We start from the raw sequence: 122434 nt of genomic DNA on the forward strand, positions 1-122434 counted from the left end.
ACAAAGACTCAGCTCCAAACGAAACACATAAATGTTGATCTTTACTGTGTGTTCTGTAACAGAGAGCAGGAGTCTATTTTCCATGTGCTACTGGGCTGCAATTTCGCCAAATCCTGCTGGTTTTTTTCTGCAGCAGCCGTGCCTACTGCTGGTGCACCAGAGGACTTTGCAGCTTGGTTCTTCGGCCTACTCGAAGGGAACCAAGTTGATGTTGTGGTGGATGCTGCTATGATCAGCTGGAACATTTGGAAAACCAGAAATGAGTTACTGTGGCAGAGGAAAAACCGTTCAGCTTTGGATGTAGTGAAGTCGGCAAGAACAGTCCTTGCAAATTGGAAGATTGCTAACTTTGAATCGCCCCATGCTTACTTTGCTACGGGTGATGTAACTAGAAGTAATCTGTGGGCTAAACCAGATCATGATACTGTTAAGGTGAATGTCGATGGAGCCATCTTTGAAGCACATCAAAAATTTGGCTATGGTTGGGTGGCGCGGGATAGCAATGGTACACTTATTGAAGCTGTTTCAGGGAATCGTCTGGGTTGTGTTCTCCCTGAAATTGCTGAAGTAATTGGTATTAAGGAAGCGTTGAGTTGGATCAAGGGTAAACCTTGGGAGAAAGTGGTTGTTGAGTCTGACGCTCTAGTTGTTATCCAAGCAATAACTAGTACTACTCATATGCCATCTCAGTTTGGTTTGTTGGTGGAAGACTGTCGTTCAATTTTATCTACTTTAAATAATGTCCAAGTTAAGTTTGTTAATCGTTCTGCTAATAGGGCTGCCCATTGTGTTGCTAGGGGGTCTTGTTTTTTGTCAGATCGAATTTTCCATGAGCATAATGCTCCTTCTTCTTTAAGAAATATTGTAATTGCGGAAGCAAGTTAATTATCAATGATAAATTACATTTTCAAAAAAAAAAAAAAAAGATATCAATACAATATATATTAGGTTGTAATATTAATTGAAGATTAAATTGAAAACAATATGATTGAGATTAAGATTCTGTTTCAACAAAAAAACCAAAAAACAATTTATTAATAGGAAATAAATCATATTTTAATATATATTTTTTTTAAACACACATTTAAATTTTTAAAAACAAAAACATAACCACTCGATCTCAGATATATTTTCTTCATTCTACTCTCTGTCACAGCTTTTCTTTTTCTTCTAAATAACTCTAATATGCCTTCTGTAACATCATCTCAATCCAACCATAACAATTTCAAGCAAATCACTCGTAACAGTAAGAATTTCATTACATAATAATCTTGTTCTTATATATATATACAAATATTGATTAGTATATAATGATGATTTTCAGGGCTGTTAAATGAAATTCTAAGATTAGACACCAAATCAAAATCTACATGCAAACAAAAGGTACGTATAATAATATATTTCAGTTTTTTTATTGAACATTAATATATTAATTCATATTTAAGTTTTCTAATGAAATATTTAATTTCTATTTTCAATATATAGATACTTGTCACTGATGATTTCACTCTGAAAATATTGTCTCACTCATATAAAGTGAGTGAGATTAATGAAGAAGGCATATGTAAGTAAACACAGAATATATATATTTATACATATATATATACATATTAATCAGAAATTAATTATATATATATTTATTTATTTGTTTTCAGTGTTGGAACATCTTTATAAGAGAAGAAGCTCATTCACATATTTGGATGCAATTTACTTCATTCAACCAACTCAAAAAAAGTAACTTTTTTTTCTTCTTAAATGTAATTATTAGACTAATTTATTGTTGAGATATATGTTATTGATAATATTCTATATATACACTGAAATTAATCCCTTAGACATGGATATTTGGGACTTTACAGATTAAAAAAAAATCCCAAAAAGCCAAAATCAGAATTTTAATAAGAGGCCATTCTAATTTATATTTTTCTAAGGCTATGTTTAAGGTTAGATTTTGATATTGAAAGGAAAATGTAGAAAGCAATTAAAGATTTAATTTTTCATGTTCCATAAAAAAATCTTATTTAACCAATTTTTCTTTTTCATATACATTTTTTTACCTACCAAACATGAGAAATTAACGTTTACATTTTTCTTATCTTTTTCTTTCTCGATCAAAATTTATAACACGATGTTAAACTCATATACTTAATATATAATTTGCAGTGTCAACTTGCTCATATCAGACATGGATGGAAATGAACCTTTATACAAAAAGTAAGTTCATATTACAAGAAAATCATTTCTCATGAATCTTAAAATTTTTATTATAATTTATATTATTTCAATATTGTATTGACCTTTTTTATCTTATTATTTTTTTTTCTTTTTGGTATGTAGGGCATTTGTATTTTTCAGTTCACCTATTCCAAAAGAATATGTTTCAAGAATCATTTCCAAGGATAAACCTGTCTTATACAGTCGAATTGGTGCAATAAGAGAGGTTAAAAAAATAAAATAAAATTATATTTAGTGTACAAAATTTTCTTACCTTTTCAATATTTTTTTTTTCAATGATAATTAATAGATATTTCATATGGTGAAAATAGATGAATTTGGAGTACATTCCTATAGATAGCCAGGTATGCCAATGTTACAATTCCTATTATAGAATATGTTTTCTATTTGTTTTCATTTATTTCTTACTTTGATTAATTTCTCAAAAGGGTTTTGTTACCAACAATGAGAGGTCTTTAGAAGAACTCTATGGAGGAGATGATGATAATGAAACAAATGAAAAGATGGCATGTTTGAATGCCATAGCTACTCGAATCGCCACAGTTTTCGCTTCTTTGAGGGTAATTATAAGAATCATCTATCTAAAATTTCGGTATTATAATTCCTGTCTAATTATAAATTATTATTTTTAACATAAACATGACATGCACTTAACATAATTGTATGATTATATTGTGTGCAACAATTTTTTTTTTTTAAATGTGTAGGAATTTCCTTGTGTGCGCTACCGAGCTGCGAAGTGTGGTGGTGATGTAACTGAAACAACAAATTTTCGCGATTTAATACCAACAAAACTTGCTGATGGTGTGTTGGATTGTCTTATGAAATATAAGAAAACAATTCCTGATAAATTTCCACAAACAGAAACATGTCAATTGCTAATCCTTGACAGAGCTATAGACCAGGTGATTTTACATGTTTAAATAGTTATAATAATTTATGAGCAATTGATGAAAATGTCACTTTGTGAAAAAAAAAGGGAAAAGAAATTATCAAAACAAAGAAAATTTTACATAATGCTTTTAAACTCATGTTTTTTATTTTTCAGATTGCTCCTGTAATACATGAATGGACATATGATGCAATGTGCCATGATTTACTAAACTTTGAAGGAAACAAATATGTGAAAGAGGTTAGTTTTGTTAGTTGAAAATTTTACTACTTGAAAATTTGTGATACACATATTAAAGGTTACCATACAATTACAATATGTTAGGTTTCTAGTGAAAATGATTGCCCTATAGAGGAGAAAGAAGTCTTTTTAGACGATCATGATCCTGTTTGGCTTGAACTTCGTCACGCTCACATTGCAGAAGTATGTATTCAGTGCTTATACGAAACTAAATTATTCAAAAAATTTCTGCAGCATAAAAATCATAGTAGAATTTCGATCATGATTTCTAATTTCGTAGGTTGGTGAAAAGTTACATGAAAAAATGACAAATTTCATATCAAAGAACAAGGCAGCACAATTCCAACATAGTTCAAGGTATGCTCGTTTGGGAAAGTAGACTTCGATACTATGTTAAAATCTATCTTTATGTATTAGATTTTATCTCAAAATCAATTGATAATAACCAGAATAACCAATAATATTCAAGATACGTCTTAGACTAAGGCGAGTTAAGCTTGGGCTTAATGCCCACTCAGTTCAAGAATCTAAATGGATTTTTTTATTTATTCTTATAATAAGAGCCTAAAAATATTATTTTTCGAAAGACTCAATACAAGTGTTTCTAGTTCATCTAATTTGTATGTTTGTAGTGTTCATGAAAAATTATCTACATTCGACTTGCAAAATATGGTTCAAGCATTGCCACAATATACCAAAGAAATTGACAAGCTTTCACTTCATATAGAGGTAACTATATCATGTATATTTATGACCATATATATATAACAAATATTTTAGTGTTCATTTCCTTAAGGTTTCATTTTTTTGGTTTTTTTTATAGATTGCAGGGAAAATTGACAAAGGGATCAAGGAACTTGGGCTTAAAGAGCTAGGAAAGCTAGAACAAAGTCTTGTTTTTGGAGAAGCTGGATTGAATGAAGTACTAAAATATTTGACCAAGAAATATGTAAGAAAAAGAAACCAATAAAAACTATATGGTCAAAAAAAATAATGTTATAAATCAAAAATCAAACCACTAATAATTTTACCAATACTAATGTAGGACACTACTGGTTTTATGGGTTGCACAAGGGAAAACAAGTTGCGGTTATTGATGATTCTTGCAGCCATTTACCCCGAAAAATTCGAGGGCGATAAGGGAGTGAGGTTGATGAAGGTTTGTTTATTGGGTTAATTTCACAAATGCACAAAAACAACAAAAAAATAACAAAAATACAGTTTTACGGAATTTTAAATATTTTTACGATTTTTTTGATTTTATTTACATAAAATACGGTCTTTTTATGTTGAAATTTTGTTTATTTGTTTATTTTTTGTTATATGTATGTTATTTTTTGTTGTTTTTTTTGTTGTTATTTTGATGTTATTTTCATGTTATTTTTATGTTGTTTTCTTGTTGATTTTATGTTGTTTTCGTGTTATTTTTTAAAAAACCGTAAAAATGTAAAAAAAACATTTTTTGAACGTAAAAATATAAATATTTTACAAAAAATGGTGCCTTATATAATTATTCCTTATTTATTTGTGTTTTTCGATCCTTATTTGTGTCGCAGGTCCCTAACATACATAGTTTGGCAAGTTAATCCTCAAATTTTTGTTTTTGTGACAAATTTCTTCGTAGCGTTAGTTTTCAATAATACCAACTTTTTTTTTCTTTTCGATTTGTATCTAATCTTAACACTTAGTAATATTTTTCTTTTCAGTTGGCACAAGTACCAAACCAAGATTGGAGTGCTGTGAATAATATGAGGCTTCTTGAGAGTTCATCATCACATTCAAAAGAAAGCCCAAAAAGTCCTTTTGCCCTAACTTTTCACAAGGTTGACTATAATTTTCTTTGTATTATTTAACATACACTAGTCTTGTTGTAACTAACATAACTAACTCAAAAAATTTCAGAAAAATCGCGCAGTTCGTAAAGATTGCGAAAATGACGAAGAAAAAACATGGCGATTCTCGCGTTTCTATCCCCTTATAGAGGTAAAATTCTTTACAAAGTAACATTTTTCGAGTACGTTGAGAATACTACTTTATAGAAAATTACCGAAAAGAATGTAATTTTGTAAAAATGACATTATAAAAATATCTTCTTTTTTTTTTTTTAATCAGGAACTTGTTGAAAAACACAGCAAAGGTGAACTTTCAGAAATAGATTATCCATGGTTGAATAAACCAAGTCCAAGTTCATCACCATCTTCAAAACCATTTCATAATTTTGTGAACTCAAAACGTACACCAACATGGGCTCGATGCCAATCCTTTCATGACATGTATTCAAAGTAAGTTTAGATTTTTGCTCTTTTTGTATTCTCTTCTTTGTTTTATGACAACTTTTTAAAATATGTTTTTTTTTTTAAAAAAAAAATAAACTATAGCATATTCTCAACTTAATTATGAAAAGGACATTTTTTAGGGGACATTACAAATTTTATGGGTTTTTATACTTTCTGTTAGAAAATATGATTTTATGAGAAAAATTAAAGAAAAAGTTAAAAAATATGCGAAAATAGTAACTAAGCAAGGGTTAACCAATTATCTTATATTATTTTTCTTATATTTTTAAACTTTTTTCTAAAAAAATTCCATAAAACAATTTTTTTTTGAAAAAAAGCTGTATTTTGCATATTTATACCTTAAAATCCATAAAAATGAAGACTCTTTTTATTTATTTATGTATTTATTTTATTTTTGTTAATTCTTTTTTTTTACTTTAATCTGTTAAGTTTCACATTTTCCCATGAAACTATGTATAAAAAGCAGACATAATAAATTTAAATTTCTATATATAAATATAGTTAAAGTGCCAAAAGAAGTATAATTTGTAGTTGTTTTTTTTACCATGTGAATCATATTATATTATTCACTATCTTGATTTTTTTATATAGTGATGATTTCAAGAAGATGGGCCAAAGAATTTTTGTATTCATTGTTGGTGGTGCAACTAGATCAGAGGTAAGATTAGTAGATTCTTAAAATTAAGAGTGTATCGAAAATGTTATTTTTCATAATGACACAAAAAAATGTCTTTTTTGCCAACAATCCTTATACTAATTTATATGGTCAATTTTTATTTTTTATATTTCTTAATCTGATCACTACTGAAGTGTTTTGTGTTATTATTCTTTCTCAGCTTAGGGTTTGCCATAAACTTACTAGGAAGCTGAAAAGGGAAGTTGTCTTAGGCTCTACAAGTCTTGATGATCCTTTAGAATTTATAATGGTACTTTTTCTTTTCTTTTTGTTTGATCATTGATTATCTAGCACATGGTATTTTAAAGAGAATTGCTAAAATGTATTATTGGTGTCTAATACCTTGTTAGTGTTATACTGCTAGCTATTAGTGTAATTAAATAGCGAGTCTCATATAATCTAAGAAAATAACGTTAAGGAAATATTGTTAACTAATCGTAGGATACCACCTATGAAAGATGATGAGCACTGCTGGTGTCCAATAGTAATGATCTATTTTAAATGTGAAAATGAATAGAACATTATTATTGGGTGCCGGTGTGCCCAATACATTTTAGAGGTGATGCCCTGTGATTGGTTAATTCAACCAATAACAACATAACACTTAGAAATGATGTCGTGTAATCAGTAAACATTTCTCTTATGAATAATATTAATTATTATAAAAAATAAAGATGTAATTAAATTTGAATTTAATGACTAAGATGGTCTTTTTGCAAAAATAATTAGAATAAATATAGTTTAATTTTTGGTAAGGAGAATTAGAATAAATATTGGGATTATTTCATATTTATATATATACAAAAGCAACAAAAAAATTACAAAAATACGGTTGTATACAATTTTAAATATTTTATGATATGATTTTGTTTACAAAAAATAAGGTCTTTGGATATATTTTTATCTTGTACTCTTGTTAATTTGTTGTTTATTTTTTTTTTCTAATTATATGTTATTATTATTTTTTTATATTGTTCGGATGTTATTTTAATGTTACTTTTATGTAGTTTTTTTTGTTGTTTTCATAAAACACCGTAAAAATATAAAAACAAAAATTTTGAACGTAAAAATATAAAATTTTTACAAAAAATAATACTTTATGTAATGCAGATCTGTATTATTTTTCAAAACATTATTATTAGCATTAGTAACAAAACTACGTGTCGTGTGGCGTAATGGTAAGGATTGCCTTTAGTGGCATCCTTTCTTGCTTGATCAGTCAAGAATTTGAAATCCACCTAAGCCCCTCTTGAAAGAAATTAAAGAAAGGCTTGGTCCTTGCGAGGTGGTGTCATCTATGTGATGAAAACTCTTGAGGTGATTACTAATAACTTAGTAAGGTAGACTGAACTATAAGATCTCTATAACTGGCACGGGGTCTCTAAAATTGTCAAAATGACAAAAAAAAAAAAAAAAAAAACTAAAAAACAAATCTACACCACGTGATTTTTTTTTTTTTTTTTAATTTTCCAATCATAAAAAAATATATAATATATATAACAATTAATATATAATATATTATTTTGTGTATTTTGATATAATGCAGAAGTTGAAGTTGTTGACAGCACATGATGAAATCTAGTAGTGGAAGATCCATTAAGGTTAATGAGCTTAATTAGTATTTAATGTTTTTTTTTCTATATTTTTTTAACAATATTTTGGCTAATTATATACCATATGCAAATTCAGTTATGAATTATTAGTTTAGGGATGATATTAATTTTTTACAATATTTAATATCATTATTTATAATATTTTGTTTTGTTTTTTTTTTTTTTACTGGATTATTATAAACCAGGGTTCAAAACTTAATATTATTATTCATTATTATATTAGTACGTATGATATTGGTTCAAACTAATTATCATCAACAACTTAGATATATGTATGATTAAAACTCAATATTTTTTATTTTTTATTTTTGAAAAAAAGCGTACTTAGGATAAATAGAAAACAGTTAGACCTTTCTGTTATTACATAAAAGGTTTACAGGAATAGTTGATAACGGAATAAAAGTAAACTTTTGGTAAGTAAACGCCCACTTAGTCATAGTATGGGCGACAAAGTTACAAAACCTACTAATATTAGAGAAAATACAACTAATAAATAAGAGAGAAGAACTATTACAAAATGAGACATAGTTTTCAAGTGCCACTACTACAAGAGAATGCCTTTTATCCCGGTTTTTAAGGCTTTTTATCCCGGTTTTCGCTAAAATAAAAACCGGGATGTATGCCAGTGGGATAAAAGGTATTTAAAAAACCGGGATAAAAGGGATACTTTTTATCCCGGTTTTTTTCATGAAAACCGGGATAAAAAGTATCTCTTTTATCCCGTTTTTTGAAAAAAGTGGGATAAAATGGTACTTTTTATCCCACTTTTTATGAAAAAACTGGGATAAAATGTACCCTTTTATCCCACTTTTACTATAAAAACTGGGATAAAAAGTCTTATTTTTTAATACATGCATATTCTGTCTATATTATATATATATATTAATACTGCCTATATAATATATATTTCACATATATGTACAGTTTTTTATTGGAAAACAAATAAAATTTATTGCACCAACAAAATTATTTACAAATGATAAATAAAATATTTTTTACATACATTCATACCATTATAACTTTATTTATACAAACATTAACACATAGTTAATACCATAAATCTTCCAAATTACAAAAGTAAAGAAAATGCACAATATTCCTCCCATGAGCTATTTTTTTTTCCTCACTTTCCTATACTTGTGACTTTATCCTGAAAATTGAAAGTTATAATACACTGTAAGTGACAGCATGAAAAGAAATAATTTTAATAATAACACATTCAAACAATCGTGTGTAAACTAACATGAGAAGATTTAATATCAATTGTTGTTTTCACTTCATAATCCTTATAACACAAACAGAAAAGAAAAAAAAAAGGAAAAAATGTCATCGGTAATTTAGTTTACAAAAAAACTTTTGTTATTACAAAATAATCTATTGAACCTATGGACAAGAAAATATGCAATGTGATTCTTTAGAAAAACAGTTATGTCGTGCCATAAGAGAGGCATATAAAGATTAATGAAACTAGTATTGAGATTGTAATATTTTTTTTTATTTGTTTGTCTTTTCTTGAGGAAAAATAAAGACAATATCAATATATTTGTTCAAGAGACATGTAAAGACAAATCCTTTCAATATGTTAAAGAAGTTAAAAAATCTCTCTGTCAAACATTTCAAGTTCACACTTGTTTTTTTTTCTTTTGTTGAAATTTTAAGATCACACTTGCTGTTTTTGGGAGATCCGAAAATTTTCTTGACACTGATTTAATAATAAAAATTTTCACCTTATTAAGCACCACCGCACACTATTTTCACACACAAAACGAACAACGAAAAAACAGTCGTTGAACTTGCACAAGCAACATCACAGAAATAAAAAATATAGAAATCAAATAAAAACTATATTGAACACATCGGAATCGACATAGAAAAAACTTGGAACCAAGATATAATCCCTAACTTTCAGCAAAAAAAAAAAAAAAACGCTATAATCTCAAATTAGTAACTATATTAGGCTTCAAAATTCAAAAATTGAGAGTAGTATGTATGAATGAACACTGAAGCACAATCATGAATCAACAACTTTGATAGTTCTTAAACTCCTCTTTTTTTTAACACAAAAAACAACAATGTTGATTAACATTATAAATGTGAACCAAACCCAAGAAAATAAAACAAATTACTACTTCGATCTAATGAAACAAAACAAGTAGGCATAAGGCAAACACCAAGCATGCATGAGTTACTCCTACTACATTTTATATAAATCCACACCTCACCACTAAAAGTTTCAATTAAAATTTCTCTTATCAGAATGACTTACCATAGTTCCAAGAAGAGTCTCGTTGAATCTTTGAATTTTAAGGTTTTTGGTAACTATGTAATGATCACTTTCACCATTGATCATTGGAATTGAATATGGGATCTTATGATTATCATTCATTCTCTTTCCTTCTATTATGTTTCTTCTTCAATAATTACAACCTGAGAATAAAATAATAAAAAATCTTAAAATAGATTAAACATGACATTAAACATTATTAACTTGGAAAATTAATCAACGTAAAGTGTGGCCCAACTAGTAAAGAAAGACCATAAGCAATCTACTCTTTCTCTATATGTATAAAACCAACAATTTTAAAAACTAGTAACACCTACTAGTTCAATAGATAATTGATTTATTATTGGCAATTGAAAGTCACCTCATTATCTTGAAATATTTCTAATGCTTGATTGCGTGCCTCACATACATGATTGCAACATAATGATGGTCATTTCAAAATATTGTTCCTAATCAAATATAATCTTAGTGGAAACAAATTTTACTTATTTATATATACACATCGGTTCTTTCAACAAGCTCATCTACACATTTCAAATTAAAAAAAAAATAGCCACCTTATATTGTGGTCATTTCAAGAGATTTTCATAGATAAGGTATGAGTACAATATTTTTTCATCTTATATTTTGCATAGAATTAGAAAAGTAAATAGAGAAAAATTAAAGCTCACCTTCCTGCGATTTCTTGGCATGTACTGAGAAAACACTTTTTATAAAGCTTGTTGAAAGGACATCATGTTCTTTTATGAATACCTCACATTACATTGCAATTATTCTGTGATAATTTACATCCATATTAAAACTAGTCATAAGTATATATCAAATTAAAATAGTATAGCAAATTAAGTTTTGAATAGAAATACTTTCAAATTAAAACATACGAATTCTATGAGTACCTTTACAAAAGTCATAATTAAATGGCAATCACTCTTATGCATAAAGTAGAGTCCATAATATGTTATAAGTAAATGAACAAAATTATTTTATCTTTGAGATAATATTTTTAGGCTACTTCAAACAATAATACAAATAAAACACAAACTTAATAATCTTGTTAGTTTGACTATCTCTTGAAACAAAATTACAATAAATTAGAGCAATAAGTATAGCAGTATTCTACTTGTCACTAGTAAGCATTAGAATTTCATTCCTTCTTTTCTCAAGTTTCTATTGTTTCTAGTTCACAAAATTTGAAACAACATTATTCAAGCTTACTTGTTGTCAATACTTCCCCCTGAGCACAAGCTACTGCTGCTATAACTTCTTCCTAGAGACCCTTCGGTTGATAAAATTATATGGAATATAATAAAGAAACAGCCATGAAAGTAGCAACAAGAGAAACAAAAAATATTATTGCAGAGACAAGTCACACTAGCAGAAGATGTACAACAATTGGCAAAGGGAGCTCATAAAAAATTATATCAATAACTCATTCAAATATTATAAAAATGAAATCTTTAAGAACTAAAAAGGTAAAAATGATACATAATAAATAATCCCTGAACTAGAAAACATTATTAACAAAAAAATATCAGGTTTTATATTTTCTTGAACCCAGAAAAAAAAATGTTGGAAAAATGCAAAATAGGGAAAAATAATAAAGAAACAAAGTTTACCTTTAACCGTTTGAGCAGCTGGGTTTGGGCGATTCTGGTATGGGCGAGATGGAGGCTAACATGGGTTTGCTGGTGAGGGTTTCTGGGTTTGGGCGAGGGTTTCTGAGTTTGGGAGGGTTTCTGTTGAGGTTAGAGCAGAGATATATGCGATTTCGCGAGATGAAAGTGTTTTTAGGGAAACACTTTTTATCCCGATTTTTAACTAATAGCAAGGGATAAAAGTTTCACTTTAAAAATCTTAGTCCCCGTTTGGCTAACCCATAAAAATCAAGTCTTGAACTTATTTTTTTACCTTTGATATTTTTTTTTTCAACGTTCTACCAAACAGGGCCCTTGTCTAAATAATTTTTTTCTCCATATTTGAGGCTCCAAATCTAAAAGTGGGATAGAAAGTCTCAATATATCTTTTATCCCATTTTTTATTTTTGTTAACTAAAAAAGTGGGATAAAAGGTCCCCTTTCTTGTAGTGTGCCCAATGAGACTCCTTCCCATTAAGAGCATTGATAACTACTCTCGAGTCGCTCTCCACAATAACAAACTTGGAACCAAGGTCCTTAGCAACCGTCAAAGCCAAACAACAGGCTGCTGCTTCCCCACATAACACATAAAAAAAAAATCCAACCAAGACGTTTGAACCCAAACCACCTCACCAAGATGGTTCCTTGCTACTACTGCAGTACACATGCCTTTTAAACCCACTTTAACATCGCATTTCAGCTTAATCCAATCCTGAGGAGGAGGATTCCAGACCTCCATCAAGCACGGAGCAGGGCAAGGAAAAATAGAAGCATGTAAATCTGTAAAAGAAGTACAAATAAAGTCAATACACTTCTTCACATCTACTTGACAATTATTGTGTACCATGTCATTGCAGATTCGCCAGATAGTGTCAACAACAATCGATGCATAAAGGAAAACATCCTCAGCAAGAATTCCCCTGTGGTTAAGGTCCCAAATGAATTTGACCCAGTCCCACATGCGAATATCAGTATCACAAACAGGATAAATACCCCCAAGGAGAAGACCGCCATAAATAAAAAGCCACATTGCTGGAAAGAAACAAGTGTTCCTTTATTCCTCCACCATCCCACACAAAGGGCAGCTCACATCCTCAATATGAAATCTTTTTTTGGTCACAGATCGAACTGGGAGAGCACTGGACAGAATACACCACCAAAGAACCTTATGACCCTCCAAGATTTTACTATTCCATAACTTATTCTAGAGAGAAAGAGCGACCTCACAGTGAGGAGCCCTTTCCAAAGCTTGGCTAAGGTAGGTAGATTTGCACAAGAAACGACCATTGATTTCAAGAGTCTAAACCCACCTATCATTGCCTTGTCCAGAGAAACTACCACCTTTTAAGATCGTAGAAACAGTCTCATGATCAAAAAGGTTGTTTAACTTATGGACATATATCCCAACCATCACTGTTTAACAAAAGATCGAAAACTTTGCTTAGATCAATAGCGGAAGAGCCATTTGGTTTCAGGAAGAAATCTTTGCTATAAGGGATCTAGGGATCCCTCCAAAAACTAGTATCCCTACCATCAACCACCAATTTATAGGATCCTTTTCTTAATATAGAGTTGGCTTTTACAATATTTTTCCAAAACTAAGAATCTGAATCTTTATATCTACAGTTAAGGAACTCCTTCCCTTTAAGGTAATTAGCTTCCAGAATTCGGCATCACAGAGACTGGCATCTACTTAGAATGTTCCACCCCTATTTTGCCAGAAAGGCCTGATTAATTTCTCTAGTTTTTCAGAATCTAAGACCCTTAAAAAATTTGGGAAGGCATAATTTTTCCCAAGCTTTTAGGTGAATCCCACGGTTACTTTTATCGAAACTCCACCAAAATCACGCACCAAACCATCAATTTTGGTAACAAGACAATTTGAGAGCTTGGTAGTTTGCATAGCATACATTGACAAAGACAAGCCTAAAGATTTAATGAGGGTAGCACGACCCACTTTTGACAAAGTTTTCGCTTTCCAACCCTGCAACTTAGAAATGAGATTATCTAGGATGAAGTTGAAATCAACATCCTTTTGTCTTGATCTGAACAGGAGTAGCCCCAAATACTTGATATTACCCTCTGGAGAGCCAATCCCCAAAGCTTCCCCGATCCCTCTTATCAAGCCATTGGGGGTAAACTGACCGCATCCTTCCCTGGACCCAGTCCTGGCCGCAAACCCTAACCTTGCATTGGAGCTAAACTGAACCTTAGCATTGGACTATTTCTAAATATTTTAATATAAACTAAGTGTAATGTTTTTATTATGTCCATATTTTGAGCCATAAATATGGACATGACACGTGGATAATTGGACACGAAAAATTATAGAAAACTCATTGTGTAATAAATGAATTGTCTCAGAGAGATAATAAATAACGAGCAATATTTGTCTCGTATTATGCATTGCCAATGAGACAGCGAGATAAAACAACATACGACAAGATGATATAGATAGAGGCCATCTTGGGTGTAACAGACCGAAATTGTATCACTGAAAAGGTTAGATAACGAGTTCTTTAAGAGCTTGCAACTCATTGACCCACATACTCGTGAGTATGTTAAAAGATTAATGGAAATAAGCAAAGTGCAACTTATCTTAGAATCTCAAAAGACTAATCCAAGAGTTACAATGAAAAGGTGTGTTCATAGTCTACTCCTTGGAGGAAATCAACCTATAATGGTCTAGATCTTTATTGCTCTTCGAAATGTGATTACACAACCTTTAGTTACATTGAATATGGTGTTTGACACCAATGTTTACAATCTTTTCTTGAGCAAAATGATTTCTCTAAGAACTTAGGATTAGAGAGAGGGGAAGAGAGAGATTTAGATTAGGAACCTTTTTATAAGCCATTTGAATTGAAAGGAGCTAAAAAGAGCAACTTATTTAACTTCCACTTCACTGATGTGGTATTTGGTAGGGTAAATCGGTTGGTTATGTTTAGTTTAAGCTTAGGGAACTTTACGAATAACGATATTCAACAAATCTACCTTTGGTTTTATGTCCATAAGCTTGAGTTTAGCTAGATCCATGACTAATTCCCACTTAGACACTAAGGGCCAATTCAATAAGTATCAATGCTGAGCAAGTTTAGACAATGTCTAAACTTACTCACTATCACCACTTTGGTGAACATGTATGTAGGGGTGATTATCAAACTGCTCAAACTACTCGTATCGTAAAAAAAATATAGTTTGAAATTCTTTACAGTGCGGTCGCAGTTTGAATTTTTCCTAAACTGTGCGGTGCGGTGCGGTTTGCGGTTTTGAATTATTAATATGCGGTTCAAACTGCACCGCACCACATAATATAAAAATACTATTTTTTATATTTATTTAGATCCAATATGTGAAGGCCCAACTTAAGCCCACTAATTATTGTATTGTGTAAACTTAAAACTTTTTTTCATATTTATTTTTAAGCCTTATTGTATTTTTGACAAGTGTTGCTCAAGATTTGTTGTATTTGTGATATTTTATTTATTTAGTGATAGTCCAAACTGCAAAAATCGCATAAACTGCACCGCACCGCACCATTTTTTGTGGTGTAGTTTTTGCAGTTTTTTAGTTTTGCGGTGCGGGTGCGATTTGGAAATTAAAAAAACCGCATGTGCGGATTGGTTTGAAAAAATAATCAAAAATCACACTACCCGCACCGCGAACACCCCTACATGTGTGCATGGTTTTCTTTGGTGTTGATTTTTTTCATTTCGACTTCATTTTCATTGATAATGTCTCCGATGGAGTGAAGCTTGATGTCAATATGTTTAGATCTTTCATGGAACATAAAGTTCTTGATTAGGTGCAGGAAACTTTGATTGTCACAATAGAGAATTTTTAATGGTTACAGTAGCAACCATGTACTCAACTTCTATTGATGACAATGATACCACTTTCTGAAGTGTTACCTTTTCCACCTCAAATTTCATACTATTTGAATTCCTTGTCTGAATTGTGCATGTTCTCGAGTTGACTTTCATAGGCATTTATTCTTCATTGAATATTACATCCATACTTATTATGCACATTTTGTATCCTGGTTTCTAAGCACCATAGCTTGTAGCCCTTCTCACCATCAAGATAACCAAAGAGGATGCATTTGAGAGCCCTTGGTTGAAGTTTGTCTTGTTTGATGTTCGCATAGGCATTGCAACCAAACACTTTCAAATGATCACAGTTTGGTGACTACCCTGTCCATTTTTCTTGAGGTGTTAGGAATCCAATGGCTGCAGATGGATACCTATTAACCAAATAACAAGTTGTAGTGACAACTTCACCCAAAAAAATGTCTCTCTAAACTAGATTCATTCAGCATGCACCTTACTCTTTCAAGAAGAGTCCTATTCATTCTTTCTGCAAGACCATTATGTTAAGAATTTTTCATAATTATTTTGTGCCTTGCAATACCTTCCTTTGTGCAGTACATTCCAAATTCGTTTGAGAAGTATTTATGACCATTATCAGTCCTTAGTTTCTGACCTTCTTGCTTATTTAATTCTCAGTCACTTTTTTCCAATTGTTGAAAGTTTTGAGTGCCTCATCTTTACTGTCGAGTAGAAAAATCCACACCTTTCTTGAGTAGTCATCTATGATGCTCAGTTCACTAGAAGTATGTATACTTGTGTTGAACTTGATCTTGCAACTTTCACCAAATACACATTGTTCACGATAACCAAGTTGACCACCGAGTTTCTCTTTCGAAATTCCTTTTCTAGTTTTGTCATTCCTTTCTCACTGACATGAATAAACCTCTGATGCCATAGCCTTGTTTAATATGTATTGGATTAGACTGGATCCATCCAATCTAAGAAAAAAAGAGTAAAATTTTAATGTTAATTTTTATGTATACATATATATTTTGCGTATAACATTATAAAATCTAATTACTCATCCAAACTAAATGAAAATACTAGTTAGTTTAATTGGATGTTGGATGTATTGGATTTTTAGACACTCATCCAACATCCGATCCGATCTAATCGGATATTCAAAAATAACATCCAATCCGATCCGATCACAATTGGATATCCAATGTTTGACGGTCGGTTGTGATTGGATCGGTCGGTTGTCATTGGATTGGATCGATTTATGCACACCCCTAGTTGAGAGGGTTTAGCCGCAAAAAAAAATCAATATAATATTTAACTTCACTACTTTTATTTTTTAATCATTATTTGAAAGGATTGAATTTATTCAAAAAGCATATTACACGAAGGGAGCTGTTTAGGTATCAAAACGTCCAAAAACTATGCTTAAAAAGGCATAAAAACAACCAAATAATGAGCCAAAACAAACAAGCTTATTAGGCATAAAAATAAAATAAAACCCCACAATTTATTTTGATTGTCTATTCGTACTAGTTGGGACGTTTTATATTATATTATTAAAGATTTGAGTTGATATTATGGCGAGAATAATAATAATTAGGAGTGATAAATTTGCGAAGCATTTCATCAGCTTCAAACTTGGCCATGTCTTCCTCATTCAAGTTAACATAAGCTTCAATTCCATCACCATCACTTGTGTCAAACAAAGCAATGATTTTATCAAAACTCCAAGCACCTGTGCTAGACCAATCAGGCTTACCCCAACCAAAATCAATTTCATAAAAATGGAATCGACTCAAACTTGTAACCTGAAATTCAATCACCTCACCTCCCCTCTTCTCTATACTTTCTGAGTTTTGTTGGATCTTACTCAATTCATCCTCTTCTCCCATTTGAAGTTTACGAATATACTCTTTGTTCATCTTCTTAACTCCTTCTCTTATCTTCTTCACAAGCCCACTAGTAATGGAAGCTTCCCCATTAATACTCGAGGCCGGAATTTGTGTGCCTGCGTACACTAAGAAGTTTCCAAATGAGTTTTCAGCCAAGGGTGGATTCATCCTTGGATGAAGATTCACGGTGTGCAAAATGGTATAAACCCTTTCTTTTTTCGGCTTTGTTATTTTCGACACTGCGGCCTCATACCTACTTATTATGAAAGTAGATAAAGTCTCAACACGAGAAGGTCGAATATTATTTTCTTTGTCCCAATACATTGCTCTTAAGGCCTCAATAGCGAAACCATTGAAAACAAAAATCTTTGATATGACACCCTTTTTCATGACATCAGTCTTTATGTCAATCAAGGATTGGGGTGTAGGAGGAAACAAAGTCGCCGAGACAAACTCAGGTTGAAGCGATTTTGGTAACATGGTGGTGGTTCCATCTCGAGCCATCATCGCCCAAGTTTTGATAAACCTCATCCATGATAAAGCGTCGGCAATCTTATCAGAAAAGTTGATACCAACTACGATTCCTCCACACTCGAACATGTTAAGTTGAACCCCGAATAGAATTTGATGAGCATCATCACTTTCATCGTGACGAGACATGAAAGGGCAAAAGATGCCGAGTTCTTGAGCTATTGGATTGGACAAAACTTGGGAAAGTCGCCCATTCACTTGAGCTTTCACAAAGGGAACGCCTTCGTCGTTGCAATGGATGAGTTGTGCATGCTTATCGAGTCGTCCAGCTAAAGGGTAGTAATGTGTTAAGATGGCTGATAAGGACCTTTTTAGAATGTTGGCTGGATCAATATTGGTTGTACTACTTTTCATTTTGTAATAAAACACCAATGGGTCATAGAATATGGGAGATGATTGGTCAAGTAATGACAGTTTGTAATGCTCAAGATTTTTAGGAGTTGGATAAGATGGCTTGATAATCTCAACAGAGATTGCTTCAACTTCAATATTCATCATCTTTATTTTAAGAATGGTTTATCAAAAACAATGTGATATTTGTGAGTGTGTGATCTGTTCAATTTGGCCTCTTATATTTATAACGTTGTTCTTTTTCAAAAAATAAATATAAAAAACTACTTCATAATGACCCCATGTTACACAAACTTGGATATAAAATATTTCACAATTTTTAAATACCATTTGTCCAATCATCACTACTTTCAATTATAATTATAGTTTGGAGAGTATGCATAGGTTGGACCATTGTTATTAGGTATTGTGGTACCTACTATTTTTAGATATGTTATCTTGCGATTATCTAGCGATTATCAAACGATATTTTTATAAAATTTATTATATTATATTATATGTAACTTGATATTTAATTGGACCAGTAGCGATAAAAATACATAAAAGTGTGCTAAGCACTACTAATACCTTTTAGTATTTTTCATTGTTATGTGTGCCAAGCATCTTTTGTAGATACTGCTATTGATTAATCATATTTTTTAAAAGTTATTATTTTAAGTTATATGAAACAAAATACTTTACATCAATAAGAGTATGACACCGAATAAAATGCTCGATACCAGTTATACCTTTTAATTAACATTTCTCATAGATTATATATATATTATTTATTATTATAATTTTTGTTTTTTCCAATAACAAACCCCTAGTTGTTTTTTTTCCTTTCGTTGCAAATTTTCCAGGCAAAATAATTTATTGAAAGAATTAATCTAAATTATGAGTGATATTATTATAAAGAGAATTGCAATAAAAAAATAAATAAAACTTTTTTTTTTAAAAAAATAAAATAAAATTGAGTAGCTGGTTTTTCTTTTGCTAAACAAATAGAGCCTAGTTGAACCTTAAAAAAACAAAGAAGCCTTTTTTTCTTTTTTAAAAAAGAATAATTACTAATTTCTCTCTTGAATTTTTGATAATATTGATTTTGGACCTTAAAATATATGGCTTGTTAAGAATCCCCTGAACTATTACATTTACAAAAATTTAGTCTTTCCGTTAGGTTCTGTCCCATTATTTCGTTTAAATGATGACATATCTTTGTCAATTAGTAACTTTGCTCCCTAAATTTTGACAACTATCAAATCGTGCTCTTTCAAAATAAAAATAAGAAAGATTTTTTTTTTTTAGTAAATCTTAAAAAATTAATTTATATCTTAAGAAAAATCATTTTGAATGATTAAGAAAATTAAAAGTAAATTAAAATTTTAAAACAAATTACGCGATATAAAAAATTATTTATATTTTATTAGAAAATTCGTTTAAATATTAAAAAAATATATTAAAAATTTAATTTGTAAAAATATATTAAAAACTAATTTTTAACAGTAAAAAATGAAACCTGACAGAAGATTGCATGGCAACAAAGATTTTGCAAATGCATCATTCCATCTATTGTAACAACACCTTAATTTAGTGTAATAAACAAGTTCAACCAAGGAGTGTAGCCATTTTTTTTTTAGAAAATCCTTCAAACTTATTTTATTTTTTACTTTTTTAAATATTTAAATAAAAAAATTAAATAATTAAGTGTAATAATTTTAAATTAAGATTATAAGTATAATAAAATTTTAATTATGAAATTATATGTGTATAATTTTAAATTATAAAGAGTTTTGCTATAAAAATTTAAATAATTTTAAGTGTAAAAGAAAAATTGCTAAAAGATCCTTATTTAGTAATAAATTGCAAAAAATTAGTTAATCATTATGCTTAATTTAATTTTAAAATATAATCAAACTTTTACAAGGAAATAAATTATCAGGTTATAAGTTATTTATTATTTATTTTTATTTAATTTTCAAATTAATTACAACTATTTAATAGTGATCCAATAATTAAAAAAATGTAACCACGATGGTTACTAAAAATGTAACAATTAAAACTTCCTCCATATATATATCTATTCTATATAAAGTGTGCTTATATAACAGAATTCTTGATTTATGAGATATTCATGGGTGATTTTTTATTTATATTAAAAATAAAATGATTTATTATTAAAAAAAATAGTTTATGAGAAATTCATGGGTCACTTTTTATTTATATATAATAAAATAAATAAAATAAATCTCATTAAATCTAAAAAAATACGATTGGGTTTTTGCTGTTGTACATCTACGACTTTTCTCTTCTTCTCTTCTTCTCTTCTAGAATTACCATTTTCCTATAAAAACACTCATTAAAAGAAAAAGTTATATTTTAGCACAAACAGTATAATTAAGAAGCCATAAAATTTATAATTTCGTTTTCTGTTAAATAAAAATAAAAGCAACTTAAAGCATTATTATAATTATGCTGCTTTGTATATGCTTCGACAAAAAAGAATGCCAATCTTATTAATTTCTCCATGTTCTAGCTATTAATGCAAACCAGAAAAAGAAAAACATTTACTAAAATCCACCAAAACTTATCATAATTAAACCTGAGGCATTAGATGCAAAAAAAAAAAAAAAATCAGAAAGTACATTACAGCACTGTTTTTGATCACATGCCCATAAATTAGAAGCACAATTAAATATATTAGCGAAATAGTGACTACCATCCAAATTTCAGAGTTGACGAAAAATCTGCAACTGAATGAGGTAAATACTACTACAATTTTTACTTTATAAAACTTTTGTTTCAATATCTTACTATTATTAACACCATTTGATTTGGATGTAGAAAAAATATTTTTAGATTGAGGCGACAATAAAAATAATTGATACTGTCCAGAGTTTTTATTACATGTCATGTGACGTATGTCATAAAAAAAATAAATTTATACAATCGCAATGAAAAAATTATATGTGACAAGCCAACATGCGACCAGGAAGGATTTCCTACAGCACGGTATATTACAAAAAACATATGATGTTATTGAAATTAAGTTAAAATAAATAAAGATACTAACAATCTTATTATGCATTTTACAGTGCTACAGCATATGTTGAACTTGATGACAATACAAAGAGCCTATCTGCTGTCATGTTTGCAGATATTGTGGAAAAAATATTTTCATGTACTGCTGCCCAACTAATGAAATATACTGCATATGTGTAATTTTAAAAAAAAATAAAATAGTTTTACATGCCTTTTATAAGTTGATTTTTTTAATTAAATAAGCTATGCACACCATGTCTAATTATTTTAAATGAAAATACACCACGGTTTGCAGGAATACCACCGCTTTTTCGACACTACACTACCATATTCAATTTATCAACAAAAAAAATGGACAATCTAGATATATACGGACCCGGCTAGAATGAAAAGTGCAAAATACATAAATTACACTATTGTCTCTATCGAAACAAATGAAGATTGAAATCCACCAATGATTATCATTAGTTATCTACAATTTTTAGACAAATGCTATCTTTAATTATCAATAATTTAGAGATTGATTTTTAATTTTCTTTTTATCTTACACCCATTTAAGTAATGTTTCTTTGAGTATTGGAACATCAATTTTTAATTTATTTTTGGATTAAATTAAGAACATATTTAAATCATCAAGCTTTCTATAAATACTAATATATTACATTCGGTATTAACTTTTAATTGACAACATTATAAACTATAATATTTAGATACACATAATAATAATCTCACCTAATAACTAATAATATTTTTTCTTTAATTTTTAATTGTATCACTTTCAATTAACATATAAAAAAACTAGCATAAAATTTAGTGTAAGTACTTTTTTTCTAGTATATATATGTATATATATAACAATACACCTCCATTTCTAAACAATTCATAACCAGATTTAAAAAAAAAATTACCATCAAATGTTTGTTTTATATATGAAGAAATCTTTTCTAAAAGATTTTCTTTCTTTTAAAAATAATATTTTCCGTAGACTTACCAAATAAAGAATAAATACTATAAATGAAGAAAATAAAAAAAAAAATTATTGTGATGAGGTTGAATATTTTCTCTGATTCAATATGGGATTTTGCTTTTTAACACTAATAATTTAAAGCTCACATCTATCATGTGATTATTTAAATATATGTACTTATAAATTATAATTAATATGTATGCTTCCATCAACCAATAAATTACATTTTTTTTGCTAAAACAATTACAATTATCAGTAGTTGTGTACAAATGGTACTTTAATTTTATTATTTTTTAAATTACATGTTTGCATGTTGTAATTTTCTCTTATTTTAATTTTGTACTTATGCAAAACCTGTCATCAAACTTTAAATAATATTAAGATCTGTTGTTCATTAAAAAAAAAACTTTAAATAATAAATTGTATTAATTTATATTATCATTGCTAATTATTAAAAAAAGAAGGCATCTTACAAAGAAAATGATGTTGCATGTTTTCTTCGGTTCAATTATTTTATTTAGGGGTATTTATTGGACCACATGTTTTTAAATTTATTTAGATCCAATCTAATCATATATTGGATGTTAGACTTTACCATCCGATCCGATCTAATTAATTTTAGTCATTACATTTATTCAACATCCAATAAATGTTGTATTAGATCAGTTCTATCGATTAAACATATTTCATGTATATCTATTAGTTTAATTAGTGTTTATTTAATATTTTGGACCTAATATTTATTAGATTGGATCGAATTCATCTAATATTTTAGATCCAGTATCTATTGGATTGAAATAGATCCATCCAATCCAAAAAAAATATAAAATTTATGTGTTGATCTCGCTTGTGTAAGTGTTGCCCCCCAGGTGTGATAAGGGCAATCCCTGCACCAGACAGTTGATCTGTAGCCGACCCGTCTACGTGTAACTTCCAGATAGGTTTGTCTTTGTTGTTGCTCGGCTGAGGTTCTTGTACTGGCTCCGGGGTCTTTTTTGAAATGCTCTCTTCTTTGCCCGTACACTCAACTACAAAATCTGCTAAAGTCTGTCCTTTGATTGCTGTTTGGGGTTGGTAGATTATTTCGTACTGGCCCAATTCCACTGCCCATTTGAGTAACCGTCCAGAGGCATCAGGTTTTTGTAATACTTGGCGTAATGGTTGGTCAGTGTACAACTAAACAGGATGAGCTTGAAAGTAAGGCCTTAGCTATTCCTTGTTGCTAAGATTAGGCAGTAAGTGAGCTTTTCTGGGGAAAGGTATTAATTGGATGAGTTCGGAGCGGTTGTGTCGTCATAAACATGTAGGAGAATTGGGTTTTTGAAGCTTGAGAGACTTTAATTTGGTTCTTTCGGAGAAACAATATTGGCAATTAATGATGACTCTTTGGTTAGTAGGCTCTATAAGGCAAAATATTATGCTCATGGTAACTTGTTTTCTACTGAATTGGGAGATAAGTACTCTTGAAGCTAAAGATCTAGTACATTCCTGTGCTCAAAGAACAATCGATAATGGGGAAAATATATCCATTCTTGCAGATCCTTGGCTTCCACATAGTTCTAATAGCTATGTCGTTACAAGGCACCTTGCTCTTGTGAACAAATCGGTCAGCTGCCTCTTTCAAGTTGACACTCGTGCTTGGGATGAGGATGTTGTGAGAGACTTGTTTGTTTCACGTGATCAGGACCTTATTTTGTCCATTCAGCTTAATTAGTGATTCGGCCGTAAATGATGGGTGGAACTGGAGACTTGAGACTTGTGGGAATTATTCGGTTAAAAGTGCCTATAAATTTTTACAAGAATCTAAAGGCGCTTGGTGTCGTGATGCCAATACTGATTTTTGGAAGCGTCTTTGGTCGTTACAAATACCTTCTAAGATCAGTAACTTCTTATGGAGTGCTGCTTTGGGTGTGCTCCCAACTTGTTTTCAGCTCTAAAAACGTCATGTTCCCGTCAATGCTGACTGTCCGCTGTGTAGCGCTCATGTAGAAAATGTTCAACATGCGTTGGTGGAGTGTGAGTTTGCTAAAGCTGCTTGGAATCGCAGCATGGTCGACGTTGAGGCTGGGGCTGCAACATTCAGCAGCTGGCTGTTGGGGATCTTCGGCAGAGGGCACGAAAGTAAAATGGAGGAAGTGGCTGTGGTGAGTTGGGCTATTTGGCGCGCGCGGAATGAATTTGTTTGGCAAAAGAAGAGTTGGTCTGCATCAAATATTGTTGCATCAGCTAGGAACATGCTTGATCAGTATAAATTTGCTCAAGGAAGGAAGGGTCTTTCGTTGTCTCCGCTGCATGATGGGGGGCGAAATCTTGAGCGTTCGATTGCACTTGAGTTAAACAAGATCAAAGTTAATGTTGATGGAGCTTTATTTGAACAAGAGAGGCGCTTTGGCATGGGTTGTGTAGCTAAGAATCATCATGGGGCTATGGTAGAAGTATTCAAGAAGGAGAAGATTGGTTGTGTTCAACCCGAAATTGCTGAGATAATAGGCATTAAAGAAGCTTTGAGTTGGATTGCAACTCATTCGTGGGATAGAGTCATGTTGGAAACAAATAGCTTGATGTGTGTCCAAGCGATTCAGAGCGGTATTTTTATGCCTTCACATTTTGATCTTATTGTTCAAGATGTTCAAAATTTGCTTTTGGCTTTATCTTTTGTAAAACGATCTGCAAATAAGTTGGCTTATTGCTTGGCAAGAGACTCTTGTTTCTCTATAGGTCGTGTGCTTCAGCTGGAGGACTGTTCCTCTGAAGTGCGTTCTATTGTTTTGAACGAATTTATTAATTAATAAATCTTATGATTTTTATTCAAAAAAAAAGAGAGAGAGAGAGAGAGAGAGAGAGAGAGAGAGAGAGAGAGAGAGAGAGAGAGAGAGAGAGAGAGAGAGAGAGAGAGAGAGAGAGAGAGAGAGAGAGAGAGAGAGAGAGAGAGAGAGAGAATTAGGTTGGAGTAAACTAATGTTTATTATGCATGTTGGATTACTAGGTTTTAAATTATCTTTTCTTTTTATATGTATTTTTATTTTTGATGTAATCAACTTAAATGGTAGCTAAAATGGATTGGATGGATCCAATCCAATTCAATAAAAAACCAATCAATGCATCCAATGTTTAGAACTGATCCAATCTAATACATCCATTGGATCAGATCAGATCGGATGACTTAATTAGATTGGATTGGATCGGATGACAAAATTCAATATCCAATAAATAGTTGGATTGGATTGGTTGGGTCAAAATCCATTAAATGTGATCCAATGAACACCTCTAATTATTATGAGTATATATGTGTAAGAACAAATAATTTTTTAATAATTTACTTGGTTAAGTTCTAAAATATTGTCATTTTTATTATGGTAATAGATTATTTATTTATTTATTTTTTTACAACTCAGAGAAGTTTTTTTATTACCTGAAAACATATTTATAACTTATATAACTTTCTTTGAAATCTAATTACAAAATTACAATCAATCTCCTATGTTTTTTATATGCATTTTTTGGAAGAAAAAAAAATGTAACTCTATTATGTACATTCTCTTTCACTCTTTACAAGTATATGGTAAAACATTTCGACTTTTGGCAAAATTTCATTCCCGTTCATCCATATAATTTGTACGCCCAAACGGTATTCGCAGCAACTTTCATCATTTGTCGTGACTTGGTTATCTTTGCTCGGGCTAGTTACCTAATTATTTTTGGGATACTATTATTATTATTATTATTATTAGGTTTTTATTTTTTATTTTTACACTTTAAAATATATTTTTTTTTACATTTTTATAGAAATCCACATAGAAACTCATATACCAACCAACGAAATAATTTAAATTGTAACTAAAATTTACGTAGCAACCCACATAAAGATCACTGTAATAACCAAAACTGTAAATTAAAAAAAAAGTTAAAAAATAGTATATAAAGTAATTTTTCTATTATTGTTGTTGTTGTTGTTGTTGTTGTTGTTGTTGTTGTTGTTGTTGTTGTTGTTGTTGTTGTTGTTGTTGTTGTTGTTGTTGTTGTTGTTGTTGTTGTTGTTGTTGTGTATAACAAATATTATGTGTATTTAATTTAGATTTTTATGTGTAAAAAAATAGATTTTTTTATATATATAAAGACATAAATTTATTAATTCAAATAGTAATAATAAAAGGTAAGTATGAAACAGTTATATTTTCTTTTTGAATCAAAGATGATTTTATTTAAAAACTTTTAGCAATTACAATAGTCTTTACATCGAATGGAGCATCATGCTCACTGAAAGTACAATCTGACTTCAAACAAGACCCTCGCGCAACACAGTGAGCAGCCTTGTTAGCAAATCGTTTAACATAAATTTTAAAAACATTATTTAAGAATGATAACAATCCTTGACAATCACGAACAAGCAATCCAAACTGGGATGGCATTGCAATTGAACTTTTAATAGCTTGAATAGCCATCAAGGAATCAGTTTCAAGCACCACATTCAGCCATTGCTTTCTCTTAATCCAGCTTAAGGCTTCTTTGATACCAACTATCTCTGCTATTTCAGGTCGTACCACACCAACACGACTTCCCGAAATAGCTTCGATAAGTTTACCATTTGAATCTTGGGCCACACAACCAAAACCAAACTTGTTATTCGATTGAAAGATAGCGCCATCAACGTTGACCTTAACTGTATGTGTCATTGGTTTCTTCCAATGCCCATTAACATTGTTAATATCATTTACTAACAATGCCCCCATTTTTTGTGATTGAGCACTACTCCATTGGTTAAGAGTTATTTTAGCTGACCGCACCACTTCTAATGTAGAGCAAGTTTTATTATTCCACACAACATCATTCCTCACGGCCCATATTTTCCAGCAAACCATTGCAGCTTCTCGGATGACATCAATCGGCTGTAAATCAAGCAAACTAAAGAACCATGATCTAAATTCATTATTCTGTGTTGCAGCAGTACTAACAGAGGATAAGTTCCAGCAAGCTTTACTAAATCTACATCCAAGAAGAATATGAAATATTGTTTCCTCACCTGAGTTGCATAAAGGGCATAGAGTCTCGACATTCACATGCTTCGTGTTTAATTGAATCTTTGTTGGAAGACACCCAGATATAGCACGCCAAAGGAAATGCTGCACCTTAGGAGGAATATCAATCTGCCACAACCGTTTATAACCATCTCTGTCCTGTTCAATACTAAGGTTGCTGTTATTCTGCTGCAATGCTTTGTATGCAGACTTAACAGTATAAAAACCTGATGAAGATTTATTCCAATACCATGAATCCATGTCCACAGAATCGCTCAGTTGTACAGAAAGAATAAGATCTTTATCCCTATCATTAAACAGGTCATTCAGCACTTCAACATCCCATTGTTTCTGCCCCACCGAAAACAAACTTGACACCAGATGCCCCTCCAACGCAAGGTGGCTGAACTAACATAGGGGTTCTGCTCATCAGGAAACCATGGATCGGCCAGAATATTGACTAAATTCCCTCCACCAATAGACCTCCTAGCACCAGACCGAACCAAATCTTTGGCTTCAAATAAACTCCTCCAAATAAAGCTTGGATTTTGGCCCAAAGTAGCAGTAAGAAAACTACCATTAGGGAAATACCTTGCCTTGTAAATCCTACTTACCAAAGAATTTTCATTCGTTAAGAGTCGCCATCCTTGTTTACCAACGAAAGCCAAGTTGTAATCCCAAAGATCTCGAAATCCAATACCCCCTTCACTTTTATGTCTGCAAAGTCGCTTCCAACTCATCCAACTCACACCTTTAGATGAGTTCGATTGAGACTTCCACCAAAATTTAGACATCATTCCTTCAAGGCTTGAACAAATTTCCTTTGTAAGGAGAAAAATGCTCATAGCATAACTTGGAAGCGCTTGGGCAACCGACTTTATCAAAATTTCTTTTCCTGCTTTAGACCAGAAGCGACTTTCCCAAATTTTTTTTTTCTGCATTTTATCCTTGAGGAAGCCAAGAATAGCATTCTTGTTCCTTCCCATTGTACATGGAAACCCCAAATAAAAGTTGTTCTCCAAAGCTTTCTCCATTCCCAACACCTCACACATCCTATGCCGAGTATCATCAGTAGTATTGTTGCTAAAAAAAATTGATGACTTCACATTGTTAACCTGTTGACCTGACGCTCTTTGATACACCTGTAAGAGTTGTAACACTCTTGCAGCTTCATTCTCATTTGCCTTACAGTACACATAACTATCGTCAGCAAATAGCATGTGTGAAACACGAGGGGCACCTCTTGTAACTTGACATCCCGTCAACCATTTTTTACTCTCATAATGCCGCAACAAAGATGAAAGTCCCTCAGCACAAACTAGAAAAAGATATGGGGAGAGCGAATCTCCCTGCCTTATTCCTCTACCAGGATGAATAGGCCTCATAAATTTTCCCCCATAGGTCACATTATAAGTAACTGTAGTCACACAACTCATGATGAGAGAAACAAAGTGACTACTAAACCCCATACGGATCAGCATAACCTCTAAGAACAACCAACCAACTCGATCATAAGTTTTACTCATGTCGAGTTTGAGAGCCATAAATCCTTCCTTTCCCATCCTTTTCCTCTTCAAATAATGCATAATCTCATAAGAGACCATGATGTTATCAGATATCAACTGACCAGACATAAAAGCACTCTGATTATTGGATATAACATCCGGCAAAGCACTTTTCAATTTATTTGCAATGACTTTTGAAATAACTTTATAAAGAACATTGCACAGAGAAATAGGACGAAGGTCACTCATATGCTCAGGCGACTTTTTCTTTGGAATCAAGACAATATTAGTTTCATTAAGACTAGTAGGGAACGATCCAGATATGAAGAAATTTCTTACCAAACTAACAATGTCATTGCCCACAATGTGCTAGAATTTTTGGTAGAAACCGAGGGTCATGCCATCGGGTCCTGGTGACTTTTCTGGATGCATCTGGAATAAAGCATGTTTTATCTCCTCAACTGTTACAAATTCGATCAGTTTTCCATTTTGCTCCTCAGAAATCCGGGAATGGACACATTCAAGAACATCTCCATAATCAACATTTTCATTACTAAAATGCTGCTTGAAGTAATTCGGGAATGATTCAATTATATTTTTAAAAATATATAAAAATTAATTCTGACTCGAATTTAAATAACCTTGTATAAAAATAACTAACCTATATTTTCCTTTTGAAAAAGTTAATTATTTTAAACAATTATATTATACAAGATATATATGGAACATTTCTTAATGGGTATTACCCGTTGATGGTTACTAAACAATTTAACTATAAATATTAGTTTTAAAAATATTAAACTATTAAATTTTGATCCAACGACGAATAATAAAAAGAAAAATTTGAATTTCTATGCTTAATTTAACTACTTAATTAAAAAAAATATAAAAAAATATTACTTTTTACACTATATCTAAACTATATTTATCTACAAAATACTTAAGTCAAATTCAAATTTTTTTTTTGCCGAAAAACTTTTTTTCTTAATTTTTTTTCAGCCGATGGAACAATCTCAACTCACATAATATAAAAATGAGAGATTTTTTGAATTAGATAGAAAAACTAAGCATAAAACCTCAAATTTTCATAATACTACTTATGAATGAGTAATACCCATTAAAAATGCACCCATATATAAACAATTCACCTCCATTTCTAAACAATTCATAACCAGATTTAAAAAAAATTATCATCAAATATTTGTTTTATATATGAAGAAATCTAAATATTTGTTTTATATATGATGAAATCTTTTCTAAAAGATTTTCTTTCTTTTAAAAATAATATTTTCCCTAGACTTACCAAATAAAGAATAAATACTATAAATAAAACATTTATTGTGATAAGGTTGAATATTTTCTCTGATTCAATTATGGTATTTTGCTTTTTAACACTAATAATTTAAAGCTCACATCTATCATGTGATTATTTAAATATATGTACTTATAAATTATAATTAATATGTATGCTTCCATCAACTAATAAGTTAATGTTTTTTTTTGCTAAAACAATAATTATTGGTTGTGTACAAATGATACTTTTTTTTAAAAAAATTATATGTTTGCATGTTGTAATTTTTCTCTTAATTTAATTTTTGTACTTATGCAAAACCTGTCATCAAACTTTAAATAATAATAAGATCTGTTGTTCATTAAAAAAACTTTAAATAATAAATTGTACTTATTTTATATTATTATTGCTAATATTAAAAAAAGAAGGCATCTTCAAAGAAAATGTAACGTTGTGTGTTTCTTTGGTTCAATTATTAAGGGTGTTTATTGGACCACATGTTTTTAAGTTTATTTAGATCTAATCCAATTATATATTGGATGATGTTAGACTTTACTATCCGATCCGATCTAATTAATTTTAGTCATCAAATCGATTCAATGTGGATGTTGGATTAGATCGATTATATCTATTTTAAATATATTTCATGTATATCTATTGATTTAATTAGTGTTTATCTAATATTTTGGATTTAATATTTATTAGATTGGATCGGATTCATCCAATAATTTAGATCCAGTATCTATTGAATTGAAATAGATCCATCCAATCCAAAAAAAAAAAATGTAAAATGCAAATTTTTAATGTTAATTTATATATATATATTTTACATACAACAACATAAAATCTAATTAGTTATTCAAAACAAATGAAATTATTAATTTATTCGATTAAATGTTGTGTATTAAATTTTTGGACACTTTATCCAACATTACATCTAATCAATTGTGTAATGACCGCATCTTAGGACATGGATTAATGTTACAAAAATTATTAAATACTACGCAAGTGCACACAATCAAGTAGTAAACTCACGCAAGTGAGGTCGAACCAGAGAGAATTGGATTAATTACTACTAAATTATACTTATGATTCTATTTGGCAAATCAATATTTTTTTATGATTCAAAAAGAATGAAAGTAATTCAAGAAACTTAAATAACACAAGTGAAAATCGATCAAGATGAGATAATAGGGAGGAGAATCCTGTTGTTCGTTTACCTAATTGTTAATGCTTAATTGCTATCCTTTTCTTAAAATGAATGACAGATTATAAATTAACCTAACTCTTTTCAGATCTTTTAGGTTCTAAATCACATGTTCTCTAATTAATCTCTTAATTAAACTAACATGAAATCAACATTAAGCAATAATCTACTTGTCACATAAGTCATGTGAATACTCTCGTTTCACATAGAACATCGATTATCCAATTTTAGCATTCTCAATTCTCACTTTTCAGATTTTGAATTGAGATCATAGAACATGTAAAAGGTGATCAAGCTTACACATGGAATTAAACACAAATATAGATAATTTCACAATCAAGAATGGAGGAATGACAATTATTCATTAACTAGGCAAAAACTTTAAACAACATTCATCATCCTCCCTAAATGGGAAATTTAGTTCATAAACAAATCCATAACCATTCCTATAACAATATTCAACATAAAGAAATTAAAAAGGAATAGAGAAAGAAATTGTTGGTGGAATGATTCGGGATCTTCACTTTGCTCCTCTTGTCGCTTTTCGCTGTATTTTAGGTCTCCAAATCGCTTCCCCTAATTTCCAATCGCAGTTTTCTATTTATAACTAATTTCCATCTCGCCGCGACCAAGTTGTTGCTCGCCGCGGCCAGATAGGCTTCTAAAAACAACGTTTCTATAGTGCCACTATGGCTGCGGCAAGGGTGTATCTCGCCGCGGCGACTGGAGCATTGAAATTCGAGCATTCTGCCTTCGAGTTATAGCCGCGACCACAATGATCTAGCCGCGGCCAGAAGTGCGTCATGCCTAAAATTGGCATTTTTTTCTTGGCTCCGCTTGTCTTTTACTGCACTTTTACATCCCTCCTATCTAGTGCTCTCCTGGTTAGAGCGGTGATCGGAAAAAGATTCCATATAGAGGACACTAGTTGCCCCCTATGTGGCTTGAGTGAGGAATCCTTTGAACACCTGTTCCTTTCCTGTGATGTGGAGTTTCATTTTTGGCGATCTTCTCCCTGGAGTATCTTTCCGGTGTGTGATACATGCATCTGTGTCTGGGATTGGATCAAATTCATTTGCGATCTAAATAATAGAGGGGTCCGAGTTGATGATGTTTTCTTTTATGCCTCGATTGTTGTGGATACTATTTGGAGGGTACACAATGAGAAGGTCCATAATAACTGTCCTCCTGACCTAAAAAAGTGTATTGATAATATTTGTATTTCTTATGCAGATTTGCATGCTTCCTTACTTCCTAGTCCCACTCCAGTTTTAAAGGAAGCTTGGTTCCCTTCTCTTCCGGATTGGATTAAGCTGAATTGTGATGTCAAGGTGGGATTTGATAGTATGTGCATTGCTGTTGTTGTAAGGAATCATTTTGGCAGAGTGATTAGAGTTCAGACGGCTCGGGAAGATTTCTCGGATGTTCTCTGTGGAGAAGCTGCGGCCTGCTGCTTGGCTGTGTCAGTAGCCTTAGATATCAGCTCCAAGTTTGTTATTGTGGAGAATGACTCGATGGTGGTTATCAATGCTATCAATGGGAAGGACTCTCGTTGGGCCCTTGAAAACTATATTTCATTTTGTACTAAGTCTTCTCCCTCCTTTATTAGTTGTAATTTCTCTTATATAAGTAGAACATGTAATTTTGCCGCTCATAATGTGGCTAGATGGGCGTTTGCTCATCAGGTGTTTGGGTCTATCCCAATTTCTTCCTTACCAGACAGGGGCGGACGTACATGTATATGTACTGTGGCCTTGGCCACCCCCAAACTTTCATAATTGTTAATTATTACCCTTTTATTTATGTATAGATTTTTTTTTTCTATTATGTAAAACAATATCCACCTTTATTATATATATCTATAAATAATTTTAGGACCCACTTTTAGAAAAGTCAAATTATATATTTAAAAGCGAAGTTACCTTCTTTTTTTTCGTTTCTTTTTGAATAAATATTTATTATTTAATATTATATTTATTTAACTATTACCATTTATATTCAAAGCCCACTACTTTTATCTTTTCTTTAGGCAAACAAGAAAGAGAAACTGGCAACAAAAAAATTAGATTAATCTTTAGGTTATTTCCCTTTCGCATTTAGCAATTCAAAATTTTTGGGGCAAGATACTATTCTGCAGTAAAAGGTATTCACATTGAAATTAATTTTTTTTGTTATTCTATTATTTATATGCATACAGAAAATAATGTGTGTATATATATAATTTATTAATTGATTACAATTTTGAATTGACATTAGAGATCCACTCGTCAGCCTCCACTCTACATACAATATAAAAGATTGATATCAAAACAAAGGTATGTCATAAATTCTAAATTCTAAATTTTAAATTTGTTCTTTACTCAAATAAATGGTTATGTATTTCAATTTCATTATTTTATTGATTATAACTTATATATAAAAGAAATTGAGTTAATTACTACTACAGTAATTAAAAAAAATCTACAATTAAAAGATTGTTTTCTTCTTATTTTGAATTATATGATTAAATTTTTTTGATCTATATAATATATTTTTTAATTGTGATATTTATACCCTTCTTTTACATGATAGACTTTTAATTGTTTAATTGAATAAAAGTTCAATTTAAAATGAGTTTTTAATTTTGTATTTGATGTTTTTTTTTTTGTTGTTAAGATGTTATTTATCTATAATAGGTTTTGTTAATAATTTGATTAAGTTATATAATTATGTGATTTTTTTTATATGTAGATGAGAAAACCAGCTACAATCGACACATTTTTTAAGAGAAAAAATAGTGAAGCTTCTACATCTAATGTGTCATCAATTTCACCTGTAGATATTGATCATGTAAATTTTGAAAATCGCTCTGCAAAATCTTTAAGACTTGACATTAAAGAAGGATTTGATATCAATTCGTTAGTGCGTGATCTTGGAATACGCCCACCAATATGGGAGTATCCTCCTGAGAAGCGTGATGAAGTCCGTAGAGCTTATATTAAAGCTGGTCCATATCAGATTATACTTTCTAGCTATCAAAAATCGGAGAAAGTACATTCACGTAGTTTTCAGTCATCCTGGTTTAAGCTATTTCCATCGTGGTTGGAATACTCTCCTAAAGTAAATGCAGCATTTTGTCTACCATGCTTTCTATTTCATGCTAAAGATGGAACCTCTGGATTAGATGCGTTTACTATTAACGGATTTCGATCATGGAATAAGGTGAGAGGAAAAAATTGTGCATTTGTAGCACATATTAGAAAAGATATAAATTCTCCTCATAGAAATGCTGAGAAAGCACTTGCTGATCTTATGAACCAACCATCACATGTTGCAAGAAGGTTTGCAAACTTCACATCACAAGAAATTGCTGAAAATAGACTTCGCTTGAAAACTTTAATTGAGGGAATTAGGTGGCTTGCATTTCAAGCATGCCCTTTTAGAGGTCATGATGAATCTAAAACATCAATTAATCGCGGAAACTTTCTAGAGTTATTGAGTTTCATAAGTTCTTATAATGATAAGGTAGTAGAAGTTTTGGATAAAGCTCCACGAAATGCCACATATACATCACCAACAACACAAAAACAAGTTTCGCATGTCTTGGGGAATAAAGTGAGGAATGCAATTCGTGAAGAAATTGGTGATGCAAATTTTTCTATAATAGTTGATGAAGCACGAGATGAATCTAAGAAGGAGCAAATGTCAATTGTTTTGAGATTTGTTGACAAAGATGGTTGTGTGCAAGAGCGTTTTTTTGGGCTTATTCATGTCAAAGACACTGCTGCTTTAACATTAAAACAAGGTATTTTCTCTATCCTCTCAAATCGTAGTCTTGATGTTCATTCCATTCGTGGACAAGGTTATGATGGTGCAAGTAACATGCGTGGTCAATGGAACGGTTTACAAGCTTTAATTTCAAATGAATGTCCTTATGCTTATTATGTTCATTGTTTTGCACATCGTTTGCAATTAGCATTAGTTGCTGCATCTAGAGAAGTTATTCCTCTCCATCAATTTGTTATAAAGTTGAACTCTATTGTTTATATTGTTAGTGCATCGTGTAAGCGTAATGACCAACTAAGAATTGCTCAAGCTGCAAATGTTGCTCATTTACTTGAGATGGATGAACTAGAAAGTGGGAAATGGCTTAATCAAATTGGTTCTTTACAAAGGGCTGGTGACGCTCGTTGGAGTTCTCACTTGAAATCTATTTCTAGTTTGATAAAGATGTTCAGCGCAACATGTGAAGTTTTATTAAATATTATTGAAGACGGCACTACTTTTGCTCAACGAGGAGATGCAGATGCAACTTATGAGGCGGCAACTTCATTTGAATTTGTTTTCATTTTGCATCTCATGAAAAAAATTCTAGAGATTTCTAATATACTCTGTCAAGCTTTGCAACTTCAGTCTCAAGATATTTTAAATGCAATGCATCTTGTTTCATCTACTAAGATTCTCATTCAAAAATTAAGAGAAGATGGATGGAATGAATTAGTTGATGAGGTGAAATCCTTTTGTGAACCTATTAATATACTTGTGCCCAATTTTAATGCTCATTATACTGCGAGAAGAGGAAGAGCTCGCGGTCAACAAGGTGTCATTACAGTGGAGCATTATTATAGAGTTGATATCTTCAATGCAGTGGTAGACTTTCAACTGCAAGAATTAAACAACAAATTCAATGACAACACAGTAGAGTTACTCATTCTTAGTTCAGCTCTAGATCCGAGAGAGATGCGTGTATCATTGAGAGTTGATGACATTTGCAAACTGGTACAAAAATTTTACCCAAGAGATTTCACAGAATACGAAATGATACATCTAAGGACGCAATTTGAACATTTTGATCATGTGCGAAATATTCCTGATTTTATAGTCTTAACAACTATCTCTGATTTATGTCAGTGGCTGGTAAAAACTAGAAAAGCAGAAGTTTTTCCACTTGTGTATAGAGTGGTAACTCTTATTCTTACACTTCCAGTTTCTACAAATACAACAGAGCGATCGTTTTCAGCAATGAATTTAGTGAAAACTACACTCCGCAACAAGATGGAAGATGAATTTTTAAGTGATTGTTTGCTAGTGTATATTGAAAGAGAAATTGCTGAAAAATTTAGTATAGATCCAATTATAGATAATTTTCGTGACATGCAAGAGAGACGTTCTATATTTTAATTTAATTATGAATTTAATAATATATTTTTTTTTCAAAAAAAATATTAAGTTTTACTATAGTTTGGCCCCCCCTCAAATAAATTCCTTGCTCCGCCCCTTTTACCAGACAATATATTTTGTAACGACCGAGAGGTCTGACTTATTTTGAATTTATGATACAAACGCCTTTTTTCAAAAGGTAGGGCTCTTGCCTATGTTCATAAAGAAGGCTAATGATAAGTGATTGACCTAATCAAGGCTGTCTGAAGGTATTAAAATGCCTAAGGTAAAATATAAAATGAGGCCTTTTCTTTTTATGAAAATTTAAAATATTTTTTTTTTAATTTTTTTCTTCCAAATATTATTTAAATTTTGATACAAATATAATTTAACTTTTTTATCTTCTTATAACAAATAATTTTTCTCATCATATAACTTAATTTAAAGTAATTTTTAATTAATAATATTTTTATTGAAATATTATATAGTTTAAGACTTTTATAGAAACATTAAAAATAAATCACGTGATTATTTAAAGCTCACGTCAATCATGTGATTATTTAAATATATATATATTTATAAAATAATTAATATGTATGCTTCCATCAATCAATAAATTACAATTTTTTTTGCTAAAAAAATTACAATTATTATTGGTTGTACAGATTATACTTTTTATTATTTTCTAAAATTATATGTTTGAACGTTGCCATTTTTCTCTTATTTTAATTTCTGTACCTATGCAAAAGCTGTCATCAAACTTTAAATAATGATATGATCAGTTGTTCATTAAAAAAACTTTAAATAATAACGAGTTATTAATTAGATTTTTTGTTTTGTTAAATGATAAAATAGACTCTGTATTTTCCCAAATGGTACAAATAGGATTCTGAACTGATTTTTTTATCAAAATAAAATTTAATAATAATTCAATCTAAGGTATTAAGACAAAACTGTTTATATTTTCTGAATCTGCTTGTGTTAAGAATTGTTTTTAAGTTAGTTATATTAAAAAAAAGTTGTCAAAAATTAAACTTAAGGTGTTATTTTTACTATTTTAGAAAATACATGATATATTTTGTCATTCGACAAAACAGAAGGTCCAATCAATAATTTTTGTAAAATACAACATTTAAAATAATATTTATCATACTAATAAATTGCATTTATTTTATATAATCATTGCTAATTATAAAAAAAAAGAAGGCATCTTACAAAGAAAATGAACAAGACACATGTAATAAAGAAGGCATGTAATAATTTTTGCAGAATATAAAATTTAAAATAATATTTATCTATAATAATAAATTATATTTATTTTATATAATCATTGCTAATTATTAAAAAAAGAAGGGATCTTACAAAGAAAATGAATGAGACACAAGTAATAAATACAAGGTGGGGCTCTTACCTATTCTATAAAAGTCAATTATAAGTGACTGACCCAATAAAAAACAAGAAGTAACTCTTTCCTATGCTTATTTCCTTTTTTTAAATTAAAACTAATAAGGGGAATCATCTGGTTATATACTTTTTAATTTTTACCATTTGAGTTATTAAATAATTTTTATATAAATTGTTATATAAATTTAAGTTACGATTTAAGATTTAAGTTACTCTAGTAAGTTATTATGTAAATTTCTTGCAGTGTGAATGATATTTTTTTTCCCCTTGTAAAGCAAAATATTATATTTATTGTTTACACAATAAGTATATATATATATATATATATTCTAGGTGATTGTTACGTGCCAAGCCACGTAGTGTTAGTTTTATTTAATATTTTAGTTTTTTATTTTAATTAATAATTAAAATAGTATAATTATTTGAACGATTTGTTTTATAAAAATAAAATATGTGTCAGTATATTTAGTAAGTAAAACATAATTGTGTTATAATAATGTATGTTATTAATAGTAAAATATACATTAATCTTGTGACAGTCAGTAGTCCCGTGATCCGTAAGGGGAAATACCGGGTAAGCTGTACAATCTCACACCGCCTGGGGAAGGTCAAGTGGGATGATTCTAAGACTGTGTAGGTATGGGACTACACAGTTGAAGAGAGCTTAAATAGATTAATTGGTACTACCTATATCAACAAGGTGCATCTTGTTTTTCGGTAGCCCATCACGAAAGAACTCCACAGTTAAGCGTGCTTGACCTGGAGCAATTTTAGGATGGGTGACCTCGCAGGAAGTTTTCCCAGGATGCGTGTGAGTGAGGACAAAGCACGCTGGAAACACTCGTGTTGGTCTGTAGGGTCAGTCATCAATCCAGGAAGTAGCCAGAGTGACGTACTCGTGTATAAGAGTCATTCATTCCGTGGGTGTAAGGGCCCAATGGAGGCTTGAAGCGGGGACGTTACAAATGGTATCGGAACGCCGGCCAGTAGGAAGTGTGGTCGACGAGGACGTCGGACCCGTGGGGGGTGATTGTGACAGTCAGTAGTCCCGTGATCCGTAAGGGGAAATACCGGGTAAGCTGTACAATCTCACACCGCCTGGGGAAGGTCAAGTGGGATGATTCTAAGACTGTGTAGGTATGGGACTACACAGTTGAAGAGAGCTTAAATAGATTAATTGGTACTACCTATATCAACAAGGTGCATCTTGTTTTTCGGTAGCCCATCACGAAAGAACTCCACAGTTAAGCGTGCTTGACCTGGAGCAATTTTAGGATGGGTGACCTCCTGGGAAGTTTTCCCAGGATGCGTGTGAGTGAGGACAAAGCACGCTGGAAACACTCGTGTTGGTCTGTAGGGTCAGTCATCAATCCAGGAAGTAGCCAGAGTGACGTACTCGTGTATAAGAGTCATTCATTCCGTGGGTGTAAGGGCCCAATGGAGGCTTGAAGCGGGGACGTTACAAATCTTCTAATTGAAAAAAGTGCTATTATCTCATTTCATATCTAATAATAGCTACACAACTATATATTTATAGACTTTCACATTCTTTGCAAATTACTAATAAGCACCAATAATATTTTCATATTCTAATATTTTTCAACCTTCTCCTCTTGGTGGTAAAATTAAAAATAAAACTAAAAATAAGCACAAACATATAAGGTAAATACTAATTACAGCCCATTTCATATTTTATTTTTATTATTTTTTTAAGCCCAAGCCCAAAAATCTCTAAGCCAACACAATCAATCTTCTTTTATATTATCTTTTCTAGATATTTTATCTATATTTTTCTTTTTTAAAAAATAAATAAAAAAATTATTAATATTCTATGGATCAAATTGTAATGAGATAGCATGTAACTCTGTTTATTTTTTAACGGGAGATCAAACCTAATTGTTAAATTTAACAGAATATTCTTTTATTTTTAAGTATATTCTGTTAAACCAAGAATGTTAAACCAAGAAATGCCGTTAGATAGGCACTTTTAATATATAAAGATATGAGAAATGTTAAAGGGTACCAATAGTGTCTAGCACTTTTTTATGTGTTAATGTCGCTATTGGTCCAATTAAGTATTTGGTATCATATAATTTAATATAATAATTTTTAGAAAGTATTGCTAGTCAATCACAACGCGACATATCGCAAAAGTGCTAAGCACCACTAATACCTAATAGCAATGCTCTATATATAGAGAGAGAGATTGATCAGATATTGGATATTATTATTGATCACCTCTTGAAAGTTATGGACTTTCGAAGCTCTAATGTGGTTGTGCCATGTGTGCAAGAATTGGCAAAAGATCCCAATATGGTGAGTGTTCCACCAAGATACATACGCAATGATCAAACTCAAATTGATCAAACCAATAATTCTTCTGTAATTTCTTCTGATGAAACCCCAGTTATCAACTTCCAAAACTTATTGCTTATCTCTCAATCTCATCACCCACAATTGTATCAATCTGAACTCAATAAGCTCCACTCAGCATGCAAGGAATGGGGCTTCTTCCAGGTATAATTTATATTTATATATCTTTCTTAATATTGTGTTTTTGATACTCACATAGTTATAATAATTAATTAAGTCTAGATACATCTTATAAATACTGAAAATAAAATTCAACTTGCTTTTTTCTCTATTTAGTAAATTATTCTAACTACGATAATAAATATGGATTCATGGTTCATTTTTTTGAGAGTGCACTAGTACAAAGCACCCTATATAATATTTTATATTGAATTAATAGTTTTTCTCAATAATAATAATAATAATAATAATAATAATAATAATAATTTGCAGTTGGTAAACCATGGTATAAGTGATTCTTTGGTGGAGAAAATAAAAGAAGGGATAGAAAAATTGTGCAAACTGCCGATCGAGGAGAAGAACAAGCTATGGCGGAATCCAGGAGATTTAGAAGGCATTGGAGATCCTGTTGTTTTTTCTGATGAACAAAAACTTGATTGGAAAGATGAGTTATTTCTCATTACTCTACCACTTGCCTTGAGGAACCCTCACTTATTTCCAAATCTCCCTCTTCCTTTCAGGTTTATTTTATTTATTCTTATTTTTCTTTTTTAATTCCTTAACAATTACATCTTCAAATTTAGAAAGATGCTAAAACTTATGTCTAATTTCACCAAAAATATATAGCAGGACCGGGCAAGCTGGACAAGGCCCGCGTCTAGGATTCACTCATTCTAGGGACCTAAAACAATATTTTCTCTTTAAAAATATATAATTTTTTAATAATTTTTAAAAATACTACATATTTTTTAAATAAAGAACCTATTAATTTTTATTTTATTAAGGTCCACTTAATTTTAGGGTCAACTTTGATGTATAGTAATGTATTATTAAGGCATATTTGCAAATGAGTGCGTAATTATTAAGTCTTGTCTGGTAATTACTAGGCTAGTAAGATAGTAATAACATTATATATTTTAAAATTCAGATATAAATTGATAATTATTTACTAATTGCCAAAAAATAATATTTTTTTAAAAATTAAGACTGAAAATAGAAAGTTTTTAGCAATAATTCTCATCATGTAACTAAAACTCTTTAATTATCTCTAATTACATAATTAGACAAATATATCAATTTATGTATAATGATTTTTAATTACACTCAAATCCAAAATCTCTATAATTTTCTAAACACCCATTTACCGATAAACTTTTTAATGTATATCTTTTTAAAGCAAAAATCCACTAATATTTGTATATGTTATTATCATAGAACAACTTCTAACACACACACAAATGTGCAGGGAAAATTTAGAAATTTATTCATTGCAATTGGCAAAACTAGCCAAAGACATAATTTCCCAAATGGAGAAGGTTATAGGAATAGAAAGCAAAGAAATTTCCAAATTATTTGAAGATGGAATACAATCAATGAGTATCAACTATTATCCTCCATGCCCACAACCAGAGAAAGTTACAGGTGTGGCCCCTCATTCTGATGCATGTGGCATTACCTTTCTCCTTCAATTGAACCAAGTTGATGGCTTTCAAGTCAAGAAAGATGGCATGTGGATCCCTATCAAACCTCTCCCAAATGCTTTCATTGTCACTTTAGGAGATCTGCTAGAGGTAACTCTAAATTTACATAAACTACTTTTGGTAAAAAATTGAGTAAATACTATTTTGGATCCTCTCTTTTGTAAAAGTTACAATTGGACTTTCTGTTTTGTAAAAGTTACAATTGGACTCTGTATTTTTCAAAATGGTACAAAAAGAATCCTGAACTGATTTTTTATCAAAATAAAATTTAATAAAAATCCAATATAATTTTAAAAAAAGTTGTCAAAAATTAAGCCCAGACCTGGGCTTAATTTTATCATTTTTGAAAATACAGGGTCTATTTTGTCATTTAACAAAACATAGAGTCTAATCTGTAACTTTTACAAACACAAGGTCCAAAATGCTATTTACCTTAAAAAAATTATATACTTTTAAAGATTTTTTAAAATATTTTTACAGTGTTTTTAATAAAAATAACAAGAAAATTACATAAAAAATAATATACAAATAATTAAAAACCAACAACAAAATAATAAGAGTATAACATGAAAAGGCTATTTTTTTTTTAGAAATAAAATCTTAAAAACTGTTAAAATGTTTGAAATTTTGTACAACTCTACTTTTAATTATTTTTTTTGTTGTTGTTTTTATGTTTTTTTTTTCTTAAAATAATTTTTTATTTTTTTTACTCTATTTTTCAAAATATTTGATTAAAATTATATTTTTTTTTTTTTTTTAATTTTTACATCAGACCATACAGAAGCTTATTTGTAGGGCCAGCCCTTAGCACTAATGGACTGAAAAAACGTATTGTATTTAAAGTTGGGTTTGAGTAATATTAGACCTATTTTATAAAATTTACAAAATTACCATTTTTTTTCTCTATGTCATTTACATAATATATTTATAATACATAAATAATAAAAAAATTATTTATTTTTTAAATTTAAAACTTAGCTACATTTAGTTAAACATTCATACATAAATTACATTTTTGATGTGTAATAACTTATCTATTGTAAGTGTTATAATTAATTGGATTGATTAATGGACACAACACATTATTTATAATAATGGTACATATTTTGTATTAGATTATGTAAATAATATATTTTTATATTTGTAGCTATTTTACAAAAATCGTCCTATATATATATATATAAAATACATGTAATTTATGGTTGCAGATTATAACAAATGGAATATATCTTAGCAATGAGCACAAAGCAATAGTGAACTCTACAAAGGAAAGAATGTCTATTGCTACATTTCTTAATACGAATGAAGATTGTGAAATAGGCCCAGCACACAGCTTGATCACTCAACAAAATCCTGCCCTATACAAAACACTGTCGAGTAAAGACTATGTAAAGGGTATATTTTCACGTGAGGTTTATGGAAGATCTTACGTTCAAGAAATGAAATTGTAAGCTAATTAATTATTTGACAAGTTGCATGGGGTTTAATAAATCTTAATTACATTACTACTTGTATAAGTAATGTTTTTATTATTTGTAATAATTTGTTACTATATAGTTACCAAATATACTTTGGAAACTATGTTTGTTTGGTTTTGTTATTTCCTTTCGATATTTGTTTTGTGCTTTGCGTGAGGTTTGTAATTGTTTCCCTTTAATTTGGTTTTCAATGAATTGGGGTGATCTAAGTCAATTAGCTGTTATTCTCAAAATTAATATTTACCTTAAATAATGTACTTTAATAGTATTTGGGAAATTTAGCTTAACATCCTTAAATGTAAATTATGGTCTCTTAATATACTACCAAATTAGAAGAAAGGTATCTATACTTTTAATATCTTTTCTTCCTAAAAATACCCTTACATTTTTAAAAGCCTCTCTCTCTAACTCTCTTACTTTAACTAAGTCTCCCGTCTTTACCCCGAAGCCCCAAAATCCACAAGCTCAACCACACCCGAAACCCCTGACACCCTACCCATCGTCAGAGTCTCAACCCATCACTCGTTTTCTATGTTTTTTTTTTTTTTTATGGTTTTCCATTTTTGCAATATGTTGCAATATTTAGCGATTATATTTACAATGATAGACCAAATATGAGGTTAGAGATGAAATTTAGCAATGATTAGCGATATTTTACGTAATTAACAATGTTTAGCGATGCTTTTAGCGATGTATTTGCCATATGAGACTAAAAAAGCATAGTATATCGCTAAACATCGCGAAAACTTGAGTGTGAGTTAGTAACATTTAGCGATGTGATTGGCGATGTTTAACGATTTAGCGATATTTAGTGATGTTTACCGACATCGTGAAAATTAGAAGAAAAAATATGCGAAAAACAAGAGATGGGTTGAGAACTTCGAAGATGGGTGGGGATTTCAAGGGTTTCAGGATATGGTTGAGCTTATGGATTTTGAGATTTTGGGGTGGAGACACTACAAAAAACTGCTACCTTTTGTGATAATCTTTTAGTCACAATATAATTTTTTTGTGACTAAATGTGACTTTTAGTCACAATAAAAAGTTACTTGTGACTAAAACTTAATATTTAGTTATAAATTGTCACTAAATATTTAATTTTAGTCATAAACAAATATTGTAACTAAAAACACATTTAGTCACAACAAATCGTAATTTTTGTGACTAATATTTTTAGCCACGGACTTTTTAATCACAACATAATAATAATAATAATTTATATTGAAATATATTTTTATATTGAAAAAATTTTATTTGAATTTAATTTATTGTTAATTTTGTAGGAATCAAAAATTATTGTAGTATTTTGTTGAAGAAAAGAAAATGAAAGAAAAAGTAGCAACATTGAAAAAGAAAGAAGCTCAAAGAAAAAGAAAAGAGAAAAGAAAGGCCCAGCAGCTCAAGGCCCAAGTTCCTTCTCATCAGCCAGCTGTGGACCCCGCAATCCTCGTCATCAACAGTTGGCGCATCCCTATTCGTTTGCCTGTCCAACGCAGCGCCCAATTGGCGCAAATCTCTCTCCACACGCTAGACACATGGCAGCTTGGGATTGGCCCACTTCTTTCACTGTCCTGTTACATGATAAATCAATCACAATATTAATTCAAACTCAAACTTTTCACTGCCAATCAACAATATTCATGATCCAAAATGAGAGTTTAATACACATCATTCACCTCCTAAACAAGATAAATTTAGAACTAGGAGATCCTAGTAAAGAACAATGCCTAGAGAATTCACTTTTGTTTTTAATTTATTTGCTTATCATGTCTTGTAAATGGCTCTTATATATTTTGGTGACCAAAATGATGATGTGGTGGTGCTCTGGTCAAACTCTCGTGAGGCTGGTTTCATGAAGAAGATGAACAAGAAGAAGCAAAAAATAAAAAATAATATAAAATAAATTTATAATTTTAAAATATATTTTTTACTTTTTATTTTATTTTAAAATTTTTAATTAATAAAATTATTATTTGGACCAATAAAAAATTGACACGTGTCATTTTATTTGGGTTTAAAGGATCAGTTAGAAAATGGACCAACAGATTTATAGAAAATGTGACTTTGGGGACTATTTGTAACGTCTCGATTTCTTGAGACGTCACACTTGCTAGTCTGTTCAAACCATTTATAATAAAGACAATAAACTAATTTATTGAAATAACAAAAGCATGAGATCTCATTATTTTAAAACAAAAATGCTTGATTCATTTATAAATTTTTAAACATTAAGTTTTACAAAAGTAATCACGAGCTCAAATCTTTAACGAAATATTTTTAAATCGAGCTCGCCATCCTCACTGTTTAGTTTTGCCTTACCTGCACACAAAGTACCCGTGAGCTAACGCCCAGTAAGAAAAGCTATGTAGGACATAAACACCCCACCCCCCCCCCCCCCAAAAAAAAAAAAAAAAACTAAATAACATACCCATATATCAATATCACAACATCAAATCAATTCATACCATGCTTGCATACATATAACAGCATGTCATATCACATCTTATCCTTACATGCAATATAACATTATATCACAGTGTAATCTTAATGCATGCTATACTCACACACATAGCACACAGTGTATCTTATCGCACATTGTCTTCACATACGATAATCTACTCCAACTCATGTTGATCAGACATGAAGTATAACTTTCCCTGCCTTGTGCTATTTTCACACTCGGCATCCAATAGGGCAATCCCTTATCACAAGCTGTACTCACTCATGATAGGATAACCTGCAAGTAAACCCATACAAGCAGCCAAAAATATATACTGTAGTGCTATGCTCACACCAGCAGCAGAAAACCTATTCTATAAGTGCGATTCTCACACAAATAGTCAAAAGCCTTATCACTATCACATACTAACAATACTAACATAAACAACAATCCACCATAGAATAGAACATGTAAATACAAACCCATAATACAGTTGTATGTTTCAACATACACCCTGTGCACAGATGTCCACTCTTCTTACCTTAGTTGCTAAGTATATCCTTTTCTCTCCCTCGAACCTCTTGTCGAGTCTTTTATTGAGGGCAAGATCCTAAATCCAATAACACAATAACACTTAAAATATATTAATTCAACCATAACCTAAGATTAACAATGAAATCTTCATCAAACTACACAACACGTAGGCCAATTTCACTTGCATGACACACCAAACACAGTCATTTATCACTATGATTCACACCAACAAATATGATGTACTCAAATGAATATTTTTTACGTAAAATATGAACTCATACAAATACTTTTTATGTGAAATTTTACTAAAATATCATTTATTAACAAAATATACAAATATGTAATTATTTACCTAAATCAGAAACTAGCATATTTCTTAATCATTTATACAACTTATAAAACACATTTAATCTATCAAGAAATACGTACAATTTATTATTCATATTTATGTACTAATTTACACTTCAAATTGTATATAAAATACCAATTAATTAAATAAATAAAATAACAAAACATCTCAACCTAATCTTAAATTTATTTCATAGACTAGAATTATATTGTAACATCATATTGACAGTTCTCAAACAGTGAACACAATTTTTTTTTATTATTTATTTTAATTAAAATCTAATTAATTAGTTAATTAATTATAGATAATTATAATAAATATCTACAATGATTAATAATTTATAAACCTTATTCCATATCATAGCATATATAGTAAATAATATTAAAAAAATACCTTTTACTTTTTTAGCATCACCTAAGTATTTTCTATAATTAATTAAGTATTAATTAAATAAATTCATGAAAAATACAAAAATGATCGAAAACTAAATCTAACCATTTGAACACAGTTTATAGTCTGTACCAAGCCCCAAATAATTTACTTTGAATTTTCTGAGCAACCTAGGTATTTTTCATAATTAAATTTAGAAATAACACAAATAATTCATGAAAAATACAAAATTGACTAAAATTTAAATCTATCAATTTTGTAACAGTTTATATCTCATAAATAATCATATAAAATAAACTTAGATTTTTCTGAGTAATCTAAGTATTTTTTTCTAATTAATTTAACAAATAAACTAAATAATTCATAATAAATCAAAGAGAATTACCCCAAATAATGTTTTTTTAACTTTTTTTTTTCTTTCAAATTTACGGTTTGTGTTTCTAAAGTGGTTGCAGCGCTAGTTACAATAGGAGTTTCTATACGATTTTTTGTTACAATTTAAGTTGCAGTGCTAGTTGCAATAGAAGTTTCTATGTAGAATTCCGTAAAAATACAAAAAAAAAAAAAAAAAAACTTTTTTGAAGTATAAAAGTGAAAAATACCCTAAATCAAACAATTGCAAAAAAAATTATGAAATTTCACCAAACACCCTAAAATAATATGTCGAATCGAAATCTACAAAAAAAAGATGGGGAAAACATCTCAGAACTGCCCAGAACGCAGTCGCCGGCGTTCACGTTGGTTTTGTGGCTGGCAAAGTATAACTTTGTCTCCAATTGCTCTTGACGAGTCCTTTCGATTGGAGAAGCTTTCCACAGTGCTTAGGACCTCAAAACGAGTAAGAACCCCAACATAACAGCCCCAATGCGTCAGATCAGAGTCATCTTCTCCAACTCCGGTGTATCGTCAATAATAGAGCCAAAAATGGCAATTTTCGTATGGGGCCTTAAAGCTTCGATTCTTCACGTCAAAAATGATCCTTAAGGTCCCATAAGCTTAAATACAACCTTTTGTAAACCCAGAAACGATTCAAACACGTTCAAATTCGAGATCGCTCAAGAACGTGTATGAACATGCATGAAAATGGTGAATCTCGTTCGGGGTGTTTTCGGACTGTTTTAATACGCTCAAACCCTTTCTTAGAGTCTCAAAAGCCCAATGAAAACTCTCAAAGTAACCCAGAACACGCCCAACCCGAAGAAGGAAGAAAAGAAAAAAAATTAGTTGCTATGGTGGTTCGTTACGGTCCCGACCCACACACTCTCTGCCTCTCGCTCTTTTCCACGACTTCTGAAATCTAGGAGTCGATCTCCATCATGTTAAAATGAGAATAAAGAGGATCATTTAAACCGAAAGTTTGAACGATTCATTCCCACAATTTTAGCTATTGTAACCATACGTATAAAAAAAATAATAAAAATAATATTTGTATTAACTATACCATATAATATCATTATATAATAATATTTTCTATTACTATACCAAAAATAATAATAATAACAGATATTATTATTCTACAGTATTATAAAATTAACACATAATATCATTACTATTACACCTATATAACAATAATAATATTTATTGTAAATATTAAACATTATACATATGCCAAAAAAAAATAATTATTATATCATCATAAAAAATAAACTTATACATATTTAAACTTATAGATATTACACTATTACCGCCAATTTTTAAGGTTGGAGACTATTCTGCATCAACTCTAAGTTTTTGAGGACTTTTGCTGCAATTATCTCTACCCAATAAAAAATATTCCATATGTATATATATAATTTAACTTCACTATTTTTATTTTTATTTGAAGGGAATCAATTTATTCAAACAGCAAAAACATATTACAAGAAGGAGCTTCAACACCTTTGAGGCATCAAAATGTCCAAAAACTATATTTAGAAAAACATAAAAAAACAACCAAATAATGAGCAAGCTCTTATTAGGCATAACAAACAAGCTTATTAGGCATACAAATAGAATAAAACCACATAATTTATTTTGAGAGACTTTTTATATTATATTATGAGATTTAATATTATTAAAGATTTGAGTTGATATTATGGCGAGAATAATAATTAGGAGTGATAAATTTGCGAAGCATTTCATCAGCTTCAAACTTGGCCATATCTTCTTCATTCAAGTTAACATAAGCTTCAATTCCATCACCATCACTTGTGTCAAACAAAGCAATGATTTTATCAAAACTCCAAGCACCTGTGCTAGACCAATCAGGCTTACCCCAACCAAAATCAATTTCATAAAAATGGAATCGACTCAAACTTGTAACCTGAAATTCAATCACCTCACCTCCCCTCTTCTCAATACTTTCTGAGTTTTGTTGGATCTTACTCAATTCATCCTCTTCTCCCATTTGAAGTTTACGAATATACTCTTTGTTCATCTTCTTAACTCCTTCTCTTATCTTCTTCACAAGCCCACTAGTAATGGAAGCTTCCCCATTAATACTCGAGGCCGGAATTTGTGTGCCTGCGTACACTAAGAAGTTTCCAAATGAGTTTTCAGCCAAGGGTGGATTCATCCTTGGATGAAGATTCACAGTGTGCAAAATGGTATAAACCCTTTCTTTTTTCGGCTTTGTTATTTTCGACACTGCAGCCTCATACCTACTTATTATGAAAGTAGATAAAGTCTCAACACGAGAAGGTCGAATATTATTTTCTTTGTCCCAATACATTGCTCTTAAGGCCTCAATAGCGAAACCATTGAAAACAAAAATCTTTGATATGACACCCTTTTTCATGACATCAGTCTTTATGTCAATCAAGGATTGGGGTCTAGGAGGAAACAAAGTTGCCGAAACAAACTCAGGTTGAAGCGATTTTGGTAACATGGTGGTGGTTCCATCTCGAGCCATCATCGCCCAAGTTTTGATAAACCTCATCCATGATAAAGCGTCGGCAATCTTATCAGAAAAGTTGATACCAACTACGATTCCTCCACACTCGAACATGTTAAGTTGAACCCCGAATAGAATTTGATGAGCATCATCACTTTCATCGTGACGAGACATGAAAGGGCAAAAGATGCCGAGTTCTTGAGCTATTGGATTGGACAAAACTTGGGAAAGTCGCCCATTCACTTGAGCTTTCACAAAGGGAACGCCTTCGTCGTTGCAATGGATGAGTTGTGCATGCTTATCGAGTCGTCCAGCTAAAGGGTAGTAATGTGTTAAGATGGCTGATAAGGACCTTTTTAGAATGTTGGCTGGATCAATATTGGTTGTACTACTTTTCATTTTGTAATAAAACACCAATGGGTCATAGAATATGGGAGATGATTGGTCAAGTAATGACAGTTTGTAATGCTCAAGATTTTTAGGAGTTGGATAAGATGGCTTGATAATCTCAACAGAGATTGCTTCAACTTCAATATTCATCATCTTTATTTTAAGAATGGTTTTATCAAAAACAATGTGATATTTGTGAGTGTGTGATCTCTTCAATTTGGCCTCTTATATTTATAGCGTTTTTCTTTTTTGAAAAATAAATATAAAAAACTACTTCATATGATACCCATGTTTTACACAAACTTCAATATAAAATATTTTATTAATTTTTAAATACCATTTCTCTAATCACTAGTTTCAATATAGGTTGGAGAGTATGCATGTGTATAGGTTATGGAACATTGTTATTACGTGCCTCATCATCTTTTATAAGTAGTGCTATTTAATTGGTTAGCGATATTTTTAAAAAATAATTATTTTAAAGGGTAAATAACTGCCTAAGTACTTACAGTTTTAAGTTTGTAAGCGGCATAAGCTCAATATTTATTTTTAGCGGCATAAGTACTCAATATTTGTAAAACTGTAATTTCTTTCAGTTTCATCAGTACAGACTCCATTTTGAATTTATTAAAAGAACATTTGGAAGTAACTGATACTATAGTAGAACCTCTATCCAAGAATACAGTTGGGACCAAAAAAATTATAAAATAGAGTTACACTAGAAAAAAAAAATTCAAAATACCAAAAAATATCAATATAACAACAATGACATTAAACAATCATAATAGAATTATTTTTGAGTATAAATATTTATACATGTATTACAATTTAGAATAAAATAAGTAATTCTACATAAATAATTTTATAAAATATGTGTATATATTTTATTAAGATGTAATTATTTTTATATAGAGGTATATTTTGTTAATACGGGACTTAGAAAATGTATAACTAATTACAATTTAGAGGTTATTCTTATTTATAATGGGCCCAAATTGGGACTTGATTTTTTTTATAATAAATTAGAGGTTATTCTTGAATAGAGTATTCTTAAATACAGGTTCTACTGTATATGTTTCTATCTAGACCCTAATGATCTAGAATTTAGGCCTTATATGTGCCATGTTTAAGACAATAACAGAGTCTGTACTGACAAAATTAGAGAAAAATTACAGTTTTACAAATATTAGGTACTTATGCCGCTAAAAATAAACAGTGGGTTTATGCCGCCCACTTACAAACTTAAAACTTTAATTGTACTTATGCCGCTATTTACTTTATTTTAAATTATATAAGATCCGATACTTAATTGCACTAATAATAATATGACACCGAACCGAACGTGTGTTAATCCATATTATCATGAAATAATTAGTCAGCTAATTATAATTATTATGAAATTTCTAACTCAAATTAAAATAAAAACTCATTAAAATTAATTCCACATTATCATTGTTGTATCATATGTTAATTATTTTTAGGTAGTTTTTGTTCATATTGCCCGTTTAGATTGGATGTCTCCTTTGAGTGATTTCAAGTTGTTTTATTTAAATTTTTGAGATAGTTTAGCTTAATTATAAAAGTTAGGCTAATTAATAGGTTTTTCTCCCGAACTTTGACATGTACTAAATCGTGCCCCCTGAACTTTTTTGGCCGTTAAAAATTCCCCCTGAACTATTGAGATTGTTAAATTTAAGGACTTTTGTCTAATTTTAGTAAAAAAATTCTAACATAGATGAAAGTTCAAGGGGCATGATTTAGTACATATCAAAGTTTGAGGGGCATTTTGATAGATATCAAAGTCTGGGGAGCATGGTTTAGTACATATAAACAATCACTGAAACAGTAAAATTGAATGAAATTAGACAAAAGTCCTTAAATTTAACAATCTCAATAGTTCGGGGGGAATTTCTTACAGTCAAAAAAGTTCAGTGGGGACGATTTAGTACATGTCAAAGGTCGGGGAGAAAAATTACTAATTAGCCTAAAAGTTACTTTATTTTTATTTGTAGTGACGGATCATATTCTAACTTTGTATATATTTAGTTAGATAATTAATTAATTGACGGTAAGTCCCTCCATCTAACGTTTATATATACACTACAAAAAAGTTTACTTTTAGTCACAATAAAATTTGTGACTAAAATTAAAAAAATTGTGACTAATTATAAATTATCATTTTTATGTTGTGACTAAAAGATCCGTGGCTAAAAGTATTAGTCGCAAAAATTACAATTTGTTGTGACTAAATGTGTTTTTAGTCACAATATTGATTGTGACTAAAACTAAATTAGTGATAATGTAGTTAAATACTATGTTTTAGGCACAAGTAAGTTTTTGTTGTGACTAAAAGTCACATTTAGTCACAAAAAATTTATATTGTGACTAAAAAGTTATCACTAAAAGTAACAGTTTTTTGTAGTTATAAGGAGAAATTTCTTAAAGATTTTTATTTTTTAAATAATATATATTTTTCCCAGAGAACTCACTAAAAAATAAATACTAAGACAAATTATTATAACCAACATAAAACAAAAAATAAATAAGCAAAAATAAAGAGCCTCGAAGCCACAAGAGAAGCAAGCATATTGAAAGGAAGTATCACATCACCAGAGAATATGTGGCAAGAGAGGATGTACTGGTAGAAAAAGTGGACACAGAGGACAACCTAGCTAATCCATTCACCAAGGTCTTGGCAGGAACTGCATTCGAAAAGCACCGTCAGAATTTAGGATTAATTGAAATGTACTGATTGGTTTTATATTAGTGCAAGTGGGAGTTTGTTGGGTTTTATGCCCTAAATAAAACTCTATTTCAATGTAATCTCTATTATTCAATATCAATAAAGAAACAGAAGTATTTTCATCACTCCTTTGTGTGTCATTTGATTCATGTTATCATTTACTTGTTTATTTGATTTATAAATTCATCCGAACCCTTATCATATTTATATTCTTCTTTATTGTGTCGTCAGCACAGTAGAAAGTAATCAAAATTATATGATTAAATTTATATTCCTAGATTTATGAGTACACAAGGAATAATTACACAAGACACAATTTTTTGTAAAAAAAATGATATTTTTACGTTTAAAGCTAGCTTTTTTTTTCTTACATTTTTACAGTTTTCTATAAAAATAACTTGAAAACAACAAGAAAACTACATAAAAGTAACATTTAAATAACATAAAAATAATAACAGAAGATAACATATATATAACAAAAAATCAACAACAAATTAACAAGATAACAACATAAAAAGACCGTATTTTCTATAAATAAAATCAAAAAAATCGTAAAAATATTTAAAATTTCGTAAAACCGTATTTTTGTAATTTTTTTTGTTGTTTTTGTGTATTTGTGAAATAATTCCAAATAGATATGTGAATTCATCTTTATATAAAATAATAAATAATAAAAATTTTAAGATTATAAATTAGTTTAATTTATAGGTAAAAAATTACTACTATATTATAAAATTATTAACATTTTGTTTATTTTTTAAATAATATAGTATTGTATAATAGACCTCTCAAAATGATATAAGTAAAGTGGAAATAGCAAATTTTATAAAATATAGGGTAAATATAGGGTAACTAAATTTTAATGATATATTTGTACTAGTTTGAGTTTGTAAGCGACATAAATTTTATAATTTTTGTAGTGACATTAGTATATAATATTTGTAAAACTGTAATTTTTTCCAGTTTCATCAGTATATACTGTGTTGTTATCTTAAACATGACACATATAAGGCTCATGTTCTATATCATTGGGTCAAGATAGAAACATGTAGCGTCAATTACTTCTAATTTTTTTTTTAATAAATTCAAAACGAAATCTATACTGACAAAACTGGAAAAAAAATTACAATTTTACATTAGATATTTATGCCACTAAAAAGAATCATTGAGCTTATACTTCTTACAAACTCAAAATTTTAAAAACTTATGTCGCAATTTACCTTAAAATACATTCACAAACATTTTTTTTTAAATAAAACTATTTGAATAGTCACTAATACTTAATAAGTAAATCACTTATTTAAAATAGAAAATACTAATTTGATATAAATACAAGTAAGGTAAGAATTTTCACAAAAAATTACTAAAGAGACATATAATTAAGATCTTACAAAAATTTAAAACATACAAAAATTTTAAAAAAAAAAAGAAAAAAAGAAAGAAAGAAAGATAATTGTAGAAGAAGCTCATAGAGATCGTTCATCACCTTTTTATATTTCATAATTATATAAATTTATAGATTATAGATAAGTAGATAAATAGATAAATAATGATACCATCAAAAATCTCATATATGGGACAAAAGTTTAGGGAGCATATGAATTTATTAGGTAAATAGATAGTTAATGTGTACCATTAAATCTCACAAAAGTTGATGTTGATGGGGCATATGAATTTGTCCTTTTATCATAGAGATAGATATTTTTAAATACAATAATTTATTTGATAATTTATTAGATAGATAAGATGTACCAAAGTGGACAAAAGTTTATGAGCCATATAAATTTGACCCATCACCGTAGGGATAATACAATAATTTATTAGATAGATAGATAAAAAAAATTTGTGGACACTTCAAAAGTTCCACTACAATAATAAATGGCACGATGAATACACACAATAACTACGTATAAGCTATAAAATAATATAAAATAAGTAAGAAGAAGATGATGAAGAGAGAAAGAGAAAGTGAATGAGAATTTTTCAGTTTATTCTAATTGGGTGAACTCCTATTTATACAAATACAAGAGTCAAATATTAAGAAACTAAGAAAAAGAGAAACTAAGAAAAAGAGGAATGTTGATTACAATTAATGGTAATAAATAAAAGATTTGGACATCCACATAATTATTAATATTTATAACATTCCCCCTTAGATGTCCATAATAACTGTCTTATTAAAAATCTTGTTGAAATACTTAATTAAAAAAAAAAGAGTATAGTGTAAACTAACTCCCCTCATTTAGGCATTCGTGGAGATCTTCTAATCGATTGTTTAAATAATATTATTTTAAATTTTAGTAACTTATGTATAATAATTTAAAACTACACATTTCAATAATTTTAATGAATAAATTTTTGATAAAAAAAAAGTTTATAAATAAATTAATTGAAATAATTCTTTAATTTAAATTCTTATTAAATTTAAAATATATTAACAAAATCAAAATTAAAAAAATGATAAAAAAAAGTCACCTGTATGGAATTATTTATCCCACCTTGCTACATGGGATAAAAGCTGGATTAGTTATTTAGAGTTCTAATATGTCCAAACACTGGATTGAACAAATTCACATGTCTAATCTAATTCAATCTTGCATACCAAACAAGCCCATACAGTTTAGTTTATTGCAAAAAAATATGTAAATTTTTTGGCAGTAATAATACCTGATTTCATTTTTTTTTTTACAATGACTAGTCTTTTTTTCAGATGTTTACAGAGGTTGTGGTTTTAGGAGAAAACGTTGAAGATAAAGATTTTTTTTTTTTGAATATAAATTAGAATAATGATTTGAATTGTTTCTTTCTATATAATATGAAGAAAAGTACATAAAGATTTTATGTGGCATTTTATATTTTTTTATTGTATTTTTAAATAATTTTTACATTTTCTATTTTTTCAAAAAAGAATTTAGAAATCACTATAAGTGTTATCTATGTACGTTATAAATATCTTTGATTATGTTATTTTCTTTAGTTTATGAAACATATATTTTTTTTTATAGATAATTGATTTATTTTTTACTTAATAAATTTTAAGTTTTTATTTATATACTAATAAATAATCTATTATATATATTTAGAAGTAATAATTTTTTTAACAATAACTATTTAGATTAAATTTATTTACAAATTAATAAATATTAATTATTTTAATTATTATTTATATATTTATGGATTAAATTTATTATAAAAAATTACTTTTACTATTCTACATTTCTATGTCTTTATAATTTTAAAATAAAATCTCACATGGTTTGGAAACCACTAAGATGTTATCCATGTCAGTTATAAATAATATTTTTATTATGTTACTTTCTTTGTCTATGAAACATATTATTTTTTTATGGGTAATTAATTTATTTCTTACCCATAGATTTTAAGTTTTAATTTAAAATATGTTAATAAATTATCTATTATATATAATAAAAAGTAATAGGTATTTTTTTTATAATATTTACTTAGATTAAATTTATTTATAAATTATAAAAAAAAAATTAATAAATACATGTTTAAAGCTATAGACTTATAGTTATCATATATCATGCTAATATTTGAGCATTCTCTTTTTTTTTTCTTTTTTTTTTAATGTTTTAATCTTTTGTTGTTTTTTTTTTCTTTATTAAACATCACTAATTCTATAAACTGATTTATCTATATAAATATTTTGTGGGTGATAAATATTTAAGACTTTAATTTTATTCCAAGTTAATTTTTTTGGCCCATGCATATATATGTGATTATATATTGTTAATTCCATTTTTGGCATATTTAATTGACAAAAATATTTTATTATTCATTGTATATTTTCGGCTGGTATACATTAATATGGTTTCCAATTTGGTGTATTCAAACTTGAAAGGAAAGTTGTCTAGCTTTCCTATTTTTGGAAAAAAGGTAAAAAATGGTAAGTTTGGTTACCCATTTCGTTTTTATCTAACCAGCTGTGTAATCTGATCTTGTGTTGAGTTTCCCATTTTCTTAGATCAGGTTTCTTGAAGAGAAAACCGGAGCTAAACTTTCTTTTTCTATAAAAGGAAAGTTGTAGTTACGCACGATTACGTAGGTACGAAACGAAATTCTGAATTTGATTGAAGAATTATTTTAGGGAAGTTTCTAGTGGGTTGAGGTCTTGTTCAGACCGAATGTAAGTTGTCTATGAGATGTATATTCATTATAAATACATCTTATAGTAGCTAGGTTTTGCATCTCTTTCACACACTTAGAATTATATTCATATCTTAAGAAAAGAGTGTCTTTGTTATGTTAACTCTTTTATTCACTTTCATATCATAAGAAAAGAGTGTCTTTATTTTGTAGAGAAGAGTTGTTCTACTCTTACTCTGTTTATTTGTTGTTTGTATTGTCTTGAGTCTGTATTCAAGTCTACAACGAAGAAGAACATCAGTGCACCTTCGGGAGAAGGGTATTTACAAGCTTTCGGGAGATTGCTTTTGAAGTCTTGCATCGGGAGGATACAAGCACACAACCTTCGGGAGATGGTTGTATAGGCTTTCGGGAGATAGCCTTTAAGCCTTGAATCGGGAGGATTCAAGCACTCTTCAAGGTGATCGAAGGGAGTTCGAGCTCTTGGAGTTTTATCAAGATTCGGTTAGTAGGTGGAATACATCAAGCTTGCGGCATACAATAAGAGGGAGTCTATTTATGCATAAGTCAATTACTTTGTATTTTTGATACCGATCTAATAAATCTTATCTCTGGGCGTGGCCCCGTGGACTAGTAACAATCTGAAAGGATTGTTGAAACCACGTACAAAAATCTTGTGTGTTTTTACTTTTATGCTTTTGTTTGTTTTTAAGGTTTTCTGCAGATTCTGAGTTGCATTACGTAACTACTGAAAAGCTGTTTCGATCTTAGATTTTATTATTAAAAGCATTTAATTAATCGTTTTAATTAAATAATCAGCTTCGGAATATTAAAATACGAAATTTCATATATATATATATATATATATATATTATTGTACATTTCATTAGACATCTGCCAAACAAATCAAAAGCTAATTTGACAAGATTTAAGCAATATATAAGACAAGGATAAAAATTAACTAATGAGACAAACGTGTGTTTAATTAATATTATATTATTAATTTTTTTTTTTGGTCCATGCATGCATATATATGTGATTATATATATTTGTACATTTCATGCATAATAATTAAATTTAAAGTAGAAGCTAGAGACATTTTAGAAATGGAAGAAATTAAAACAATGTATGTATACATATGCTGTATCATCATTTTCTTGTGTTTTTTCTTCAAAATTAGCAATAATAATAATAATAATAATAAGAAAAATGAACCGCCATCACCACCTTCATACCCAATCATAGGCCACCTCCATCTCCTAAGCAAACAACCACTAGTCCACCGAGCATTACACAATCTCTCAACCAAATACGGCGACGTTTTCTCTCTACGGTTCGGATCACGCCACGTGGTGATCGTATCATCTCCATCGGCCGTACAAGAATGTTTCACCAAAAACGACATCGTTTTAGCCAACCGTCCACCTCTTATCCTGAACAAACACATAGGCTACAACTACACAGCCATTCTCACATCCCCTTACGGCGACCACTGGCGGAACCTCCGCCGAATAGCGGTGGTCGAGATCTTATCCTCCGCCCGTCTCAACCTCTCAGTCAACATCCGCGACGATGAAATTAAGCGGCTCCTTCGCAAACTCAACCGAGTTGATGAGTTTGGAAGAAGAGTCGAGCTGAGGTCAAAGTTAAGTGAGCTCAGTTTCAACATCATGATGAGAATGATGGCTGGAAAGAGGTATTACGGCGATGATGTTACCGACGAAGACGAAGCTCCCCGGTTTAGGGAGATTTTTAAAGAGATTAATCAGGTGGCCGAAGCTGACAATCCCGCCGATTTCTTGCCCTTTTTGAATTGGATTCCGATCATCGGTAACTACGAGAAGAGAGTTGAGAGGATCGCCAAGAAGGCTGATTTGTTTTTACAGGCTTTAATCGATCAGCGCCGGAACCCTAATTATAACCCTAATCCTCTTCATCAGAATACTGTCATTGATCATTTACTGTCTTTGCAGCAATCTCAATCACAATATTACACTGATCAGATTATCAAAGGCTTCGTATTGGTACGTACATATAATAATTATTATCAGATTATATTTGGGTTATATTTTATATATTGCAAATTAATTTACAGTAAAAACTTTTATAGTAGTATTGAACTACTAATTGTCATAAAACGTATCAGCCCGCAGTCATGTTATTAGTTTTTGTTTGACAAAAAGTTGAAAAGTATATTAAAAACTAATGGGTAATTTGCGGTCAAATTTATTGAACTTTGAAGTTTGTCACGGTTTAACCCTCGTCCTAAAAAAAATCAGGAGCTTTTTTATTTTTTTACTTTAAAACAGTTTTTTTTTTTTTTTTGAATTTTACATAGAACTCCGTATTGCAACTAGTGCTGCAACCTAAATTGTAACAAAAAATCGTATAGAAAATTCTATTGCAACTAGCAACCTAAATTGCAACAAAAAATCGTATAGAAACCCCATTGCAACTAGCGCTGCAACTACTTTAGAAACTCAAACTGTAAATTTGAAGAAAAAAAAAGTTAAAAAAATAGTATATGGAGTAATTCCTCAAAAAATATGGCTAAACTCTCTAATCTCCACAATCGTTTTGGTCAGCTCTCCTTTTGTTAGGTTTTAGCTGTTAAATGTCAAATAAACCTGCCACTGTGTATACAAGTGTAAACCTGATGTGAGGGTAAAATTTTAGGGGCTTTTTCATTTTTACATTTGAAACCAGTTTTTTTTTTTTGTGGCATTTTTACGAAATTCTACATAGAAACCTATATTATTTGCAACTATCGCTGCAACCTAAATTGCAATAAAAAATTGTATAGAAACCCCTTTTGCAACTAGCGCTGCAACCACTTTAGAAACACAAACCGTGATTTTTTTTTTTTAAAAAAAAAAAAAAGTTAAAAAATAGTAAGGATAATTCCCTAAAATTTTATTAGGCCACTTAATATTAATAACTAAAAAATAAATTAAAATATTTAAAATTTTAAAAATAGAAACAAAAAACTTTTAAATTTTTTGAAAAAATCAGAAAAAATTATAAAAATATTTTAATTTTTTTCATTTTCCTTTTCCAAATCAGAAAAAAAAATCTTATCCTTTTCTTTTTCTTTTTCCTTTTTTTTTTTCTTTCTTCTTCTTTCTTCTTCTACCAAGTAACTTTCTTCATTCTTCTTCTTCTTCAATCTATGAACACCAAAAAACTCACCACAGATCTACAACCACCGAAACAACCACCAACCACTACCACTACCACCGCTGCCAAATATTTTCTCAAATCAAAACACAACAAAATCAAACAAAAACCTAAATAAATTTCAAACGCCACAAAATAAAATAAAAATAAAAGTAAAACAAAAAAAAGCATATGGAACGAGGAAAAATAATGAATCAGATCCTAGCCTCGTCCCTGATGTTCTCATCGGAGCGGTGGCACCGAGCCTCATCCCTGATGTTCTCATTGGAGCGGCAAACCTTAGGAGGAGGAGAGGGAGAGTTGAGTGAGAAAAAGAGGGATTAGGGTTTTTCAGAAGAAGAAAAAAATAGAAGAAAGAAAGAAAGAAGAAAAAAAAAAAGATTAAAAAAAATTTAACTTTTCCTGATAGAGATGAGTAATGGGAGGCATGGCCACCACCTTGGTCATAATCAAGAGAGAATATACTTCAAGTTTTGCCTATACCTTTCTATTTATTTATTTTATTATAACATTATTTAAAATTCTATATATATATATATATATACATTAATAGTATAAATTTTTAACATTTTATTAAATAACTCCAAATAATAATAATTCATAACGTGAAATTAAATAATGTGATTATATTATTATATTACTTATTAGAATTATTCTTAAGTGACTATATTTTTTTATATTAATAAATAGTTATTTTTTATTATAACACTAAAAATAAGTATTACTTTAGTTGACAATAATTGTTTGGTATTTAAATTTATTATCTATATTTGATTAATTAATTAATTTTATTTTCATTTATATACTATTAATTTGTTCACGCTAATACTAATTGTTAAATAGTTAATTATTCATTTTTTTTTATTTTATAATAAAATGAAACCCTAACCTTCTCATTTTCCATGCATTATTTTTTATTTGTTATTCTTCTAATTAATTTATAACTAATAATAAACTTGTTTTTTTTAGATATTACTGATTGCGGGAACCGAAATATCTGTAACATTAGAATGGGCAATGGCGAATTTATTAAATCATCCTCGTATTTTACAAAAAGCAAGAGAAGAACTCGATTCTAAAATTGGTCAACAACAATGGTTGGAAGAATCGGATCTCTCAAAACTACCATACCTTCAAAATATCATATCTGAAACTTTACGATTATATCCAGTAGCTCCACTCCTCATACCACATTATTCATCTAGTGATTGCACTATTAGTGGATTTGATGTGCCACGTAACACAATGGTACTTGTGAATGCATGGGCCATACAAAGAGATCCTAAATTATGGGAAGATGCCGAGAGTTTCAAGCCAGAGAGGTTCGAAAATAATAATATCAAAAATGAAGCTTATAAATTCATGCCTTTTGGATTCGGGAGACGGGCTTGTCCAGGTGTTGGACTAGTCGAACGTGTTCTTGGATGGACAATAGGATCATTGATTCAGTGCTTTGAATGGGAGAGAATTAGTAAAGAAAAAATTGACATGGCTGAAGCTAACGGACTTACTATGACTAAAGTTGTGCCCTTAGAGGCCATGTGTAAACCATGCCCCATCATGGATTTTCTCCTCTTACAATCCACTGATGATTGAGACCATAATAATCTTGTGGCGACTTATTCCTCTTTTGGGGTAGTGATTCATGAAGACATGATCTCCGGGCTACAAGTGAACTTTTATTTTTATTATTATTGATGAAGTTGTTTATTGTCTTAAAGTTGTTAATGTTGTTGCTCATTCTCTTGCTAAAATGATTGACTTTTGTTTGTATTGGGCTTTGTATTATTTCACTTTTCAATAACCTTTTCCATTTATTCAGAAAAAATAAGATGGAAGATGGAAGGTGGGGAGCCTAGAAACTCAAGGGGGTAAGTTGAAAAATACCCCTTTTATTAATCAACTAAATTAAATTTACTTCTAATTTTATATTTATTTGAAACATACCTCTTTTTATATGTATTGTACCCAAAATATCCTGACATAAGAGAGTCACATGGAGAGTATCTTGAAATGACAGAGGCAAAATTAGTACAATGTTTAAAAAAAGAGGTAAAAATGATAGACTTTAAAAAAAAGATAAAAATAAAAGAGAACAATATAAAAAGGGTATAGAGTGTAATTTCCTCAAACCCAAGACACCCCAATTCATTAAAACCAAATGAAAGGAAACAATTACAAAAATAAAGACAAATCAAACAACAAAAGTACAACTCATGACAATCCAAATAGTTTTTTCCAAAATATTTGGTAGTAACAAACAACAAACAACAAACACATTACATGGTGTGGGGGTGAATTAGTTTTATTCTTATTTTATATTAAAGCAACATATATCTTAATTATATAAATTGCCCCACTCAAATCCATGAGTACATGATGTAATTAAGCTTACAATTTGAATGCATCAATGTGAGATTTTCCATTATACTCACGTGAAAACATACTCTTGATATAGTCTTTACTACTCATTGTTTTGTATATGGCAGGATTTTGTTGAGTGATTAAGCTGTGTGAAGGGCCTATTTCACAATCTTCATTTGAATTAAGAAATGTGGCAATGGACATTCTTTCATCTGTAGAGTTCACTATTGCTCTGTGCTCATTGCTAAGATATATTCCATTTGTTATAATCTGCAAATTACATGGTAGATGAAAATAATTAGTTAATGTAAAATATAGTTACATATAAGAAATGTCACTTTTACCAGCGTAGTACGTGAATTTTGCAAAAATGCAATGGTAAAAGAAGATTTTGCTTTGTCAGTGCAATACCTAACTTTTACCAACGCAAAAATAAGCTGAAAAAACTCTTGTTTCTTGTGTAGTGTTACATGCAAATAAAAATATATTGTATATATTGTGAAAATATATAATGAAATACTAATTTTTATTATTTTGTGTATTATGTATATTGTGTAAATAATATAAAAAAAATAAAAATAAAAATACAGAGAAATTGATATACGGTGTAACATATATATATATGTGAGGTAAAATAGAAAAATGAACTACTTAATGTATATATTTGTTGAGATATTTTGAATGATTATTAGAAAGTCTTATCACATCCATAAATTGTAGGAAACTTAATTAATACTATATATATATATAAGATGCATGAATTATTTCTCTTATTGTCAATTGATTTTAAAATTGAATCACATGTATCTTATTATAAACTCACCTTATTCAGCCCATGTTAAAAGAATATAGGTGGTACTTTTAAAAATTACTCAAAAAATATATGTATTTTTTAAGATTTTTTTTTCTTTTAAACCCTTAGATTGGATGGACCCTAGGCACAGACCTATAGCCCAAAGCCAATCCTGTTTCAACCATACACTTCTAAATTTTAACATGAAGAATAGAGTAGAAAAACTATTAGGATCGAGTTACCTCTAGTAGATCTCCAATATTGACAATGAAAGCATCCGGGAGAGGCTTGACGGGGACCCACATGCCGTCTTTCTTAACTTGAAAGCCTTCTACTTGGTTCAATTGAAGGAGAAAAGTAATGCCAGTTGAATCAGAATGAGGGGCTATACCTTCAACTTGCTCTGGTTGAAGGCATGGAGGGTAGCAATGGATACTCATTGCTTGTAATCCATCTTCAAATAAATTGGAAATTTCCTTGCTTTTTGTTCCTAGAGCTTTTTCCATTTGAGAGATTATAATAATGGCTAACTTTGCAAGTTCTGATGAATAAACTTCCAAACTTTCCCTACAAAATGAATAAATATATATTTATGGGTGAGTATTCAATGATTACAATAAAAATGTAACCATGATAGTTACATTTTTTTATAACTTGTTATAATAGGTCATTGATAGGTAAATTTCTATTTTTAGACAAATAAATTATTTTTTAATTAAAGTATTTAATAAAACCTTTTTAAAAATTAATATTTATAATTTTTTTTTATTTTAAAGAAATAAATCAAATCAGGTTAGTATCAAGTTGCAGGTAATTTATTAGTAATTTTTTAAATTAATCATAACCGTCTAATAATGATCCAACGACTAAAAATAAATGTAACCATCATGGTTACATATTTAATGTAACCATTGGAACCTTCTCCATATATTTATATATACATTTGTGTGTTAGAAGTTAGTCTATTATAATTACATACAAAATTTGTTAATTATTTTAAAACAAATATATATTTATATATATATATATATTAAAGTCTATCAATAATAATTAATGGTAAAACTGGAACTAAAAAATTGTGATTATTGTTGTGCTAAAATTTAGCACATTGTTATACATATTTTATGTTAAATTAGCTAGATACAATCTTTAGGGTTTGCCAAATTTATATAATAGCACAATATCAAAATTTTAATTTTTAGAAAAGTTCTAAAATATATAGCACTACATTAAAACTATCTCCAATGCAAGAGATAGTTAAATTAAATTTAGCACAAAAGTAATAAGCAAATGCTATATATTTAGCAAAATATTTATATTTGTGTTTCAATGTGCAAAACCATTTTATGATACAAAGTGGTATAATAAATAAATAAAACGCTAATTATCATTTTTGTCTTCTGAACTTTGACATATATCAAATCATACTCCTTGAACTTTTAAGGTCGTTAAAAATGCCCCCTGAACTATTGAGATTGTGATTTAAGAATTTTTGTCTAATTTCATTCAATTTTACTAATTCAGTGATTGTTTATATACTAAACTATGCTCCCCAGACTTTGATATATATATATATATATCAAATCATGCCTCTCGAACTTTAAAATGTACTAAATCATGCCCCCTAAACTTTCATCTATGTTAGACTTTTTTACTAAAATTGAACAAAAGTCCTTAAATCCAACAATTTCAATAGTTCAAGAACATTTTTAACTACCTGATTTGGTACGTACATGTCAAAGTTCAAGAATAAAATTTCTAATTAGCCTAAATAAAATATCATTAAAGATTATTAATAATATAAAATTATTATTATTAAAATAGTTAAATTACAATACTATAATTAACATATAATATTTATTGTGTGTAAAATTTGATATAGTGTCATCTATACTAAATTGACATAATATTTTTAGTATGTGTTAAATACAACTTTCAACATAATATTTTGGAGAATTATTTTTGTTCAAAAATACTCTATCACTAATTTGGCACTCCCATTAGATATATGCCCTAGCGTTATAGGAGAAAAATAAGACTAGCATTAAAAGCAACCATAGTTTTTTTTAAAAAAAAAAATGCATGCAATCTCTATACTACTTATTTATTTCCTAAATAAGTAAATAATTCCATATTAAATATTTATGGCTTAAAATATAATTAAAGCAATATTTATTATAAAATTAAGATAAATGTAAATATAAATTAAAGAAAAAGTTATTGGGTTGTTCTATGAAGCATCCCGAAAAAAAGTCTACTGATGTTTCACTTTTTTTTTTTTTTTCTATATTCGAATAGCTGTGATTTCAATTTTTTTATAACGTAGATATTATGTAAATTTTTCAAAAAAATTCAAGATAATTTACAATACAAAAATAGTCTATTTCAAATGAGTATAAAATAAATAGACACACGTGCAACCAATAGATTATTCTAAATTTTTTAAAATATCTACAACACAAAAGATGGTGCATTAGTACAATCATTTTTTGAGATGCATTGTAATTTTTTTCAAATTTATTTCACAAAAGATTAAGCAAATTATAACTAGTTAACGATGTAATTACTAAGAAATTAAACAAGCAAGAAAGGAAGAAGGGAAGAAAAAATAAACCTCAAAAGAGGAGAGATGTTTGGAAACAAGTGAGGGTTCCTCAAGGCGACGGGTAGGGTAAAGAGAAAAAGTACATCCTTCCAGTCAAGGATTTGTTCATCGGTTAAAACACCAGGGTCTCCGAAGCCTTCTTTATCTCCTTGTTTCCGCCATAGCTTCTTCTTCTCCTCTATTGGTAGTTTGAACAATTCTTCTACTCCTTGCTTTAGTTTCTCCACCAAAGAATTACTCACACCATGGTTTACCAACTACAAATTATTATCATTTCAGAAAATAATATAATGTTACAGTGCATCTCTAAAAAAAATAGAAATGACTATTTCAGATAGTAATATACAAAAAATTAATTAATTTTATTTTTAGTACAATAAATTATTCTAAATTATTTTAAAATTCATAATCATATACAAAAAAAATTATAACTATCTGAATTCCCAAAAATCTATTTTTATCAACAAAGAATATTATATAATTAGTACTTATATATATACGTACCTGGAAGAAGCCCCATTCTTTGCATGCTGAGTGGAGCTTATTGAGTTCAGATTCATATAATTCTGAGTTATCAAGCAATAAGTTTTGGAAGTCAATAACTGGAATTTTTTGATCAGAAGAAATTACAGAAGAAGAATTGGTTTGAATTTGAGTTTGATCATATCGAATGTATCTTTGTGGAACAGTCACCACATTGGGATCCTTTGCCAATTCTTGCACACTTGGCACAACTACATTAGGGCTTTCAAAGTCCATAATATAATTTTCTACTCAATTTGGGTTTTGGCTAAAGTAGTTAATTAGCTCTATCTAGATGATTTTGAATAACATGTCCAATATGTCAATATTTATATATACCCAATTCATATGCACATTAAATTTTGTCGGACTTTGGATGGTACACCTTATCTATCTAACTATCTAAATAAATGTTATTAGTCCCAAGACATAAATGACTTGTAATATATTATTATTGTTAAGTTTATGTATTTTTTTAGAGCATTGTTATTGGGCACCAGTGGTGCCTAGCACCTTCTAAATGTGTCGACTTGCAATTGGCTAACGATACTCTATAAAAATTATTATATTAAACTATATGGGACCCGATACTTAATTGCACCAATAGCGATATTGACACGTAGGAGGGTGCTAGGCACCAGTGGTGCCCTTTAGCATTTCTCTTTTTTTTAGTCTAATTTAGAGTGTGTTTTAGTATTTTTATTGTGGAGATTTATATTTGGTTTTCGTTTTTCATTTTTTTAAGAAAAATATTTGGAGATCTTTAATTTTAGTAATTTTGATGTTCTGTAAGTCTTTTTGAACAAAATTGAAAAAATATAATGAAAAAATAAAACTTCTTTAGCTTGGATTAATTTTCTATTTCTTAAAATGGGTCAAAAATTATATTTCAGCTCTTAAAGTCGTGGTCAAGGTCAACAATAGTCACTTTCCAAAATTTAGATGGAAAATCAAAGAAAAAGGAATGTTGGCCCTAAAGGTCGTGACTTTGTAAGGAAGGTCGTGGCTTGACTTGTTCGTTGGAAGAAAAATTTAAATAAGAAACTACCAAAAATCAAAAAAGAATAAAAAAAGGGTAAGTCACTTGTGCACGGATCTCGCCTTGACAGAAAAAGGGAAACTTGATTTTTTTTCACTATAAAAAGAGGTTGGAGGCAAAGCTTTGACACCATTCGAAAATTGGGAGAAATTTTAAGTGTAAAAGGAGAGCAAGGAGCAAAAAGTACCGGTAGAGGACTCCAACAGTGTTGTATCTCTTTATCTCTATATTTTATGTTTTTAATTGAATTTTTATTGTTTTAGAATATCTTTTAGTAGCTAATAATCCTTGTCTTTATTATTGTTATTTTTTAAAATTTTAATTTTTGGCTTGATTTATTTATTTTATATCGAACAATTTTTATTCATCAAATAGAACTAAAAAATTAATTGATTGGTAATTGATAATCAATTCTCGTGTGAATGATATTTTATTTATAATTATATGCGTATACTTTCGTATCAATTTTACTGAACAAATTTTTGGCACCATTGTTGGGGATTGAAAATTATCAATATCAGTTTAATTAATTTTTATTCTAATTTTATTTTATTTTTTCTTGTTTCTAACCTGTTTAGTTGCCAATTTTTCTTATCTCATGTGAAATTATTATATGCGCATCAGAAGAGGTGCAGATAGCCTTGTTCCTTAAATCCTGAGATTGAGAAATCTTGTAAGCAGAATAAAAAGAACAAGAGGGAGACCAAGAAAGCAGAGAAGGTAGAGCTCAATGAAGATATAATTCTTGGAGCTAATTTTACAAGGAGGTCAGGCTGACCCTAATGCTGAAAGGAGCCTGCGTGATTTTGTATGTACTATCTTCTCTGAAGGGGGTACAAAACAGTATCAGACCACTAGGAGTGGAGGCCAACAACTTTGAGATCAAGCCAACTATCTTACAAATGGTGCAGTCCACTCTCCAATTTAGTGGATTGCCTTCTGAAGATCCTCACACTCACTTGGCGAATTTTCTAGAGCTTTGTGGCACTTTCAAATACAATGGAGTGATTGATGATGCTATCAAACAGAGGCTTTTTTCATTCTCCCTAAAGGAAAGAGCAGAAAGTTGCTGAATTCTCTACAATCAAATTCAATTGTCACTTGGCAGGATCTAACTCAAAAGTTCTTATCTAAATTTTTTCCTACTTCTAAAGCTGCTAAATTGAAGGAAGAAATTAATAACTTTTGTCAGAATGATGGTGAATCTCTATATGATGCTTGTGAGCAGTTTAAAGATCTTCTAAGGAAGTGCCGTCACCATTGTATGGAGCAGTGGATGGTGGTTCAAAATTTTTATACGGGCTTATGTGTTACTACTAGGACCATTATTGATGCTAAATCTGGAGGCACATTCATGAGCAAAAGTGCAACTAGAGCTTATGAATTACTTGAAGACATTGCTATAAACAACAATCAATGGTCTGATGAAAGAGCAACTAGGAAGATTAAGAAAGTTGGTTATCATGAATTAGATGCTATTAGAACGGTGTTCACAATACTAGGAGGAAGATACCATGTGCAGAGAGGCGACATGTGAGACCGCCTCAACAAAGTGTTTCACGCACGGTCCTAGACCCAAGGAATCACAATAATGAGGAGGAACACTGTGATCCCCTTTTGGACGATCAAGGTATCCCCCCTGCGAATAAAAATAATGCAACAAATGCAGTTAACCCACATCTTGAAACAGTCGTGCCCAATGATATGGTGGTACCTGCAAACATAGCAGCAGTAGCCGCCCTGCCAACGGGAAACCAAGCCGCACTTGCCAACAATCTCATACTACCAGGAGGGGTTGATCGAGAAAATCTTCTGCGAGCACTGAGGATGATCGAGCAGCAGAGAAAGCCCATATACAAGCTTCATGGAACGTTGCCCTTAACCGAAGAAATGGCACACACTACTACAATTTGGCCTTTTAGTGATACTATTTAGTGACACGCACAAAAGTGTGGGTCACTAAATAGATAGGAGTAATTTTTAGTGACATGCACAATTAGACTCTAAATGTTCAGTGTTAGTCTCTTGCAATGTGTGTTACTGAAAATATAGAGTGTCACTAAAGATTAAAATTTATTTTTTTTATTTTTATTAATTTAAAAAATTGAGACTTATAGTAACACGCCAAGCGTGAGTGGGTAAATGTACCCTGACACACTTGGCGCGTCACTATGTCAATACCCTATTTTTTTAAAAAAAAAAAAAACACAGCTGTAATTTAAAATTAAAAAAAAAATAAAAAAAAATTATCAAACCCCAACTAAAATATAATCTGAAAAAATAAAAATAAAAATAAAAATAAAAATAATTTATATAATTATCACACCTCTCTCTCTTTCTTCTCAAACCAAAACATTAATCTAACAGCCCTTATCTCTTTCCCCTCTCTCTTAAACTCTTATAAAACACAAAAAAAAACCCTAAAGTTTCTAACAGCCAACATCTCAGCCCGTCAGCCGCAAGAGGCCTCTCTCCCTCCATTCGAAACTAAGAGATTGAGAAATTCTCTCTCTCCCTCCATTCGAAAGCCTCCATTAACGTCGCCCCCTCCTCTTCTCTCTCACTTAACCAGAAACTTCCATTAATATCGCCCCTCCTCCGCCCTTTGATTTTGATCTCCTCCCTCTTTCTCTCGGTGGTTTTAAACCACCCACATACTCTTCTTCTTCTCTCAGTGGTTTTGGATCCACCCGCCTACTCTCTCTCTTCTCTCGGTGGTTTCAAACCCGCCAGCCATTGAAGGTCCTCCGCTGGCACCGCCTAACTCCATCTCCAACTCCGATTCGGTATTTCTCTCAATCTTACTCTTCAAACCCCTAAATATATATTTTGTATTTTTCTTTTCTGATTTATATATATTATTGTATAATGATGTATTGTAAATTAATGAAATATTTACTGGTTGATTACGATTTCTCGGGAGTCTTTGATTTATTCCAAAAATTGTTTGAGATTTGGGATTATTCTAAAGTTTGGTGAATTAGAAATTTAGAATTATATTTGCTGCCCCTTTTTGTCTTGTTAGAACTTTTTTGCCTTAATCTGTTACTAGTTCAACATACAGTAAGAATATTTAAAGTTTCATAAAATGGTTTGATTGAAGATAAATTAGAAGGTTCATAGGCATATTGGTAATTCTACTAAGCATACATATCTGGTTAGTTTAAGGCTTCATATGAAGTGGTAGCAGTGATGAGGAGTAAGTTCTAATAGGCATGGCCTCACTTATGTGCACATGTAACAAGTTTGGGTATGACTGTTTGCTCAAATACAGGCAGTGCTAAAATCTCAAATAAATAATCACTGTAAGGACTGATGTGAGTGATGCTTGCATTTGGTTTTATTGATACTTTAATTTTTTTATGAGCTTCTAATTTTAAATTTTTAAGTATGGTTTTTGATCATTTTATGTGTGGTTTAATTTACTATATGTAATAAAGATTTGTTTTTTTCTTTATTTTTATTTTTCTCCTTGGATGCCCACATTGTGATTGTTTAAACGTCCCCGCTTCAAGCCTCCATTGGGCTCTTACACCCACAGAATGAATGGCTCTTATACACGAGTACGTCACTCTGCTGCTTCATGGACCGACGACTGACCCTACAGACCAACACGAGTGTTTCCAGCATGCTTTGTCCTCACTCGCACGCTTCCTGAGAAAAGTTCCCAGGAGGTCACCCATCCTTGAATTGCCCCAGGTCAAGCACGCTTAACTGTGGAGTTCTTTCGTGATGAGCTACCGAAAAACAAGATGCAACTTGTTGACATAGGTAGTACCAATCAATCTATTTAAGCTATCTTCAACTGTGTAGTCTCATACCTACACAGTCTCAGAATCATCCCACTTGACCTTCCCCAGGCGATGTGGGATTGCACAGCTTACCCGGTATTTCCCCTTACGGATCACGGGACTACTGACTGTCACAATCACCCCCCTTACGGGGTCCGACGTCCTCGTCGACCACACTTCCGGCTGGGTCAAGGCTCTGATACCATTTGAAACGTCCCCGCTTCAAGCCTCCATTGGGCCCTTACACCCACAGAATGAATGACTCTTATACACGAGTACGTCACTCTGCTGCTTCATGGACCGACGACTGACCCTACAGACCAACACGAGTGTTTCCAGCATGCTTTGTCCTCACTCGCACGCTTCCTGAGAAAACTTCCCAGGAGGTCACCCATCCTTGAATTGCCCCAGGTCAAGCACGCTTAACTGTGGAGTTCTTTCGTGATGAGCTACCGAAAAACAAGATGCACCTTGTTGACATAGGTAGTACCAATCAATCTATTTAAGCTCTCTTCAACTGTGTAGTCTCATACCTACACAGTCTCAGAATCATCCCACTTGACCTTCCCCAGGCGATGTGGGATTGCACAGCTTACCCGATATTTCCCCTTACGGATCACGGGACTACTGACTGTCACAAGTTGGTTGTATGTGTTAAGTTTTATCTTGATTTTATACAAGAAGGTTAAGCATTGCTGATTTTTTTTTAGGTGAGAACTTATGATAATGTGCATACTTATGATTTGGATGCTGTAAGAGTAAAATATACAGGATTGTTGTTATCATTTATTAGAAACTCCTTACCCTTTTAATTTTATATTGATATTAATGTGAAGAGTTTTGTTAATTTAAATTAGCAGTCATTCTCTGTTCTATGTTTCTGTGTGTATATGCAGGTGGACGAAAAAAGTTTGGGGTAATCTAGACCTTCGCAGGGCTTCGCATTTAACGGGGATTTAGAGCTGGGCTCGTGTTCAATCTAGTCTATTCATGTTTAGAAAATGAGTAATTTTTTTTCATAAATGTATTTTGTAACTGGGTTTTAGTTGTAACTTTTATTTTATTTCTTATTTTTCTGGGTTTGAAGTGTTGATATCAAGTGCTATTTTGGTTGGGTTACTGTACATTTGGATTCTTAGTATGAAAAAAGATTAGTATTGGTAAAAAAAAATTGTTCATTTGTAAACTCTGCTGATTTTGGTAAAATGGTTAATACAAAATATTTGTTTACTTAATTAAAATTATTATTGTTATATTTAATTGTATTTGTATACAATTAATATAAATTATTATTTATAATATATAAAATTAAAATTAAAATAATTAAATATTATTTTTTTTTAGAAAAATATTTAATATAGTGACACTTTTTGTGTGTCACTATATCTCTAAATATATTAATGAAAAAGAAAAAAAAAAAGAAAAATAGGATATAGTGACACTTCATGTGTGTGGTTGTTACCTTTTCAGTCTGCCAAAACCTGACACTATACGCCTATAGTGACGCGCAAAAAATGAATGCAAAAAGTTTCAGTGATACGTGTGGAGTGTCACCAAAAACTACCTTTCCAGTCAGCCTCATTAGTGACGCGCGTTGAAGTGTCACTGTACACTTTTAGAGTTACTCAATGTGTGTCACTAAAACCCAATTTTCTAGTAGTGACAAGTCAGGCTCCTTAAAGGTTTCAGACTCTCTGAGTCACTTAAATATAAAGGTACCACCAATCCTATCGATTATCTTGATAAATTTAACACTATTATAAAAGTTGATCAGGTACCTCAATTAAGATCGAGACCTTATATTTAAATAGGTGAGATATTTCATTAAAATCTCTACTATAATTAATTGTTAGAATATTTTGATAAAAAAAAAATTAAATTAAATAATTAAGATAATAAAAATTATCAATTGAAATATTTAGTTTACAAATAGAATATTCATTTTAATATACTAAATTAATCAATTATAATTAATTAATTATATATAATGGGAACGAAATATTCTAATATATAACTCTAAAATTCATGTTGTAACAAAAAACTTGGCCTACATTTGCACAAGTTAGTATCATTGTTGGTAATTGGGAAGACAAAATTGCAAAGCATCAACATTACATGGTAGTTAGTGACTATTGATCTTAGGGCTTGCTTAGGATCAAGAGGCAAGTTCTTTTTTTTTTTTTGGTCTTTCATAATGGACAAAGCAATCCTTTTACTATTTTATGTATTGTTATGGAGTATAAGGTTGTTTATAACACGACTTCTTATAAAAAAAAATATATGAATGATATAATGTAAAAAAATGTGTTGTAAAATAAAGAAAATAAAATTTTAGTATTTTAAATAATAGAGTAGAAAAGTTATTGAACGTGCTTTAATTAATTGATTAACGATTTTTTATAATTTTTATTAGATTAAAATAAATAAAACTACACCAATAATAAAATTACATCACATAATATAAAAATATTAAATACGAGTACTAACATCCAAGTATCATTTAGCATTTTTATGTATATTCATCACAAACACAATCATTGTATATCATTAATGCCTATCTTCTGCCCTACTCTTTTTTTTCTGAATAATGTCTATCCTCTCTATCTTCATTTTTCAGTGCATGTGATCTCCTTGGGAGGTCAACCTCTCTTATACACCAAGTTTAAAATAATTGAACCTACGTTTAAAATAGTACAGTAGAATTTTTATCCAAGAATACACTTTGAGACTAATCAAATTATATTCTAATTAAGAGATTATAACTAAATAGAGTTACACTAGAAAAAAAAAATAAAATATAAAAAATATCAATGTAACAACAATGACATTAAACAATCATTAATATTATCAGTGACGAAGCCAAAAATTTAGTTGAGTGAGGGCTTAAATAAATATTAAGTCAAAACTAATAAAAATAATGATAAATGTATCTTTCAAATTTTCATCTTCAACAAAATAAAATATTTTATAAAATATATGTATATATTTTATTAAGATGTAATTATTCTTATATAGAGGTATATTTTGTTAATACGAGACTTAGAAATTGTATAACTAATTACAATTTAGAGGTTATACTCTTATTTATAATAAGCTCAAATTGAGACTTGATTTTTTTATAACAAATTAAAGGTTATTCTTGAATAGAGTATTCTATTCAAGAATACACTTGGGATTAATCAAATTATATTTTAATTGAGAGATTATAACTAAATAGAATTACACTAAAAAAAATTAAAATATAAAAAAATATCAATGTAACAACAATGACATTAAACAATCATTAATATTATATCATAATAGAATTATTTTTGAGTAAATATAATATTTATACATGTATTACCATTAGAATAAAATTACTAATTCTACATAAATAATTTTATAAAATATATGTATATATTTTATTAAGATGTAATTATTCTTATATAAAGGTATATTTTATTAATACGAGACTTAGAAATTGTATAACTAATTACAATTTAGAGGTTATACTCTTATTTATAATAAGTTAAATTGAGACTTGATTTTTTTATAACAAATTAAAGGTTATTCTTGAATAGAGTATTCTTAAATAGAAGTTCTAGTGTATATAAAATGAAGTAATTTTTATTTTTATTTTATATATTTATTTTTAAAAATCAAAGGCTATATATATAAGAGGCCATATTGAAGTGAACACTCACAAATATCATAAGCCATCCTACTATATATCCTACTATAGTATACATAACAATATTAATTAGTTTTGATCTCATTGTGAAAATAAAGATGAATATTGAAGTTGAAGCAATCTCCAATGAGATTATCAAACCATCTTATCCAACTCCTAAGAATCTTGAGCGTTACAAACTCTCATTATTAGACCAATCATCTCCCAAATTCTATAACCCTTTGGTGTTTTATTACACAAAGAAAAATACTACTACCATTATTAATCCAGCCATCATTCTAAAAAGATCCTTATCAGCCATCTTAACCCATTACTACCCTTTAGCTGGAAGACTCGAAAAGCATGGACAATTCATCCATTGCAACGACGAGGGTGTTCCCTTCGTGGAAACTCAAGTGAATGGGCGACTTTCCCATGTTATGTCCAATCCAATAGCTCAAGAACTTGACATTTTTTGTCCTCTAATTTCTCGTCATGATGAAAGTGATGACGCTCATCAAATTCTATTTGCGGCTCAACTTAACATGTTCGAGTGTGGAGGAATCGCGGTTGGTATCAGCTTCTCTGATAAGATTGCGGACGCTTTGTCATGGATGAAGTTTGTCAAAACTTGGGCATTGATGGCTCGAGGTGGAACAACCACCATGTTGCCAAAATCGCTCCATCCTGAGTTTGTCTCCTCGATTCTATTTCCTCCTAGACCCCAATCCATGATCGAAGCAAAGACTTGTGTCATGAAAAAAGGTATCATAACAAAGATTTTTGTTTTCAATGGTTTCGCTATTGAGGCCTTAAGAGCAATGTATTCAGACAAAGAAAATAATATTCGACCTTCTCGTGTTGAGACTTTATCTACTTTCATAATAAGTAGGTTTGAGGCCGCATTGTCAGCAGCAACAGCAACAGAAGTAGCGAAGCTGAAAAAAGAAAGGGTATATACTATTTTGCACACTGTGAATCTTCATCCAAGGATGAATCCACCCTTGGCTGAAAACTCATTTGGAAACTTCTTAGTATTCGCAGGCACACATATTCCGGCCTCGAGTATTAATGGGGAAGCTTCCATTACTAATGGGATTGTTAAAAAGATAAGAGAAGCAATTAAGAAAGTGAACAAGGAGTATCTTGATAAACTCCAAAAGGGAGAAGAGGATGAACAATTAAGCATGATCGAACAAAGCTCGAAAAATATAGAGAAGAGTGGAGGTGAGGTGATTGAATTTCAGGTTACAAGTTTGAGTCGATTCCATTTTTATGAAATGGATTTTGGTTGGGGTAAGCCTGATTGGAATAGCACAGCTGCTTGGAATTTCGATAAAATTATTGCTTTCTTTGACACAAATGATGGTGATGGAATTGAAGCTTATGTTAGCTTGAAAGAAGAGGACATGGCCAAGTTTGAAGCTGATAAACAGCTTCGTAAATTTGTCACTCCTAATTATTATTCTCGCAATAATATCAACTCAAATCTTTAATATTTAATCTCGTACTATAATAATAGTATGAGATACTATATAGTATAATAATAAGTCCCAACTATAGTACGTATATATATATATATATGTACTTTTATTACATTATTATTATAATAACTTCATTTATTATCTCTTACTTTGGTAAGAATTAATATGTGATTTGTTATTATTATTACATGATGAGTTGGTAGATAATCAAAATAAATTGTGTGGTGTTATTTTACTTATTTGGTTAATTATTAATAAACTTAGCTCATTTGATTGTTTCTCTCTTGGCTTGTGGATGCCTCTAAGGCTGAAGCTCCCTTTTTGTAATCTTTTTATGATATGTTTCAATAGATTTGTTCCTTTCAAATCACTACTAAAAAAATCTCGAATTCCCGATGGTTTTGTATAGTCGGGTAAAAAATTTCTAACACACTATAAAACCTTTGTGACTAAAAGTAAAATAAAAGTTGTGACTAATTATAAATTATCATTTTTATGTTGTGATTAAAAAGTACGTGACTAAATGTATTTTGTTGTATTTAAATATTATGTTGTAGTCACAAATAACTTTTTGTTGTGACTTTTACATTTAGTCATTAAAAAATTATATTGTAACTAAAATATTATCACTAAAATGCTCTATTTTTGAATTCAAGGGGGTCGCCATACTTGGGTTTGAAAAGTTAAAAAATCAATTTTCGAGATCCCAAAAATACAAAAAACAAATGCAAACTTTACACTTGTAGTTTCTAAGCCCAAATCAGCGTGAATGGAAGTATAACATCACATAGCATTTCATGCTTCAATAATTCATCCAAATTACATTCAAAGCTTTCAATTCAATTTAATTTTTGAAAAAATTAAAGAAATATAGGATGAAATTGATACCTTAAAATAATTTTTAAGTTCAATCTAACAATTGTACACTAAAAACCAACAAAATCTTGCTTCAATCCACTCAAATTTAAGAACTCAAAATGAAAAAAAAAAAAAAAAAAAAAAGAGAAGGAGAGATCCGTGGGGGTGGTTTTTGCAGAAAAAAACAAGTGAAATTTAACACTTACTCTATTAAGCTTCTTTTATTGATCTTGTAAAAGAAAATGTAATCAATTACTAATTTGCTCTTATACTATATAATCAATATAAGGAATATTGGCGGCTAAATCACCTGAACTTTACGTTTTGTAACACTTAACCACAAAAACCAAAAATTTGGTGGCAAAACCTACTGAACTCCCATCCTGTTTTGCTCTATACCCCTCTGTTCAAAAATCACAGTTAAGTGCCACAGTTGACAGTCTATGTGTACACATTTGTACACGTGGCAAGTTTTTAGTGGTCTAAATTTTTAGTGGGGAAAAAAGATAGAGATTGGGTTGTATTATTGTAACTCCACAAAGATGTATATATATAGATTGTGGTACAAATGATGATAGGTTGTAAAACAGTTTGAAATTGAAATACAAAGGAGCTGATTTTCTCAAAAAAAAAAAATAAGAAGAATTATAAATATTTTTAAAAAAATTTAAAAAAATCAGAAAAAATATTTTAAAATATTTTCTTTTTACTTTTTTTTTTCATTTTTTTTTAAATAATAATTTAAAAATTATGAAAATAAATAAATTATAAAAAAATTATTTTTTTTTATTTTTTTTCTCTTTTCTTTTTCTTTTCTTCTTCTTTTTCTTTCTTTTTTTTTTTGTTTTAAAAAGGCACCACTGCATCGTGCACTGTGGATGCCACCACTGTCACTGTTAAACACAACCACCTCACCTCCTGCATCGACCGAGCGATCGAATCTCACTGTCGTCGGAGGTCTCTCTCTTCATGGTGGTCACCGGGGTTGGTCGACAGAGATTGGGGAGGGAGGAGGTTAGGGTTTTGGGTTTCGGGGCTTGGGAGTTTTGGGTTTCGGGATTTTGGGTCTCCTGGTCTGTTGGTGGCTCCGACGCAGCACAAGGGGGTCGGGGGTGGTTGTCGGCATTAGGATTTGCTAGGGTTTGCTAGTTTTTTAGTGAAGACATAAACGAGAGAGAAGAGACAAGAAAAGAAGGAAAAAAAAATGAAAAAAAAAAAGAAATTTTAAAAAAAAATTATAATCTTTTTTAAATTAACATAAATGAGATGCAATATTAAATTACCAATAATAAAATTACATCTCATAAAAATATAAGGCACTACAAGTATTTTTTAGTATTTGTATGTATATTCATTGTAAACACATTCATGATACATTATTTATGCCTGATCTTCTGCCCTTGAATAATGCCCATCCTCTCTATCTTCATTTTCAATGCATATGATTACTGGCAAGTCATCACAGGTTTCAATATAATGCTAGGAATTGCTCAACAATTTATTTAATGTGCCAGAGATAGAGATAACAATTCCCATGTGTAGTTTTCTTTGTGTTTCTTTATTTTTATTTATTTGTTCTCATTTCTTCTCTTCAATTTTTTATAAATTATATATATTTTTACATATAAATTTTTAGGTATTTTTACAATGTACTTTTTAAAAATGATGTGCTGACATACATTCTCAAATATGAATATATTGGACTCTATATTTTGTAAAAGTTACTAATTTGACCTCAATATTGTTAAATAACAAAATAGACTCCGTATTTTCTAAAATGGTATAAATAGGACTCTAAATTAATTCTTTAAAAAAAAAATAAAATTTAATTATAATTCGATCTAAAAATGCTATGACAAAAGTACTGTTTATATTTTTTGTATATGTTCGTATTAAAAATTATCTTTAAGTTGGTTATAAAAAAAAAAAAAAAAAAAAAAGTTGTCAAAAATTAAGCTTAGGGTTCTATTTTTACCATTTTGTCATTTAACGAAAAAGAGGGTCCAATCGGTAACTTTTACAAAACACAGGGTCCAAAATAATATTTACCCAAAAAAATAGTTTAATTTTTTTATATTTATGTACGTTATAGTTATTTGAGATACTCTATAAACTTTAGAGAAATTCGGAATAATTTACAATATAAAAAATAGTGTTCAAATAGTCTATTTCACATACGTATAAAATAAAATAGTCATGTGTGCAACACACAGTTTAAACTTTATTTTCAGCGTGTTAAATATTTCTTAATTTCTTAAAATTTTACAAGATATCTTAAATAACAATAACACAAATGACCATGAGAAAAAATATGACTAAAAAATTATTTTGAATACCAAAATAGATAGGGGTGCACCTTTTAAGGGGATATTGTAGAATTTTCTTAAATTTTTAAATATTTTATTAAAAAATTCTACAATGCACCCCTATCTTTTTCGACATTTGGAAGAATTTTTAAGTCCAATTTTTTTCTTGTGGTCTACGTTGTAGTTATTTAGGATATCCTGCAAAATTTTAAGAAATTCAAAAAAATTGAACACGCCCAAAATAGAGCTCAAACAATCTATTTTACACACGTATAAAATAAAAGAGTCTCACTTGCAACAGAATATTTGAACCATATTTTTGGCATGTTAAATTTTTTCGAATCTCTCAAAATTTTGCAGGATGTCTTAAATAACTATAACTTATAAGACGACCATGAAACAGATTGGACTGAAAAATTCTCTTAGAAGCTGAAACAGAAAGTGGTGCATCAGTGAATTGCTTTGAAAATGTATGTATGAATTTGTATTGAACCAATAGTTAATTTCTGTTTATTGATATTTTCAGTTGCTACCATGACTTTAATTATCGAACCCCATTGTGTCACTTTTATCTGACAACAAGCTCTCTAGAGCTAACTGTTGGTTTTACGGTACTAAATCAAGTACGCAATGGAAATTGTTACTGATTATCATTGTACCATATGCCCAAGACCACCATACGTATATATATTAAACTTGAAAGTAAATAGATGAAAATAATATTTACCTCTCTAAGCCTATTAGGGTATCCTTGAGTCTTTTCGTTTGTTGTATCCTCGGAACGGTGACGTCAAACTCACACCTTAATCTTCCAGATTTTTTACTACACACAAGAACTAGTGTGGGCTAGTAGGATAAAAGTGTATGTCAAGTTCTTGTATTCTCAGCACATGAGCAATGTAGTGATGTGGAGAAAAAGGTTAGCAAATTAATCTTTTTATAGGCTTTTAGAAAAATTTAGTACAATTTTTTTTTAATTTGGTTATTACGGTATATTAAATAAACCCAATAAAGATTTTTTTAATTAATTATTTAAATTTAAATCTTTTTATTAAATCATATTAAATTATTTGAATAAATAATATAATTGAATTTTGTTATAAATATTTATATACTATAACAGATTGTGGGAATCTCTCAACCATTTAAGAAAATATCTCAACTACTTTTCAAATTCAAATTTGAATAATTATTTATTTTTTAAAATTAATTAATTAATTAACCCAAAAACAAATCCCTATATAAGTGGTGCCTACACTGTGGTACAATAATCGAAGTCTTAAGGCCCACGACCAAGACTTTTTTAATTCTAAACCAAACCTAGAGAGAGCTTATAAATAGAACATGATGAGCATTGGTTGGGAGAGAGAGTTGAATTAATGGCATGTTTGATTTGTTGTAATAGGAATGGTAATGGAATCAAATTATCCATTACAATGTGTGCTTTGCTTTTAAAAGTGATGTTATGGGATTACATTGTAATCATAATTACATTAAACAATAGAATTCCTATTACATTAAAAAAGCTATGTAATGAGGATTACATTACATACAGGGGCGGAGCCACATACACCCCAACAGGGGTCGTGGCCCCCTGAATCTTTAAAAACTATGTACTTGGCATTGATATATATAAGAGTTTATGAAAAGATATTAATACATGCCTGAATTTTGATGGATGAAAAATTTTAAAAATTAGTATTATTTATTTAAATATAGTTTTATTATATATCTATTCTATATAAAGTGTGCCTATATAACTGAAATTCTTGGTTTATGAGAAATTTATGGGTAACTTTTTATTTTTATTTGATAAAATAATAAAATATTATTTATATATAATAAAATAATAATAAAACAATCCTATTAATATTTGAATTGATATTTAGCATATTTTAACTCTATATATAATCATAACTATAACTCTAGAAATTAAAAATATATATATACATAAAATAATCGTCCATTTTATTTATATTATTTAGAATACTTCATTGTGGTTCAAGATCACAATGAATGTAAAACAAAGGCAAAAACACAAATGTAGTTCAAAATCATAGTAAACTAAGAAATAATGAGAAGAGATTATTAATCATTAAATATTCTCAGTAAACACACTCAAAGAATCGCATTGAGAGAGGAAAAAAAAATACCAATTGTGATATATATATAAATAAATAAAAGCGAAGAATATTATATAATTATTTATATTCTATATAAAGTGTGCCTATATAATAGGAGAAATTCATGGGTGACTTTTTATTTATATTAAAAATAAAATGATTTATTAATAAAAATAAAATAGTTTATTAATTTTGAAAATACAATTTTAAAAATTAAAAAGTAAAAACCAAACCAAACAGATTTTTTAAAATTACCAACCAATCAAAAATTTTCGTGTGGAATCATCTTTTAAATTTTCAGAAACATAAAACTTTTTTGAATTTTAAACTAATCAAGCCTTTGTATATATGTACATTTTGATAATAGATATATATGAGGTGGATTTTTAAATAAATTTAATTTTGTAGGTGAAAAAAATGACAAAATTGGTTGTAAATCACAAAGAGATAATTGAGGTTGAAAGGATGAGTAGGGAACCGAATATAGTTTATGATCGTAGATGTATATTTATATTAAAAATAAAATGATTCATTAATAAAAATAAAATGGTTTATGAGAAATTCATGGTTTAAAATATTTAATTTGATATCTTAATTATTAATAAACAATACCATAAATATACATCTACGAACATATAAGAATTTTATTCTAAAACTATACGATCATAGATTAAGTGGTCAAGGTCCAAAGAAAAATAATAATTTCTTAAAATCTGAAATCAAGACACGAAAAACAGAAACTAATTGAATAGGACTCTATTCAATTGAGGTGTCGACCATACATGGTAAGTAAAAAGCTATATATTAAATTTTATGTCATGATACAATTAAATATTAAATAAGAATTTACTACTATTTATATATTATATATATATTGCTAAAGATGCAAAAGTATTGCATTTATATATCCCACGATGTTTCAAAAATACTTATTTTGGCTTCTTTAACCAGCTGTCACACACAACTTACTTACTCTAGATTTATAACCATTTACAATTTTTTAACACTCAAAAAGTTACTGAGTTTGTTTTTAATAGCTCTACTTATTAAGGTAGAAAAATATTTTTAGATTGACTCCATTCTGTTTATTAAATGAATTATTTTCAAGTTGACACATTAACTTAAAAATGACACAATAATGACCTACTACAAAGTATACACTTATATTCATTCTATTTATTGAGAATCAAAACTTCAATCTTCTTCACTAGATTAGCCAGAGACACATAATATTTAGACATAAACACAGGACACAATATTATAACTCAAACTCAGAAACACTTAGTCGAAACTTGAATGAATAATGCCACTCTTTTAAGTTTTAAGACTGTATATGACTAGGCAATTATGGTTATTGTATTATTATTCCTGCTACATAGTTGATCATTTTCAAATTTTTGATGTGAAATTTCGTATTGTGAGCTTTTTAGAGTTTCTTATAGACTTCAATGAGTAATAGATTTATATAATTATACCTGGAATAAATTTTCATAATGTTGTTTGGTGGATTCCTATTTTGTTATTAGGTAACATAATATTATTATTCGTTAGGTCTGTCACAATTATTATTAAGTGAGAATGAATCAATTTAAAAATCTTTTACTATATTGAAATGTGAGATTGATTTTAATATGAGCTTAGTTATATTTAATTTTATTTTGTATATCTATTGTTTTATTTGAAAACAGGTGAATAAATGACTACACTATATACAACAATTAAGGACATCACTCCAACTACAGAAAGTTGGAAGAATAAAATGAGAGTGTTAAAAAAATTTGAAAAGCGGACAAATAAGAGTTCACCACTCAAATATCAAAAGCTTAATGTTAGCAGACAAAAAAGTATACAATCAGTTAATTTACTGTTGAAATTGTCAATACTCTACTAATAAATGCTATATTTTCTGAATTTTGCCTGTACTCGCGTTGCAACAAATTATTATTTCATAAATATTTTTTTTCCTTAAAAATGAACACAGGGTAATGATGTTGAACCTAATAACTAATAATATTTTTTTTAATTTTTAATTGTATCACTTTTTAATAACGTAGAAAAAAACTAGCATAAAATTTAGTATACGTGCCTCGCACGTAACTTTTTACTAGTATATATATATGCATGTAGGGCTCACAATTATAATAAAGTAATAGTTGTATTATCCTTTTATTACACTAAATTTGATTTGTTTTAATTTAAAAATATATTTAATAAATTATTTGATTAATAGTAGTATAATTAACCAATTATGCTATATATTCTTTAAAGTCAATATAAGTTTTTTTCCTTAATTAAGAAACTACATATTAATATTAATTTGGTAATATTAAATTGAATCTTGTCAAATTTTAAAGTATCACTCGCATTTTATTTCTAATTCAATTACTTAATTTATTATTTTTTAATATATTGTATAAAATATTTATAAAATTTAAAAAATAATAAAATTGTCCACACATACCCTTAAAAGGCATTTTAGTTACTAAAATTTAAATTTGTTGTATATTGCGTTGTTTGATATTTGCCCCCCAACTATTTAGCTCTAACTCCGCCCCTGATTACATATGACTTAATAAAGTAAAGCTAAAATGACTCTATACTATTTTTTTATATAAATATAAAAATTAAAGTAGGCGATAATTTTGTCAATTTATCATTTATTCCAATATTCATTTCAATAACAAACCAAACATCTTAATCAATTCCCATTACTATTCTTATTCCATTACATTACTATTACCATTACCATTACTATTACACTCCACCAAACCAAACATCACCTAAGTGAAACACTACAACTCTAGAAATCAAAGTAGCTTCCTTTCTATGAAAATTTCGTATCCACTCTCTTTCTTCTCAATATTGAATTCAACCCTATAGTGAATGAGTTTTTTCCCACATAAATCAAGGTTGTACTTAGACCAGTGTCGAAAGATTGTGTGGAAAAGGTGTTTGTCTATTCAAATGAGAATACAAGTTTATTACTTGTTATTACTCTGCAACAGAAAGTTATAAGGGTTGGAATACTGAACGGGATGAGTCATATTATTTCCGCTGCAATCAGTGTAAGGTTTCTTGAAATTTTACACGTTTAATTATCGTTTTACAGTTTTTATATTTAGGATGTTAGATTATAATATTTATAATCAACATACATGATTAGTAAATTAATAAGTTCCTGGTAAAATAAGTTTTAACAAAAATTTTGTCCTAGAAGTCATTTTCTCCCTCACATGAACACTTGGGGAAACTCTAAAAATGCTTCTAAGGATTTTCAAGTCTCATATGCTTAGCCTAGTGTCTAAGGATGAACATATCCTCACAAGGTTCTAACCATACAACTAGTGGTTTCAACAATTTTTATCACAAGTGATCAATATGACCTTTATTTATAGAGTTTTCACTCTCATTTGAACATAAATGACCATCGTATATAAATCCCTTGGCTATTACCAATTTTAAATTGGACGTTTGTAGACTTAAATGGGTGGTTTGGAGGTTATAGAAGGTGTTAGAACCTAACACCACTACAAAAAATTTTACTTTTAGTCACAAACAAAACTTGTGACTAAAAGTAAAAAAGTTGTGATTAATTATAAATCATCATTTCTATATTGTGCCTAAAAAGCTCGTGGCTAAATGTATATTAGTCACAAAAATTACAATTTGTTGTGACTAAATGCATGTGTTTTTAGTCACAATACTTGTTGTGACTAAAACTAAATTAGTGACAACTTATAGCTAAATATTGTGTTTTAGTCACAAGTAATTTTTTGTTGTGACTAAATATCATATTTAGTCACATATTTAGTCACAAAAATTTATATTGTGACTAAAAAATTATCATTAAAAGTAGTTATTTTTTGTAGTGCACAACGTCCATAAAACGTTAAAAATGTATGTTGAAAATTGGTCATGCAACATGTTGTCCGTCTCCAAGAAACAAGTCACCAATAGTGTAAAACCTCAAAACACATGGTAACCAGTAACCAATTATTAATTTATTAAACATTTTGCAAAATAACTCCAAACAGTTTAAAATTTCTCCATTGCCTTTATATCATTTTTGCACCTTATAAATGATAGAAATAAGTTCCCAACAATTATATTTCTAATATAAATTAAGAGTGATAATTATAGATATGAGTTACAAATTTTATAATTATATCAATATAAAGGGTAAGAGCTTTGAACTCACACATATACAACTTCATATATTTGTATGTTGTCACACTAAATTATTTATTACTATATTATTTAATCTAAATATTATATTATATAAAATAATATCACAATAGCATTTTAAAAAAGAAATTGTCACATAGATATTAGCTTAAATATTATAGAATTTCTCATATCATATATATATACATAAATATGTAATTTAACTTCACTATTATTACTTTGTTATTATTATTTGAAAGGAATGAATTTATCCAAACAACAAAAACAAATTACACGAAGGGAGCTTCAACCTTTGAGGCACCAAAATGATGAGCAAGCTTATTAGCCAAAACAAACTTAATCAATCTTAGGCATAAAAATAAAATAAAAGCACATATAATATATTTGATTGTCTACCAACTCATCATCATACATATATTAATTCCTACCTATATATAATAGGCAAGAAAATATAAATAAAATTACCAACCAGTTGGGACTTATTATATATATTATATTATGAGATTTAATATTATTAAAGATTTGAGTTGATATTGTGGCGAGAATAATAATTAGGAGTTGTAAATTTGCGAAGCATTTCATCAGCTTCAAATATGGCCATGTCTTCCTCCTTCAAATTCACATAAGCTTCAATTCCTTTACCATCACTTGTGTCAATGAAAGCAATGATTTTATCAAAACTCCAAGCACCTGTGCTAAACCAATCAGGCTTACCCCAACCAAAATCAATTTCATAAAAATGGAATCGGCTCAAACTTGTAACCAAAAATTCAATGACTTCACCTCCTCTCTTCTCTATACTTTCTGAGTTTTGTTGGATCATACTCAATTCACCCTCTTCTCCCATTTGGAGTTTACTAACATACTCTTTGTTCAATCTCTTAACTGCTTCTCTTATTTTCATCGCAAGCCCACTAGTAATGGAAGCTTCCCCCTTAATACTCGAGGCTGGAATTTGTGTGCCTGCGTACACTAAGAAATTTCCAAATGAGTTTTCGGCCAAGGGTGGATTCATCCTTGGATGAAGATTTACAGTGTGCAAAATAGTATAAACCCTTTCTTTCTCGGGTTTTGCTTTTGCTTTTGCTTTCGCTTCTGATAATGCAGCCTCAAACCTACTTAACATAAAAGTAGATAAAGTCTCAACGCGAGAAGGTCGAATCTTATTTTCTTTGTCCCAATACATGGCTCTTAAGGCCTCAATTGCAAAACTATTGAAAACAAAAATCTTTGTCATGATACCCTCCTTTAGGTCTTCATTTTTTATTTCTATTACAGATTGGGGTCTAGGAGGAAACAAATCCGCAGACACAAACTCAGGATGAAGCGATTTTGGTAACATGGTGGCCGTTGTTCCATCTCGAGCCATCATCGCCCAAGTTTTGATAAACCTCATCCATGACAAAGCGTCCGCAATCTTATCAGAAATGCTGATACCAACCGCGATTCCTCCACACTCGAACATGTTAAGTTGAACCCCTAATAGAATTTGATGAGCATCGTCACTTTCATGATGACGAGTCAAAAGAGGGCAAAAGATACCGAGTTCTTGAGCTACTGGATTGGACAGAACTTGGGAAAGTCGAGCATTCACTTGAGCTTTCACGAAGGGAACGCCCTCGTCGTTGCAATGGATGAATTCTTCTCCATGCTTATCGAGTCGTCCAGCTAAAGGGTAGTAATGGGTTAAGATGGCTGATAAGGACCTTTTAAGAATGTTGGTTGGATTAATATTGGTAGTAGTACTTTTCTTTGTGTAATAAAACACCAAAGGGTCATAGAATAAGGGAGCTGATTGGTCTATTAATGAAAGTTTGTAATGGCCAATATTCTTAGGAGTTGGAGAAGATGGCTTGATAATCTCAACTGAGATTGCTTCAACTTCAATATTCATCTTTATTTTCAGACTGATATATCAAAAGTATAAAATATAGAATCTTATATGTAATATAGAAGAAGCTAGTGTATATGATATGGCTGTGATATTTCTCTCCTCATTTTCGCCTCTTATATTTATAGCATTTCTCTTTTAATAAATTATTATTATTATTATTATTATTATTATTATTATTATTATTATTAAAAAATAAAACAAAATCGTTTAGAATAAGTCTCTTCTTATATGACAAATATATATGTGATGATAACTAAGCAATTATAACTCTAAAATTTGTCTTGTATCAAAAAGTTTAGCCCACATTTACACATTTACCCCTGACTCTAGATATAAGTGGGTTGGGCCAGTGCTTAGGACCTACGGAGTTCAAAAAAAAAAATTAATTCCTTTTAAAAAGGAATAATTACATAAGGCATCATTTTTTGTAAAATATTTACATTTTTACGTTCAAAGAATGTTTTTTTACATTTTTACGGTTTTCTAAAAAATAACACAAAAACAACATAAAATCAACAAGAAAACAACATAAAAGTAACATGAAAATAAAAACAAAAAAACAACAAAAAATAGCATACATATAACAAAAAATTAACAACAAATGAACAAAATTTCAACATAAGAAAACCGAATTTTATGTAAATAAAATCAATAAAATCGTAAAAAATGTTTAAAATTCCGTGAAACCGTATTTTGTTATTTTTTTTTTTTTTTGTTGTTTTTGTGCATTTGTGAAATTAACCCTTTTAAAAATATATATTTTTTGTATTACTTTTGAAAAAAATTCTAAATTTTTTTTAAATTAAAAGTAACAAAAATATTTTTTTTTTATCACTAAACCCTAATCCTTCATAATAGACAAAGAAAATACTTATACTACCTTGAGCATTATTATAGGATACTAAAGTGCCTAGTATTTTTATGATATGACATTTTATAATCACTTAGTAATTTTTTATAATCTTTACTGAATTAAAATAAATGAGATATTAAATTATATCAATAATAATATTATATCTCATAAAAGTATAAGGCATGCTACAAGAAATGTAACTTTTACCAGCACAGTTCGCTACTGTGCTGATAAAAGTAACTTTTACTAGCGCATTTTGCAAATTGCGCTGGCAAAAAGGTCAAAGTTTTACTAGCGCATATTTGCAATGGTTAAATTTTAACTTTTATCAATGCATTTACTTTACGCGCTGGGAAAAGTCATTTTTGCTAGTGTTTTTCATTTTGTACTGACAAAAGTTCTAATATTAACGTTGATTTATCATCCCCTCTTGCAAACACATCAGAAGTAAATTTTATTTTATTAGTGTAATACCAAATTTTTACCAGCACAAAAATATACTAACAAAAATAACATTTCACTACGAGTATTGTTTAGTATTTATATGTATATTCATCATATACAGAATCATTGTATATCCTCTGCCCTTCTTTTCCTCTGAATAATGCCTATCCTCTCTATCTTCATTTTCAATGCATATGATTACTGACTACTGGCAAGTTATTACAAGTTTCAATATAATGTTAGGAATTGCTCAACAATTTATGTGCCACTATTAGAGATAGAGATAACAATTCCCATGTGTCACTGCTAGTTTTCTTTGTGTTTCTTTATTTTTATTTATTTGTTCTCATTTCCTTTCTTCAAATTTTTATAAATTATATATATTTTTACATATAAATTTGTAGGTAGTTTTACAATGCATCTTTTAAAAATGATGTACTGATACACTTTCTATTAATTTTAATATTTAAAAAAAAAATTAATTTAATTTGTTCATATGTGTGTATGTTATACTTATTTAAGATATTTTATAAAATTTTGAAAAATCCGAAATAATTTCTCTCCTCAGTTTGGCCTCTTATATTTATACCCTAAATACTTAAAATAAAAAATTAAATTAAATGGCGAAGTCATTATTTAAATTAAATGTAAAATAAGGTATTAAACTTCTCAAATATTCCATGGCGAAGTCAGTTTGGCCTCTTTGATTTGCAACCATCTTTTTTCAACTCATTTATTTTCTTTTTTATTCACTAAACCTGAAAACATTAATAAACTAAAGCATAAAATAAAACTAAATGAAACTAAACTCATTAAAAACACTTAAAATAACAAAACTTGAAAATAACACAAACTAATACCTAACACTTATTTATATTTATTTTAAAAATTACAAATAGTATATATATTTTTCAAAACTTAAATATTAAATGTGTACATTTATATACAAAACAAATCATAATCTAAATAATTAAATAATTAAAGTATCTTTGTACAACTCATATTTGTAATTTGATGGTTGATGCCAGCATTCAATAAAATAAATATTTATCTTCTCAAAAAAAATAATATAACAAATATTTACAAACATATAGATAGATAATCACGTGATTAATGAGCTTTAAATTATTAATTAACTAATGTATGGTAACATTTTTATTTTTTAATTTTTTAATCACAAAATAAAAGTAAAATTTTTAATTTTAAAAATTTTGGTGTTCGGTAACTACTTTTGTTTTTTCAATTTTAAAAACAGAAAATAAAAGTATATTCTGTAAAGTTCATTTTTTATTTTATTTTTATTTTTTGATTTTATTTAAGTAGGGTCTAGGTCTGGAGTTGGATTCGGGTTCGGGTCAGAGGCTGAGTTCAGCACCAGGGCCGTGGGGGGATTTGGGTCCAGGTCTGGTCGGAGGATAAAATAATGATTAAGAAAAAAATTGTTTAAAGAAATATTAAAAGTGACTTTTTTTTGTTTTTAAAATTTTGATTCTCAATTAAAAAATTGAAAAAGTAAAAACCGTTTTATAAAACATATGTTTTTTAAAAATATTTTCACTTTTTTAATTTTAAAAATAAAAAACTGATTAAAAAAGTGTTACCAAATACTACCGTACAAACTAAAATAAACACATCCCAATGTCTTTGTTGATGGTGTTAACAATAATCTTTGATTGCCAAATCTCATAATTGAATCAGAGATATATTCCACCTCACATGCAATCTTTATATAGTATTATTCAATTTATTTGATGAGTCCTCTAGAGAAAATATTATTATTATTATTATTATTATTATTATTATTATTATTATTATTATTATTAAAAAATAAAATAAAATCGTTTAGAATCAGTCTCTTCTTATATAAAACAAATATATGTGATGATAATATTTTAATTTGGTGTATTTTTTGAAACTTATGTATCATGTTTAGTGTAAAGTCCTTTTTTTAGTAAGTTAGATGCTAAAATATTTTTTATTTTATGGTGAGATTTTTTTCCATTCATAACCGATTTTCTCACTTGAATTATTTGTCTTTATTGCTCTTTTCTATATTAGGAAAGAATCATTTTTCAGCTGGATTTTTCCTTGTATGGAAACTTCTTGTAAGAGAAAAAATTCTCTTATGAAATATTTGTTTTTTAAGAAAACTTTGACTATTATCATTTTTCTTAATGAGTTCGATTGTGTCTTGATAAGATCAGATCAAACACACTGTTTATAGCAGGTATCAAGACCCAATACATGACCGGACACATTTTTGGCAAGTTTCCTTTTCTGGTCCGATTTGATGCGACAGAATTTGGATCTGATGCTACAAATCAGGGTTTTATTTAGGAAATTTTTGTACAATTGTAGATTCGACTTTGTGGCTGCCTTTAGGGTTTCTATGTTCTATAAATAGAACCTAGTAAAGCAGCCATTCGAATCAACTCTTCTAGCTTTTATTTTTTGTATTTTCTCATTTCTGAAGAGAGAGTTCTTTTTGTGAGAATCTAGTTGTTCATCTAGGTTCTAGTATTTTCATATTCATTCTTACTCTGTCTTCGAATTGAGTAGAACACTTGATTGAACAAGAGAGAGGTCTTCAGGAGAAGACTTGTTCAAGCCTTACTTCAGGAGGAAGTAACCACGCACACTTCAAAGACGAAGGGAGTTTGCTGTTTGAAGGTGTTTCTGAGATCAGATTCGTAAAGTGCATTACAAAGGATTGCGACAATAATTTAGAGGGGGTCTAAACTTGTTTAAGTCAATTGTCTTTGTAATTGTTGATACTTTATTAATTGATTTCTTTCTCTGGGCGTGGCCTCGTGGACTAGGAGTATTTGAAAGAACATTGATACCACGTACAAAGCTCTTGTTGTCAAGTGATTTAATTTTCTGCAATTATTTTTATATTTTGCATGTTCTGGTTTGTCTCTGCAAAACTGATTTCTGCAGTAACAGAATTACATTCTGCTGCTGCAGACGTATACAGTTTTATATTTCGTATATTTCTGTAATAATTATTGGCATTTGTAAAAACTCGATTTTTCATCTAGAAATAGTGTATTTGTTTAAAACTTGTGTATAAAATTAAACTAAGGGTGTTGTAAGAAACGTGTGTATGATTCATGTTTAGAAACGATATTGTCAAAAAAAATTAAATACTAACAATAAAATTATAAATTAATGGTGCATTTAAAAAGTCACAATAAAATTAAATTTGAGTCTAGTAGTATAAGTCAAGTATACAATTTCACATATTTGTTAATTGTGAATCTTATTCTAATTGTCAAGATCTTTCATTTATTTTTTACTTGAGACTAATTATTTGTTTATTTATTTTGATGGAAATTAGACTTCAATAACAAAGCTTGTCTAAAATTAAAGACGATGATTAGCGGGAACAACCTTCCACTATAAACACAATCAACATTATGAAGAGAGTCACGAACCAAAGCATGAACAACTTTATTTGCAGATCTCTTCACAAAAAAAAAATAGAGACATAATATTCAAAATTGAGACCGTAAAAGACAACAATATCTAATAATAATCCCACATGGAGAGACCATATGCTTTGAACAATTCACATCTTTAACCACATTCAAATAATCAGATTTCACCTCAACAATGGACCACCCTTTCCTTTTAATCAAGCTCAGCACCCCGAAGCTTCCATGATAGCTGGCTTAACCACTCCCTTCCCACTTCGTTGGTCCGCCTCCACCACCTGCCCAGTTGAATTACGGGTCACCCATCCAAAATTGTGACTTCCCTCAGTCTCAAAAATAGCTCCATCAACGTTGATTTTAATCTTGAAAAATCTAGTTTGACCCATAGCTCAATATCATTTGACTGAAAATTATCATGCAATGCTAGAATTTGAAATTTATTTTGAGTGGATTGCCATTGATTAAAAGTAAGATTTACCAATGAAACAAACTCATCCACAAAAGGAGCTTTTTAATTCTAAACTACCTCATTCCGGGTTTGCAAAATTGCCCAACAAATTATAGCAACCTCCACAAATACCTCCTTTACCCAAGATGAGAAACCAGTCTCCAACCAAGACGAGAAGAGAACATACTCATCAAAAATCCAATCGACATGCAACTTTCTCCAAATAGCAAAAGAAAAAAAGAAATGAAGTAGGAAATGTTATGATTTATAAAACACTCAAGAAATAAATAAAGCACAGATCTAAATATATTCCTAAAAGTGCTTTAATATAGAAAACTCCAAATCATAAATCTATAGAACTTTTGTTAAATTAAAGAAGAAGATGATGATAAAAGATGAGCGGAAGCACTAACTTGAAGCCATTGTTGGAGATTGCACAGAAGGTTGTGATCTTCCAAGAATACACTATTTCTTAGGTATTTTCTCTGATGGGGAATGAGAGAATACAGAAACTCTAGTGTTTCTTGGGGACCACTACTTTTAAATTGTTATGTTATGATTGTTTAGTGGTTAGTTTTAATGTTTGTTTAGTCTTTACTTATGTTTAAAAAAAATTACTTGTTTCGTGTCCACTATTTAAAAGTTTTCATTTTTTTGTCTTAAAGTCGACAATATATCGACATTCTATCGACATATTGTCGACAAACATAAGTCGACAAATGTCGACATACTATCGACAAACTGTCAATACATTGCCAAATAAATAAATTTATTTAAATTACTTTTTCATCGACATGATATCGACAAACTGTCGATAAGTCATCCCTGACCTTCTTTCGCATATTATCGACATTTCATCATATTCTATCAACAAACTGTCAATATAGCCTCTAGAAAACTCAAATTCTGACAGAAAACCAGATTTACCAGATATACCATTTTAGACCAAAAAATACCAGTTCCAACAAATACCACAGATATAACGAAAGTAAACTACATACTATTACTAATGTCTAACAAGATGCTTAAAACACAACTTACCCATTATAATAGTGAATGATTCTTGAATGATTGGGGTGTGGTCCAGTTTTTCACCACCGGGAGATATATATATATATATAGAGAGAGAGAGAGAGAGAGATGGAGGAGCTTAGAGAGATCCTGTGAGAGAGTGAGCTGGAAGCTGAGAGTGAGAGAGCTGTCTTTGTCAAAGTAGAGAGAGAGAGAGAGAGAGAGAGAGAGAGAGAGAGAGAGAGAAACACACGAGAGGGAAGAGAGAGGGTGGTGGTTTTCAGTCTTTATCAATAGTGAAATTTCCCAATTTTCTTTTTTTTCCTTTTTTTTAATAAAAATCATAAGATCTATTAATTAATAAATTCGTTTAAAATAATATAACACTTCGGAGGAACAATCCTCCAACTGAAGCACATGACCTGTAGAGAAACAAGAGTCTCTTGCCAAGCAATGAGCCAACTTATTTGCAGATCGTTTTACAAAACACAAATTGTGAAGGCATAAAATACCGCTCTGAATCGCTTGGACACACACCAAGCTATCTGTTTCCAACATGACTCTATCCCACGAATGAGTTGCAATCCAACTCAATGCTTCTTTAATGTCTATTATCTCAGCAATTTCGGGTTGAACACATCCAATCTTTCCCTTCTTAAATGCTTCTACCATAGCACCATGATGATTCTAAGCTATACAACCCCATGCCAAAAGACAAGACTAGAACCAGAAAAAACTAAAAGGAAAAGACTAAAAAACCATGTCAAAAGACAAGACTAAAGAACCATGTCAAAAGACAAGACTAATGGAAGAACTAAATTAGTTTCAACACATAAACACGATCACAACATTAAAATTAATTAAGGAATGAACTCCTTATAATTCTAACCCCATAAAAACATTAATTGGAATTAAACTAATAATTGTAAATTAATAAATGAAAATAAAAATCTAAAACAGAGGACGTCGTTGAGCCGAACCGAACCACTCTCAGACGACTGCTCTTGAACCCCTCACAAAAGAAGACATTGATGTGGGAATGAGAAAAACTTATCAAAGAAAAAAAGAAGACAATTTTTATTAATATAAATGTATACATTAAAATTACATAAAAATCATTTCTATTAATAACATGCTTTCTATATCGTGTCACAACAACATTTTATACCATATTTTTATAATTTAATTACAAGTAAGTTTCAAATAAAAAAAAAATCGTAACATTTATGGTAATAGTTAATTTAAATAATTTACACATCCATTTATATATTTTATTACATATATTGTTTTGTATTAGAAGAGATTTTCTCTAAAAGATTTCTTTGTTTTAAAAATATAAAGAATAAATACAATATATGAAGAACATCCAAAATGATTATAAAATATTTGACAATCATGATTATCTTGAACACGATGAATAGGGAGACTGAGATTCGTGTAGTTTAGAGTTAGTAATTAATAATTTAAAGCTCATTTATCATGTGATTATTTAAATATATTTATAACCAAACGAGTAGTCCTTATTTTAATTTTCTATATTAAAAACTGTCATCAAACTTTAAATAATAATCATATTTATTTTATATTATCATTGCTAATTATTAAAAGATCTTTTTTAAATAAATAATATTTGTTTCCAGAGGACTAATTTAAGAATAATTAATATAACCAAAATTAAAAAAAAAAAAAAAAAAAAAAAAAAAAAACTAAAACTAGTACTAACAACTTTTAATTATTATTATTATTATTAAAAAACAAAGCATGCATAACGTGCAACAAGTAATTTTACCTAACATTTATTCAATAAAATACTTAATTAATTAATTTAATAATATTAGTTTTAATTTTTTTTATTATAATGAAAAATAATAAAATAATTATTTAAACCAACCAAAATTCTGTTAAATGGCGAGCCTCAGGTTAGCCTGAGTACCGTGCACTACTAAAAAATTAGGTTTCTCCAACAGCTTAAACAGTCGACTAATGTATTGCCATCAAACTCTATAATCGTCGACTATTCGACCGTCTCAAAACTGGATAGACAATGGTGGGGAAAAAATTTACTAACAAATTAAAACTGTCGACAATAGTGAAAACTATAGCTTACAGTTTTAAACCGTAAACTATAGTATTTTAGCATTTTTCTCATCTTTTGCCTCTTAAGCCTCCTATACTCCTCATAGTTGAACATTAAGAACACGACAAAGAATCTTCGAAGGAAGATTAAGCAGCGGAATCCTTTGATTCAACTCCTGATTTGTAGATGCTTCTAACTACAAACAAAAAAACTCAACAATATACCAAAAATAAATAACTACTTTTTTTTTTAATTTTCTTTATATTTTTTAGTCAATTTTGGTTGACTTTTTTTTAGGCTAATTTGGATTTTTGCTCCCTAAACATTGACATGTACCAAATCATGCCCCCTGAACTTTTTCAACTCGTTAAAAATTCTCCCCGAACTATTGAGATTGTTAGAGTTACAGATTTTTGTCCAATTTTACTAAACAAAGTCTGATGTGGATGAAAATTTAAGGGGCATAATTTTGTACTTTTAAAAGATCGGGGGGCATGGTTTAGTAGATATAAAAGTTTAAGGGGCAAGATTTAGTATATGGACAATCGTCATATTAGTAAAATTGAATGAAATTTGACAGAAGTCCTTAAATATAACAATTTCAATAGTTTGGGGAGATTTTTTAACGGCCTAAAAACTTCAGGGGGCATGATTTGGTACATGTCAAAGTTCAGGGAGCAAAAATCCTAATTAGTTGCTAATCTTTTTTTTTCTTCTTTCTCTTCTCTCTCTATTTCTCTTTGTTATTTTTTCCCCCAACTCTCTCTCTCTCTCTCTCTCTCTCTCTCTCTCTCTCTCTCTCTCTCTCTCTCTCTCTCTCTCTCTCTCTCTCTCTCTCTCTCTCTCTCTCTCTCTCTCTCTCTCTCTCTCTCTCTCTCTCTCTCTTAAATTGTTTCTTTTATTTTTGTATATATCTTTATATATTAAAAGTGCCTATCTAACGGCAATTCTTGGTTTAACAGAATATACTTAAAAATAAAAGAATATTCTGTTAAATTTAACGATTAGGTTTGATCTCCCGTTAACAAATAAACCCAATAATTAAACCCAAAAAATTAAACAATCTTTTAAATATTAATAATCTCTTTTTAAATTAAAAAAATCATCTTAGCCACATATCTCTCTAACAAACCTATCTTGGGAGAATATTAATATTTTTTTTATTTTATTTTTTTTTAAAAAAATATTTATATATTAAAGTTAACCTCACATTATCTAATGTTTTCTCTGGATAAGTATAGGAAGCAGAAATACCACTTCTATCTTTGTGTGATTGCAGATATACCACTTCTGTCATTGACCTACTTTTTAGCTTTATAAATCGAGATGTTCATATAATATTAACACTTTACAGAATATTTATAGATATAAACTTACATTACATGCTATGTTAAAAAAAGAACTAAATAGAATAATCTACTACTCTAATAATAAATTTATTTAAAATTTTATAATTACACTAATATTATTTTTAATACATTATTAAATAATATTTCAAATATAAATATTTAATTTTTTCAAACAAAAAATTTGTAATCTTTAAAAATAAAATACATTCAAAATCTTAAAAAGACCAAAATCTTAAATAAAACTAGCAATACGTGGCTCGGCACGTACATTCACCTAGTATATATAATAAGTGTACACTTTTATATCTCGTTCTTTTAATACTCTTTTATATCTCGTTCTTCTAATACTTTTTCTCACTCTTACAAAAAAAAAATTTAAGAGCACTCTTATATTTTTCTATCTTTTATATGATTAATAAAAATAGTATATTTTTTTTATGTTTTGTATTTTATTCCGAATCAATTTATGAAGGAGTTTTTACAAAAATATTAGATTTTAGGCAAAAGTTTACAATTATATTGTCGCATGAATTTTTATAAAACAATCGTAAAATAACAAAACAAAACAAAACAATTAAAACAATAGTAGAACGACTAAAATTTCCATCCCATAATAAAAAAAGTAAAAAAATTGAAAACTTGTGTAAAAATATTATTTATTGACTACGAAGGCCCAATTCTAATATTTTGGGCTTGGAATATTGAGCCCAAATTAATGTGGCTGAGATTCAGATTTTTGGTGGTGCAAATTTGAGGTAGAAGACGAGAATGGAGATATGAAAATATTATGAACCAGACTACAAACAAACCACTAAACTGAGCTCAACAAAACAATGAAGATCGGCGGAGGATTGGTGTACGGAGCCCCACGCGCCACCGCTCTACCCAAACTACTATTTAGCCATGGAAGCAACAGACTTCGTTGCTCTGCTACTTCTTCATCAACTGGTACAAAAATATGTTTTTTTTTTTTTTTTTACATTAATGGAGTTGGGTGTGTTAATAAATATTCTTTGTGTATTAATGAAAATGGAAAAGTGGGATATTTTGGTGAGTTTGAATGAGTATCTGGGCAAATCATTGTTTTGGGATTTAACAAGTTTTGGTACAAATTTCAGATCATGTAAGTTTCATAAAGGATGTAGCTACAAGTAAGCCTCCTCAGAATTTGTCTCAACTTATGAAAATGCTCAAAATAAGAGGTGGGTTATTGCTTAAACACTCAAATTATTCATTTATGGATTTAAAGATTGTAGCTTTATTTTGGTTTAAGAACTTTCATTCAAGTAGCTTGCTACTTTCATATGTGTAGAGCATGATTGGTTTGCTTGTTATGTGATTTGAGAGAATGTTGAAAAAATTTAATCCAACAATTTGATTAATTCACTTACTATTCCATCAAATAACTTTAGTCCTAGTGAATAAGTCCTCTCATATTTAGGCTATTAGTAAATAAAATTTTGAGTTTGTAGGCCAGTAATTTTTTTTAGTGGCATAAGTATCAAATTTAATAAAACTGTAATTTTCGTCTAATTTTGTAAATGCAGACTCCATTAGTATCTTAAATTTATAACTGTGGAAGTAATTATACTACACGTTCTTGTTCAGACTCAATGATTTAAAATTTGAGTCTTACATGTATCTTGTTTAAGAATTTAGTATTGACGAAGCTGAATAAAAAATAAAGTTATTAACATTAAGTATTTATACTGCTAAAAAAAATTATTGAGTTTATACGGTTACAAACTCAAAACTTTAAATACTTTTGCCGTAAATATCCTTCTTAATCCAATGCCTTCCCATCTTACATAATGGATTTGAGGAGTCAATGCATTATTTTTAGCTACTAATCACATGTATGTTGTTGCTATTTCCAATGTGTATATTAGGTGATACTATTATGTCTCCAGGAGCTAAACAAGGGTTAATCCCCATTGTCATTCCACTTGCTAGAAACAACTCTGGTATATATAACCTTTTCTCTTTTTTCTTCACTCATTTAGAATAACTATTAATTCATAGGAAGTGTTTCTTTTCTTGATTTTAGTTGAGAATTTTACACTCTTCCTTTCCATATTGCTAGGTGCTATAACTGCTCTTCTGAGATGGCCTACAGCTCCACCTGGGTAAGCTCTAGAAGAAAACCTTTCGAATTCATTTGGTGTGTTGTATTAGATTGTATTGTATTAAATTGTGTTGTATATGTTAAGTTTTGATTTATACCAAAATATTATATATTCATCTACACGGACAACTCAATATCAAACATAGTACTAAAAAAATATGATATATAATATAATTTAATATAATACGATGTAATACAGTATATCAAACGAACCCTTTATTTTCTATTCTTGGTTGGTTACTTGTCTTCACTTAATGGATCTTTCCTTAATTATCTCTATAGCATGGAGATGCCAGTAGTGGAGGTCAGAAAGCATGGAGTTTGGCTCTTGGCCAAGAATGTAAGCTCTAAAATATGCAAAAGTTTTAATTTGATTTCAAAGCAAACGTATATATATAGTTATGTTCTCATTTGTTTATACAGGTAGACCAATTGATTCATAGAATTCTAGTTGAAGCAGATACCGAAAACTCTAGTGAGAATAGCGACGAGCTGTTTCATGCTTCGGGTGATTTGGGGGAAAAACTTTACACAAAGGGTGACTTTGCCAAGTCTCAAATTTCAAACCTGGATGTCTACCTTCTAAAACAAGTATGTATAGACATGCTTTTTCTTTTCTTAATTTGTTACTTCAATTCAATCCAATGAAAAAACTTAATACAATGTCATAACAAATAGATCATTTTTTCAGGTTGGTTTGTTCCCTGATGTTTTAGAGCGTAAAGTAAAGCGACATTTCGAGCAAGGAGACCATGTTTCAGCAATGGTAACTGGAGAATTCTACACTAAAAAGGAGCATTTTCCAGGATTTGCACGGCCCTTTGTGTTCAACGCAGAGGTTTTGCTGAAGTTCGTAGGAAACTTCTATACTTTTTTGCCGTTTTACCTTTCTAGTTTCGGTCTGTGTTTCAACTTCTCAACCCGAGTCCATAGCTCATTTTCTAAGTATCTCTTTCTTTACATTGTATAGAGTTGGTCGGACTAGTGAAGCTAAAGATGCAGCGCGGGGAGCTTTAAAATCACCATGGTGGACACTAGGTTGCAAGTATGAGGTAAGAACCGATAAAAGTTATGTTCTTGTAGACATTTTCGGTTTCTCCTTTCTCATTTGAATACTTCCCGCGCTACCATATGCGTTGTTGTTGTTGTGCTATTCAGGAAGTTGCTAATATAGCTCAATGGGACGACGAGCAAATTGAGTATTTTAAAGAGAAAGTTAGTGAAGAAGGAAAGCAAGAAGATCTTAAGAAGGGAAAAGCACCTGCTCAGGTTAGTATTACTTAGTGCAAAACGAATAATAGTACTGATATGTGCACACAAAATACATACCGTGTTTTACACAGGAACATGTTAAGTTGTTTTGGTCGTCACATTTATTTAAGATAAGACTCACTTATATTAAAAATATCGGTCACATAACTGTGCATAAAGTTTTGGTACATACTTTGTGTACACATATAAAAAAAAATTAGTATATGGACATATATAGGTAATAATAGACATCATGTTAATTTTCAAAAAATTCTGAATAGTTTACGTTATCAAACACAGATTTTAAAATGGGAAATTTGATTTTCTATACTTAAAAGTTTTTAAAATTTTTTTTTTAAACCAATACATTTTACACTATAAAAAATATGACACTTTTTTCAAAACCCCAAAAATACCCCCTCTATCTACTTTGTCTCTCTCTCGGACCGAACCAAAAAAAAAAAAATGCACGTGGTCCGATGGTCGGACCACATGGTCCGATGGGGTCCGACCAATCGGACCCATCGGACCAATGTATCTCTCTTCGTCCTCAAACTGAAAAAAAAAAAAAAAGCATAAGGTCCGATGGTCGGACCACAAGGTCCGACCCATCGGACCATGTGGTCCGACCATCGGAACCATATGTTTTTTTTTTTTTTTTTTTTTTTTTTTTACGTTCTGTCCTGGATTATCTGGGTTGTTCAGTTGGTGAGAAAGAAATAGAGAGAGATATAGAAGAAAGAGAGCAAAGCAAAGCTAGAGTTGTCTGGTTTACAAGGACCCAAGCATTATTGGCAGTGGCAGTTTTGCCCCTCAGTGGAGATAGAGAGTTGTGGGGATTTTTTTTTTTTTTTTTCTCTCGTTTCTTTCTCTTGTTCAGAAAAGAAAATAAAAAAAAAACTTTGGAAAGTCCATCTATGGACTCTGTCATTAGTCTCTCATAAAAAGGTCTTCTCTATTTCCCACATCTTCAACCCAAAAACAACAATTCTCTTTATTTTTCCATTAATTTTCCTACTGCTAGGTGCAGAACCCAAAAAAGTGTGCCAGGATTTTTAATAAAGTACTGCACATGGGTGTGCCAGGATTTTCCATTAATGCTTTTTTTTTTTTTTTTTTTTATTTCAGCTTGAGGAAAACGAAGAGAGAGGCACATTGGTCCGATGGTCGGACCCATGGTCCGATGGGTCCGACCAATCGGACCCATCGGACCATGTGGTCCCACCATCGGACCATGTGCATTTTTTTTTGTTCGGTCCGAGAGAGAGAGAAAGTAGATAAAGGGGGGTATTTTTGGGTTTTGAAAAAAGTGTCATATTTTTTATAGTGTAAAATATATTGGTTTAAAAAAAAAATTTTTAAAACTTTTAAGTATAAAAAATCAAATTTTCCTTTTAAAATAGCTAGTTGTATGCTTGTTAAAACACTGAGTGCCACCGATTGTTTTGAAATTTGTTATCAATACCGTAAATTATTTAGAATTTTTCCGAAATTAGTGGGATGTCTGCTATAACTACAATATACATCACCATCTAACCAAAAAAAGAGATGTATGTTATAGTTTCTCTAAAATACTGAAAATTGAAAACGCTCATACGATAAGGGTAATATTTGTTTTTGACCGTTTTCACCCAGGTTGTATTGGATGAAGCTGCTTTCTTGTTGGATTTAGCTTCTGTGGATGGGACTTGGGATGAATGTGTTGAGCGTATTGCTGAATGTTATAAAGAGGCTGGTCTTAATGATGTTGCAACATTCATACAATACACAGATTGACAAGAGTTGAGTTTATCACTATCACTTCTTCCTATTCTTCTTATTCTTATTCTTTTTTTTTGTTTAAGATAAAAAAGAAATATACATATATATGTTTTGAATTTTTGTAACCACATTGAAAACATTCATGTAGCTACAATTTTGAGTTTGAAGTCCTATTTGATCCTATATAATACCACATCATTAATTTAGGTGTATCTATATAATTTGTTGGGATATATGTTGAATATGAATATGCTGGTTAAATGTTAATTCTATCAAAATTTTATTGAAGAGTGAAATATATTTATTTCAAGAATAAGACGAGCCACTTATTTTGCTAAAGGAGTTTGTAAGTCAAATGTTAGCATTTCAAAGATTGGAAAAACTTGTGTTAGAAAAGAATCTTGCTTCTTTGATGAGAGATTAGAGATTGTGAGATTATTGAGTCAATGCTCTACGTTAACATTAATTGTGTTGGTTATTCAAATATTTTGTTACTTTTTAAGTGATCCTACATCACAAATAACACAATTATATATATAGAGACTAAAAATTAAAATTATGTCTATAATCATAAAAGAATATATTAGCTATGTAACGTCTAAAAATAAATTTGTAAGAATTTTAAGCTCAAAACAGATAATATTATACTAATGTGAAGATAAATATTGTGTTCAACGTACTAACAAGTGGTATTAGGATTGGGTTCCAAAATTATTTATGTGAATGAATCCTTAAAATACCAAACAAAGAAGATGAGCATCGATAATCTCACAATAGGATCCATGGATGTGCTTAGTTGGACATATGGTGTGCTCTAGATAGAAGAGTTGGCCTGAATAATTGCAAGAACTCTTGAGGTAGTAGTGGTGCTCCATATAAGGCATTTGATCCAACACATTTGAGAGAAGTATACACTAATTGGTGGAGAGTTTGACGAATGGAGAATTGTTTATGGGGAGGCAAGGTGATCTTTTATTTGAGGAGAGGGTTGTTGGGTTTTCAGTCAAAATCCAATATTGGCTAAAAATGAAAAAAAGAATATGCATATATAAAAATGGACAATATCTCCATTGAGTATAAAATTTTTTGAAAAGGTGCTCAAAAATAAATCCCTAAGGACTTGGACCCAAAACAAACAATCATACCAATGTGAAGATAAACAAAATATTATATTACTTAAGATAAATATCGACATAAATACTCAAAATTTTAAATTTGTAAGTGGCATAAACAAATATTTATTTTTAGCAGCATAAATACTCAATGTTTGCAAAACTGTAATTTTTTTTCCAGTTTCGTCAGTACAAACTCTATTTTAAATTTATTAAAAGAACATTTGAAAGTAATTGGTACTACATGTTGTTGTATAGACCCAATAATCTAAAACCTAAGCCTTATATATACCTTGTTTAAAATAATACCACAAATTTATACTGACAAAATTAGAAAATTTTATAAACATTGAGTACTTATATCGCTAAAAATAAACATTAAATTTATACTACTTCCAAACTTAAAACTTTGGGTAATTTACAACTATATACCCTATTATATCCATAGGGATATGATTTTGTCCCGTTATTGTACTTTCACGGATTGTAATCCGTGATGTACGGCAGCCGTCAGATGAGGGAGTTCTTTGATCTGACGGCTGAGATTGAACCAGGAGTAATTAGGGTTAAAAAGTAGAAACATACCTGACACTCATTTAATGTATCCTGGGACCCATCTAATGTACCACGGAATACATTCCGTGAAAGTACATCACGGACAAAATCATATCCCTATATACATAACATAGCATATACAGTAGAAACGCAATACCAAAAAATTGTAAACATAAACTAAAGCTTTTTCATTATTATTATTATCATTACTTTATTTTTTTGCAACTTTGGAACTATTACAAACCAAACCACATATGTTAGGAACATAAACATGAACATGATCAGCACAACATTAACATCACTTACATCATAATAGCAATAATTCCCGTTATGAAGGAAAAGGAATAGGGATTTTCTTACTACTTTTCTTCTTTCTCCAAAGTAACTTCCTAAACAAACCCCCACCACTCCCTTGTTTCTTCGAAGGAACAATAGCTAACATATCAACTGCAACATTATTCTTATCTTGTTCTTTGCCATTAGGGAAAATAATGTTTTCTAATGGCTCTATTACCTTGTGAGAACCTAATTTAGTATTCGTAGTAGTCGAGTTGTTGTCGATTTCTTTGGTTTCGGGTGATTTGAAATTCTTAGTTGGAGTGTCGTCTTCTGCTAGCATTCGATCTAGTAGAGATGTTCGATGATTGGTGTTCTTGTTATCTTCTTTCGGGGTTGGTGTTTTGGTGTTAGTGACAGTTTTATCAGTGTTACTTGGATTAATGATTACTTTATCGAAGAGTACAGCTTCTTTCGGTGTAGCCAACGATTTTAACTGCTTCCCGAGGTTTATGATTGTCTCTTGGCACTCTGCTAACTTTTCTGTAGCAGCTGTTATCTCTTGATCCTGCAAATGAGACAATTCTAACCTTTATCAGAGTCAAATCATATTAACCTTGATTAAGCTAGAGATTTGAACAACACTTACACTTCTAAGTTGCTTTTGTTCCTCGTTAAGGTTGGTGTCGTCTGAGGTTTCCTTCTTCAGACTGATGAATAACACAGGTCAGATAAAACAAACTCAATGAATTTCTAAGAATAGTGTGTATCTTGTATTAATTGGTACCTTTCAAGTTGAAGTTGTAACTCAACACATGTAGTCTGCAATTCTTCAAAAGAGTGGTTTTTGTTATCCAGCTCAACCTCTAGAGTCATAAAGTTTTGGTGAGCTTCGATTAGTTCTCCTCTGGCCGCATTCAACTGTGTGTCGAGATCTTCATTCATCATCTTCTGATTTTCAATTTGATCCTCAATCATCTCCTTTGATTTTTTAAAAGCTTGCAATTCTGCTTGTAGGCTTTCAATAACCTTTCGAGATTCCTGAAGTTGCTTCGTTAGGTTTTCTCTCGTATCGGTAGCTGACTGAAGTCTCCCTTCCAATTCTTTCTTTTCATTCTTCAATATTATGCTTTCTTCATTTGAATGTAACAACTGTTGTTGTCTCGGAATGTGTGCTCGGTCTGCTTCTGCAAAGTGACCGATACACCCGGCTTCTGCTTCGCTTTCACTCCTTGATTCATCCCAATCACATTGCTTTATAATGGCATCCCTCATGCTTGAAACATCTTGAAGAGAAAAGCAGTGATTTATTATCCACTCCAGAGACGAAGTTAATGCTTCAACGAATTTTCCAACATCAGCCTTTCCATTCAATAGATCATAACAAGCATGCAAGTATTGCTGTAGAACATCACTGAGTTCAGAAGATTTCCACTGGAGGACACGGACCATGTAGCCTGTAGGTGACTCAGAATTCTTCAACTCAGATGGTATACCGATCCCTTCAACAAGCTCAATCATCTTGCAGATGAATTTACTCATATCTGGCTGGAGCTGTTGATTGTTCTTATCTTGTGAGATGTTCACATCAGTCCTTCCACTAGATGAATCCATTTCTAGTGATTTTTTTGCATCAGAGAGATTAGATTCATCAAATTCATTTGAGCCTTCCCTTGCAAGAGCAAGTTCACCAGGCTTTGGACGTGTGCTATGCGCCAAAGCTAATTTAATATCCTCAATTATATCTTCGAAGTTTCTTCCTGTTGCACGGTTTTGCTCCAATACCAGTTCTAAGGCATCTTGAAGCCAAACAGGGACCCCATTGAAAGAGTGCTTAATTTCTTGATTTGAGTCACTGAATCCAGATTCACTATCAGAAACTGGAACTATTTGACTGCCCCCTACTTCTGAGGAATTCTCACCAGCTGGTTTGTTGACAGAATCTACAGCTAGTTTTTCCATTTCAACAAAGTCATCCATCAAATTTATGTCTGAGGCTCCAACACTTTTTGATAGAGATCCTTTCTGTTTTTCATTTCGGAAGTGTTCCAATTCTGAAATTAAAGCAGAAGCCCATGATTCAGCACAGCTAGCCTTATCATCACTGTCAACCTCGGACATTGATGCAAGGGAGAGCTCGTGTGAAGCAAAACTATTTCTTCTTGGCTCTGTTAACGTTGAACCTTTCAAAGACTCTTCAATCTGTGACTCGGCTTGTGAAAGTTGGGAAGCTTTATGAGGGGACATGTTTTTTGAGGATTGGAGTTCGTTTGTCTTTTTAATGAGCACATCTCGAAGAGCTTTGTTTTCTTCTTCCATAGCACATAACTGCTCAGTAAGTAGGATAATCCTTTTGCTGTGTGTATCTAAGGAGCTGTTTCCCATGGAGTTTCTTCTCGTTTCAGTATAATCCCTTCCCAGCAATTCAACTTCATTTCTCATTTTCAACACGGCAGCAGGGCCAGGCAGTCGCTTCCTAACCAGGAGACGCAGCCTCTGACACTCAGATTCCAACTTCGCGATTTTCTTCACGCTCTCCAAATGCTGCCTGTGTGATGCGTCAGCAGTTCGACGATTGAATTCCCTCTCCTCATTACGGATCTCAAGCTCTTTCTCCAGCACTCTAATCTCATATTTGTAGGCAGCATTATCTTTTTCAGTGGATTCTAATCTATTCATTAGTGAGCTGAAATCTGCTTCCACCTGACTCAACTGTCTACTCAATTCCTCTATCAATTTTTCCTTCAGCACAAGAGTCTTGCCACGATGAGCATTCTCAGCAGCTACCATGGCAAGCCTTTTGTTTGTTTCTGCTAACTTCTCCTCTAAAACCTTCTGCGTCTTCTCGAATTCCCTTGAAGTCTGCATCACAGCATCATGAATTCTTTGCTGTTGCTCATCCCGAACAAATCTCAGCTGCTGCATACATTCCTTGAGGGCTGCATCTAAATGACTTAACCTTTCTTCTCTAGCAACTCTCTGCTGCAAAGCTTCATCCAGTTGTAACTTCAGAGACGCCGCACCTTCTTCTGCATTCTCCCAGCCTACACAAACATTTGCAAGAAAAACAGTACATCAAGACATAATCTTTGGAAATTCCCAAAAGAGCCAAAACAGAAGACTGTTGAAAGGGTTAATAGTGAATCAAAATTTACCCTTCATAGCTTCTAGGGCCACTTTTGCATGTTTCTCTACAAGTTCATCTTTAGAGTTGCATTCTGAGAGAGCAGATGAAAGTTTATCATTTAAAGTTTTCAAGCTCTTCTCAAGTTCCACTTTCTCATCCAGAAGAGCCTGTATCTAAAACAAATTGAGAAACAATGAATATTAGAACTCGTCCCCTTAACCAATATAATAAAGCTCCAATCAAAATTTTGAGCAACCTTAATTAAGACCAATCAAAATTCTTAAATGAAGCAACAGATTACTTAGGAAAACAGTTAGAAACCAGAAGGAACCATTAATTAGGCTCTAATTTTTGCACTGTGCTAATAAGAATCAGATTATCGTTTCACCTCCGAAAAATTATAAGAAAAGCCAATATAAGCAAATCATTTTAATGCATTAAGCCACCTCAATCTCGGTAGAAAAAACCAGACTCAGTTCCAATTTAATATTCCTCTTGCTAATTAATTACCATCTTATTTATGAATTTCATTTCCCTATTATGTCATATTATTCAAACGTGATCATATTACCATTAACTGCATTGTCTCTATACATTCTTACCCAAATGAAAACGAAATTGAACTTGGAATCAACAAAAAAAACAAGTCATGCATATAATTGTAATATTAGTCAATCATTTATATATTATCAGCTATATAATAATGTACGTAAGTCCAAAAACAGAAAACGAATCCAACACCAAAATAGCGCAAGAAGAATCTGAACTCAACCAATAGAGAGTATTATTACGTAAATATGCACGCCTTTTGCTTTTATTCTAAAATCAAATAAAATAGAAGTAAAAGATATATTAAGTTACCTCATCTTCGTTCCCTTTCAAAGGTTTATCAATCGCAACACTATTCTTCTCTATCGATTTCTTTCTCCAAAGCCATGCCTTGTTCGTATCCATTGTTACACGAAGCTTCAACACTAACCTAACCAGAAAATCTGCACACAAAAAAAAATTACTGCTTCACACTCTGTATTTTCAGCTAATGCCGATCATCATCATCGATTACGAAAAAAAATTCTTCAATCAGTGACAATGCCATCAAACAACATATATATTAAACTAGACACAATCTTGCATGAACAATCGGCACAGCATGTGAGAATACTGATCATATATATACATATACATAATGCATACAATACCTTAATGCGGCAATCTCCGATCTCTCCACGACTCACACTTGCAGCCAGAACCAGAAAATTACCAGAGGTTTTTAGAGATGATGAGAACAGAGTCTCGTAAGAGAGAGAGATAGAAAGAGAGAATAGTGTTTGGTAGTCGAGAAAAAGTGAAATGAAGGAAAAGTAAAGTTAGAAAGAGAAAGAAGAGAGAGAGAGAGAGAGAGAGAGAGAGAGAGAGAGAGAGAGAGAGAGAGAATTTGGTGTAGTTGGGATCTGACTGAGTGGGAAGGAGTGACAGAAGGAAGTGAATTAGCAAAGAAGAGGACGGTGCGCGTAGCTAACACGCGTGAGAGTAGGAGAGTGAGACGTTGACGGTGTTGACGGGCTCTTGTCGCTTTTGCTTAGATCGGACGGTGAGAAAGAGCGGACGTCCTAGTCAGATTGTCAGATGTAATCTTTAGCTAAGCAGTCTTTGATATTCGTGTCCCCTTTAATACTTTAAAAAATAAATAAATGAAAAAAAAGGCGCGACTTTTGCCTGATTTTCGTGTGTAGTAATATAAGCATCTCCAATAATATTATCTGATAGTAAAAGTTTACACGTCATAAAAAAAATATAATATTTTATTTTAATTCTGTTCACATTATTTTTAGTACTCTTACTTTTAAAATACTTTAATAAAATATTTTTTAAAAAATATTATAGTTATAATTTCACACATTATTATTTAATATATATCCTAATTTTTAGCTACTATAATTTTTTAGCTTAAATTTTTTATTATACACTAATGAATAGCATTGATGCTAAAACATAGCATCCATGCAAATTTCTAAAATGACATTCTCTTATCTCTAATAGTATAATATTTTAATATTTTACCACATAATATGTCCACCTCACCAAATATTCTCTAAAATTTTACCATTGAAGATGCTCTTAGAGGTCTAATTTTTTGACATGGTACAATTTGAGAGGCACGAACACGATTAGAAGCAAAAAAAAAAAATAAGTTTAAGTAAGATACGGTACAATGTTATAAATTCTTGTGATACGGCATGAAAAATATGGACACGGTACGATAAGCCTTGCCTAAAACCGAGTCTGAGCTAAGGCGAATTAGGCCCACTCTTAGCGTCCACCAAGTCCAATGGCCCAAAAATGTATTTTCTTTTTAAGAATATATTTATATATTTTAGTAGTTTTCAAAAATATTACAAATATTTTAATTTGAAGGTTCAATAAATTTTTTTTTTAAGTCCACTTAATCTTAAGGTCGACCGTAAATAAATTCAAAAGAAATAACACGTAAGCACGAAAAATCTATTCTAAAAGCATAATTTGTTAAAAACCTTATATTTAATAATAATAATAATAATTTAAATATTTATTAGTAAATATTCACATTTTAATAATTTTAAAAATTTTCTTATATTATATACAAATAATTAAATTATTGAAAACATAATTTTAGTAATTATCTATTTAATTGTAAAAATAAAATTTAAAAAGTAGAGTATGATTTTGAGCTCGTATAAGAAAATGGGTTAGTCCAAATAAAGTATGGTATGAATCTAAACACGATACGAATTTGAGCACGACACACACAGCTCGTATTTTTTTATAGCATGATACAATACAGTTTGTATATTTTATGGCATAGCACAATAGGACCCGTGTCGTTTTATAACACAGTACGACACGATTTATATTTGTGACACGGCAACACATATTTACAGCACCATCTATGTGTTTTGATTAATACGGTGTCGTTTTTAGGTGTACTAACATGAGAAAATTAAAATCTGTTGTCTCTAAATTCTTATTTTTGCTCCTTTTTTTAATGAATAAATAAAATAATTGTCGTTCGATTTCAGCTGGGATTCTCTTTGTATTGAGATTTGCATTTTTTATAATTATAATAAGATATAGGAACCTAAATAATAAATGGCACGTCAGAAATAATTTTTATCTGAGATGGCACGTCATAATTATATAATAAATCAATATTAATAATTTATTTAATTTAGTTTGTGAATTTTTTTTTTTTTTTGAAAATAGTTTGTGAATTATTAATATGGTGTCTATACAATAGTAGTGCTATCATTAACCTCCTATTATAATTGGGAAACTTACAAAAATACTGGAATTTGGGTTAATTTTTACAAAAATATTGTCACACGGAAAATTTTTCAAAAATACTGTGTTTTTATAAAACACCAGTAAAACACAAAACAGAGCAACTCAAAACAATAGTAGAACAACTAAAAAATACAAGTAGAACATCAGTGAAAACTTAAACTTAACACAGTATACTGTAGTATGAAACTTATAAAAAAACACAGTAAAAAATTAAAAAATACCGTCTGGCAGTATTTTTATAAAAAAAATGGCAAAAGTTAGTATACTATGTAAATTTCCCTTATAATTTCTTGATTTCTTGAAAACACGTGCCAGAATAATTTTTTTAATTTTTTTTATAACGTTGTTCGTTATACTCAAAACATCATCTTTGTAAATTTTTGAAAATTTTAAATTATTTACAGTGCTGAAAGTAGGTTTAAAATTTTTTGAACACGGGTAGTGTTGACCGAGGTTTTCGGCAACCAATAAAATAATAAAAGATTAAAGAGCTGTAAGAAATTAAAAGAATGATTTTTACGTGGTTGGGGCGTTAATGAGCCTTAGTCCACGAGTCTTTGTATTTATGAGTGTATTTAATACAGAGAATGTTCTTGGTGAGTATTTACTCTTCTTGCACTTATGCAACCCAAAATTCTCGACCCCATTAATGAGCTTTGAGGGAGTATTTATAGTGTTTTTGGTGGGGTGATTCCCAGAATTGTAGTACATATATTTCTGTAACTATCAATAAAGTTGGGTGTTCCCAATGAATATACCATGGGTAATGCATGGTCAAATCCCTAGGTGCTGTAGGGATTTTACCTAGGGATTTTATGTGGAATGTCCTTATTGCCTTTTGACTGATGGGACTCTTCATAGTGTAGCCGTCAATAGACTTAAGTGGTCATAGCCTCGTAGGTGCAGATGGGGAGTTGTGTCGTCAGACTTTATTACGTGTGGCAGTTCCAACACGTTTCCTCCCATGCGGCATTAAATGCGAGATGACTGCTCAGGGGAAGCCTGACACCTCGCGGAGATGCTTTGATGCCACTTAGGCCTCCGGGAGCATAGGGGGCTTTGTATGCCTTCTCCGGGAGGCAGTCCCAAATGCTGCCTTTCTTCATAAAGACTTAGCAATTAATTCAAATGTTAAGATCTTTTGGTCCACGTGTCCCTGTCTGGTTGGTCCACGTATATTGGGCAAAATCAGGGGCAACAGGTAGTAAACAAGAATATCAAAAATTTTATTTCCGGTACTGTAAACTATTCAAAAATTTTTTTAAATTTACAGAGAAAATATTGTAACTATATTGAATACCTCTATAAAAAATAGAAAAAAAAATATTTTAGCATGTGATTTTGAGGGTAGAGATTGATTAAGATGTTGCACTTCTTAGTGTCTACTACACATTTAGTACCCTGTGTCTAAATATAGGCTCGGTACCATGTGTTTTTAATAATGCTTATTCGGTATCTTATATTCTAAAATTATACATATTAATTTGCTACTTAAATTTAAATTTTTGATAAAATTTTATCAATATTAAACGTCTTTAATTTATGAATTTTGAATTCAAATTTATTTATTTGATTACATATAACTGAAAATTATTTGATCAAATTGATAAAATTGTATCATTACCAAATAAGTATTGTTGAAAACACAGGGTATCAAATATAGGGTGCTTCTACAATGCACTTTCTTAAAAAGGATGCACTGATACACCCTTTACCTGTTTCGACATCCAGAAGAATTTTGTAGTCTATTTTTTTTTTTTCATATTCGTGTATATTATAGTTATTTAAAATATCATATAAAATTTAAGAAATTCAAAATAATATACAATAAGGAAAATAGTGTTCAAATATCTATTTCACATGCGCATAAAATAAAATAGTCATGTGTGTAACACGCTATTTGAATTTTATTTTTAATGTGTTAAATTTTTTCAAATTTCTTAAAATTTTACAAGATATTTTAAATAAGTATAACTTACATGACTATGAGAAAAAAAATTAATTAAAAAATTATTTCGAATATCAAAATAGATAAAAAAATATATCAATACATCTATTTTGAAGAGATACATTATAAAATTTCTCTCACATATATTTTTTGAGAAAATAAAGAGTATTAAATAAATATGTTCCCTTATTATTATTAATAGTACATATTAACCATAAATGGTAGCTAGTAGCTACCTTACAAATTAAGTGTAATATTAATATTATATATTATAGTACTCTTTTTACATCAACTTATTAAGTAAAATAATCTTTGAAGTTAATACTCTATATTCTTTTAAGGTAATACTCTAATTTAATATAAGTTTTCTTGGAATGTGAACTGTGGATTCTGTATAAGAACTGTGATAGAGAATATATTATTAATTTTTTGAGAAGAGATTCTTTTTTACTTAAATTATTTACCAAATTTCACATAATCCAAACTTGCAACAAGTATCTATATATTTTATATGCTTTTTATTCCAAATTTTCTTCTAAATTTAAACAAAAGAAATAAAATATGTCATTTTTTTGTTTCTTTTGTATAATATTTTTTTAACCAAAAGAAATAAATTTCATAAAAACTAGAAACCAGCTAATAAATCACTTTCTTTACAAAGGAACCAATATTTTTTTTTTTGACCAAATATAGTGTAACGAGGCTTAAAATTTAGTGAATTATAAGAAAAAAATTATTTTTAAATTTTTATTAAAAAAAATATAATAATTTTTAAAATCAGTTAAAAAATATATATTTTTTTAAAAAATAATATTTGAGCCCTAAGCAAAAGTCTAATTCGTCTATATCCGAAATTAGGCTTCAATGTTAATTAATTTACTAATTATATTCCCTAATAATGTATCATGCAATACAATATAATCACTTTAGAATAAAATAATTTCATTAAAATATAGTGGTTGAAATGTTGCATTTTACTATATGCAAAAGTATAAATATACATCTAAAAAAAAGTATATATATATATAAGACTTTTTTATTTAACTTTCATGATGTACATTTATATATATATATGGATGTTAATAAAGTGGCCGATGAAGTAGGTGAAGTTCTAACTTTGTAGCTATGCAATATTTAAGGCACATTTTCCATATTAGTGTGGGTGGTGATGTGTATAGTTTATTATCATATATACACTTTCTTTTTGTTAGCACTCAACATATAATATAAGTCAACCTTTAATACTTATTATTTTGTTTATCTTACCTAGTCTTCCGCAACTTCTTTATTATCAAAGTAATGTACTAATTATGTTCCCTAATAATGATGATTTAGTGGACTTGTAGTGGACAATATATAAATATATTTATGGAGGAGATTCTAATAGTTACATTTTTATTGTAACTACATGGTTATATTTTTTTTTAGCCATTGGATCACTATTAAATGGTTGTGATTAATTTGGAAATTAAATAAAAAAAATTAAAAATGACCTGTAACCTGATATTAACCTGTTAATTTATTTCCTTTTAAAATTTTAATTAAGATTAATTATATTTTAAAATTAAATTAAGTATAATTATTAATTAATTTTTTGTAATTTATTATTAAATAAGGATCTTTTAGCAATTTATTTTTTTTACACTTAATTAATTATTTTAATTTATATAACAAAACTCTTAATAATTTAAAATTATACACATATAATTTCATAATTAAAATTTTATTATACTTATAATATTAATTTAAAATGATTACACTTCCTTATACTTCTTGTATTTCAATGTATCTTAATAATATCCTCTCTTGTATTGTCAATATTGTACTTCCTCTGGGTTCTGACTATATTTGTTATCTTATTCTTGTTTAGATTTGTTTCATCATCAACTATGTGTGCTTGAAAAGTATGTTTTTTTTATCGATCCAATTTGGGTACAGTTTATGATTGCAAGATAATGTGCCATAGGAATGGGAGTCAATTTTAAATGTTATTGCTGCTGCTAGCACTTTCTTTCTAGAACTAGTTTCCATTGATGAGTGTCTTTCAATGTAATTTTAATTAAAGATTCGGGCTCAAGGCTGAATGATATTTCATTATGTACAGGGCGGCAAAAAGGTTAAAATTCCAATATTCCTTGTCCCAGCTACCCAAAAGGTTTGTCTCCCAAATGCAATGCTAAAATAATTGGTTGCTTAAAGTTGTCCATAAGAGGAGAAAAAATTGTCTAACACATCCTAATCAATAGGTGTGGATGGACTTATATAGTCTTCTAAATTTTTATCAATCTGTAAAAAATTTAAAAAATTACTCCAAACAGCTACATCAGGATCAATCCATATATGGCTAACATCTTCAGTGTCATGCTCAATTCCACAGTTACTCATGTCAGAGACATCTTCTTCACATTTCTTTTTCACAAAACTCATGAAATTAAAAAAATTATCTTCATCTTCGGACAAATTTGCTATAGGTTCTATGTTTCGTTGTCAATCATTTTCAATGTAAGTGTGGTGGAGAGTGAATGAAATAAGATAATTGGGAGCAAGACTTTAGTTAATTAGAATTTATAATTAAAAAAATAAAAATCAAGACTTTAAAGATTAATTAGGTTTTAATTAAGTGTCAATATAATATCATATTTTTTAATTTATAAGGACACATCCTGCAAAAAAAAAAAAGAAGCAGGGTGTGTTCTTATAAAAAAATTCATTATAAGGATACAATTTTAATTTATATAAAAAAAAATTTAATTTTTGTAAAAAAAAAATTGTAAATATTATAATTAAATAGTTTAATTGTTAAAATAATTAAGCTAAGGGATTTATATATAAATAAAAAAATTATTTATAAATTTTAATTGCTAATTAAGATCTTCTTAAATATTTATTTAATTACTTAAAATATAATAAATTATAATTAATTAAATCTAAAAATGGAATTTTTACTTATTGGTAACCTTCTATTATAGGTAAAAAAAAAATATAACCATATGTTATAATAAAAATGTAACCATTAAATAGTCACCCATATATTTATATAGTATTATTATTAGATTTTAGTGATGTTTCCATTGTTATGCCAAAAAATAATTAATGATATTTTATAATAATTATTAAATTAAATTATTCGTTATAATTTGATATTTAATTTTATTAATAATAATATAACACATTAAATTGTGTTAAATATTGGTATTTTTTAGTATTAATATTAGTATGAGTAGTGTTTAATATTAGTACTTTTATAATAAGTATTAAATTAAAATGTGTAGAACCTTTATTAATAGTAGATAATGACTATGTTGTTGAATAGGGGAAGAATTTGTTTAGATAGATTATTGTTGACATTAGTTGAAAAAAAGTATATTGTAACGTCTTTGCTTTAAGTTTCTATTGAACTTTCTCTTATGAATTTATGACTCTTATATACGAGTACGAGTTACCAGATTATTGATGCAACTTGTTGATATAAGTAGTATCAATCAATCTATTTAATTAAGTTCTTTTTAACTTTATAATCTCATACTTGCATAATCTTAAAATTATCACACTTAATTTTTCTCATGAGATGATGAGATTGTATAGTTTACCGAGTATTTTCGCGCGACTACTAAATGTCACATATATGTAGTTTTCTCTTTAATATAATATTACTAATTAAAGGAGTGTTATATTATTATAATATACTCTTTTGATATTAATTGACTCATCATTTTCAGTTCACTCTTTTTGTGTACATTTAACATGCAACTAACAGACACCACACGTGATTATTAAAAATATATATGAAGACAGTACAATGTTAACAAAAAATTAAAGTACACACTATAATTTATATAAATAAATTTAATTGAAGAAAATATAATATAAAGAAGAAGAAAAAATACAAACTAAAATATACATATATATTTAAAAATTGAACTACCACACAGCTGTCTAAGATAAGGGTTGGTAAAATAATGGACAACCTAATTGAACTAATTAAATATGTTGAGTCACTAATTATTGTTATTTATTTAAGCAAGTTTAGAATTTAGTTATAGAAAGTGAAAGAAAATATTGGATTACTTAAATTAAAATTAATATAAAATGGTCCACTATTAAATTATTATATATATTACTTTTTTTTAATAAATTATTATTTAATTAATTAATTATATTACTTAGGAATGTTAATTTAGAGTTTGGTGGCACTTAACCATAAATAGAAAGTAAAAGAATTTTTTTTTAAAGAAAGAGAAAATATTGTGTATAGAGAAGTTGATTATTTAATTTGATAATTGGATAAATATTATGTTTTTTTTTTTTTTTTTTTTTTTTGAAGGAAAATGGTAAACTTTATTAGAATGAACTTTCAACCATTACAATAGATAAAAGATCAGCAGGAGCAGTACTCTCACTGAAAATACGATCTGAATACAAACAAGAGCTACGAGCAAGACAATGTGCAGCTTTGTTTACAGAACGTTTAACAAAATTAATAGTGACTAAGGGTAAGGAAGCCAACAATGTACGACAAGCAGACACATGTTGACCAAAAGGAGATGGAATGAATACCGAACCTCGAACTGCTTGAACAACAACCAAAGAATCCGTCTCAACATCAACCCGACCCCATTGGTGTCTCTTTATCCAACTCAACGCCTCCTGAACCCCCACAACTTCAGCTATGACCGGGTCCACACACCCCTCCAAGAGGACCGTGAAGGCTTCAATGAACCGCCCATCATGATCTCGAGCCACTCCAGCCGCTCCAAATTTTCTGTCATTTGCGAAGATTGCGCCATCAACATTTACCTTAATCTTTCCCATAACCGGTTTCACCCAATGCTCCAAGTCTATGTTCGAACCCGAAGGAACAAATAAAGACCCCATTCTCCTTTGTTGAGCATTTCTCCATTGATTAAGGACTACTCTTGCCAATAGAATAACCTCTGCCGCTGACAATGATTTCTCCCGCCAAACTAGCTCATTTCGGGCATGCCAAATTGCCCAAATCACCATCAATAATTCCTCCTGTGCCATAGTAGAATGCTGAAGTATCATCTGACTAAACCAATCCCAAAATGACGTCCAAGACACTGAGACCATATTTAAACTCGACCTCTGCCAACATGATCTTGCAAAGGGACACAGAACCAATAAATGGATGATCGTCTCAGACGATTGGTGACACATGGGACATAGTTGGTCCAGAGGAATGTGCTTGGTATTAAGTTGAACTTTAGTAGCCAAACAGCCTGTCAAAGCACGCCACATAAGTTGGTGAACTTTCGGGGGGACTTGAAGCTTCCAAGCGATCTTCCAGATTTTTATCTCAAAGTCACTAATGTTAGTGACATCAGCCTGATGTAGCAAGCGATAGGCCTCCCTTACAGTATAAACACCATGCAGATCCAGAGACCAATACCACGTATCAATTGTAGACTCCTGAACAATGTTGGTCTTCAAAATTAACTCCTTATCCCGATCATTGAAAATATCGGAGATCACTTCCAAATCCCAACATCTTTCTCCTGGCACCATTAGATTGTTAACCTTCCACTGCTCCATACCATTAGCGATAGTAGTGACCCACGGATGAGAAGTGTCTTCTAACCACGGATCAAACTGAACACTAATACTTGTACCAGGACCAACAACCCGTCGAGCGCCCTTCTTAATCAACTCTTGTGTTTCGAAGATGCTTTTCCAAATAAAACTAGGATTCGGACCAAGAGAAGCAGTCAAAAATGACCCATGAGAGTAATATCGAGCCTTATAGACCCGACTAACCAAAGAATGCTCATTCGAGACTAATCTCCAAGCTTGTTTTCCGAGCATAGCTAAGTTGAAATCCCGCAAGTGACGAAAACCAAGCCCACCATGATGTTTATGCCGACACATATGCTTCCAACTAGACCAACTGACCCCACGTTTTTGATTGGAGCCCGAACTCCACCAATATTTACTCATCATTCCTTCGAGCTTATTACAAGTTTCCACGGGCAACAAGAAAACAGACATAGCATAAGTAGGGAGAGCTTGGGCAACAGTTTTAATCAGCACCTCTTTACCTGCTTTAGAAAGCAACCGTCCTTCCCAACTCAAAATTCTTTTCTGCATCTTATCCTTCAAAAAACCAAGTATGGCATTCTTATTACGGCCCATAACACAGGGGAGGCCGAGATACATACTATTGTCAGGAGCTTCATGCATACGGAGTAGATTACACATATCTTGTCGAGCAGTGGAGGTAGTGTTTAAACTAAAGAATATATTTGATTTTGAATAGTTAACACACTGACCTGAAGCTTGTTCGAAAAGTTGAAGTAAAAGAAGAACGCTATGAGCCTCCCTAGCAATGGCTTTGCAATAGATGTAGCAATCATCAGCAAACAACATATGAGAAACAACAGGAGCACCATTACACACCCGACACCCATGAAGAACACCCCTGGCTTCAAATCTCTTTATAAGAGCAGAAAGACCCTCAGCACACAACAGAAACAAATAAGGAGAGAGGGGATCACCTTGACGAAGACCCCTCCCCGGTGTAATCGGCCCCATCTCACGACCCCCATGAGTAATTGTGTATGAAACTGAAGAAACACAGTGCATAATAAGATCCACCACTCGGTCTTGGAAGCCCATTTTAAGCATCATGTGACGAAGAAAAATCCACTCAACCCGGTCATAAGCTTTGCTCATATCAAGCTTCAGAGCCATATAACCTTCCTTTCCGACCCTCTTTCGCTTAAGATAATGCATTACCTCAAACGAAACCATAATATTATCAGTGATAAGACGCCCCGGGATAAATGCACTTTGGTTTTCAGAAATCACAGAAGGAAGAACACTCTTCAGCCGATTAGCAAGCACTTTAGAACACACCTTGTAAAGAACATTGCAGAGAGCAATAGGGCGCAGGTCTCCCATGGTAGTGGCATTTTTCTTCTTAGGGATCAACACCAGATTAGTATGATTAAGACCAATTGGCAAATGACCAACTAAGAAAAAAGAACGAACCTGTTTAATTACATCAGCGCCCACAACAGCCCAAAACTTCTGATAGAACCCTGGTGTCATACCGTCAGGACCCGGAGACTTATCAGGGTGCATCTGAAAAAGAGCTGCTTTCACTTCTTCATCAGTCAAAGGTTGCATTAAAAAATCATTCTGAGCTGGATAAATATTATGTTTGGTGTAATTTATATGTAAAAAAAATTGAACATATTATAATCAAAATTTTGGAGTCCTTAAAAACTTTTATAAATATGTTTTAAATCAAAGAAAAATCCAAACACAGTTAAAAATGTTTTATCAAAATATATTTACAATAAAAATCGATGGGAAAAAAACAATTTTAACTAAGTTTATGATTTATCATCTACAAAGTATTAAATAATATTAGTTAAGAAATAGCTAGGTTAGTTAAGATCAAGACAAATGATATGTGCATATAAATATATATATATATATATATTTACATCAGTGTAGTAAAAAAAATTAACCAATAAAATTGATTTAAAATGAATTCGACTAGATTAATAAAAATTAGTTGAAAGTTTGTTCATGGTTGAAAAAAGAAAATAGAAAAAATTTAGTATAAAAAATATATCCACATACAAAAATAATTATTATAATTTAATAAGAGTATGAAATATTTAGGTAGTCAAAACACTAGTGTTCTTAGCTTATACTATATTCAAAATTTATATAATTATAAATAAAGCTATAATATAACTAATTATTCTTATAGTTTTTTTTTCTTTTTTCAATTTTTTCATTTTTACACTTTAAATTAGTTTTTTTTTTTAATATTTACAAAAATTTACATAAAAATTTACATAGCAATCAATGGAGCACCTTAAATTACAGCCGAAATCTACATAGTAATCCACATAGAAATCACCGAGCAACCAAAACTGTAAATTTAAAAAAATAAATAAAAAATAATATATAAAATATTTTTTTTAGGGAAATTTGCGGCAAAAGTCCCCAAAAAGTTCACGTTGATACAGATTAGTCCCCAAGGTCCAAAAATAGCGGCAATAGTCCTCAAGGTCACACTTTTTATTTGTCCGTTGGTCTCCAAGTTAACAGATCCGTTAAACCCAATTCAAATGCCATGTGTCGAAATATTATTAGTGGATATTATTATTTTAATTTAAAAAAATAAAAATAAAAATTAATAAATAATTTTAAAAAAATTTCTTTTTTTTTTCTTTTATTTTTTTTTTCTCTTTCTTTCTTTTCTTCTTCGTTTTCTTCTTCTTCAACCCAACCTAATCAGCCACAAAGTGTGACCAGATCACAACCCCAATCACAACCACATTGAAGATCAAATTCAGCAAATAATAAAACATTGAAGATCAATTACCTAAAAAGAAAGATTGTTCCATGTCATATCAATTCAAAAAATAAACACATCAAATTCTATATACCAAGTACCAAAATTGAATCTCAGAACATTTATTCATGTTATACTAAATATATCAACAGTAACCAAACAATTATCCAACTCTCAATTTCAATTAACGTAATCACAAGTCTTATTTAGATTTCATAACCCCAAAAAAACAAAAAATTAAGTAAAAAACTTTGCATTTATATGAATAAGAAAACCTTAAAAGCCGGTGATTCACCGCGTATAATCCTACAAAAGACGCATGCTCCATTGAGAGACTTCCCACGATCGACATCGAGAACCCCGGAAGCCGGAGCCCGAAAACGAGAAACGGGTTGGAGTCGGGGCTGATGAAAACCCGACCCGGTTGAACAAATGTGCGCTGAGATAACGGCGAGTCTGCGGCGTGCGTCCATTTTTGTCAAGACGAAGCTCCGGTGGTTGGATCAGTGGGAGGGGAAGAAGCCATGTTGATTGGAGTTTTGATAACTCAAGCTCAGTGGAATCGAAGAAGAAAGCCAATGGAATGGAATGGAATGAATGGAACCCAAACTCCAATGGTTCTCTGATTTTATTTTTATTTATTTTTAATAATAATAATAATAATAATAATAAAAATAATGAAAGTGGGGCCAAGTGAAATAGGGAAGTGTGCGGTGGAGGAAAATGGTTGCTGAAAATCGAAGCTACAGACCAAAAACTACCTACAATCTCCTTCAAATCCCTCTTTTTGGTTTGTGCATCGAGATCTATGTGGTCGGGGGTTGTGGTTGGGATCCTGGGGTCGGGGCTGGAGTGGGGTTAGGGCTGGCCGGAGTTA

At 30.0% G+C, this 122434-nt stretch overlaps 11 protein-coding genes, 1 long non-coding RNA gene and 1 other non-coding gene across 14 annotated transcripts; 7 read left to right on the forward strand and 6 right to left on the reverse strand.

Annotated features, from left to right (window-relative positions):
* The first annotated feature begins 1087 nt into the window (after positions 1 to 1087).
* On the forward strand, positions 1088 to 8626 carry LOC115703070 (SNARE-interacting protein KEULE-like). Its single transcript, XM_061105604.1, has 21 exons — positions 1088 to 1246; positions 1325 to 1383; positions 1486 to 1564; positions 1656 to 1734; positions 2164 to 2214; positions 2338 to 2440; positions 2547 to 2579; positions 2664 to 2795; positions 2943 to 3140; positions 3284 to 3367; positions 3452 to 3550; positions 3648 to 3724; positions 4000 to 4096; positions 4191 to 4316; positions 4413 to 4526; positions 5074 to 5190; positions 5270 to 5350; positions 5480 to 5649; positions 6256 to 6322; positions 6501 to 6590; positions 7887 to 8626. The coding sequence occupies exons 1-21, from the start codon at positions 1186 to 1188 to the stop codon at positions 7920 to 7922; spliced, it is 1953 nt and encodes a 650-aa protein (XP_060961587.1). The 5' UTR covers positions 1088 to 1185; the 3' UTR covers positions 7923 to 8626.
* An 8557-nt stretch (positions 8627 to 17183) lies between these two features.
* LOC115702844 (stemmadenine O-acetyltransferase-like) lies at positions 17184 to 18858 on the reverse strand. Its single transcript, XM_061105674.1, has one exon. The coding sequence runs from the start codon at positions 18620 to 18622 to the stop codon at positions 17258 to 17260; it is 1365 nt and encodes a 454-aa protein (XP_060961657.1). The 5' UTR covers positions 18623 to 18858; the 3' UTR covers positions 17184 to 17257.
* A 13426-nt stretch (positions 18859 to 32284) lies between these two features.
* On the forward strand, positions 32285 to 36641 carry LOC115703111 (uncharacterized). Its single transcript, XM_061105931.1, has 2 exons — positions 32285 to 33166; positions 34212 to 36641. The coding sequence occupies exons 1-2, from the start codon at positions 32285 to 32287 to the stop codon at positions 36639 to 36641; spliced, it is 3312 nt and encodes a 1103-aa protein (XP_060961914.1).
* A 3516-nt stretch (positions 36642 to 40157) lies between these two features.
* On the forward strand, positions 40158 to 43737 carry LOC115704503 (protein SRG1). The gene is made up of 4 exons (XM_030631708.2): positions 40158 to 40541; positions 40830 to 41077; positions 41803 to 42127; positions 43246 to 43737. Exons 1-4 carry the CDS (start codon positions 40275 to 40277, stop codon positions 43486 to 43488), a joined length of 1083 nt encoding a protein of 360 aa, XP_030487568.2. The 5' UTR covers positions 40158 to 40274; the 3' UTR covers positions 43489 to 43737.
* A 5544-nt stretch (positions 43738 to 49281) lies between these two features.
* LOC115702688 (stemmadenine O-acetyltransferase) lies at positions 49282 to 50643 on the reverse strand. Its single transcript, XM_030630116.2, has one exon. The coding sequence runs from the start codon at positions 50641 to 50643 to the stop codon at positions 49282 to 49284; it is 1362 nt and encodes a 453-aa protein (XP_030485976.2).
* Positions 50644 to 58311: 7668 nt separating this feature from the next.
* On the forward strand, positions 58312 to 62290 carry LOC115702684 (cytochrome P450 81Q32). The gene is made up of 2 exons (XM_030630113.2): positions 58312 to 59364; positions 61487 to 62290. Exons 1-2 carry the CDS (start codon positions 58360 to 58362, stop codon positions 62111 to 62113), a joined length of 1632 nt encoding a protein of 543 aa, XP_030485973.2. The 5' UTR covers positions 58312 to 58359; the 3' UTR covers positions 62114 to 62290.
* A 125-nt stretch (positions 62291 to 62415) lies between these two features.
* On the reverse strand, positions 62416 to 67115 carry LOC115702682 (protein SRG1-like). The gene is made up of 4 exons (XM_030630111.2): positions 66784 to 67115; positions 66289 to 66536; positions 63917 to 64241; positions 62416 to 63151 (listed from the first exon to the last, which is right to left on the reverse strand). Exons 1-4 carry the CDS (start codon positions 67036 to 67038, stop codon positions 62909 to 62911), a joined length of 1071 nt encoding a protein of 356 aa, XP_030485971.2. The 5' UTR covers positions 67039 to 67115; the 3' UTR covers positions 62416 to 62908.
* Positions 67116 to 68999: 1884 nt separating this feature from the next.
* Positions 69000 to 69106, reverse strand: LOC115703291 (small nucleolar RNA R71). The gene has a single exon (XR_004009067.1). It is a non-coding gene; the product is annotated as a small nucleolar RNA R71 (small nucleolar RNA).
* A 1010-nt stretch (positions 69107 to 70116) lies between these two features.
* Positions 70117 to 72851, forward strand: LOC133031724 (uncharacterized). The gene is made up of 2 exons (XR_009684810.1): positions 70117 to 70626; positions 71356 to 72851. It is a non-coding gene; the product is annotated as an uncharacterized LOC133031724 (long non-coding RNA).
* Positions 72852 to 75384: 2533 nt separating this feature from the next.
* Positions 75385 to 77180, forward strand: LOC115702887 (stemmadenine O-acetyltransferase-like). The gene has a single exon (XM_061105398.1). The coding sequence runs from the start codon at positions 75400 to 75402 to the stop codon at positions 76774 to 76776; it is 1377 nt and encodes a 458-aa protein (XP_060961381.1). The 5' UTR covers positions 75385 to 75399; the 3' UTR covers positions 76777 to 77180.
* Positions 77181 to 86564: 9384 nt separating this feature from the next.
* LOC115702680 (stemmadenine O-acetyltransferase-like) lies at positions 86565 to 88199 on the reverse strand. Its single transcript, XM_030630109.2, has one exon. The coding sequence runs from the start codon at positions 88128 to 88130 to the stop codon at positions 86751 to 86753; it is 1380 nt and encodes a 459-aa protein (XP_030485969.2). The 5' UTR covers positions 88131 to 88199; the 3' UTR covers positions 86565 to 86750.
* Positions 88200 to 98468: 10269 nt separating this feature from the next.
* On the forward strand, positions 98469 to 103098 carry LOC115702678 (protein IN CHLOROPLAST ATPASE BIOGENESIS, chloroplastic). The gene is made up of 10 exons (XM_030630108.2): positions 98469 to 98697; positions 98868 to 98951; positions 99639 to 99713; positions 99833 to 99875; positions 100157 to 100214; positions 100298 to 100465; positions 100566 to 100723; positions 100845 to 100926; positions 101033 to 101143; positions 102761 to 103098. The coding sequence occupies exons 1-10, from the start codon at positions 98583 to 98585 to the stop codon at positions 102899 to 102901; spliced, it is 1035 nt and encodes a 344-aa protein (XP_030485968.2). The 5' UTR covers positions 98469 to 98582; the 3' UTR covers positions 102902 to 103098.
* Positions 103099 to 104717: 1619 nt separating this feature from the next.
* Positions 104718 to 109592, reverse strand: LOC115702690 (filament-like plant protein 7). 2 transcript variants are annotated; one of them, XM_030630118.2, is made up of 6 exons: positions 109156 to 109592; positions 108818 to 108948; positions 107985 to 108129; positions 105617 to 107873; positions 105479 to 105539; positions 104718 to 105397 (listed from the first exon to the last, which is right to left on the reverse strand). In XM_030630118.2, exons 2-6 carry the CDS (start codon positions 108908 to 108910, stop codon positions 104882 to 104884), a joined length of 3072 nt encoding a protein of 1023 aa, XP_030485978.2. In that variant the 5' UTR covers positions 108911 to 108948; positions 109156 to 109592; the 3' UTR covers positions 104718 to 104881. The 2 variants fall into 2 exon arrangements, with proteins under 2 accessions (XP_030485978.2, XP_030485980.2); XM_030630120.2 differs by having other exon boundaries at positions 107985 to 108123; positions 109156 to 109539.
* Between the last annotated feature and the right edge of the window lie 12842 nt (positions 109593 to 122434).

This window comes from Cannabis sativa, chromosome X (assembly GCF_029168945.1).
Source record: "Cannabis sativa cultivar Pink pepper isolate KNU-18-1 chromosome X, ASM2916894v1, whole genome shotgun sequence".
In the NCBI taxonomy this organism is placed as follows: domain Eukaryota; kingdom Viridiplantae; phylum Streptophyta; class Magnoliopsida; order Rosales; family Cannabaceae; genus Cannabis; species Cannabis sativa.

Excerpts from the sequence above, each read along its gene's own strand:
- LOC115703070 (XM_061105604.1), top strand. The coding sequence starts at position 1,186 with ATGCCTTCTGTAACATCATCTCAATCCAACCATAACAATTTCAAGCAA. Across the intron at positions 2,441-2,546 it reads GAATTGGTGCAATAAGAGAG|ATGAATTTGGAGTACATTCC; the intron begins GTTAAAAAAATA and ends TGGTGAAAATAG. Across the intron at positions 3,141-3,283 it reads TTGACAGAGCTATAGACCAG|ATTGCTCCTGTAATACATGA; the intron begins GTGATTTTACAT and ends TTTATTTTTCAG.
- LOC115702844 (XM_061105674.1), bottom strand. The coding sequence starts at position 18,622 with ATGATGAATATTGAAGTTGAAGCAATCTCTGTTGAGATTATCAAGCCA.
- LOC115703111 (XM_061105931.1), top strand. The coding sequence starts at position 32,285 with ATGCCTAAAATTGGCATTTTTTTCTTGGCTCCGCTTGTCTTTTACTGC. Across the intron at positions 33,167-34,211 it reads GATGGGCGTTTGCTCATCAG|ATGAGAAAACCAGCTACAAT; the intron begins GTGTTTGGGTCT and ends TTTTATATGTAG.
- LOC115704503 (XM_030631708.2), top strand. The coding sequence starts at position 40,275 with ATGGACTTTCGAAGCTCTAATGTGGTTGTGCCATGTGTGCAAGAATTG. Across the intron at positions 40,542-40,829 it reads AGGAATGGGGCTTCTTCCAG|TTGGTAAACCATGGTATAAG; the intron begins GTATAATTTATA and ends AATAATTTGCAG. Across the intron at positions 42,128-43,245 it reads CTTTAGGAGATCTGCTAGAG|ATTATAACAAATGGAATATA; the intron begins GTAACTCTAAAT and ends TTATGGTTGCAG.
- LOC115702688 (XM_030630116.2), bottom strand. The coding sequence starts at position 50,643 with ATGATGAATATTGAAGTTGAAGCAATCTCTGTTGAGATTATCAAGCCA.
- LOC115702684 (XM_030630113.2), top strand. The coding sequence starts at position 58,360 with ATGCATGCATATATATGTGATTATATATATTTGTACATTTCATGCATA. Across the intron at positions 59,365-61,486 it reads TTATCAAAGGCTTCGTATTG|ATATTACTGATTGCGGGAAC; the intron begins GTACGTACATAT and ends TGTTTTTTTTAG.
- LOC115702682 (XM_030630111.2), bottom strand. The coding sequence starts at position 67,038 with ATGGACTTTGAAAGCCCTAATGTAGTTGTGCCAAGTGTGCAAGAATTG. Across the intron at positions 64,242-66,288 it reads AACATCTCTCCTCTTTTGAG|GGAAAGTTTGGAAGTTTATT; the intron begins GTTTATTTTTTC and ends TTCATTTTGTAG. Across the intron at positions 63,152-63,916 it reads ATATTGGAGATCTACTAGAG|ATTATAACAAATGGAATATA; the intron begins GTAACTCGATCC and ends TGTAATTTGCAG.
- LOC115702887 (XM_061105398.1), top strand. The coding sequence starts at position 75,400 with ATGAATATTGAAGTTGAAGCAATCTCCAATGAGATTATCAAACCATCT.
- LOC115702680 (XM_030630109.2), bottom strand. The coding sequence starts at position 88,130 with ATGAATATTGAAGTTGAAGCAATCTCAGTTGAGATTATCAAGCCATCT.
- LOC115702678 (XM_030630108.2), top strand. The coding sequence starts at position 98,583 with ATGAAGATCGGCGGAGGATTGGTGTACGGAGCCCCACGCGCCACCGCT. Across the intron at positions 98,698-98,867 it reads TGCTACTTCTTCATCAACTG|ATCATGTAAGTTTCATAAAG; the intron begins GTACAAAAATAT and ends TACAAATTTCAG. Across the intron at positions 100,927-101,032 it reads CACTAGGTTGCAAGTATGAG|GAAGTTGCTAATATAGCTCA; the intron begins GTAAGAACCGAT and ends TGTGCTATTCAG.
- LOC115702690 (XM_030630118.2), bottom strand. The coding sequence starts at position 108,910 with ATGGATACGAACAAGGCATGGCTTTGGAGAAAGAAATCGATAGAGAAG. Across the intron at positions 108,130-108,817 it reads TGAAAGGGAACGAAGATGAG|ATACAGGCTCTTCTGGATGA; the intron begins GTAACTTAATAT and ends AATTTGTTTTAG. Across the intron at positions 107,874-107,984 it reads GGCCCTAGAAGCTATGAAGG|GCTGGGAGAATGCAGAAGAA; the intron begins GTAAATTTTGAT and ends ATGTTTGTGTAG.